A 143232-nucleotide genomic window follows, 5' to 3' on the forward strand; every position below is an offset into this window, starting at 1 on the left:
GAAGTTGCCTTCCATGTTGTCCCAACCCTGAATATGTTTTCCGAAGCATTGATCAAACAGTTAACCCTGAGTCCTAATAATCAGTCCTAAATCAGCAGAAGCAGTGAGATCTTTAGGCTGCAATCCTATGCATGTTTAGACAGAAAATGCCTGTGAGTTATAGGACTTCTTTCTGTCTATGCATAGGATCGGGTCCTGAATCACTGTCTCATAGACATTCACACTGTTTTTCGGGAGCTTCTATGCTTTTGTTACCCACTATGCATTTCCAGGGTAAGGGCAGGCTATTAATCTGACATATCGCATTAACGTTCAGCACTTGGGAGTTGCTCTTTCTGTAAACCACGTTGCTGTGATCTGATTTAATTTCAGGCTTGACTGGCTGTGAAATACCAGGAATTGTCAATAGTAAAACTACCTGACTTCACAGTTGGGTCTCTGGGCCTCTTCCGTGAAAAAGGGCAGCTGCCAGTCCTTATTTTTCTACGGAGGCCAAACAGGATGATCCTTAAGGCAAAAATTAAATGGGCACAAATCAGACACCAAGCAGAAGAACATCAATGCAAACACTTCAACCCTCTCTGACCTGCCACCAAGGACCTCCGGGTGGCAGATGCAAAGAAATGGAAATCAGGCTCAGCTGGGCTGGCAGACTGCAGAACAAGTAGAGGGTAGAGAAGTTTGCTTGTGTCCCACAGGGGCTCAAGAGGGACCATGGTTTCTATGCCCATTATAATTTATTATATTAATTTATATCCTGCCTTTTTCCCAGTACTGGGACTCAAGGCAGTTTACAAGATTAAAACATGTACAATTAAAACATAAATTTAAAAAGTTAAATAGAATTAAACCTACAGTAAAATTAAAAACATGTTAATTATTTATTTTTAAAACAGTAACAGATTAAAGGGGGGGGGGATCTCCAGTACATTAACACAGGTCCAGCCTAGTTCCAAAAGCCTGCCAGAAGAAAAGAAGAAAAGTTTTTGCCTGCTTCTGGAAGTGTAGCACTTTTGTAGCTGTTGCTTTGGGTGAATGGGATGCTTGCTGCGTACCGTGGCTGGGTGGGTGGGTGGATAGCTTCGTCCCTCCTCGCCCTGTCCCCTGCTGCTGTGGCGAGGACAGCCTCCCGGCAGAAGGGAAGGAAAGAGAGAGAGGGGAGGGGCGGGCTGGCTGGCGCAAGGCTCGCTGGGGCTTGTAGTGCTCGCCGGGGTCGCCGTGCGGAGGCGGAGCCGTGCGTGGAACTACAGCCCCCAGCGGCCCTTCCTCCGGCTGCCTGTGTACGTGGGCAGCCGCCGCCGCCGCCGCCTCCTGCGCCTCCTGCTCCTGCTGCCGCCGCTGCTCCGGGGCCGGCAGGCAGTGAGGGCTGGGGGCCCCACCGACCCACCCACCCTCCGACCCACCCGAGGGAGCCGGGGCCGACATGTGGCTGCGGCCCGAGGAGGTGCTGCTGAAGAACGCGCTGAAGCTCTGGGTGCTCGAGCGCTCCAACGCCTTCTTCGTGCTGCAGCGGCGCCGCGGACATGGCGAGCAGGGCGCAGGGAGGGGCATCGCCGGTGAGCCCGGGGGGGGGGGGGAGGGGGAGGGGGAAGGGGAAGGGGTGGGGGGCCCCGAGAGCAGGGACCTCCCCCACACGCCATGCCCTCAAACCAACCCCGCGAGGTTGGAGAGTTGGGGTGGTTTGAACTCGGGTCTCTCGCCCTTCCGTCCCCCTCCACACACTTTATTTATTAGTGCATTTACGGTATATCCTACTTTTCCCCCCTCCCAGGAACCCAATCCTCATTTTATCCTCACAGCAACAACAACCCTGTGAGGTAGGCTGGGCTGAGAGTCTTTGACTGGCCCAAAGTCACCCCAGTGGGCTTCCATGGCCGAGTGGGGGACTCGAACCCGGGTCTCCTGACTCCCAGTCCGAAGCTTTAGCCGCTACACCACACTTTCCATCCCCACAACAACCCTGGGAGGGAGGGAGGGAAGGAAGGAAGGAAGGAGGGCAGTCCTTGGATCTGGGTGGCTTAGAATCATAGAATAGCAGAGTTGGAAGGGGCCTATAAGGCCTTCGAGTCCAACCCCCTGCTCAATGCAGGAATCCACCCTAAAGCATCCCTGACAGATGGTTGTCCAGCTGCCTCTTAAAGGCCTCTAGTGTGGGAGAGCCCACAACCTCACCAGGCAACTGATTCCATTGTCGTACTGCTCTAACAGTAAGGAAGTTTTTCCTGATGTCCAGCTGGAATCTGGCTTCCTTTAACTTGAGCCCGTTATTCCGTGTCCTGCACTCTGGGATGATCAAGCCCACTCTGGGAGGATGAGCCCATTATTCCTCATCACCCCCCAGCCCCCCTGTGAGGTGGGCTTCCCGTGCTGAAGCCACACCGCGATTGTTTAACTGTACACTCTGTTTATTAATGCTGGGTTACATTTTGTTGCTGTCAGTTCCTGACTCTTCAGAAAGATGTTGCTTCCTTTTATTATACAATTTTTTTTCTTTTCCTGTTGCCCTAAGCCACAGTTTCCCCTTGGGAAAGAGGCAAGCAAATAAACAGAGGAGGAGGAGGATTGGCTGGCTGGAGAACACCCACTCAGGCGGCTGGGATTCGAACCCAGGTCCCTACAGCCCTAAACCGGTGTTCTTTACTACACCAGACCCGCTCTCTTTCCGTGTCCCAACTGGGATTAGGGTTGTGCCTGGGTGCAGTGGTCAAACATCCAGGAAAGGAAAACAAAACGAAATCAGGCCAGAAGGGCCATTTAGTCAAGGGGTGGGGAAATCTTGGCCCTCCACATGCCCTCAGACATCAAGTGCCATGAGCCCTTGGTGTGAGATGATGGGAGTTGCAGTCCAGCAGTAGTCACAGGTTCCCCCCACCCACCACCTTGTCTTCATCATCTTGTAAACTGCCCAGAGAGCTTCAGCTATGGGACGGTATATAAATTTAATAAATAAATAAATAATTGTTCCCCACTAGATGTTTTGGGGAGTGAAGCTGGTCATCGGGGCAGCCGCAGACTTCGATTGTGGTCCGTCTCCAGGATCTGTCGGGTGCCTGGAGTCACCCTGCGCTGAGTTGCCACGGATGGTTAACCTCTGGGTGGGTCATTGGACCAAAGGCCCCTCTAGCAGAACCTTCCCCAGTCTGGGCCCTTCCAGATGTTCTGGACTGCAATTCCCACCTACCCCAACCACACAAATAATGTTCAGGAAGGATGGGACTTGTAGGAAAACATCTGGAGATGATTCAAGTCGGGGGGGAAGTCCTTATATATATAGCCCAGGGGTGGTCAACCTGGAGTCCTCCAGATGTTTTAGACAACACTCCCCAGGACCCTTGACTGTTGGCCACATTGACTGAGGCAGATGGGAGTTGTAGCCCAGAACATCTGGAAGGACCCAGATTGCTTAGCCCAACATTCTGTTTCCAACACAGGGGGCAGCTGGATGCTTCTGAGAAATTTGCCAGGGGGTTGGGAAAGCAAAACACACCCCAGGTGTGTCCTGGACAGCTGGTAGTTAGAAACATACGGCCTTCTGTGCACGGAGCTTATGTTCGTTGCCACAGTGGTTAGTAAATGACAGCATAAGACGAGCGTCGTTGGGCCAGCCCAAGGCCGAAGCCTTGCATTTCAAATGGGGGCTGCCCAGATGCTCCCAGGAAATTTACCAGCTGGGCATCAGGGTCACGGCTCTCCCGTAGCGTCCCCAATGCTTGCTGTTCAAGAGGTACAGTGCCTCTGCAGGTGGAGGTTTCATTTTGCTGCCATGGGAGGATAGACCTAGCCTCGGGGAATGTGTTTAATCCTTCCCCCCCTTTCTTTTTTGGGTGCTGGGGGGAGAATTAAATCTGAGGCCATTGCTGTTGCATCCTTTGGAAGTGAATTCTGTAAGTTAATGAGTTCACAGTTTTTGTCTGTTCTGAACGTAGGGCCACCTGTGCCTTTCTTGTGAAGAAATCAGCAATTAAGCGTTTTGTACTATAGCGATAAAAGCATGATTACCTGCTGTCATCTCCAGATCCAGCTGCTGTTTAAAAGCACAGGAGCAAGGAAGTGGCCGCCTGGGCATGCAACAGGAAGCCTGGCTTAATCATGAACCAGCTGTGCGCTGGGGCGCCTGGCCCTGTCACTCCCGCTCGGCTCCGCCTGCTAGCGGGAGCGGCTTATCAAACTAACAATGGTTTGTTTGCAACCTGATGCCTGTTTAGGCAGAAAAAGGCCTCCATGCTGACCCAGGGATGCTAGACGTTGTAGGACTTTTTCCTGTCTAAAGAGGCATAGGATTGCACCCTCAGTCTTTCATCTGAACCCGGCAGCCGGGTTTGTTGCTCTCTTTACAAGCCAGAACCGTTTGGGGGCAACAAGCCAGGATCCCAGGATCAAACAACACGCTAGAGGGAGGAGCCAAGCGGGAGTGGATAATGATGTAGAAGCATAATAAAGACAGCCTTGCCGGACCTATTCTGCTGTTGTTGTTACTCATTGAAAAGTGTCAATGTGCTCGACACTTTACAAAGGACAAGAGACCCAAGGAGTTTACGGTCTAAAATTTGGCACATGAGAGACCGCGGTGGGCGGGGAGGGAAATTGGAGGAAGAGCAAACATGGGAAGAAGATGTGTTTGTTTTCATTCTGTGTACTGAGGATTACTTTGTTGGGGATCAAGGAGTATAAAATGTCTCGTCCCGGGTTCTGTTCCCATCAGCGGGTGGCCGGATGCTTGCGACCGGGACCGGGTGTTAACAACCTTCCCCTGCTCTTCCCCGGGACCTGGCATTTAGAGCAAGGCTGCCTTTGCACCTGGAGGTTTGATTTAGCCGCCCTCCCTAGAAAGCCAGCGATGGAGCCCACCTTGATGAAGTGGTCTTCTCTTGTTATTTGTGAAGCATTCGAAGCGGGTGTCCATCCCTGCAGCGCAACTCCACGGGCTGATTATTCATTGTGTGAAGCAAATGTGTTCCTATTGTCCATGGACTTGGCTGCCAGCCGGTTTGCTTGCAGGGGCCAGTTTGGTCAGAAGCTGCAGCGTTTTGTCCGTGCAAAGAGGAGCGTTCTTGAAGCGTCCCCTGCTGAAATGCCCTCCTCCATGCGAGGGCTGCAGCTCAGCAGCGCACTGCTTTCTGCGCATAGAGCAGATCCCACTTTCATTGGGCAGCATCTCCGGGCGAGGCTGGGGAAAAACCCCGTGTGGACATCCTGGACAGGGGCTGTGAGTCCCTGCGGGCAGCACGGAGCGGGATGGATCCGTGGCTGGATTCAGGACCAGGCAGCCGGGCCCAGTGGGGAGCCAGGCCCAGTGGGGAGCCGCAGCCCCCGCACCCCACGGGTTGAGCAGAATCCGTCCACTTTGGCCCTTCTGCTCAGTTTCTCATTTTTCTGAGCGAAAGTTCATCTCGGTCTGCTTCTGCATCGCATTACATTCTATTTTTAAAAGCCCGCACCAAAATGTGTCTGCATTTTCACGCACACATCTAATATATGCATTATTGTGCGTGCTGTTTCCTAACGTGGGCCTTTTTGTGGGCACTCCTTAATGTAGGCCTTTTGCAGGCAATTTCTCCTTAATTATTCATTACATTTCTCATCCCCCCCAATAACTAATGTTCTCTGGGCAGATTACAAACAGTTCAAATGTGCATAGAATGTGTTTTTATAAATTATTTCCACATCATATGCATTTTTGTGTGCACTTTTCTCAAATATACACAATTTTTCTGTGCACTTTCCCCTAATGTACACTTTGTTGTGCACATCTGGAGAATTATCGCAAAATTCTGTACAATGTGAATTTCCCAATGGAGGTGTGTTTGATTCATTTGTTGGTCCAGGAGGTGAGAATTAAGTCAGTTCCCCCCCTCCACCCCTGTTTATTTATTACTTTTCTCTACTACCCAATAACTGAAGCACTCTGGTATCAGGGCCCTCGGTGGGGTATCTGTGGGGCAGTGTGATGCGATGCCTGTTTGTTCATAAGCAAAACACGCCCATTGTCTACTAGCTGGACCACCTAACTGGAGACATCAGGATCGAACCTGCAGCCTTCAGCATACAAGCCATGTGCTCCACCACTGAGCCGGACTCCCTCCTGTTGCATCTTCCACAAACCGACCCCCTGGTATTCTCTAACTCCACTTCTATTCTTGTAAAGGGGCTTGCTTAGCTATGCACAGAGGGTCATGCCCTTACATCGTCAGTTTATGTCCTGCTCTTCCTGACCCTCTGAGCACACCTTTCAGAAATTTAAAGCGGCCAGCAATTCAGAAAGCAACCAACTTGCCATCAGCAATAAAATTAAGCCTAGTTCAGATAACAGACTGAATGTCTGTGGCTGAAAAGCCATAAGAGTGGCATGCCAGGTGAGCCACACGTGGGGGCTGCCACTAAAAACGCCCCCTCCCCCTGTTGTCTGCTGCCTGCCTTCGGAAGATGGAGGCTCCCAGAGAAGGGGATCAGTAGATGTACAGGTTCCTGTGGCAGTAGGCAGGTCTTTCGTTAGGAAGTATTTCTTCCTTTTGACGGTCCTCTAGGATCGAAGGCAGGGATTTATTGTGCGTTTGTGATGCCTTATGCGAGATTGTTTTCGGGTTCTTTAGATGATGTTGTGATCCTCCAATTTTACTTGTTTTCTCAGAGCACTTTCCCCGGGGGTGGGGGTGGTGTTGATTTTGGGGTGGGGGGTTAAGAATGGGGGAAATGGGTTATTATTTTTGAAAGCGCTGTTTCTGCTTCTATGTTTGTGCATTTTCCGCTATAGCACAGCTCCACCTAGATGTTATCTAGGAGTTGGTAATGGAAAATACCTTTTCTCCCCGAGAGCATCACCTAGTGTCAACCCCATGCCTACTCCATAGGAACCACGCTGCTGGGTTTCTCAAAGGGACGGAGAGTTTGTTTTGATGGCAGGGGTTCAAGGTTTTTCCACTGGTGCAGATTCCCCTCATTAAGAAGTCTCTTTGAAAACTTTTTAAAACCTTGTAGCAGGGAGTTCCGTGGACCTAAGACATGTCTTTGGAACAGGAGACCTAGGAGGGGGGAGCCGCATCATTTCAATATCCATAGCAGCTGGCTGTTGTTGGGGGAGGCTCTTCGGTGCCCGAGACCTAGGAGCGCTGTAGCTGGCCAGCATAGAGAATAATGGACTGGCCGGACACGCAATCCAGGTAGCCCAGTATCAGGGCCGTGGCTCCGTGGCAGAAGAGCCCCTGCTTTTCATGCAGAAGGTCCCAGGTTCAATCCCCGGCAGCCTCTCCAGGTGGGGCTGAGCAAATGCCTGCCTGGAACCTGGAGATCCGCTGCTGCCAGTCAGTGCCGGCAGTACTGAGCCGGACGGACCCAGGGTCTGGCTCAGGATGAGGCCCCTGTGTCATCTGGCCTGGTGTGACGTAGCTGCCCTGCCTGTCTTCTTCGTAGAGGGGGCCCATAGTCTTACGGCCTTTAAAGTGTTCGGAGGGTTTGTGGAAGCCCTCAGGGAGTGTCTTGTCTGCAGCTACCTGCCAAGCTGACAGGTGAGATGAAATGTGCAACAAAAGCCTTCTCGGCTTGCCGCCTCCTCCGCCGGGCTACGCCTCCTCTTGAAGCCGACTGTGGCCGAGGGAGGCAGGAGCCGCTGACGCTGCGGGAGAGGCTCCTGTCGCTGATGCAATCCCCAGGAGAGGGGACTGCGCTGGGCCACGTGTGTTTGCTGATCTCTCCGGAGAGCGTTGTCCCATTTTCGTCCTTGCGACAACCCTGCGCGGTAGGTCAGGCCGGCTTTGCACCTCTCCGTGCAGAGGTGTTACGAGCCCACCTGCTGACGCCGGCATTAGCCATTTCTAGCGTATTGCTGGCCGGCAATAAAGAGGGCCTGTTCTTTTCACAAACCCATCCTTGCCCAGAAGCAAGTTCTACTCACCACAGGCTCCATGCAAGTGGGAGTTTGCAACGAGGCCGAGAGGGAAGTGACTTTCTCAGAAACACCTGCAGAGCAGGGATCATAATTAAGCCATTGATTTTCCCAGGTAGCGCAACGATTGCAAACAAGGCAAGGATGGCTTCGGCTTGCTAGTGCCTGCGTGCGCAGTCACTCGCGTGGGTTCTTCGTTTCGGAGGAGGCCGCTCTCATTTCCTCCTCCTCCTCCTCGCCTTTGAAACATTCACGGAGTGGTGTGTTCCTCTGAGGCCAGGATCTAGGCTTTTGCCATTTATTTTACATGCAATGGTGCCAAAAGGGAAGAAGCAAAATAATGGAGCTGGAAGTAGCCGGGCTTGAGTCAGGGGGATGTTTTCTTTATGACTAATCCTGCGGATTTCAAACTGCCTTTGCCCAGTGGAAATCTGAAAAGAAATCATTGCCGTGCAAATGTTTTGGCCATAATTCATGTCCTTTGAAATATAGGACATTCACTGCTGGACCTTTGTTTTTTTAAAACTGCACATATTTTATTCCCTCCCCTCTCCCCAAACACACACACACCACACACATAATAGTCTGAGAAGCATGACGTCTTGGAGCGAGGGGCTCTTTAGGCCAAGGTGGATCAGGAAGAGGTAACTTTTCCCTGGTTTAACTAGAGCAGTCTGACAAACAAGCCAGTGTGGGGTAGAGGCTAAAGCGTCGGACTGGGAGTCGGGAGATCCGGGTTCTAGTCCCCACTCGGCCATGGAAGCCCACTGGGTGACTTTGGGCCAGTCACAGACTCTCAGCCCAGCCTACCTCACAGGGTTGTTGTTGTGAGGATAGAATGGAGAGAAGGAGGAGGACCGGGCAAAGCTGCCCTGGGTTCCCAGCAAGAAAAAAACAGTGGAATATAAATGTAATGTAGCAATAATAATTAATAATACTAATATGTATTATTAACCACTTGGGGAAACTGTCGCCTGTCATGTCAAGCACCGAGAAGAATGCTTAGCAGATAGTTGGGGGGGATTTCCTGCCCTGGGCTTCTTTGCAAGGCTGCCTTTTCCGCTGCTCTTTATTCAGGCCTCTCGGGCACCTCACGGAGCCTTGTTTTGCAAAAGCTGCCCTGGCTGAAGTCGGTGTCCTGGGAATGTGGACTCGTATCCCAGTGCTGTGTATGACCAATGCAGGGAAGAAATACGCCAAATAAATACCAGGTGTTTTGATAAAGTTGTCTGGGAGAAATGAAGCCAGCTGGCAAGCGCGCTCCGAGCGATGAATCATTCTGCCTGGGTGCGTCCGTCCGGCGCACGTGGCTGTAATCCTGCATGTAGCGGTTCTGGGCTCTTGGGATGGAGAGAAAGGTTGGGTTTGCGCATGCAGGAGCCGTGCCCGGCGTTGGGCTGGGGTGTGGCTCTGTGCGAAATGAGATCCGGGGCTGCCTCCGGGTACGAGGGGAGCCTGGGCAGGGCCTCCTCTTGTGGGGCAAGCAGGATTCCTCAGTGCTGGCGTCGGCACCCGGGTTGCTTGGGCAGCTGCTGGTGGCCCTGCCGGGCCCACAGATGACGCCTGCCCTGCCGGAAAAAGGCAGGGGAAAACCTGCCCCAGAATTCCAGCCGGCCCTGGGCAGCCGAGTCTAGCTGCATTTTAATTTCCCACAATCCCAGGTGCTGCACAAGGGTGCCAGGAGTTGACGCCAACCCCGGCTGTGCCCCAATGCTAAGGGCTACTTACTCCCTGCACTTCTGAAAACTCTTTCTCCGGTACAATGCCGTCGTTTCTTCCAAGGAAACCCCTTTGACATTGTGTGGCATGAGGATCCGGGAATAAATAGCAGGCACGTTATGAATTGTGGTCTGTGGAGACGGAGGGAAATAAGCTCCCTTCTCTCTCTAACAACACCAAAACTTGGGCTCACCCAGTGGGAGCAGTAGGTTCAGGGCAGACAACAGGAAGCGCATTTGTGCCAGACCCTGAGATGGCCCTCGGCATCGCACGCGGCCCTCGGAGCTGAAAAGGTTGCGCGCCACTGGTTTATGGGCTTCGGCGCTGTAAGGCGTGGCGTGGGCCACTGGCTTCGCTAGCTTTGAGGAGGGCGTCAGGTGCATTCACAGACAGGCCAATCAGTGGCTGTTGCTCCCGTGGTCCAAGCCCCACGTTCAAAGGCAGCGCCCCACTGCGGGCCGGAGGTGAGGGGGGTCAGATAGCAGGGAGAGATGGTTCCTGCCGGGCACCTGGGGGGGGGGCGCGTCTGGTTGGCCTTTGATGGGAACAGATTCAGAGCCTTTGGGCAGGGCAGGGGCTCTTTAGGGGCGTCCCTCTGATCTAGAATGGGAAGACCCAGAGCCTGGAAATGAAACGATCCAAGCAGCCGCTTCTTGACTAGCGTTTGGGCCGGGTCTTGGCAGTGACAAACCGGATGCTTAAGCTCTTAATGGCACTTCCTCTTGTGCAACTCAAGTGCACCAAAGCAGGCAACGTTGCCGATTCCAGCACTTTGGAAGCCCTGAGATGCCGATTCCGCCCTGGGTTCCTCTTTGCAGCCCCTGCCTTGCGCGTGTGTTTTATCCTCTGCCTTCCCTGTCGCTCACGCCTGGCCGCCTGCGCTTCTCAGCCGCTTCCTTCCTTCCTTCCTTCCTTCCTTCCTTCCTTCCTTCCTTCCTTAGAACATGCAGCCTCTTCCCAGACACCATGGGGGACGTGAAGCCCCCCCCCCCGATGGATGCTGCAGAAACCACCTTTATTTCTGTGACCTGCAGCTCCATCCTAAATGCCGAGGGGGGGGGGCGAGGGTTAGATTGGGGGCCCTTTCTGCCGTCCAAACATCAGCAGGCAAAGATGTTTTTATCCAGGCAGGCCTCCAGCATACAAGCTGGTCTCTTGCTGCAGGGTTTTTTAATTGGTGCTGTTTATTTCTTTTATCGTTGTGTTTTTAATTTGTTTTCTGTTGTGTTTCAATTAAGATTTTGTTTTTAATCTCTGTGTTATTCTCAACCGCCCAGAGAGCTTCGGCTGTTGGGCGGTATAAAAATGCAATAAGTAAAGTAATAAATAACCGCCTTGAGTGCTGTTTTGTGTGTGTGTGGTTGGGCTGAAAGGCAGGGTGTAAATGGACTAATGCAGGAATGGCCCCCATCCCACAGGCCTCCTGGTGGGGACGCTGGACGCTGTCCTGGACTCCACATCCAAAGTGGCCCCTTTCCGCATCCTGCACCAGACGCCCGATTCCCAAGTCTACTGGACCATCGCATGCGGTAAGGAAGCGCTCACAGCTCCAGACCGAGCAGCCTTGGGGCAGACGCTGAGGCTCTCGTCTGGGGGGGCCTCGTGGGTGTGTGAACGCAGCGTCAGCCTGCGTAGGAGAAGGCTTCACTTGGGCTGAGGGTGGGGAAGCGCCAGGCCTGTGGGACAGACCTGGGTTCCCCTCCCTGCCCTTTAGCTCAGCGGAAGAAGAGCACCTGCTTTGCGGCCACAGGGCCCGCCCCAGCGTCTCTCGTCAAAAAGATCAGCTAGCGGGTTTGGGGAAGACAGCCTGGAGCTCCGCCAGTCAGGCGAGGTGACGTGGGACTCAGCAGACTTGGACTTGCCTTTCCAGCGCTGAGCCCAGGTCCCGTCTTTTGTCTTCTGAGGCTTGGCCCAGGCAATTGGGAAGTGCACAGAAAGGATCTGAGTGATTTTGTTGGTTTGTGTTTAAAGGCATGTCCAGGATGCACGTCCGTCTCCCTGCCCTGCGAGGGAGCCGCTCACCAAAGGCCCGGCCGCCCGGAAAGCGCATTCCTCAAGCTCTCTTAACGCTTGACTGGCGAGTGGGTAGAAATAATTCTCAAAGACAATAAGATCCTTTGTTGTCCTCCTTTGCCCCGGTGTAAAGGCTGACGGGGTGATTTCGCAAATTGGATGTGCTAGTTAGACCAATCCCTAACGCGGCCCTGCTGACTTCCTCACCCGCAGCCTTGGCGTGACTCACTATTATTATTATTATTATTATTATTATTATTATTATTATTATTATTAATTTATATAGCACCATCAATGTACATGGTGCTGTACAGAGTAAAACAGTAAATAGCAAGACCCTGCCGCATAGGCTTACAATCTAATAAAATCATAGTAAAACAATAAGGAGGGGAAGAGAATGCAAACAGGTACAGGGTAGGGTAAGCAGGCACAGGGTAGGGAAAAACTAACAGTAGAAAGTAACAGTAGAAGTCTGCACAACATCAAGTTTTAAAAGCTTTAGGAAAAAGAAAAGTTTTTAGTTGAGCTTTAAAAGCTGCGGTTGAACTTGTAGTTCTCAAATGTTCTGGAAGAGCGTTCCAGGCGTAAGGGGCAGCAGACGAAAATGGACGAAGCCGAGCAAGGGAAGTAGAGGCCCTTGGGCAGGCGAGAAACATGGCATCAGAGGAGCGAAGAGCACGAGCGGGGCAATAGTGTGAGATGAGAGAGGAGAGATAGGAAGGAGCTAGACCGTGAAAAGCTTTGAAGGTTTTGCATTCGAACGCTTGCCGTGTAACCCTGGACAACCAGGAGCTGCACTCAGGAGAGTGAATGGGCCGGGGGAACGCTCCGTGTCTCCTCTGCAGAAGGGAAAGCCCTCCTCCACACTCAGCTTAGCAATGCAGCGCACTGCAGCAAGGACACGATCCGTCCTCCTCTGCCAGCCTGAAACGCTTTTCCTCAGAAATGTTTTTCATGGGCTTTACTAAGAATCAAAACTGCAGGTTATTTATTTATTTGCTGCATTTATATAACACTCTACATCTAAACACATTCCAGAGCGGTGAATGCAATAAGAGATAAAATGATAAACAAGATAAAAGAAATAAAACGCCCCATTAAAAATTGTTATTTTAAAAAACAGAGTACAGATAAAACCCGTGGCTGGTCAGTCAAGCAAGGCTTCCCGGAACAGCACCTGCCTGACCTCCTGAGGCAGGGAGTTCCATAGAAAGGGGGCCACCACACCAAAGGCTCTTCTCCAGGTGGGCTGCACTGAGCTAAACACACAGTGTGCAGCTCAGCACTAAGGTCTTCGGAAGAGGCCCTTCTGAGGGCTCCCTCACCCACGAAGGCCCGTGAAAGGGCCGGCTCCTGTGTTGCCCCCAAACTGAGGCATGTGTTCCAGAATTACGCTTGGCCTCCACTCTCCTGGCCTTTAGAAAGGCTGCCAAGATACATCTTTTTCACTTCAACTTTTAAAACATGCAGGTTTTTAAAAATGTTTTTCCTGTTTTTCCTCTTCATGTTTTCATTGTTGCAAGATTTTATTGCATCATTCATTCATTTATTTATTTATTTATTGCATTTCTATACCGCCCAACAGCCGAAGCTCCCTGGGCGGTGCACAAAATTGTTTAAATTGTTCTATGCTTCCCCGATGGCATTTTAGAAGTTAAAAGTTAATAATAATAGTAATAAGAACAACAACAACATTGCACCACAGGCGTCTGCTCCGTTTGTCTGCCCACGCACCCACCCACACCCATCGTCCCCATCTAAGGTGTGTTTTTTGCTTGGTTCTCCTTGCCTGGCACAGCCCGGTGAGGGAAGCCTCTCGCGTGCCTTCACGGAAGTGAAATGTATTTAACGCTCGTTGTCCTTATCAGGAGCCAGCAGAGAAGAAATAACGGAGCACTGGGACTGGCTGGAGAACAACGTCATGAAGACCCTCTCCGTGTTTGACTCCAACGAGGACATCACCAGTTTTGTGCAGGGCAAGATCAGGGTACGTGGAACAGGCTGCCAGCTGCTTCGAGCCTTCTTCCAGCACACCGTTTCTAGAGGGCTGCCTTGGCAGGGCCAGGGACTCCTGAGAGGGCATCGAAAGGCAGAGTTTAAATCATCTCCTCCTCCTCCTCCTCCTCCTCTTCTTCTTCTCCTTTGTGTTAACACATTTTCTTATTGGCCGCTGGGATTGCTGTGAAATAGGTTTCTGTTGGCACTGAAAACTGGCATTCTACCAGGTTGGCCCACAAGGGGTCTTCAGAGAATTTATTTATTTATTTATTTATTTTGTTACATTTATATACCGCCCCACAGCCGAAGCTCTCTGGGCGGTTCACAACAATTAAAAATAGTAAACATTAAAAGTATACAAAATTTAAAAACCATCAAAAACGTAAAAAACAGTATAAAAACAACAGTATCCATTTAAAAACAACAACACTGGGGTCCATTAAAAACAAACTTAACGTTGTTAAATGCTGTTAAAATGCCTGGGAGAAGAAAAAAGTCTTGACCTGGCGCCGAAAAGATAACAACGTTGGCGCCAGGTGAGCCTCATCGGGGAGATCATTCCACAGTCAGGGGGACACCACCAAGAAGGCCCTCTCCCTTGTTGCCATCCCCCGAGCTTCCCTCAGAGCAGGCACTCGGAGGAGGACCTTAGATGTTGAGCACAGTGTACGGGTAGGTTCATGTCGGGAGAGGCGTTCCATCAGGTATTGCGGTCCCAAGCCATGCAGAAAGACCCCTTCTTGAGGGTAGGACCTGAAAAGCCTCTCAAGTTTTGTTCTGCCCACTGGCACCAAATTTGCAGCAACTTTGCTCCATCGAAAGATCTTTAGATCGTCTATTTAGTCTTGTGCCAACTTCTCAGGGATGTTAGCATTAGGTTCGGATGGCAAAGTCTGTAACCTGAACTGCTGTCGGACTGATTGATTTGCACCATAAAGCCAGGAGGGCTCGACACTTGACCACTTGACCGTGTCCAACCATTCCTTGTCTCTGGCCTCCGACTGTTGACATGGGCGGATTTCCTGATGTTCGTGATCTTGTTTCCCCCTAGGGCTTGATCGCCGAGGAAGGTAAAGGATCTCTAATAAAAGAGGATGATCCAGAGAAGTTCCGCGAGGCACATATGAAGTTTGAGAAGTGTTTTGGACTGGCCGAGCAGGAGAAGCTGGTGACGTACTACTCATGTAGCTACTGGAGAGGCCGGGTGCCCTGCCAGGGCTGGCTGTACCTGAGCACCAACTTCCTTAGCTTTTATTCCTTTCTGCTGGGAGCTGAAAGTAAGTGGAGCCGAGTCACCCATTGGACTCTCCTTCGTTTACTTCCCTTGTGCATTTAAACGTTTGTGCATTTAAAAGGGCAATTTCCCTTTTTCTTTTAATGTCGGAAACAACAAGGGAATTTTTAAATGGCCTTTTACATGCGTCTTCATTTGCACACATCTATTTTTACTTGCGTATGAATTCTTTTTTATCCTGTCCTCCCTAAGTATCTTAGGGAAATGTACATAAATACTTTCCCCCCTTGTTTATCCTCACAACAGCCCTGTGAGGTAGGTCAGGCAGGCTGAGAGATGGTGACGGGTGGGGGATTTGAACCTGGGTCTCCTTGAGCCTCTAATCTGACACTCTGCTCTAGGGCTGCAGTCTGGGAATTGTGAGCAGTTCGCTGTGTGCAATGCTGAGACTGCAGTTCTGAGCCCACTTTAGACACCTGAGGCTAACTCCTGAGTAAACATGTCTAGGATTGTGCTGAAAGCCCTGTTGAAGTCAGTAGGATTGACTTTCGAGTAAAGGAGCACAGTGCTGGATTTCATATGCCAGACACTTACATAAATAATTTAGCGTTTTGCTACATCTTATTACTTCTAAAAATAGGATATAAATATTCATTTCTGGCTCATTAAAATGTGTTGCATTCAGTATGTGCTTCAGATAGCTTGTTACTGTAAACAAGGGGTGAATGTGCAGCGGGATGCTGAGGGATCGGTGGGGCAGGGTTTTAAGCACGGGCACTCATCATGACAGTCGCCACAGCCACGCCCCTCCGCCCCCCCCTCCCGTCCCCTCCAAGGAAGGTCCAAAAATGCAAGGGGGCAGCGTTGATTTATATCTCTGAGTTGTGTGAGAGTATGTGCAGGTAATATTTTCTTGTAAAGGGAATGGCTCTTAATTACCCATTCCAGGCCAAGGCCACCCCACAAATACTTTGCAGAACAACAGGGAAAACGCAGAATGACGTATTGTCACAAAGAAAATCCATTCCTCCCCCCAGCTGCGATGAGGATTGCAGCTAAGCTGAGAGGGACGCCTGGGATGGCAGGTGACGCACGGAAGCCGCCTGGGCTAGCTTGCTGGAGATGGGCGAGGGAGGGGCGGAACGGTCCGCCCTGCAGGGAGCTCTGGCACTCCGGTGCTGGGCTTCCCTCCCCTGGCGGGCCGCTCGGCTCCGGCACTGGATGCAGAGGAGGGGCGCAGGGCCTCGCCCGTCCCCTGGCAGCCCCCTCGCTCGCTTGCAGGCGATTCCACACTGGCTCTGGCTCTGGCTTCCCGGCGGCTGCCTTGGGCATTAGGCAGGGTTAGACTGCCTCCGGCAGCAGACCTGGAATGACATGAAAGGGCATGAAACCGTTAGTGATTTACTTTATTGTTATTGTGGTTACTGCATTTTGGTTGCCAGGGTGGCAGAGAGGTGCTTGTGGGACCTTCTGCCTCATGTGCCAGAGCCGCTTCTCTGGCTTCGGGGGCTCTGCGCACCTTGGCTTGTGGGGGGCGGGGAGCGCCGTCGGCCGCTCAGTCTCCTGCAGGCAGATGTCTTGGGCCGCTCGCTGCCACCGGGCGAGGGCTTTCAGTGCAAGAGTGGGGCAGCGCTTTGTACGTGGGCACGTTGAAGGCGAGTGCCGCGGGGCCGTTCTAAGGTCCAGTCGGCTGAGTTACGGAAGGCAGAGCCCCCGGCAGCTGCCCCGTGTCCAGGCAGCCCCAAAAGATGTCGTTGGAAAGGGTCCCGTTAGGGTTGAGCGAGAATCGCCAAGTTATTTATTTTATTCAGAACATTTCTTGGCCGCCTTTCCAGGCCAAGCCCTCCTCACAAGGTGGCTTACAATAAAATACATAAAGTATTAAAAGCAATAAAACAGCCATTCAAACAATAAAACTAACAAAGGCGCGAGTCAAGTTCTTTTCCCCCCCTCTGCAGTAAAACTTGTAATATCCTGGGATGAAATCTCGAAACTTGAAAAGACGTCCAACGTCCTCCTGACGGAGAGCATTCACGTCTGCTCCCGTGGGGAGGGTCACTACTTCTCCATGTTTCTGCACATCAGTGAAACATTCCTTCTGATGGAGCAACTGGCGCTCTATGCCGTTCAGAGACTCTTCGACAAAGAGGCCTTTGAAAGTGACCCCGTCCTCCACGACCCCTTGCAAATCACCAAGAGGCAAGAGGCTGTGTGTGTCTGTGTGTCCGTCCGTTCAGCACTACAGTACCGTGAACCCTAGACGCCTGACACTTTGCACGCATACTAAGGGGACCTTGGAGTTATTTTGAGTTTCAACCACAGTAATTAATTTAAATTACTTTAAATATCTCAGTGTGGTTGAAGCCTGCAGTAACATCTTCAGTCACTAGGGGGAAGGCTTGTGAAGCCGGGGAGATGCGTGGGCCAGGGGACAGAATTGCGTGGTGCTTCCTCTCCCTGCTGTGGGGTAGCCCCCTGCCCCGGGGAATAGAGAGGGCAAACCATCCCTCAGGGGCCTACAGAGATGCACCATGGCAGAGGCCATGCCTGGGGGGGGTATGCAGCCACGGTTGGTTCAGACAGGGTGGGCCAAGGGGGGCAGCGGTGTGTGTTTGCTTGGAGGCTTGTCAAACTAAGGGCTCTTCCATCTCGTACGAAGACAGGCGCGCCTCAAACAGGAAAGAAAAACCTGCTTTATGTGGGGTTGGAGGAGAAGGGCCTTGGTTCACTCTTGAAACTTGGTTGGATAGGATGCCCTCTTAGGCAGGGGCCGGAGAACCTCCTTTGCATGCAAAGCCTTCCAGGTTTGATCCCCGGTGCCTCTGAGCAGGACCCTGGGGAGCTGCAGCCACCTCTTCAGACCTGGGATCCGCCTCTAGCTGAAGCGCGCATTGTGTCCATTTCCAGCACTTAAGCTCCACTCTTCAGCCAGAGGGGTGACGCGCACTCCTTGCAGCCGCCTTGCCTCTGGCTGCCGGGTGGGCCTGGCGTGGGCCTCCCCCTTGCCAGGACGCTCTTCCTGGAAGGCAAAGTGGGGAGCAGCTCCAGAGGGCCCATTTGTGACCCCAGGTGGCCCAGATTTGGCCCAGGGGCTGGGGTAAAACACCCCTGCCTGAGTGCATGTAACTGAAACGAATGCTTATTGTTCCCCTTGGGCCGAGGGGTTGAGGGGGGGAGTTGTTGTCCGAAAGTCCATCATGACCCCCCCTTCCCTGCTTGGCCCCCAGGGGCCTCGAGAGCCGAGCCCACAGTGAGCAGTTCAACGCCTTCTTCCGGCTGCCCAAGGAGGAGTCGCTGTGCGAGGTGCACGAGTGCTTCCTCTGGGTGCCGTTCAGCCACTACAGCACTCTGGGGAAGATGTGCATTTCGGAGAACTACGTCTGCTTCGCCAGCCAGGACGGCTCCTTGTGCTGCGTCATCATCCCTCTGAGGGAGGTAAGCCGGGAGGGAGCCGGAGGCAGAAACGGCCCGGCCGCCCTGAGCGCTCTGCCTCCCCTTCTGGAACTCAATTAACTGCGGTGGTTGGCGGAGGACTCAAGTCAAGAAGCTTTTATTACCGCGGCGAATCGTTTCTTTTGTAGCCTTCCCCTAGATGTTTGGACTTCAACTCCCATCAGCCCCTTCCAGCATGGCCAGTGGTCAGGAATTCTGGGAGTTGTAGTTCCAAACATCTGGAGGGCATCTGCTTGGGGGATTCCGGCCTGATTGCATCGGTTTTGGCACGACTTGGGATCGTTGCCGGGGTTTTAGTGGTGTCTGTAAGCCGCCTGGAACCGTTTGAGAGGCTGGGCAGAGACGTTTTCAAGCAGGGTGGGCAACGTGTAGTCCCGAGGCTTAACTTTAAAAGCCCCCCGCCAGCAATCAGTTCAAACGTCTGGCCAGAGCAATCTGCCCCCCCTCCCCCTGTAGCCTGCCGGGCGGGAAGAGATGGGGATGTTAAAAAATGCAGAGAGGAAAGGAGGTGGCAGAAAGGGGGAGGGAACAGTGGTGACCCCACCCACTTTGGGCTCTGGCCACGCCCACCACGTGCACGCGGCCCCTGACAGCTTCCCCTCGAGGGGATGCCACCCTTGACCCCCGTTCTAGAGAAATAAGAACGGCAGTGGTAGCTGGTCCTTTCTGGTGCCGCATGGATGCGTCTCTGTGCGCCACTCTCGACGGAAGACCTGCTGTGATTCAGGCGCCGCGTGGCTATTCCTCCCCCCCCCCCCCCCGGTCTCAGTAACTGGAAAGCTTCCTTGGCAGATGGTGCGCGTGCTCAGGAGCGCAGCCTGGAGGTCACCCTGAGCATCGATAGCCGGCCTCCTAGCCGAGTCCAAAGCCCAGGCGCGAAGTCCAGGCCTTGCTCTGTGGCCTCAGCCACGGCCCAGGCTTTCCAGGAATCCGCCGTTAAGGCAGGGCTGGGCAGCTGGCGGTCCACCAGGTGTTTTGGCCCACGACGTGCATCCTCCCTCGCCATTGGCTGTGGTGGCAGGGGCTGATGGGTGTTGGGCGGAGACATCTGGAGGGCCGCAAATGGCCCACCCTTCCTTCCTTCCTTCCTTCCTTCCTTTTGAAGCCTTTGACCACGGGACTCAGCTTAGGGGGGACCCCTGTAGCCTGAGAGTGCAGCCCCTGAAGCAGAATGCTGGCCCAGGGGCTGACCGACGTCTTTGCCCCCTACCCCCCCGCAGGTTATAGCTGTGGAGGTGGCCGACCCGGCCAGCCGAGCGCTCAGCATCGCCACCCGAGGGAAGAGAGCCTTCCGCTTCTCCGAAGTCCGGGATGTTGAGCAGCTGGTGCCGAAGCTCCGGAGCAAGTGCGACGCCACGGCAAGCCTTCAGCGCCCTGCCGGCACGGAGGTGCGCTGGCCGGAAGCTCGCCGCGTTCCCTGCTGTGGCGGCGTAGCTGGCGAGGGCCTTGGCGGGGCAGGGGGAGCGTCTCACAGGCCGGCTCCGTGAGCTGAGGTGGCTTCAGAAGGCAAATCCGGGGGAGGGGGAGGGCAGCCATTGGGGCTCCTCCAGGTTGGAGGGCAGGATGCTGCTGGGGACCAGTCCCTTGGAGTCAAGAGGGGGCCGTTGCCTTCCTGCCCTCGCAGGCGCCACCGTGGGGAACGGGGCCGGAGGACCAGAGCTGCCCCAGGACATTTTGCTGCCTGAGGGGAGGGGGAGGGCGGCACTTTAACTTCCCCTCCGCGCCGGCTGAGGCACAGCGTCCTGCGCTGCGCCAGAAGGCAGCCGCTCAGCTCCAGGGGCCCAGGGCCGGCCACGGGCCACAGCGCTCTCCTCCCACGCTGCAGTCCAGGCCCTGGGCGTGGGGCGTGGAGCGGCAGCATTCCTGGCCATTTTGTTTTTGCTTTTGGGAGAATGCAAAGGGGGGGGGCGCACATGTTTCCCCCCTCGGCCTGGGGGGGCGCCCAGTTGTGTGTGCGGCTCCTTTTGCAAAGCGCTCATTGCAGGCGGCGGCGGCTGGCCCAAGCCCCGACCCGCTGCTGGAGGACTACGAGGGGCAGCCGATGGCTAGCCACAAAGGCAGCAGCAAGACGGTCAGCACGGAAGCCCTCATGACGGTCTTTCACCCTCAGGATGCGGAGAACCTGGATGCCAAAATGGTAAGAAGGGCCAGGCTCCTGCCCCCGCCCCCAGCTCCTGGCTCACTGCCGGCTCTGGGTCTGTCCCCCGTTGGGTTTCCGGCCTGGGTGGCTGCGGCAGGCTGCCGCAGCGCAGCCCAGAAGGAGTCCGCGTGAGGTGGCTTCGAAGGGCGCCCAGGCCACCCTGGGCTGCCGTGATAAAAGCGTCGTGCCCAGATCCCGGGGAGACGCCCTTCCGCTCTGTTCAGTGTGAGGCAGCTTGCGTGTGGGAAACCACCTCCAGGGTGGCATGAGGTCTGGGAACTAAGCCCCACGAGGGCCGGTGGAAAGAGCTGGGTGTGTTTAGCTCTGAGAAGAGGAAGAGGAGGCACTGCAGTGGTCTTCAGAGGAAAAGGAGACGATTTGTTCTCTGTTGCACCAAAGGGCGGGACGACGTCCTAACAGTGAGAGCTGTTCAGCAGTGGAACAGACTGCGTCAGGAGGTGCTGGGCTCTCCTCCACTGGACGTATTTCAGCAGTGGAACAGACTGCGTCAGGAGGTGCTGGGCTCTCCTTGGTTGGAGGTATTTCAGCAGAGGCTGAACGGCCATCTGCCTGGGATGCTGCAGCTGCACCCTGCAATGCAGAGCCTGCAGTGAGCGGGGGCTGGACTAGATGATCTCTGAGGTCTCTTCCAACGCTATGGCTCTGTGAGGCATATGGCAGGGGGAGCCAAGCAGGGGCACTCAGGGCAGCACGGACGAGCACTCTGCTGGTGAACAGTGGGGCAGAATACTCTGCAGCGCTGGCTTACCGTGACGTCCGAAGGCGGCCAGGGCCTACATAGTGCTCACCCTTCCCGGATGACCCTGCCACCAGCTGCCTTCATCCCCCGAGACCTTTGCTCTGTGTCCCTCCGCTCTCGTAGAGCAGCGTTGGTGGGGACACAAGCTGGGGCCCCTTTGTTCTATGGCACCGAGGTATGGAGCCCCCTCCTAGAGAGGTTGAGCAGGGGGTTGGACTCGATGGCCTCGTAGGCCCCTTCCAACTCTGCTATTCTATGATTCCATGATAAAGTGGCACACAAATGGTTTTCTAAATAAACCAGTGTTGTCAGTGGGGGGAGGCAGGAGAATTCTCGCTGGGGACTGAGGCTGTGAGGAATTGGCCCACCAAAGGTCCCCTCATGGGTTTGTGGCAGAGGCGAGATTTGGGCCGGGGGCATCCTGATTCCGTGAGGGGGTCTCCTCTACTTCTGAGCCACGGCGATCCTGCAGGGCTCCTGACGTTGCCTGTGTTTCTGAGCGTCCTCTCTGGAGCCACGGAGCCACACCTTTAATCCAGCCTGCCTTGTTCTGTGGCCACAAATGCCCCCGTTCTCAGTGGGGGGGGGGGCCACGCTCGGCCCACGGATGGCGGTGCCTCCCCACTGCCAGAGCGGCGGCCTCCGGCTTGGTCTTCCTCCCGGCTGCTTTTGTCGCCGCCACACTGGGTGCCCGAGGAGACCAGGTGTATCCTGAGCCGATCTCACACGCTTCTCAGTGGCCTTTCTTTTGCTAGCTGAAAGAAAAAATGAAAGAGCAGTCCTGGAACATCCTTTTCATCGAATGCGGCCGTGGCGTTAGCATGTTCCGGACGAGGAAGACGCGGGACCTGATAGTCAGGGGCATCCCCGAACTGCTGAGAGGAGAGCTCTGGCTTCTGTTCTCAGGTGCGGCCTGTCCTCGTGGCCAGGCGTCGGGATTGTTGTTTGATTATTGCTGTTATTCTTCGTTACCTTCATGCCCCTGCCGCCCCATAAAGAACGAGTCGGCAACACTACAATCCGCAGTGAAATTGCAAAGCCCCTGCGTGAGCCAACGCCGCTCTTGAGACCGCCGCCTTCAGCTGGGCAGGGCCCGGCCTTTCCCAGGCCTCTGTGTTTCACTGGGGGGCCTCCCTGGGAAGGCGCTCCGTGCTCTCAGAACTCACTTGCGAACAAGCTCCCCTTCTCAAGCAAATGCAGGGGTGTCACGCCAGACGTTTGACAAGCTGATGTTTTCTTTCCCCTTGAGAATGCTAGCATAGGAGTGTGTGCAGTTAAAAATTAAAAGTGGTGTAGGAATTTTCAGAAATAAATAAACGAGTGTGTGACAATAATAAATGTGTATGTGTAGACGGAGGGGGTGGTATGTATCTTAAGCACAGAATTTAAGTATCACATTGGGATTGATTCCCAACTTTGGATCCCCGGCTGTTGGACTACAGATCCCATCCGTCCTGACCATCGTCAGGATGGATGTTGTAGTCAAACAAGATTTGGGTAGCTAAGGCTGAGAAAAACTGAAGCGGGAGGGTGCTGCAGGACAGGAATGTTGTCCCAGTGAAGGGGGGGGACCCATCATTGTGCGATTCACCCACGAACACGTCAGGAGCCCCAGTTCTGAGAAGCCCTGGTCTACGCGTTTCCGTCACCTGCCTGTTCTAAATGGTGCCCCTGCAACAGGCGAGGCGTTTCCAGTGGTGTCGATCCGGCTCAGGCCCGAGGCTCAGGCCCGGGGGAGGGGGAGCAGGGGCCGAGCCGTGCTTCTCTAAGTCCCCGTCCCGTGGGGGGGGGGGGGGCGCTGGGGTGCCCTGCGAGGGAGCCCCGCCAACGGCCTTGTGCTTGTCGTTGCGTAACAGTGTGCCCTAACCACGTTGGCAGGCGCAGTGAACGACATGGCGACCAACCCGGGCTACTACACCGCGCTGGTGGAGACGTCCCTGGGGACGAGCACTCTGGCGACGGACGAAATCGAGCGGGACCTGCGGCGCTCGCTGCCTGAGCACCCGGCGTTCCAGAGCGACACGGGCATTTCTGCCCTCCGGAGGGTCCTGACCGCCTACGCCTACAGGAACCCCAAGATCGGCTATTGCCAGGTGGGCCCAGCCCGTGGGCTCCCTAAGCCAACGTCGTTCTCATCTTGAACCGCTGCCTGTTCTTTTGACCCCTTTTCCATGTAACGGTCAGGACTGGTTACACCCAGGGCACCTTTGCCGGTTGTTGAATGCAACATTCAGCGACAACTTGCCTGTGTGAATAGCCAACATTAGTCCTGCTCAGAGTAGACCCACTGAAATGACTGCGGCTCATTCGAGTACCGTTGGATGCTACCCTTTACCTCCACGGTGGAGCCTTTCCGTGGAATCCGTTCGGGGGCCGGGAGCCCCCGCGTAGAGCGGAAGCGAGGAGCCCTGTGTGCGCTGGGCCCAAAGCCCGCCCGCGGCCCCTCCTGGAACACCGGTTGCTCCGCTCCACTGACGCCGGCCGTTGCGCTTGGTCCTCCGCAGGCAATGAACATCCTGACCTCCGTGTTGCTGCTCTACGCCAAAGAGGAGGAGGCCTTCTGGCTCTTGGTCGCTGTGTGCGAAAGGATGCTGCCCGATTATTTCAACCGTCGAATCATTGGTACAGTTTCACTTTAACCTTCGTTTAGCGTAATAATCACTTTTTGTGAGCAAAAGAGCGAGGCAGGAACTTGTTAGTAGAGAAGAGCAAATTCCAGGACTGGATCCCCATAAAAACGTCACAGGAGCCCTGAGGCTGGGTCAGACCAAGAGCCCACGTAGTCCGGTGCCGCTCACACAGCGGCCCACCAGCCGTTGGCCGGCAATGGACAAGCAGGACACGGTGCCACCGCACCCTCCCACCCATGTTCCCCGGCAACTGGCCTATATAGGCTTGCTGCCTCTGATCCTGGAGGTGGCACCGAGCCATCAGGGCTAGCGATAGCCTCCGCCGCCTCCTCCGGGAATCTGTCTCGCCCCCTTTGCCTTGGCGGGCCAAACCGGCTGGTCTCCCCTGGCTGGGTACTGCAGGGTTCCAGGTGAGGGCCTTTCTGAGCCCTGCGGGGGGCTGCGGCTGGGGCGCCCTGCCTGCACAGCCACAGAGCTCTGGCGCAGCGCAGCGCCCTTCCCCGCGCCACTGGCCGCTTGCAGGATGGCCTGAAGGGAACGGGCGAACGGCTGCAATGTGTCAGGCGTTTGAGTGAGATGGCACAGCGGAAGCTGCCTGCCACTGAGCCAGGCCACGGGTCCGTCTCGCTCAGCGTTGTCCCCACTGACGTGGAGCAACCTGGGATTCAGGCCGGAGCTTTTCCCGCCGTTCCCGGAGATGCCGGGCATCGGGCTGGGGGCTTCCATGGGCCAAACCCGGGCTCTGCCACGGAGGCCCCCGTGCGAATGGGCCCGTTCCGGCTGGCCTGCCGCCTTGAGCCCGCCCTCCTCTCTTGCAGGTGCCTTGGTGGACCAGGCCGTCTTTGAGGATCTCATCCGGGAGCACCTGCCCCAGCTGACGGAGCACATGACCGACATGACCTTCTTCTCCTCGGTCTCCCTCTCCTGGTTCCTCACCCTCTTCATCAGCGTGCTCCCCATTGAGAGCGCCGTCAGCGTGGTGGACTGCTTCTTCCACGACGGCATCAAGGCCATCCTGCAGCTGGGCTTGGCTGTGCTGGACTACAACATGGACCGGCTGCTCGCCTGCAAGGACGATGCAGAAGCCGTCACGGTCCTCAGCAGGTAGGGAGGCGGGGAGTCCGGCCCTCGCTCCGTCGGGGGTCGACGCAGGGGTCCTCCCTCGCCCCGCCTGGAGGGAAACTGGGACCTTCTGCGTGCAAAGCAGGGGATCCAGCAGAGCCTTTTTTTGCGGGGGAAGCAGCCGAAGGGCGGAACAGCACAGGTGAGCGCCAGCAGCGACCAAACCCAGAGCGCCGTCCTCCCAAGGCAGCTGGTGGGGAGATGTCACCATCACGATGGCAGTAACCAGCATGGCTCTCTGATCGGCACTGAGCAGGGAGTCCCACAAGCCAGTTGCCTTCTCCAAGGAGCCAGGATCTGCCCTGGGGCATTGAAAAAAGCCGGTCCTGGGCTTGGGGGACCTTTCTTGGGAGGGTCTTTGACACCGTTGGAAGCCCCCACTGAAAAGGCCCCGCTTCTGGCAGAAGCCTCCCATGTTTCCCTCAGCAGTGGCCCCCAAAGCAAAGAGGCTGCCAGCCCCTCCCTCCACGTTTTGCACGTGCTCCATTCCCCCTGTCTCTTTCCCACCGAGGTTCTTCGACAGCGTCACCAACAAGGACAGCCCCCTGCCTCCAATGGTGCAGCAGGCGTCCGGGGTGAACGAGCCCAAGAGCCCGCACCGCAGGGTGGACATCACCGACCTGATTCGAGAGTCCAACGAGGTGAGCGCGGCAGCGGCTTCCGCGTGCTCGCTGCAGCAGGGGCGGCTGGCTCTCCCCGACCTCGCCCCACCTGCCCCTGCCGCAGCCTGTTTGGAAAACTGCCTTGAGGGGGTGTGAAGGCAGGCCAGGAGTGTTAGAATAAGCCCGTCCAGGGTGGGGGCAAAAATACAAAACAAAGGCTGGTGTCATAGAATCATAGAATCGCAGAGTCGGAAGGGGCCTGGAAGGCCATCGAGTCCAACCCCCTGCTCAATGCAGGAATCCACCTTACAGCATCCCTGACAGATGCTTGTCCAGCTGCCTCTTGAAGGCCTCTAGTGTGGGGGAGCCCACAACCACAGTGTCCTGTAGCTCCTGTTACTCAGAACTCAGCCTAGGGGTGGGGCGGGGGCAGTTTAAACTTTTAGAACGGGGAGAAGCTGCACAAAAGCTGGGGGAGCCACCAAGCCACGGAGCGCCCAGGATCTCCGATTCCGGCGGGGCTTTGAATCCATCCTGCGTTTCAGTCTGAATCAGCTGGATCGCTAAAAGAGCGGTCCCAGGTGCTGAGCCCCATCCCCACAGTAGGTTCAGCACCCCGGAGAGCAACTTTGGATCAGTTACCGCAGAGCCTGGCTCCCCGCTGCCCCCTCCCCCCACTCGCAATGGCAGGCCTTGGCCCTTGGGACCAGGGCAGCCCTTGGCCCTGCTCATCAGGTAGCCAGCGGGGACTTACGCCAGCTGGCTCCGTGCAGTGAGCTCAGCCTTCCTGTTCTCCTCCTAGAAATACGGCGACATCCGGTTCGAGGAAGTGGAGTGCATGCGCCGGCGGAACCGGCTGCACGTCATCCAGACCCTGGAAGTCACCACGAAGCAAAACGTGGTACGTGGCCTTTTCGGCACGCGATGGCAGGTCATCGGGAGAATTGGTTGTTCCTTGTCGATTGGCGCTCGAGGCCAACAGTTCTGCCCCCGTTTTATCGCGTGAAAAATGAACACTGAAGCAGAGAAGGAGAGAGAATGTCAAGGTGAAAAAGGAGTGGTTCTAGAGGACTGCTGGGAAAGGGTCCCTGCCAGGGATGAGAGGCGCGGGGACTCTCTCTGGAGTTAACGTGGCGCGGGGGTGGCCTTTAATTGCATTTTCTGAACCGTGCAAACAAAGCAACCAGGGACCTGCAATAAAATATTGCAGAGTAGAGTGTTGCTGTTCAGGGTTCCAGCTACTGCATTCCACGCCCCCTCCGATTTTCAGGTTCTTTCCCCACTTCCTGCCCCCCCTCCCAACCGTCAGTCAGTCCTCTCTGATCGCTGAGCAAGCTCAGTCCTTCTGGGGCTTTGATGCCTCTTTTGCATGGATGGTGCCGTTTTGGCTACTGAAGCAGCAGCACGCGCAGCCTGGACATTGCAGAGAGAAGGAACAAGACCATTCAATCAGAAACTGAAAAGGGGGCAGTTAAAATAGGGAAGGAGGGACATAGAAAAGAAAGGATCTTGACCCCATAGTTTGGGAAGGCAAAGCAGGTTCTAACTGGCTCTTTCCGTACTTGTAAACCTGACGGAAGCAGCCTCTTCCGTGCGAGTTGAGATCCGTGAGCGTTCGAGCGAAGCACCTGTGAAAGACGAGAAGGCGGGTCGTAACTCGGCTCTCTCCTTCTGCCGTTCGTTATAGCTGCGCGTCGTCTCCCAGGACGTGAAAATCAGTCCCAGCAACCTGGAAGAGCTCTATGAATTATTCAAGGTAACACGTTGCTTCTGTTTAATACCCCTATTTTGCAAAAGGGTTTCATTTCCAGCGCGGTATCAGGCCACATTGCACTTCCAACAGAATGAAGGAAAGATTTGATTAGGTCTTACTCCCCTGGGTCTGTGGTGGTTTTAAATAAAAAATACAAATGCGAGGGCCTCTTTCCTTTCTGCGGTGGGCGCTTGCCCAGTTTCGTAGAGCGCCAACTCCCACGTCAAGCGAAGTAAGCTGGCTGGATCTCCTCCGTTCACTGCAACGGAGCAGGAACACTGTTCAGGTACTCAAAAACCCATGTTGCACGTCTGCGTGCGCCTGGCAGCTGGGATTTCTGACGTGCCGCTTCCGGCAACGCCGCCGGGGCAGCCGCGTCCATGTGCAGCCTGTCCATGTGCAGCAGCTCTCCTGCGCCAAGAGGCCGCCCTGTTCATTGCAGCCGCAGTGCTTCTTGGTTGCCAAATGTTGGCAATCGGGGGAAGGGTGCCGTAGCCGAGGCCGCCGCAGTGCAGTTTGACAAACAGCGTTGGCACAGATGCCGAGACGTCAGAGCCGGCTTGTTGAAGGACTGGCAAAGCAAGACGTTTTGCAGAACTCTACGGCCCCTGTGCCTGTCCGGCCCTGCGATGTCGCGGGCGGGGCTGCCCCACGCAGCGCTGGTCGGACCCCTTTGGGCTGGCGGTTCTACCGAGCTGGGTTGCACTGTTCTGCCGACCGTAAATTGACACCCGGACGCGGAAACGGCGTTTGTCCCTTCCAGCCTCCTCCTCCTTTGCCACCGGCACTCCGGCGTCTCACTCTTTGCCCCCTTTTGTCTGGCTGGCCTTTGCAGAAGGAGCACTTCCTCTCCTGCTACTGGGGGGTCGGCAGCCCGGCCCTGAAACACCACGACCCCAGCTTGCCCTACCTGGACCAGTACCGCATCGACTGCCAGCAGTTCCGCCTGCTCCACCACCTGCTGAGCCCGTGGGCCCGCTGCGCTCACAGGGACTCTCTGGCGCTCTGGACCTTCCGGCTGCTGGACGAGAATTCTGACGGCCTGATCAACTTCAAAGAATTCGCCGGGGCTCTCGGTATAGTCCTTCGCGCGTGCCGAGGTTGGGCCTTGCGCTGTTGTTCGTCTCGGGCTGACACCCGGGCTGTCGGGTCGGGGTCTCGGTGTGCATCAAGGGAGTCGAACCTCAGGCCTGTGGGCTGGATCTGGCCCGCCGGGGGTCCCCCTCTGGCCCTCTGCACTTCTCCAGGCGGCCACGGCCTCTTCCCCTTTCTCCTGGTCGCAGAGCCTTGGGTGGTTTTCCCCACCTCGACTCGTTTCCCGTCCATTCTCCGAGGCTAGAAGGCCTCTGCTCAGGCAGAAGAGCTGTGAGCCGCAGCAGGCAGGCAGGCTGTTCCTGGCCTGGAGCATCTTGCACAACCATCCCCCTTTCTCCTTAGATGTTATGTACCACGGAAGTTTTACCCACAAGCTGAAGCTGCTTTTCAAACTGCACATCCCTCCGGGTGAGTCGGGTTTCGGGGGTTGTCTGGGGTCTTTTCTCCTTCCGCCTCCCCCTCCCAAGAGGTGTGGGCTGTGGACGCCCCCCCCCCGGGGGCCTTGAGAAGGGCTCCCGTGCCAGGGCCTCCCAGGTGATCCTTAGTGGCGTTTTCTTCTCACAGCGTTCACCGAAGTGGAATCCCTCAGCCCTTCCAAAGGTGCTCAGCTGTCTAAAGAAGAGCTGATCCACTTTAGCCAATTAAATGGTACGTGCGCAGTGTTTATAGGGCCGGCCGTGATTATCTTCCCAGGCAGCTGGGAGGAGAGCAGGCAGGGAACAGTGACTCCCCCCGCCCCCCCCCCCCCTTGACTCTGAAGGCAACTGCAAGGAAAGCAGTTTAGGCCCTGGTTTTGACACCTTTAAGAAGGACCAAGAGCTGGAGGGGGTGAGCAGGGGCGCCAGTGGACTCCCGCGGTCGGCCTCACAGCACGGGGAGGCAGGGGCTCACCACCGCCCCACACTGGGCCAAAGTGTCCTCAAGCACCTTGGGCCCGTTCCAGCCCGCTTGGTGGTGCCTGGGCCCCGTCCTGTCCTGCTCCAGATTCAGGCTGAAGTGGGATGAATCAATCCGCTGTGGCTTGGATCCGGGGTGAGGCCCCAATGCGGTGCGCAGCCTGAGTTGAGACAGTGGAGAAGGCGCGTCGGGCAGAGCAGCCGGCAGCCGCAGCCCCTTCGATTCGCTGAGCTGCCTGTCAGGACTTTTGACGGCAGCCCTGCAATATGTTCCAGCGTTTCAGTTTTGCGAAGCAGATGCTGTTAGGATTCATGGGGGTGAAGCCCTCAGATGTCCCAGGCAGGGCCGTAGCTCAGTGGCGGAAAGCACGCCTGGCGTGGGGGACGTCCCACATCCGGTGCTTAGCAGCTCCAGTTGAAGGGTTCCGCTAGAAGGGCGATGGGCAAAGATTTCTCTGTGCCTGGATCCCTGGAATTCCCTGGCCGGTTGGGTTAGATGGAGAAGCCCCCTGCCTGGGGCCGGGCGGCTTCGGCTGTTGCCATGCACTGTTCCCCTTCTTCTTTCATCCTAGTTACTTCTCCTGAGGACAGTGATGATGCTGATGGTTTGAAGACAAGTCCAGGAAAAGGTAGCAAATCTGGATTAATATCGAGAGAGCTTGGGCCAGTCCCTCGGTGTGAAACGTTTAGGGTCGACAAAACTGCCCGTGCTGGACCGAGGTTCTGACTCAGTGCAAGGCCGATTTTGAGGTTCCTGGATAAAATTTGCTTTGGGGAAGGACCGAAGTGTGGCGGAATTCTGCCTGCCTTCCAGTCCTGAGATCCAAGTCGACGCAGCAGTCCGATTTGAGATTAACAACTCCTCCGGACTGCTTGATTGTTGCGTGAACGTTGAATGAACGTTCGCGAGCCCAAGCCTCACCGCCCCACCCTGCCCCCTGCACACCAGTCCGGAGATCGGAAGCATTTGCTTCCATTTCTAATCGCAGGTTATTCATTTCATCTGAATCTGGGAAAACTGGGCCACTTCCTAACGGTAATTTAAGAAGGGGGATTGTTTCATTAAATCGTAGTTAAGATTGACCCGGGTTTAGGGGTTGGATGTAATGTGAAACTGTGGTTAGTTGAATCCATAAACAAAACTCCCAATCTTGCAACTAGTCCAGAGGAAGAGAGGGAAGGACGGACGTGTGGACCCCGGCAGGCTTCTTCAGAAATCAAGCAAGAGTCGTTCGGCATCACGGCTGAGCCGGGCCAAAGCCTGAGGGATTTCCGCTATGCTAGGCTTGCGGGAGCCCAGGAGGCGTTCCGTCGTCCTGTGCCTTGGCCCACGTCTCCGTTTCTCACATCCAGAAATGTGGCCTCACCTGAGCATTTTTACAGCCGTTGCATTTCTGTCGGAACAAATGCAGCATTTCTGCATTTCAACGACTCAGTAGAGGCTGTTTTGATTGGAGGGTGATTCAGGTGCTCTGAATTGTTTATTTATTTATTTATTGCATTTTTTATACCGCCCGATAGCCGAAGCTCTCTGGGCGGTTCACAAAAATTAAAACCATGAAGAGCATAAAAACAACCAACAATTTAAAAACACAAATACAAAATACAATATAAAAAGCACAACTAGGATAAAACAACGCAGCAAAAAAGATATAGGTTAAAATATGAGATTAAAACAGCAAGGTTTAAATTTAAGTTAAATTAGGTGTTAAAATACTGAGAGAATAAAAAGGTCTTCAGCTGGCGACGAAAGGAGTACAGTGTAGGCGCCAGGCGGACCTCTCTGGGGAGCTCATTCCACAGCCGGGGTGCCACAGCGGAGAAAGCCCTCCTCCTAGTAGCCACCTGCCTCACTTCCTTTGGCAGGGGCTCATGGAGAAGGACCCCTGTGGATGATCTTAAGGTCCGGGCAGGCACATATGGGAGGAGGCGTTCCTTCAAATAACCTGGCCCCAAACCATTTAGGGCTTTAAATGTCAATACCAGCACTTTGAATCGGGCCCGGACCTGGACTGGCAGCCAATGAAGTTGTAGAAGGACTGGCGTGATATGATCTCACAGGCCAGTCCCTGTTAGTAAACGGGCTGCCCTGTTTTGTACCAGCTGAAGCTTCCGGGCCATTTTCAAAGGCAGCCCCACGTGTAACGCATCGCAGTAATCCAAACGAGAGGTTATGGGAGCAGGGATCACTGTCGCTAGGCTACCTCTGTCCAGATAAGGGCGCAGTTGGTCTGTCAGCCTAAGCTGATAAAACTTGTTGCCTCCCAAACAGGGAAAGGGAAGGTTGATATTCAGGCCTATTTGAAGCAGTGGCAGGAAGAACTGCTGAAAAAAGAAGAAAGCATCAAGGATTTGCCCCGGATGGACCAGGTAGAAGCTCCTCCCACGGGAGAACGCGGGTCCTTGGGTTTGGGGCAGGGCAGGGCAGGGCCCAAATCCATCACCCTCCACCAGCGTGGCCCAGGACCACGAGGGATGTAGGAGGACGGGAGATGGAGGGCTCCAGGTTGAGGAAGGCGAGCCCCGTATGACCACAGGCCACTTTTAAGTGCAAGCGTTCCTTTTAGTTCTGCATTTTTTAAATGTTACATTGTAAAACTGGATGCTTCTCGGAAACTGCTCGTCTTCTTTCTTTTTTCCTCCGCCCCCCCTTCCCCCTCCCAGTCGCAATTCATCCAGTTTTCAAAGACTTTGTACAACTTGTTCCACGAGGACCCGGAAGAGGAGTTGCTGTACCGCGCCATCGCCACGGTGACCGGCCTCTTGCTGAGGATGGAGGAGGTCGGCCGCAAGCTGCAGAGCCCGGCTTCGCCCACCAAAGCCGTGGCACCTCCCGCAGCTCCGTGCGCCGCAGGAGTCAGCCTCGAGGCCCCGGGCCCTCCACCGGCCCCGCAGCCTGCCGGTGCGGGAGCCCGGAGCCCCGGCCCTGCCGGCAGCGAGTGGTCGTTCGCTTTCGAGCAGATTCTGGCCTCTTTACTAAACGAACCTGCTTTGGTGAGGTTTTTTGAGAAACCGGTGGATGTCAAAGCCACGTTAGAAAACGCGAAAGCTTCTCAGTTGAAAGCGAGAGCCCGGGTATAGCCCCTCTCCGGGGCATTCCTCTCCCCCTCTTCGCTCTGTACGTAGGTGCTCAGAACTTAGGGCCTCGTTGTAAGCTTTGTGTACTGAGTTTCTGTTGGGAGGGTCTGGCTCCATGCCCCTGTACGCTGGACTGTTTATGTTTTTTGTGGAGTTAAAGAAGTATAGCTTGAAGCACAATTGCACCTCATCTTTGCATTTTAGTACACTTGATAACGCTCACCAGCCGACCCGTGTCGACTTGCAGGGAAGCGCTAATCCAGCCGCTCGGAGGCCCGGGTCAGGAACGTTCCGGGCTGTTGCTTTCCCAAGCCCCCAGTTCTGTGTTTCTCACGCTGAATGTAATGTCTGCCACGTTCCCCCCAAAAGTGGCGCTGGTGTTTACTTGTTGTCTTGTGCGGTTGGTTGCATTTCCAAAGAAACACTTAAACGTTGAATGTAGGCTTGCTTCATGCGTTGGGGACGGTCTCTGAGGTGGTCACTTGAGCCTCGTCGTTACGGGACGCTCCTCTGCTGTCTCTATGAGCAGAACCAAGCGCTGCCCCTAACGGCTTTTTCATTGGGGCTCCCAGGGATGAGGCAGGGCAAGTTCCAGGTTCAGGCGTGAGGCCCTGTCGCTTCCCCGCTGGCCCGATTTCTGGCCCTGGAGCCTCCTCAAAGGTTGCCCGGGGTTAGAACGGTGCCATCTGGCCTCTTTCTCCCGAGCAGTCGCGTCGCACAGCCTCCTTGCTTTCCTTCACCTGCTGCCCTCATTTGGCCCACTTTGCACGTTGCCTCAGCGGCGTTGAAGCCATGTTGCAGTGCCTTCCTTCCCAAATCCATGCTGGCTAAGCGTGGGCAGGGAAGGGTTACGTGGTTCTTCCCCGTGTGGACATCTTTTAGGGATGCTCACCATGGAATGGGAAGGAGCCCAACCATTCATTCACCTCACCACCACCTGGCCTCCTCTCAGCAGACGTTGCTTTAGATAACGGACTTCTTCTTTTGAGGTAGAAACCGGCCTCGCACCTGGGGGTTGCCTAACGCGAGAGTTTGGTGCCCAGGTGATTGCCATCAAAGCTGAACGCTGCTACGTAGGGCTGCCTCTGCTGGCACCCACGGGGCCCTTTCGTGGCGAGAGCGTGAGTCTGCGTCTAGGGCTTTAGCTCAATGACCCCCGAAGAGCTCTGTGGAACCGACCTGCTTGCTCTTGATCGCTCTCACTTCGTTGACATCGCTGATAAAATGTTTATAGGAAGCACTAAAACAATTCCCTTTGCTTTGCCCTTTTCTGCCCAAAACGACTTTAGATATTATTGCAGGGTTTCCCCAGACAAACTGTCTTAGCTGAGTTGTTTTACTTTAAAAGGTTATTCCAGTTTAATGATGGCGGGAAAGTTGCTTATGGTAAAAGAGGAAGTACAGATTTAACTCAAAACTAGTCTGTAGTTGCACACGAACAGGTGAGCTTTGCGCACTCAGGGAACTTGCTGAATCCAGCCTTTTCCATGTGGTTGAAATGGTTCAGGTGTGCAAACAAGGCCTTTGCTCGTCTATGTTATGCTCACCGAAAGAGATCCATTTGCCAATTACATGGAAATGATGTACTGGAGTCTTGTAGGAACAATCTTTGATATGCAAAATCCCCAGCGTACGTCTACAATGCCTGGCTGATGCATGCTTCAGATTTTGGCCATCGTTGACAGAGTCACTGGACTGATGGGGTTTCTTGTGATGCTTTTGTCTAGTTAGGTGTGTTTTTTCCAAGCATTGGAAACGTGCAAACTTCACGCAGAGCCTTGTTCCCTAGCAAAACGGTCTGTGATGATGTGTGCAAAACACATGTTTGCATTTTGATTAAAACAAGGAGAAAGGAAATGTTTGCAATTCAGTTAAGCCTGTGAAGGAGAAAGCTTAACAGCTGGTTGCAGGTTAGCAAGACAGAAGGGGGGGGGGAAGCCCACAATGACTGTGACCCCCTTTGCTAGTTTTTGACCAGTATATCTGCATCCTGCACAAGGTTTAATCTTAACTTGGTGGATTGTTCTTCGACCATATTGCAAAACTGGGGTATTCATGCTATAAAGTCCTAAATTCTATGCAAATAAAGTAGTAGTCGAAGGCTGATGAACTTGACCCACTCCTGTTTTCCTCTCTTGCCCAGGGAAGTGGGCATTTTAGAGTTACAGCTGACACACCATGTCAATGTAGCACTTGAACGCAGCTTTGAAATGAATGAATTCATGTTCTGGGGCCGTGTGTGTCATTGCGTCGCCTCTTTTCCCCGTCTTCTTGGATGGGCTGCGGTTCCCCCGTCTTCAGGGATGAGGACAGAAAGATCCTTCGCCTTAATCCCCCTCTGAACTTATTTTTCCAAGCGGCTTCTCAATTCAAGGCAGATTAAGCCGTGCAGCCTGAGCCCGCGCTCTTAAAAAAGGCTCCTCTTTTGAGTCCCGCCTGTTCCAGGGATGTTGTGCGTGAGGGGCCTTTTGCAAACGGTGTTGATTTACCCAAGTCAGCTGTTGTTTTTCTTGTCTGCCTTAAACAAAGCTTTCGGTCCAGATGCTCCAGGAGCCCGTTGGAGGCCTGGCCTGGGCCTGATGTGTCAACTCACCCCCGTTGCTTTCCAGTTGCCCTCGCTCGCAAGAGGCTTTACATCAGGGCTGGGGAGCATTTCCACACACGCCATGGATCTGCACCGCTTCAGAGTACAGGCGGGGGGTACGTTTTTTTAACACTTCCCTGACCTGCTCCCTGTGCCTTTGACACAGCCGGTGGGGCGGGGAGTCCTCACCTTGCTCCTTCTCAGTTCTAAGTGCAAGGAGTGTTTGTTTCTTTTAAAATGAGGCTCCCTCCCCCCTGGTCTTCTGAAGTGGTCGTGCGCCGTTCTGCCTCCACATTCGGTCGCATTTTGCCCCCAGCCTCCCAGAGTTTTTTTTCTTTCTCCGTAAGACCTCTGCTCCCTCATTTTGGTCTGAGGATGCCCCAAATGTCTTGGCTTAAAAGTGCATTGAATGGCATGGATGTGGTCTTTTTCTCCCTCCACGCCAGCATATGGAAAGAGCAAGCTAGCTCACCGTGGGCTGGCAGGACAAAGTCAGGCGTGGGAAACCGTGGCCCTCCGGGGGGAAAGTCTCTCCCCCCCCCCGCCCCGCCCCGCCCTGCGTGTGTGTTTTTAAACTTGTTCTTGAGATCAAACGCTTGCAAATGCCTTGGCCTGAGTTTTGAGGAATGTTTGTTACCCATGGCTGTGTCTTGCGTGGTGGGGAGCCGGTGGCTTTTGTGGCTTGCTTGTGGGCCACGCGTGGTTTTGCTCTTTCTAGCTGTGTTTTCCACAGTTCAAGGCATCTCTCAGAGGAGGTTGCTCCAGCGCTGCTGAGCCTCCCCACCAGGGCGTGTCATGACCCGGGCATCGTCACCTCCGCGCACCCTTGATGCGTTTTTCTGTTCTTTGCAGCTGAACCCTTGTAGCCCAGGGGCAGAGAAACAGAGCAATTCAGATTTACATCCGCTGTGGAAAAGAATAAAGTACATGAATCATCGTGTGGGGTTTAACGTACAGAGGATTGGATTATTAGCTATCGGTCACTGTTCAAAGTGGGTTACTGGACATAAAACTGTCCAATGGAAGAATCTTTGCAGAGATTGAAGGCACTCTAGTAAAATCTGGAAAAGTTATTGCGAACAAATATTCAGCAAGCCCTGAGCTAGATGCCTCGGCCAGCTTTTTCCTAACATGAGATAAATTTTCTCCCCCTAATTATGGCCACGATGTGAACAGTAAGCTTGAAAGATCACATTTGCGGTTGTGCAAAACCTCAGAACCTTTTGAATAGGGTCGGACTCCACAGGGATTTTACCGTGGGTGGGGGTGGGTGGAAGGGAAGGGTCAGGGGGCCCCTCCTGTGGTCATAGGGCCAAATTTTTCATTTCTAACAGATTGCAGCGATTGCTACTTGCTCCCGAGTAGAGCCTTGCTAATGCCTCATAAGTTTTGGGTTTTATAATACAGTTTGCCAACAGAGCAACTGTAATATTACTTAGGGAACACAAACTGAAAAGATTTATTTAACTGCCCTCTTTAAAGCTCCTTATCTGGTTGTCTTATAAACTATTTCTAAACAAATCGTAACGTTATCTTATAAAAATATATATGTATATAATTGTTGTTTGTCTTTAGAGAAAATTTCATAAATAAGATTATTATGGTACATTTCCCGGAGGAACCGGATTATTTTCTTGTTTTTGCTACCGAGAAAGTAAAAGATATTTATGTGCTGGCATTTTGTCTTTTGATAACCATTTGCACTGATTCTTTACTGGGAAGTGATCGATAGTTACTTCTGGGATTGGCGGAGAACCTGACACACACGTGGTTATGTGGCAATCTCCCCCATCCCCCCAAAAGCTGTACATCATTCGGTGAATTGGTGAGAGTTTTGGAATGACACTCCACCCTGTCTCAGGATAGAACAGAGCTCTGTTCTGTGATCTGTTCCAGGCTTCACTGTTACTGCTGGGAATTTATGTGGGCCACCCTCTTTTATAGAGGGCTGTGTTTGTCGTGGCTTTTTATACCTCTGGGGCCCAATACAGTGACCTGGTTCACACATCACAACCAACTATGGGCTAAACAACCTATAGTTAGTTGTGATGTTAGCACGCCACTTCCCCTTCTGCTTTGCATCCAGCTTTACAAACAACCCAGGAATGCCAAGTTGTTCAGCGTAACATGCAAACTTGGAATTCTGGGTTGTTGAAGGGGAAACAGCCCAGAGTTTCAACCCAACAACAAACCACTGGTTCTTGGGTTGTTTACAAAAATGGAAATGAGGCCTGTGAGAGGCAACTCACTTCCGACAAGTCAATGGGTTAAACAACCCCATAGGTTGTCATTATGAGCAAACCAGGTCATTGAGTAACCTAAACCCAGAGGAACTTAAAATCCAAAGCTTTTTGCTTTCTGCTGCTGCCTTTTTGGTGAATTGTTTTGAAACTTTGATGTATGTCACTTGATGTTTGACACTTATATATTTAAGGGAAAGGCCATCATATAAATGTTCCAGCAATAATAATAAACAATAATAATCAATAACATATATCATTTAAATAATAACATAAAATACATAAATTTTAGCTGCATGTGGAGATAAAGGGGGGTGGAAAGAGACAGGCGTTCGTAACAAGACAGGCCTGTGAACAATGGCGGCTGCAACGTCTTGCGGGTTCATTTTAGTAGGGTGGAGGTGAAAGCGGGCGGAAGCAAAAGCTTTCACGAAAGAGCTGGTTTTGATAAGGGAAGAAGGTAACCCTGAGCGTTGTTGAGAAGTAATTTCAGACTAACAGTGTAATCCTATACACGTCTGCTTGGAAGGAAGGCCCATTGAATTCAGTGGAGATTGCCAGGGATTGCTGCCCTAGTGAGTTGGACTTGGGTCCCATTGATTCCACTGGGAGCTAAGTGCAAGTAACATTGGGTTGGATCCAGGATCTGCCTTCTGCAGGAGACACAGCTCTGCTCACGGAAAGCCCCTCCGCCCAGTACCTGGGGATCCCACCGACACACCTCGCTCCGGTCGCCAGAGTCTCCTGCATCTCTTCCGAGCATTTTCAAGGGTCTGCCGTGGAAGGAATGGTCGGCTTCCATCGGTGCAGTTCATAGAGCTGAAATCTGGACTCAGCCCTATGTCTATAAAACGCTCGAGAAACTTGGCATACAATTAAACCAAGCGTAAGTTAATAATAATACACTGAAAATCCCAAGTCCTTCATTTTGACGTGTGTATTTCTTCGCCTTGGAAGGAGATCCCAGGGTGTGCCAGCCAGCCTGCTGCCATACTCTCATGGATGGGGGACATTCATATGTCTAAGACCAAGCATTTCTTTAAAAAAAAACCACAAAAAAACCACAACACAAGAACAAATGAGCAGCCATCTAAGAAGAGTTCTTAAAAGTACAGTTTTATTTTTCTTTCAAAATACTATGTACAAATCTATTAAAGGGCACGGAGGGGTGTTCCTTCTTGCCCGATAGAGCATCACAGGGGTGTGAGCATTCCAGGCAAGAATGTTTAAAATGGGTCCCCATAAGACATTTCCTTCGCCCCACCTCTCCAAGGCCGTTCATTATACAAAATACTTTATGATAGGAACATTTATAAATGTATCTATATTTGACATGGTATAAAATAAACTAAATGTTCCGTTCTAAGCCTTTGTTGCTTTTTTCTGTCCTTTCTTTCCTTTGTACATAGTTAATATGTCACAATATATACAACTCAGGTTAGACTCTGTACCTGTCAAACCAACCTGGCCAGATCAACCAGCCTCTAGCTTATATATATATACATATTTATACAAAATTCATCAAAAGTGCAAGACCTTAAAAAGGTGCCCGTGTTTTCTGAAGCCTGAAATGGTGTTGTCAATTTGTCTCAGGTGCTGTAGGCGCCGTCCCACGTCTTAATCCTGCCTGATGAGGTGTCAAACGGAACCCGTGAGCCAGGGGTCCCTGACCAAGAGCAAAGCATCCGTGGGCCATCTTGTGCCCTCGGGTTATCCAGGCTAATTCACTGTATTTTCCAGGGGAAGGCAGCCTAGTGCCCATCTGTTGTTTTGGACTACACATCCCACCATCCCTGACCATTGGCAGTGCTGACTGGGACTGATGGGAGTTATAATCCAGAATACCTGGAGGGCGCCTGGTTGTCAATCCCTGCAACTTCCATACACTTTGCCCTAAAAACAGCGTCGTTAACACAGAGGTAAACAACTGAAGTAACCTGAATAGGATTACTTCTTTTCTTTGAAGGTGTTGGTGGGGAATCAGGCTGGAGGGTGGAATGGCTAAGTCCCAATGCCTAAAGAAGCAGCTGCAGAAATCCTACAGCAAAATGCTTTGGTCCTGATCATGATTGTCACAGGGAGAAAGGAGCTGGTTGGAAAACAGAACATGCCGTTTGGTGAACTGTTTCTCCTTCCCTTGAACGTACAGTGTGAGGGTTGAGCCACCATCAGCCGGCGGCTTCCCCACCTCGTGCCAAACACACGAGAATAAACGAAGGAAGCAATTCCTTACTGATAAAGTGCATCGTCTCGGAAAGGCCAATACATGTACATAGATAAATATTGTGGGGTTTTATCCATTCTCACTCTAAAGCCATTTGGGGGTTGGTTCTTCCCCAGGCACGCGTGCTTTGCCATGGGGTAAGTGCCGGGGGGGGGGGGGGCCTGCAAAAACCCATCAGCACAGGCAGAAGTCGCTGCTGGCAGTGAGGGAGGCAGAAGCCGCGCTGGGCAGGTAGCCTTGGAAAGGGTGGATTGTCTCAGCCTTAAGCTAGGCTTTTAAAAAAAAACACGTTAATTTTTTGAAAAAGCACACGTTAAAGACCTGGGTTAAATTTCAGAAAGCAGGAGGTTTAAACAGACAGCCAAGGTGGAGGGTCCGTGTGTGGGCACCTCATTTCTTCTCTCTCCACCCGTCTCGTTAAAGATGAAACGGGGAAGCATGTCAGGCACACGACCTGCTGCAAGAATGCGTTAGGTTGGCACAGAGGTGCTTTAAAGTGCATGAAAATTCCACGGGGAGAAAAGGGAACCGGGGTGTTCCTCTGCGAGAGGTGGGGTCTGACTGGCCTCCCGTCTCCAGCGCAGCACTAACGTGAGGACAGGGCGCTCTGCACAAGAGCAGAGGCTGTGTGCTCTCCTCCCTCCTGCTAGTGGAGCACCGTCAATGAAACGGGATTACTTGGCACGGGGGTTGGGGGGGGGGGAAGAGACTTCTGTGGGGTTGAAAAGTAGAACGGTGCCGAATACACGGGCGCCCCCATGCCTCCTTAAAAAACAGTTGCCCTGCTGTGTCCTGACACAGAACGTGCGCCCTGCCTAGCTCCTGTATCTGGACTTTTCTCCCCTATCAATGTCACTTACTGTGGAAAGAACTAGCAGTCCACAGCCAAATATTTACACGAGTAAACTGGCCCTTTTCAGCTTCGTAGGAAAGGGTGTGTGGGCGGGGGCAGGGCAGGAGACCCTTCGCCTCACCCACTTGCTGAGTGGGTTTCTTTTAGAACCCCAAATACACGAATGGGCCGGCGAGACCAGGGCCCCGACTCGAGCCCATCATCCACGAGGCCACAGCACACCCTGAGAGCTTTTAGTTCATCAGGGCAGGTCCCACCAGGCCCCGGGCTGCCCCGCCTCCCAGCACCCATGGGTGTCTGATCGCCTGTGCCCCTCCCGTGCGCATTCTCCAACTTGCAAACGCCCGCGCGGCGCTCCCAGCGCCAGGGCGCCGGCCAAGGACCAAACAAAGCCCTTGTTCAGCCACAAATGTACAAACACACCCTTGCGTTCTGGCTCTTGTTTGGCAAATTGTTTCCAAATGCAAGAATGGAAGTTGGGGTGGGGGGGAAGGTTTTTTTTAAAAAATTGCAGAGTTCTAAAAAAAGTAATAACAATAGAATCACAGTCTTAGAATGTCAACTCACACAGTTGTCTAATTAGTTCCTTGGCGACTTTGAAATTTTCCTTGAAGTTAAATGGCCACCCCTTCCACAACCCCCAGGATTACAAAATGAAATTTAATCCGTGCCGTTGGCATTCCTGTCCATCACGTTTTCTTGGCCTTTTCTACTCGAATCCACCATTGCCTAATAAAATTCTTTAGGCCCCTTTGCATTCCTGGTCATACAGGTTCAAAGAAGTGCCAGGGTCACTTGGCAGTGGCAGGAGCACTTTCCTGAATATCGATCAAGCCCTTTTCCCTGAATAGCGGACAGTGACCTGGTTCACACATAATGCTAACCTGTGGTTTGTTGCCCTGCCCATGGTTTGTCTGGCAGGCAATCCAGCAAAACGTGGTTTATTTTCTCAATCCCTGGGTTGTTTGTTCCCCTTCTCCTTTGTTGCTCCCTCCCTGTGTCCCAAATGATTTTGCAGCACAGTAGTACTGACATGTAGCGTTGGCTGGGGGGCGGGGGTGTATCTTGCCCACCATTTCTGTAACCTGGCTGAGTAACCCATAGTTCTGGGTTCATACATAACAACAAACTGCGGTTTTAAACAACCCAACAATAAACCATGTGTTTTCTTACTGGGTTGGTTCATGGTTGACAAATCATGGCTTAGTTTGTATGAGTGGGTTTGCACAACATGAGAACCCGGAATTCAACAACCCATGCCATGGGTTAGCCGTATGTGCGAACCCACCGCTGTTTAACAGTGGCTCTCTCAAGCTAAACCGCAACTCTGAGTCTATGAGACAAATGTTCTATGGCTGGTCTTCCCCTGAGGCCTCAACGTTTTTGCTCTGGGGCACGGGGGTGGGGGGGCAGCTAACGGTGCTTTGCAATAATAAGGTGCCGCCTGCTGCCAAGCGTCTTTGCGTGTTTGCCAGGGACAACATTCTATTCTGCGTTCTTTGAAATGCTGCTCTTAAAGCTGCCGTTTTGGCCGAGGCGTCTGCTGTGCTGAGGCCCCTGCTAGCAACTAAGCAGAGGAGCTGGAGCCGAGGGTGTGTGTGTGTGTGTGTGTGTAAGAGAAAGAGAAAGAGAAAGAGAGAGAGAGAGAGAGAGAGAGAGAGTGTGTGTGTGTCATTTGTCTTGGTGACTGTGTGGGGAAGGGCACAAGAAACTGGGTATTTTAGTTATTAATTCACAGGCGTTTCCAATTAAAATGTGTTCTACCCCATTCTTGCCATGGCTTTGCCTCTCCCCCCCAACTGCTCACTTTGGACTGACGTGGGGACTGGAGAGAGCTCGGCTCTGCGCTTAACAGACCCCTCTTTCTTAGTGCAAGGCTGGGATCTGTATTGTCCCGTCCATCAAAAGCCACACGGTACCCGGATACTCCACTGTTTACATTCTCCGTCTTCCTGTAGGTATCGATCCACTGACCTGGTTCGGACAAACCAGAGTATGGGTTGTTGTTGAACTGTGGGTTGTCGTTGAATTCCAGGTTGTGCTCTGTGAACTCAGCCACACTAACAAACCATTATGAACCATGAACAACACAGAGTTCACAACCCAACAACAAACCTTGGGTTCTCTTCATGGGTTGTTTGTGGTTAACAAACCACGGCTTGTTAGCCCAGCTGAGTTCACACAACACAACAACCCATGATTCAACAGCAACTCATACTCTCTTAGATGTTGTGTTGTGTGAATGACCTCACTACTTACAATCACAGCAAGGAAAGCACATTTGTGCCCCTTTCTCAAAGTGCCAGGGGAAATACACACGCGCGCGCACACACACACACACACACACGTGCATCAGTAGTTAAAGCATTACAATACTGGTAAGTGAGAGAAGCCTTGACCACAGTGATTGATCTGCTGCCTGAGATTCTTCTGCAAACACAACTACGCCTGCATGATTGTCGCTCTGCTTTCGGTTAAACTTTTGGCCCTGAACTTTCCTATACAAACTTACCCAGATACTGAGCTGAGAACCAACAAGCCTGGAAAGAGACAATATTTTCCTAAAAGCCAGCAATGGATGAAGTAAATTGTTTTGTAAACCAGGCTTCGAAATGCAAACTCTCTTCTTCTTCCCGTTAAAAGAAGTAATAGCTAAAGTTGCCTTCTGAGCCCAGGATCTAAAACGTGTGCAAAGTTCCGCACAGTTACATTTAAACACAAAAACAAAGCAAAAAGTGCCCCTAACAATTATAAGTGTTCATTTTCCTTTGGAAACACACAAAACAGCAGGGAACGCTTTGGTTTACACACCCACTGAACAATAAAACATTCCTCCCCCCGAAAGTTCATAAATATATAAGCACGGTTAAAGTAACAATTTACAAAAATACAATTTATTGCTAATGCTACTGACTTGCAACATTGCAGGTGTCCTTGTCAAGCAGAAATCTGCACTTTGCCCAATTCTAACACTCCAAGCAGCAAAACCACAAAGTTTGCTTTTCTCTTTGGGTGCCTCAATTCCTCCCCACAGAAAGGTTAATTGGACAGACAGAAACAGGGAAGGATCCCGCACCTCATATATAATATTTGGCTAAATGGGGAATAGAAATAGATGGGTTTATATATCTGCACTTTGTAACAAAAATAGGACAAACCTTTTGTACACGTCGAAATTCTAACTGGGAAAGGAGCTGGTGCATAAAGAAGAAATTCAGGCAAAAGTGGTGTCTTCAATCGGTAGCAGCATTACTCAATTATCCGAAAAGATAAATGATGGGACCGACGTCGAGGATAAAAGTCGGGGAGCAGGGCGCTGGGAGAGAGTGGTCAGTATTCCACACGTGAACTACTATACCGAAATAAAATCGATGTACATCAGAAAAGTGTGAATGGTAGCCTGCCCACGGTGATAGTTCAGTTTGTGTTCTGAGCGCTTCACAGTGAATCTCAGCACAGCAGGGGGTGCGAAAGACTTGGGGGCCCTCCCGCACGCAAGCGCAGTTTCTCTTGCAAAATCCCGCTGCGTGTAAACTTGACTAACTAAAAACACACACCCCTGCAAGCTAGAAACCCACCTGCCATAGTCTAGACGTGGCTTTACAACACAGTAAAAGCGGCTGCATGGAGGACTCCGCTCTCCTGCAAATTATTACTTCCCCCAATTGAGCGAATCCAAGTTTTGGTGTTGACTTCGGGTGAGCACGGAACGGTACCAGCCAACAAGCCTGTTCCGGCAGGCAGGAGCCGCTGTAAGGAGCCTTGCTTCCAGCTCCGCTCACTTTTGCAAGCGCCTCCCTCCTCTCCAGAGGCAGATGAGAGGCGAGGCGTTCCGGCTGTGCAGAGTTTGTGCCGGGCTTGGCTGTTGGTCCGGTTCCGCCGGGAGTGAGGTTTCCCAAGCGCCTGCAACTCTGGAGGGCCGCTCTTCACCCTGGCCGGGGCCTTCCTGGACTCTGCCAGGTTCCTCGCTGGTGGGCGCCTCACCCTCCAGACGCTCACGGAGGGCCTCCGCTCCGCTCGCTCACTAAGCCCCTCCACCTCCGGCTGCCGTCCTCGCCAGCGCTGGGCCTCAAGGCAGTTGCATTTCAGGCTGGCCTTGCAGGTGGCGGCTCTGGGCCTGCGGAGGGCGGAAGTAGCCCATGGCGGGGTTCTGTGGCAGCAGGTGAGGCGGCTGGAAGAGCCGCTGGCCCTGGCCTGGCTCGGCCGGACCGGGCATCTGCGGAAGAAGAGGACAGTCCGTTGCAGAGCCACGCTCACACAGCTTTTCCCCATCCTGCTTCCTACCTAACGTGGCAGGCATTCTTCTGGAGAAGAGGCCGGCTGTTGAGAACCGAAGAAGGGCCTTGCTGCATCCTGCTGGCCCGGCCCGGCTTCCTCAACAGGGCCTGGAAGCAACTGCCTTCCCTTGCCGTGGGCTCCAGCACCCGGCATTCAGAGCTAGGCTGTCCCTGAACCTGGAGATGCCACTGGCTAAAAGCCATCGTGTTCTCCATGAATTTATGTCATCCTATTAAGAAAGGGGTTCGATGCAGATTTAGACCCAGTGAAATCCGTGGGAGTCAGTTCATCATAAGTAACTGAAGTCTCATTGATTTCAGTAGGTCTGCTGTCAAGTTTGACTAAGGGTGCGATCCTCTGTACGTTTAGATGGAAGAAGTTCCTGCAGCTCCCAGCATTCCCCAGCCAGCCATGCCGGGAGTCGTAGCACGTTCTTTTCTGCCTAAACATGCAGCACAAGGAACACAGAAGGAAACTGCTTCATCCCCAGCCAGACCACTGGACCGTCTTGCTCCTATGATCTACCGTGTCTGGAAGGGGCTCTACAGCTGCGCTAATCCCTCCTCCCCCCACACACACACAAATGAGCATTTTCATACTTTAGCCTATGGGGGAAATGTGCATTCTCAGCCCTTTCCCTCCACACACCCTCTCCTTTTCGTATTACTAAATTTCTGCACATTCCAGGAAGTTAGAAAAATGTCCCGCAAGGCTGTCCGGAAAAGCCGACCCACTGTGGACTCCAAAGGCATTTCCTTCTGTTGCAGATGTCTCTGGCATCCCTCCTTGAACCTCGGACCTTCTGCATGCAAGGTCTTTGCTCCACCCGTAAGCTGCAACCCTTCCCTCTGCACGCCCCGAACCCTGTTGCTGCTGGGGTGAGCGGGGGGCGGGGACACCGGTTACCTGAAGGTAGAGGTGATGCTGCTGGACCTGCTGGGGTTGCCACTGGTGCAGGCTGCCCGGAGGGTGGCTCTGTTGCGCCGTGACGCTGGCGTGTGGAATCATCACGGAAGGGGTGAAGACCGGGGACGGGGTGGGGGCGCGGATGGCGGCGCAGGTGATGGGCTGCATCTGTACGGTCGGAGGCAAGCCCTGCTGCTGCTGCTGCTCTTGAGCAAATCTGCAGAGCCGAGGCAAGAAAAGCTTTGGACGTAAAGGTGGCACAGGCGGGAAACGCAGAAAGGAGGCGCGAGCCCCAGGCACAGGCATGCTGAACTCTGCCTTGCGCTTGAGGGCGAGAGAGCAAGAAGGAGCCCAGGAGAGCCCTGAGGCAGGACCAGACCAAGGCTCTGTCTAGTCCGGCGCTCCGTTCTCCCAGTGGCCAAGCAGCTGCCCACGGGAAGCCCACAAGCAGGATGTGAGTGGGATATTTATTATTTGTTTATTTATTCATTTAAAACATTTATATCCCGCCCTATATCAATAAGATCTCAGGGCGGCATACAAATAAAAACATACAGTATAAAAACAGTAAATATACACAGCTAAAAACAAATTAAACCATAAACCAAGATAAAACAATATATAATTTAAAAGCAGTAAAACTATTAAAACAGTTAAAACAATGTGTCTAGTGAATTCAAACATTAAAAGCTTTGTGAAAAAGCCATGTTTTCACTTAGCGCCGGAATAAAATCAGCGTTGGCGCCAGTCGGGCCTCCAAGGGGAGGGCATTCCACAGTCGGGGGACCACCACAGAGAGAGCCCTGTCCCTTGTCCCATCATAGCGAATGTGTTGTGCTGGTGGGATGCGGAGGAGGGCTCCTCCAACAGATCTCAAGTCTCGGGCAGGCATACGGTGGGGGGTGGGAGAGGCAACTTTCAGGGGAATTGCAGCTGGCAAAGGCAGATGTGATGGGGGTGAGGTGATTCCATTGGGCAATTAATGAGCTGGCTTTGCCTTCTGTGAAATTTGGCTGAACCTGGCTCATCATGGGATCCCTGTTGATTTAGGTGTGCATGCGTGTTTACGAGTTTATTTTAAAATATACAGCCTCCATTCCTTTATAAAAGAAACTCAAAGCAGCTTACTAAAAAGTTCAAGTATAAAACGAAACCACAGTAAACACAATTCAAATTACTAAAATCAACTCCGTACAACAAAACCAAAAGCAGGATAAAAACAGTTTAGTGTAATCATAAGGAGATGGAACGTGAACCCAGGCGAAAAGCACGGCGGCGTGAAGAGGTCTCAGCAGCTCACCTGACGCTCAGCCAAAGCCCTCTACAAAGGAGGCACAATAGAAAGAGCAGAGAGAGGACAGCTGCCTTTAACGTCACGCCTGCTTTGGCCCTGAGTAGTCAAGGGGAGATTTGCATTAGCGGACCCGTTCCAGCTTGGGATCCGGCTACCTGAAACACCACCTAACTCTCATGCAAACTAACCTGAGCGCAGCAAACCTACGGAGCTATAAAGGAATTGGGATACCTTAAAAATAAGGATTACATAACCAAAACAAACAAGCTAAGGCAACTGTGTAGGCCATAAGAAAAAAAACCCAAATCCATACAGCGTAACACCTTGATTAGGCCCACTAAAAATCCACAAAAGACGCGCAAGTCGGCCACAGCTCAGGGGTAGAAGAGCACGTTGCCCTGCATGCAGAAGGCCCCAGGTTCGGTGCCCGGCGGCATCTCCAGGTACGGCTGGAAAAACACCCTGGAGAGCCGCTGTTGCCAGTCAGTGTCGACAATACTGGGCTCGATGGACCAATGCCCTGACTCCCAATAAAGGCATTGCACTAGACAAGCATCGGTAACGCAGCCTCCCTGCACGTACTTTTGGAAGCATTCCTGCACACCTACCTTAAACTCCGCTCTTGGTTGTAATCAGGCTGCTGTTGCCTTTCGCCCATTTCAGCCGGCATCGGAGCGGACACAGTGATCGGGTGCATCTGAGAGAACACCATGGGGTTGTTGTAGAGGGGCATTGAAATGCTCATTTGCATGGGTAAGCAGGCCTGCTGGACCGGGTTGCCTCTCAGGACGTGCTTCGGCGGCGGCTGCACCTGACAGAGGGACAGATACAAACGCCTCTCCCTTTAGTTATAATGACAAACATATGTTTATCCTTTGGTTAATTTCCAGAGGGTAGATGAGGATAGTCTATTGCATCAAAAACAAAAACAACAGAGACTTGTGGTGCCTTAAAGACTGACAAATCCACTCTGACGTAAACTTTCATGGACTAATTGATGCATCTGATGAAGGGGACCCTAGTCAATGAAAGTTTATGCCAGAATAAATTTGTTAGTCTTTTAGATGTCTTTACTTAGTATATACATTTTTTTAAAAAAACTGCCCTTCATCCAAAAGAGATCCCAAGGCAGTGTACATAAAATTACTCTGTCTTGCCAGGTTTCAGCTTCAGTTTATTGGCCCTCATCCTGCCCATGGCTGAGTGTAGGCACTCATCCAGGACTTACACAGCCTCTCCTAATTCAGACATCACAGGGAGATCGTGCTGCATGGCGTCAGGATACTGAGGGAGTTTGGCCCCCAGTCTCCTAATGGCCGCTCCCAGCGGCTTCATAGAGATGTCGAACAACACTGGGGACAAGACGGTGCCCTGCAGAACTCCGCAGCTCCACTGCAAAGCGGCAAGGAAGAGGCACCCAGCGTTGCTCTCTGAAATCGACGCCACCGGTAAGACCCGCTCTCCCACTAAACTAATGTCCCACGGTCTTCCCACTAAACAGAACTGTCAGAGAGGCTTATAAGAAGAATAAAGAGCCTGTACATCAATGGCGCCTCATTCTCTGAACACAGACCTGACATCGCCAAGGCAGCAACGTCCACCTGCAAGGAGGAGGCAGCAGCAGGGAAGCGGAAGCCCAGCCCCAAAACAGCTCAGTAAGGGGCTGAGAGTACGCTGCTCCATGGTCACGGAATGAAGACCGACTCAAGCAGCCTGGGGAACTCGAAAGCTTGCAGGATCTTGCGGGGGTCAAGACAGAAAAGCAGCCATGGGAACAGAAGGGCGTATCCTGGGCCGGCCGGCACACAGGGCAGGCGCACGCTGCAAAAACATGATCTGACCCAGCAACCCGTATAAAATTCAGAACAGCAGCAGAATGACACATTAGGAGGTTGTTGAAATTTAGAAAAGAATATTTTATTTGTCTAAGACAAGGACAAGGGAACCAGTCAGATGACCCTTAGGAGGCTGTTCATTAGGAGCTCAGCACCACCACTAAGAAGGCCCTGTTTCAGGATGAAGGCGCAGCACGCAGGGCCTCTGAACCAGGTCCTTAAGATAATCAGGCTATACCACTAGAAAGGTATTCAAGCTTTTCAAAATACGTTTTTTTAAAAAAACCTACCTGGGTTGATGTGACACAAGGTTCCCTGAGGAATTGCTGAGGCGAGGCCAAGTGTGAGCTGCAAAACTGCTTTGATCCCATGAGGCCTTGCTGCTGCGGCTTCTTTGACGTGGCCGGTCTGTTCCCTGCGGTTGTTCCTGGCTGCTGAGGAGGCCTCCGGGGGCTCTGATGCTGCGCGGTATTGAAGACCGTGGGCATCGGCTGCTGCATCAGCATCTGCTGAAGAAAAGAGCCTGTCACTAGCAGCGGACTTTGGGAATGCATCAGAGGTGCACTGGAAAGGCAGCAAGACGGCTGCTGAAAATTCAACACAAAAACGGGGGTTTCCAGGAGCAGAGTAACAAACAAACCTGTAGCTTTGGGCTGCTTCCAGAAGGAAGTCTCCATCACCACCGTCATTATCATGATTATGATAGCTATTATTTCTTAGACAGTTCTCTCTTTAAAAAGACCCACGGCAACTTCAACTGAACTATTAATGTGAATTAAGTATATACAAAGTATAAAGTAGCTAAAAACGATTTCCATTAAAAATTCCAAACGTAACAACACAACTAAAACACCAGTCATAACTCCTATTGCTAGCCATCAAAAAGCACAGCGGAGCCTGTTCTTTTGTCCCTTCATCAAATCTTTTCTGGTAAGAAGAAAAGATAAGCAGCAACGGGAAAACATGGGAGGGCGACAGACCGAAGGCAACGTCCTTTGCAGGCCCCATCGAGTTCTGTGAATGAGGCAGGGCCATTGCACAACAGAAAGGCCTGTCTGGAAGTACCCGGAGTTTGTAGCAAGGACAGCAGCTGCTACCATCCGTAAGCACAGTAAAAGCGTGTGATTTGAGCAGCCTTAGTAGCCAGACACAGCAAATGGCCACTAGATGCCGCCCCAGCTTTGAGCATGTTACCTTTATTGAAAATGGAGTATTTCTTAGTAGGCCTTTATTGCAAAATGCATGCCGTTTAATTTTTAACATTTGTCTAAAAATATTAGGCCCCAAACAGCCCTTTTTACTTTCAGAAATTCCCTTCTCTCTATGAGCCAAGGAACTTGGTCTGATCTTGGAGCCAAACTCGGAGAGGCAATGGGAGACACACATTTTTTCCCAATGGCTAATAGCCGCTGGGGATGAGGGGGGTGGGGGTGGATTTCCATTTGGAAAATGTGTTAACCATAGCATTTCTGATCTGGTTCCCCGCACCCAGGCCAAATTGAAAGAAACAGGTGAGATCTGTTGTCTTGTCCAGAGTTTGGTCCTTGGCTGCAACGCTGAGTCAACGTAAGCGACACATCGGGACGAAGCTTGATGTTCTAAAAGGTGGTTCGCGCCTAGAAAGCTACCTGCAAGTTGGAGCCTTGCACCAGCTGGAGCTGCTCCTTAATCACGTGCAGCTCCTCCTGCTGCGTCTTGATGTCCGCCTGCAATATGCGCGTGCGCTCCTCCAGCTGCTCCTTCAGCTGATGCATCATCCCCACCTGGGTTGGGAAGTGGTACACGGGCTGCCAGCACAGGAGAGAGAGAAAGGGTGACCAACCGGCAGCATCTGCGCACCATACAATGGCTGGCTGGCTCTGGAGAAGCCGGGGGCACAAATGCAAGCGTTGACTTAGGGCGCAGCACTGCACATGCTGAGACAAGGTGTGGGGGGGAAATGTCCTCCTGCTCCCAGCATTCCCCAGACAGCCGTGCTTGGCAGGGACTGCTGGGAGACGTAGGCCTTTTCCCTGTCTAAGCATGCCTAGCAGCGCGCCCTTCGCATATTCTGCTATTACCCTGCATCCGGGCGTTGGAGGATGTCTTGTGTGCAGGAAACCCAGAGCTTGACCCTTCCTAATAGATGGCCGCCTAGCCTCTACTTAAGGAGAGCCTGCCATCCCTCTAGGTCTTTGACGGCGTTGCCAAGCTGCTCAAACAGATCAGATGTTTCTCCTGAGGTTCAAGCAAAGTCTTAAGCCCACTGGAGCTGAGCCCTGTCCTTTCAGGCAGCAGAGGACAACCCTTGGGGCTTTTCCGGGTGCCTGGCAGGTGTTTGAGCAGCGCTACTAAACCTCCCCACATTTTGAAGAGGTTTCTTCATTCATCTAAGGCAGGAGAGTGCAACCTGTGCCCCTCCCAGGTGTTTTGGCCTACAACTCCCACCAGCCCCAGCCAGCATAGCCAACGGTGAGGGATCACGGGAGTTGTAGGCCAAAACATCTGGAGGGGGCCCAGTCGCCCACCCCTGATCTAAGGGCGCCTTAGCTGGACAGTCTTTACGGGCGCCGTGTTTCCCCGTCTCTCCTCCTGATCAGGTCTCGTCGTACACGGCGTGCGACGTGAGTGACGTCACCCACCGACCTGCTGCTGCCGTCGCATCACAGGCTCTGTACAACTAAGGCATCGCCAGAGAGCGGACGGGAGATCCGTGTCTCCTGCAACGAGTCCTTTGGCGACCTTCCTCCCATTTGCCATTCAAAGCAAGCCCAGGACCGACGGGGCGCCACGGAGGACGTACCATCACCGCTTGTTGTGCAGCAACCGCCGGCTGGGCCATGTGATGCTGTGCGAGATGTTCAGCGGGCGTCTGAGGGGTTATGAGACCCTGTGAAGGGAAGAGGAAACGATGCACCGAAATGCAACCGTTGATGCAATGCCATTGGAGGATTGTTCATTGACCGTAAAGGTTCCTTCTGGTTTGGTGTGACAGGGGAGTTCACTTCCCTCACTGCCCAGGACAGAACTGGGAGGCGATTCTCACAGCGCTCAGCCTAGCCACAAAAGCTGCCTTACAGGATCTCTTCCCTTCCTGGACAGCACAGGAAATTAAACCTTTGCTGAATGCTTCCATCACACCAAATGACTGCTTTGTACAGAGGAGCGTGGAATCACAGGAGCCCACGTCTGCAGTGGTGCACCTCATGGCCACATAGTAGCCCCACAGATATCTCCTTCCTAGCCTTACCAGAAGGTAGAGCTGGAACTCTTCCCCAGCGCAAAATCGTATTCATCACAGAATGGCCCCTACCCTTGAACTACTTCTTACTCTACAGCTGCGTCATGTGGGACCCCTCTGGGTCGCTTTCCCCACTTCTTCTGAGCAGCCCGGACCCCTGTGCTTTGGGCAGCAACTTAGGCTGAAGCACTGACAGGTCACCACCCCTGTCAGCACGCTAGGAAGACCCAAACCTGCCCGTTTCTGCAGATCATACTGTTGACAAAGGCATCGGACAAACGGGTCATTTATTTTTCCTGGTCAGTTGACAATCTCACCCGTAGGTCAACCGTACCGCACCTGTTTGGGTCACAGGATGCTCCAGCAGGTAGGTAGCTGACCTTTTAGGTGCATCACGGCAACAAGACAACCCAGGAAAACATCAACAGTCCTATCCTAAGCATATCTACTGGGAAGGAAGTCTCATGGAGTTCAATGGGCGTTACTCCCAGGTAAGAGTGCATCGGAGTGCTAAGCCATGAGTGCTTCTGCTCACATTCGGAAGAGCTGCTCTCTCTGGTTGGGGTGAATCTCCACCTGGCTTCCCTTTGCAACGTACTTCTCAGGAAGGACACTGACCTGTGCGCTGCTGCTGGAGGGGAGCCTCAGAGGCGCCTTGTCCGACTGCCCCATCGGTAAGGACTGCCTCGTAGGGGTGCTGGCGTCCGTGTGCCGTATGGATGATGTGGCTGTAGAAGAGAAGCATCCTTCAGTGAGGGAGGACAGACAGACAGACACCTCCAGGAAACCCACGCGCAGGCTAGGAAGGGAACAGCCCTCCCCTGCTATCCATCTTGGCATCTGGAATCTGCACGCAAGTGATCTCTGGGCACGCAAGTGATCTCTGGGCAGGCAGCTTCCTTTAAGATATATGGCTAATAGCCATGAATGGACTCAACGTTCAACAATTTTGTACACAAGAACACAAAGCGGCTACTTTGGAGCTGTTGGAGGAACGGAGCAAGGGGCACTTTGTGTTGCCCAGAGGACGTTCTGAAGTAGCTGAGGAACGCTCCAGAGGAGCGACGGGGCTCATGCAAGGGTCCTGACCCACCTGTTTCCACCTCCAAATTCCCCCGCCCATCTCTGCCCCCCTACAGTTTTCGAGAGAATGGCAATGGGGACTGGAGGGGGGTGGGAAAGAAAGTAGGGGCCAGGAGCCTTGACAGGTGCACGCTTCCTCTCAACGTGACACCCCCACCCCGGGTATCCCTGTGGTCAGTTGTTCGACAAGGCACCTACATGCAGAGTCGGAAAGCGCAGTGTGCGAAGACTGCTGGGAGCTGTGAGACGACACGGACACCCTTTCACGACTGGCTTCTTGGTTCGCTACACATTGCCGGATATCGATGAAACTACCATGACTCTGGAAAGAGGTAAACACAGGGTTCTGTTGTTAGCAGCAGAAACCAACTCACGCTTAAAAGCAGCAGTGACAGAAACCTCCGAAGCACCATTCTCACAATACGGCAGGTAGGTGACTTTTCTTCGAAGCAAACAGCCTGAGGGGCCCAGCAACTAGTTCTTGAAATTAAGCCACTTTGCAAAACGTTCTGTTTTCAACTCTCTGAATTAATAATGGGATCTCCTGCTTCTCTGCTAGCGGTAAGCTGTTTTCAGCCAAGGCTTCCTCAGGTAACCAGTACAATCACAGCGGACATAACCCAGAGCAGGAAGAGGTAGGCTTCTGACTTGTTTCTTTCACTAGGAGGCCACCAACTGGTTCCTCTCTATTCGGCCCTGGTTAGGCCTCATCTAGAGTATTGTGTCCAGTTCTGGCCTCCACACTTCAAGAAGGACGCAGAGAAGCTGGAGCGGGTTCAGAGGAGGGCAACCAGGATGATCCGGGGTCTGGAAACAAAGCCCTATGAAGAGGGACTGAAAGAACTGGGCATGTTTAGCCTGGAGAAGAGAAGATGGAGGGGAGACATGAGAGCACTCTTCAAATACTTAAAAGGTTGTCACACAGAGGAGGGCCAGGATCTCTTCTCGATCCTCCCAGAGTGCAGGACACGGAATAACGGGCTCAAGTTAAAGGAAGCCAGATTCCGGCTGGACATCAGGAAAAACTTCCTAACTGTTAGAGCAGTGCGACGGTGGAATCAGTTACCTAGGGAGGTTGTGGGCTCTCCCACACTAGAGGCCTTCAAGAGGCAACTGGACAACCCTCTGTCAGGGATACTTTAAGGTGGATTCCTGCACTGAGCAGGGGGTTGGACTCGATGGCCTTGTAGGCCCCTTCCAACTTTGCTATTATATGATTCTATGAACAGGAGCCAGGTGTGACACGGTGAGAGAGAGAGAGAGAGAGAGAGAAAGCCCGGTCTTCTTGCTGTTGCTATGGTTAAACAACTGGAAGCCAGAAACCCAGGCTGATCTGCTGAAAATTATCCCATAATGTAGATCACATTCTTAACTTTTGCCCACCCTAGCCTAGAGAATGTCAAGTGAGCTTAAGGGCCATTGAGATGATGATGATGCAGCCCATTAAACCCTACGCATGCCTCACCACTCCTCTGATGTGGCGGTGGTGGGTTCAGCCAATGGTGTCACTCTCCAAGTATCCCATTGCTTGATGACACTTAGTAAAAGGATACATTTGGAAAAGGGTCATGAGGAAGATCTATCAAGAGATCTATTCCCTAGAAGTGGGCAGAAAGTACATCTCTAGGTGATTTGGACCAACTCCCACCATTCCTGACCATGGGCCAAGCTGGAAGAGGTTTCTGGGAGTTGAAGTCCCAAAATCTGGTCAGCTACCTTCTGCCCACCACTGCCTTACCACAGGGCCTCAGCAGCCTCTGACAAACGTCTGTGGTCAGGCAGCTCCATGAACTTGAAGTCTGGATTAAGCACCTCACCCGCTGCATCTGTATGTATCTGACATCTCTCTCTGTCTCCCTGATGTCAAGAACACGGCAACATAGAAAGCTACCATTGGTCCATCCAGCCTGGTACTGTTGACACTGACGGGCAGTGGCCATCTATGGTTTCAGGCAGGATTCTTCCATCGCCCTACCTGGAGACAGTGGGGACTGAACCCAGGACCATCTGCAAGCAAGGCATTGCGCACTGCCACTGAGCTACGGTGTTTCGGTCCCAGAGTTAATTCATGGCGAAGAACAACGTTCTCTGCCAACCCCTGGCTTTCCAGTTGATCTGCAAGGTTGGAACCCCAGTGATGAGAACGGAAGCCCAGTGTCGGTGGGGGCTGCGTCGGCCAGTCATCTGGTGTGTCCTGTTCCATCCCTACAGGGAGAGATGGCACGAAAGGGCCTCCACTGCCAAGGCCCACGCCAAGCATCAAGTCCAGACAGCATTGTGCCCTCCTGCCCTTTTGACTGGCAACAGATTTATGTGTAGAAATAGAAACACGCCTTTACAATTAGCTCCCTTCTGCCCAATTTCTCTTGACATGTCACAGCTCATTGGCTTTCAACAGTAGATGCAGAATGAATGAATGAACGAATAAATGAATGAATGAATGAATGAATGAATGACCAATTGCGTCAGGCTGTCTAGGAAGAGGGACAACCCAGTACTCATTACAGAGAGGAAAAGAGAAGAGGAGGAGGAGGAGGAAGAGAAACGGGCCAGTTTTCTGAGGTTATCTTTCACGAGCTTTATCAGCTTCCCGTCAGATGCCACATTCAGATGAGGATAACATATTCATAATGACGATAATTAGGGCATTTTCTAGTTAGCCAATGTTTAAGAGCAGATTTAAGTGTCGGAAAATGATGCCCATACAGTCAAATTCCTTGCAGCCCGCACCGTGCTGAGGACAATGCAATACTTCCCAAGTGCAAAATATTAATTGTGATCTCTACAACAGAAGTACAATCTCGAGGGACGATGTGTGGAGAATGGAAGGAAAAAATAGCGTTTCACTCCTGTGCCGAAGAACAAGGTTCTCATCGCATACCAAGACCCCAGTGGTGGAGCCAGACTGCAGCGTGAGATCTGAGGCTGGTCCTGCGCTGCACATCTAAAACTGCTCTCCCCGTGAGGTTACATCCTGATGGGTCACTCGGTGATTATATGGATAAGGGATACCCTTAGAGCCAGCTCACACGTACAGCCACATGATTTGGTGACCTGCAGTTGCGGATGCATACGTTCACACTGTATGTGTGAACAGGCCATCAAGGGCAGCCTTTCCAATAGAAAAAGACTTTGTCGGCGGTGTTTGGAGTAGGGAATGTGGAACTGGGTTGCCAGAACGCGTGGTGAGCTCCCGCGCCACCAAGGCAAAGACCTCTCTTTCAGAAAGCCCAGCATGGAATCCATTGCAAAATAAAATAAAATAAAATGAAGTGACGATATAATTCATTTCCCAAACCCCAATGACCAGATCCTCGTTTCACGTTGCTGGGAAATGACGAACAAACCCCGTTTACAGAAGCCAGGGCGGCACTTTGTTATCAAAACATTGGCAAAGGTTTATTTTTAAAACGTTAACTGAGTTGACCCCATTAATGGAGCAGGCATGACGATGCCGAATCGATCATTGAAAAAGGCAATGGAAAAGTGTGGTTTCGGCCACCGTCCTGCCCACGCTCCGGGCAGCATTACGCCCCTGCCTTTAAAACGCAGCACTGGTCTTGAGGGAAAACAGGTCGATAAATCATTCCTGCACTCGCAGCTCTTGTCTGACTAGAACTGGTGAGTCAGCATGAAAGCCCCACAGATGTAGCTGTTTGACTCGCTGCCAACGACAGTCCCGGCCTCCAGACACTGAATTTCACATACGGGCAGCAGGGATCCGGCTGTTATACGCTCAGCACCAGAAAGCGCGCTCAGCTCAGCCCAGGCACCTCTGGGAAGCGCCTCTGCGGCTGGACTGCAGTGAACTCTGCGAGGGTAAGTCAGCTTTTCCCAACCTTGGGTCCCCAGATGTTTATTGGACTGCAACTCCCAGCACCCTCCACAACAGGTCATGCTTGCTGGGGGTGATGGGAACTGTAGTCCAACACCATCCGGGGACCCAAGGTTGGGAAAGGCTGCACTGTCAGGCTTTTCCCTCTGCTGTCCCACGGGCAGAACGAAAGGAGGGTGAGGGCCGCCCTGGGCCCTGTGCGCCCCCCTCCCCAGACACGTCACAGCTGCAAATACTCTGAATGCCGTGCAGCTCCCAAATCTCTCATCCCCTCTTCCTAGCACACAATACCTTCAGGGATGAAGAAGCCAGTTCAACAGATGACTCCTCCAGGCCAAGGTCTCTTCTCCTTTCAGCTCGAACCTCGGCATAACTGTAAATTAAGAAAACGAAATGCAGTAAAGTCAATGAAGCAGAGGTTTTATTTTGTTTTCCATTTGCATCCCCTGAAAGTTGCACTTTTGCTGTGAAGATAATGAATTTTCTCAGCACACTGTAATAATCTGCAATTAGGACTGCTGTGAAGAAGACAGTTCTGTCAGCGGAGCAGGCAAGCGGCTGAAAGGCTCCTGGAAGGAACGGCGCACAGCGAGCAAGGACGGAGGCGGAGCGGGGAAAGCCCTGCTGCTCCTGGGTGACGGCAGAAGTTTTCGAACTTTCTGCCTTTATTTCCTCTACGACGCTCAGGCTGGTGAACATGGTCCTTCCTCCTCCCACATTTTATCCTCACAGCAACCCTGCGTGGTAGGGCTGGGAAAGAGAAAATGACTGCCATAATGGGAGCTTCATGGCTGACTGAGGATTTGAACCTGGGCCTTCCAAACCCTACTCCAACCACTACACCACACAGTACCCTTTAGAGAATCTTTTTTTTAACCCATTGACTTGTCTGCTGCTGAGATGTCTCCACCACAGAATCTCGACATGCTGCAGAGCATCCCGGGCTATTTTTCTAGAGCAGAGGGAGGCAACCCTTTTGGGTTGGTGCCTTGGTGGACACATTTGGCGATGTGAGAAACTGTCCCAGAGACCACCACACAATGGGCACGCCGGAGCTGAAAGGGTCTGCTTGCAGCCAAGTGCCGTCTTCATTTTGGAGAAGTCCCTGCTGCCTTCTCGAAAATGAATTCAACCATCAGCCTGAAAGAGGTTTCCCCAACCGTGGGTTACTGAAAACAAGCCAGCTTCATAAACTATGGTTTGAAGCTGGCTTGTTTCCACTAACCACATTTAAGGCTAACTGCAGTTTTTCTAGGTTCAACGTCACAATACGCTGCAGTGAACCTACAAGAGAAGTGAAAGCTTCCAAATTCCTTCTTGGGCTGCATCGGAAGGAGAGAGAGGAGAGTTAGAGTTCCAGGCTCACGGTGCCTCATTCTTGTAACGCTTAATCATGATTTAGGGTTACGTGAGAATGCAGCCATTACCCAATAACGACAGCCAGAAAGTACCTAAAGCTTTCATTTAAAAGAAACGTTTGTTTAAAATGTCACTAATTGTGCTGCTGCCTGATTTCAGGTTTCTTATTCGATCTATAAAATTGCTAGGGAGAAGCAAGGGGAGAGAGAATAGAACATGGTAACATTAGCAGCCCGGCTTCTGCCCCGGCTGCCAAAAAAAGAGAGTAATAAATACACAGTGACATTCCCCCACCTCAGTGCTGAGCCATAATCATTTTATATAATTGAGTGCCTCGGCGAGCCAATACTCATAACCAAATATTTCAGCAGACGGCGTCATGGTCGAAGGTGCAGAGGAATAGCAGCGGCGGCGGCTCAGTGCGTCTCCTTACCTAACCACCGTGTGGGTGCACACGATGAACTCAGGCTTGGAGTTCCATTGATGGTAAGTGATGTAATAGTGGGTTTGCAGCCAAATCCACTGCTGGCCTTTGGTCAGGAATCGGTAGTAGCAAGACTTGCCTTTCCCAAACTGCATCACTGCGTAGAGAAACAGTCACTGTATTAACACCGCTGCTGTTTTGTAATCTGTGATCCAAGAAAACAAGGACACTCCCTCTGCTGCGTGCACAAAAAACATGTGCGTAACCCCAACCTGTGCCAAAATGACGTTCACGATCTATAGGCCGAGATCCAAAGAACCAGTTACGGCCTGCCGGAAGAGTCTGGACGTGCTCCGTGCCGCTCCGATTCCCTCTACGCCCGCACTTCAAACATCACCAGACCTCTCAGCTCAACTCCTGCCAGGCCAGATCACAGGATCGGAGAATCTCTCAGTTTAGTTATCTAAGTCTGTTAGTCGTGAATTTTGAATTTATTTATTTTTTAGAAAAAGCATTTTTATGCACATTTCTCTGAATACATGCATTCTTGTATACCCTTGTGCCGAGTATAAGCATATCTTGCAATCAATTTCCCTAACGTAATCCATTTTTAACGTTATTCTCTCTAATATATGCAATATTTGACTGGAGAACTCAATTGCGAAATTCAGAGATGTGGGAATGCCAAAAGATCGCTGAGCTTCAGTTGGCTTTGTGGGTTGGAAACGCAGTCTTTGGTAAATTCACATTAAAATCCCTCATTATGTGTTCTGCTGCCCTGTCTATTCCCAAATTCATTCTAAATATTTAGATTGCTTTCTTGAGAAAAAGCTCAGCGGCCCGATTCAAAGAGAAAACACTTTTTGTTTACATGCGACGGCAAGACATCGGCCCTATTGGCATCGGCCAACTTCGCTCTTACAGCCCAAACAGTAAAGAGCAAAATTTCTGACCTTGCAGAATGTATGATTTGTTTTACCATTGTTTTTACTACACGTTTTATTTATTTATTTATTTATTACATTTATATACTGCCCCATAGCCGAAGCTCTCTGGGTGGTTTACAAAAGTTAAAAAAACAAAACAGTGGACATTAAAAAGTATACAAAATTTCAAACCATCAAAAAATATAAAAACAACAGTATAAACAGTATCCATTTTAAACAACAACAGTTCTGGGGTCCATTAAAAAAAAAACTTAGCATATGTTGTTAAATGCTGTTAAATGCCTGGGAGAAGAGAAAGGTCTTGACCTGGCGCTGAAAAGATAACAATGTTGGCGTCAGGCGAGCCTCATCGGGGAGATCATTCCATAATTGGGGGGCCACCACTGAAAAGGCTCTCTCCTTTGTTGCCATCCTCCGAGCTTCCCTCGGAGTAGGCACCTGGAGGAGGACCTTAGATATTGAGCACAGTGTATGGGTAGGTTCATATCGGGAGAGGCATTCCATCAGGTATTGTGGTCCCAAGCCGTGTAAGGCTTCGTAGGTCAAAACCAGCACCTTGAATTGGGCTCGGAAACGTATAGTCAGCCAATGCAAGCGGGTCAGAATCGGTGTTATATGTTTGAACCTCCATGTTCCAGTTATCAATCTGGCCGCTGCATTTTGCACAAGCTGCAGCTTCTGAACCATCTTCAAAGGCTGCCCCATGTAGAGGGCATTGCAGTAATCTAATTTGTAGGTTACCAGAGCATAGACAACTGAAGCCAAGTTATCCCTGTCCAGATAGGGGCGTAGCTGGGCCACCAAACAGAGTTGGTAGAAGGCACTCCGTGCTACCGAGGCCACCTGGGCCTCAAGTGACAGAGACGGTTCTAGGAAGAACCCTCAAGCTACGGACCGGTTGTAACTGCTACAGTTGAAGCAATAAAGATCTATCGATCTATCGTTAAAATGTGAACTGAATGAATTCTTTCCCCAACCCATGCCACATCCGGGGTTGCTTTTGTGCCCTGATTTTCCTACTGCTTCTTGGGCTGTCCTCCTTGGGCCTGTCTGTTGCCCTCAGCCTGCCTCTCTGACTACAGAACTGGTGGCCCTACGGTTGCCAGGTGGCCATCCAGAGATTGGGGCTCTAAATCTTTCAGACCACTCCTTTTAGAAGTTCACCTGCATCCATTTTCAAACGCAGGAACACGATAATAGACAGAAATCTGATCTGAACGCAAAAGCCTGCAGAGCTCTTCGCTGCTCATTTGAACTGTTCCTCGCTTCTGCGTTTTCAAAAACTGTAAACACTGCAGCTGGCAGAGACTGGAGGCTGGCAAGACGCTCGGTCCCTTTCAGACAGGGCTGCTTATTTGGTGACCCAGCAAGCTGAAATGAGCCCGACAAGATCTCCATACAGCTCCCATTTTATTGATTTGTGCCTGTGACTGCGCATACAAAAAGAAGCAGCTGTTTCAATTGCTGGGTCACAAGCTACTATGAAGGCCTGCCTTAAAAACTATAGGTTTTATTAAAAACCATTTGGTCCGCCAGTCAAGTAGCAGCCAGGCTTTCTCTCTGCTACTTTAGACCTCCGCTCCCCACCCCGTTTGCTGTGGGGCATGACCTGGGTTATAACACTTCCGTGCAAATCTCCAGGTTGCAACCTGACACCCCTACGAGCTATTGCCAAGGGAGGGGGTCTCGCGCTGGCATTGCAAGCTTGCGCAAAAACAAACAAAACAAAACAAACCTACTCCCAAAACGCTGGCAGGGCCCAAGAGCCACAGAGGAAGCTGAGACGCACCCCCAACCTTCAGGGAGCTCCCTAAGCCACGGCAAGCAATGAAATGTGGACTTTGCAAACCATTCTATGGACACCAGTCCCAAAGTCAAGAGCTCCCGGCTTTATGGACCTGTGCCGCTAACAGCAGCCCCACGTGCACGAATTCGGCAGCCAGGCCTTTCCCCTGGCACTGAGTTTCGACGGCTCAATTGACGTCCGTTAGAGGCTTCTGTTACGGCCACAGGAGCAGCGCTGATAAAAACAGCGGCCACCCTACCCAAGAAATCAGTGAGTGGCCTACACATATTTTGGTCTTCGATGTTGTTCCCCGCCTCAATCCGGAGAGAGAGGCGGGTTATAAATGTTTTAAAATCAATAACATCAATAAATCAAATAGTAGCTCCATAGTCCGAGAGACAGACAGACTTCGGACAGGCCCAAGGAGAGCTAAAAGAGAAATGAAAAACAAAACTTGGCAGTGAGTGAAATACGCCTCTTAATCTGGTTAATGAGAACATCCAGCACTCTCTGTAACAGGTCATGCCATCCAGACACTGCCAAGAGGTGAGGTGAGGTCTGCAGCAGAGACCAGCGCCATTCTTGTTACTTCAAGCCTGCAGCAGAAGACATCCACGGCCTCACTCTGCGGTTTGACTATCCGAATCAAAAGCACACACATTGATTCAGTGTCCCTAGTTTCCAGGCCTGAGAGACCTCTTCCTTGCAGGAGACATAGAATGAAGGAAGTGTGTGTGTGTGATTCCAGCACAGGCCCCATATAGAGTGGTGGGAGCTTAAAGGAAATACTACTGCCTGTTCACCTGGCCCCTCGCTAACTGCCACAGGAATCACAGGTGGGAGAGGGAGACCCTGAGAAAGCAGAGTGTCACACTGGATGCGAAGGTAAATACTGGGGGGCAGGGGCTTTAAGGGAGCTCATTTTTTTAAAATGAAAGCAGCGTGAAAGCGGCCTATAAGAGGCAGGAGCCACACGACTGCTTTATAGCGGTATTGAAGCGCACTGACAACTGTCGGGGCCCACTGGCACAGGCCATGTGCCGCTTTCATACCACAATATCCTGCTTGGTGTGGCTCCTGCCGCGTTCATACCACTTTCATAGTGATATATCCTGCTTGGTGTAGACTAGACCATGGTCCCTGTCTGTGTCTGTTTTGGTCCTCTTAAATATCACACACACACACACGACACACGCACACGACACACAATCTGCCTTTCAAAAAATCTGCCCCTTTAACTGTCTGCTTTGGCCCTAGAACTAACACCCATTTTAATGTGCAATTTATGAGAACTAACACCCATTTTAATGCGCAATTTTGCATCATAACTACTTTTTTCTATGACAACATTGGTTTGCACTGGTCCCTTGAACAGGGGAAAGGACGGATAATTGCACACCCTGGACAATCCCATGCAAGCACGGAGCAAACGCCACTTACGTTGTTCATGGCACCTAGCAAGAAGCTCCAGGTCATCAGCATGGTAATAGTCGTAACCTGACGTTCCGAGCACCTCGAAAGGCAAATACCCTATGATAGGTGGAGCCCTGGAAGCAGAGAAAAAGCGGTGAGTACAACACCAGGCGCTGGCCCATTTTGAGAGCTCTTTAACAAGTAAAAAAACCCAAAGCATTGTTATAGTATCATTTTATCTGGTCTTGCAATAACGTTTGAGGAACTAACTCACCCAGGTCACACAGAGAGCTAAAAAGAAGCTTCCAAGTAAGAGAATGAACGATAATGTACTTAATTATTGTTGTCAAAACAACTCTGCCTCAGGCCAATCAGAGCAGGCCAGTGGGACGCACGGTCTGACGCAATAAAAGGCATCCTCCTATGTGGTTAGAATTTATTCAGCCCTTGAGTTTAAGCATCAAAGGGAGGGAAGTGAGTCATCCATGACACACGCTTGAGAGATTTATAGCTTCACAGGCACTCCAATTGTCCGTATATGAAGCAAACCATAGACCGTGCAATTAATTTGCTGGCAACACTCAGGGCTACGTCTACATGCCATGATTTTAGAAGGTGCCTGCTAAGAATCTCAGCTTTTTCACTTAAACCGAGCACCGAGGAGTTTCTATCTCTTATGGGCAGATAGTCTTGAAAGTGTGGGCAAAGCTAGAGGGTTACCAGAGAGGTCGGAAGCTCCGGCGTTCCTGTGTCCTCCCTGCCGCCCCTCCCTCCAAAAGGATACGCAGGAGCAGGATTAGGCAAGAATAATTTTTAAATTTACAGAAAACACACATGAAATAAGAAAAGTACACCTTTCTGACTAAAATGCCCACACTATATGCTATATAGTGGTGTTTTCATTCTTTGATTAAATAGTAAGCTTCTACTTAAGAGAGATTTACTATTTATTTATTTATTATTTATTTATTTATTACATTTTTATACCGCCCAATAGCCGAAGCTCTCTGGGCGGTTCACAAAAATTAAAACCATCATAAAACAACCAACAAGTTAAAAATACAAATACAAAATACAATATAAAAAGCACAACCAGGATAAAACCACGCAGCAAAATTGATATAAGGTTAAAATACAGAGTTAAAACAGTATAATTTAAATTTAAGTTAAAATTAAGTGTTAAAATACTGAGTGAATAAAAAGGTCTTCAGCTGGCGACGAAAGGAGTACAGTGTAGGCGCCAGGCGGACCTCTCTGGGGAGCTCGTTCCACAACCGGGGTGCCACAGCGGAGTCTAACTGGAGTCTAAGGAGTCTAACTGTCCTTAGTCTATCACGGATACGTTTGCAGAATTACAGCTGGGGGAGGACAATCCTAGAGCCCTTAGGCAGCGGCGGGTGGCACAGGACAGAGGCACGCAAATCTTCCATGAGTGCAGCTCGTCACGGAAATACTATTATTATTATTATTATCAGCGTTAAGTCAAGGTTGCTATTGTCAAGTAATTATCTTCAAACGCTGCGGACAAATCTCTGCAACAACTATTGCATGATTGTTCTAATTACACAGAAGAACAGGCCCCATTTAAGTAAGTAGCAAGCAGAAGAACGTACGCTTCCTCATCAGACGTAGTCTGGCAGGCTTGCACACCAATTGCATCTACGCAAGCCTCATCTTGTTTACTCAGAAGTAAGCACCAGGACTGGAGGCTTAGGGCCTGTTCAGACATCATGCTAATCCACTGCGGGGTGCTTAAAAACATGATCCACGGTGGGTTAGCGTGTTGTGTGGTGGGACGTTTTCCCTCCCACCATGGCCCAACTACCCACGCATGCTCCCCGCCTTCTGCAGTGGTGTTCGTGGCCTTCCACGGTGGCTTCCACATTGCTTGATGGAACCCCGTGGGGGACTTTCACTCATTCCAGCAAAAAAACAAAACAAAACAAAAACCATTGAGAGCCAAAGCACCTTCCACTTCCAGCGATGCTCTTGGCACCATGGACTTTTTCTGTGGTCACAACACGGCCTTTTGGACAACTGGAGCAGCTGCTGCAGCCTGATTCGCACTGGGGCACTGGCTGGGATATGCGGGCGCATGACCTAGAGGCCACAACGTCATCCAGGGAGCGGTGAGGGGTAAGCAAACCACGGTGCTCCCTAGGATTTAATAGTCGTGTGACGGGCACGGGCACCATGGTTTCCCTATCGCTCCCCGCTCCATGGACAATTTACTCTCCCCTCCTTGTGATCGTGTGAATGGGGCCTTAGGCTCCTCTCCTAAGCACGCTTAGGGCACAATCCTACGCTGTGCTGGCTGGGGCAAGGCGGGGAGGGGGGTGCTGGGAGCTGTACGGCTTTTTTCTGTCTAAGGATTGTGCCCTTAGGAAGGCGTAAATTCCAGCAGACACTGTGGGATTTACTTCTAAGTAAACATGGTTAGGATTGTGCCACACATCTTCCCACAGATCATTTGCCTTCGTTCCCAGAAGGGCTGGTTGTCAAGTGTGACAACCTGGATGCATTGAGGAAATAGTTAAGTTCTTAAAATCACCGCACTCAGAAGAACAAGCTGGAGGCCTGATTGCATAACGAAGGAACATCCTCCTTGCTGTTCTTCCCTTTCAATTGTCTCTCAGGATGGTTTTTGTGGGCGGCACAAAGTGACCTACAAACAGGTTACAGATACAGGCAGGAATTTTTGTTATTCTTTTTTGGCGGGGGGGACTCAGCTCAGAAGAAATGCAAATTGTGTAATTATGTGTTGGAATAATGGAAACATACCAAAAGTGAACATGTTTTTAAAAAGAAAAGCGTAATATGAACAATGGCAAAATGAGGGCGGGTGTGTGGGGTTTTTTTTGGGGGGGGGCATTTTTTCAGGTGTATGCCTAAGAGTTGTAAAGATTTCATACAGGTGACCACGTCAGGGGCCCGGGATCAGCTGCAGCTTCTTGCTGAGTTTATTCTTGGTGAGAAATCCAGTAACTTTGCAGAGCTAATAATTGCTTCTGCTGCTTGCCAAAGCACACTGTGTCTGGGCAAAAACACTGACGACACTCCACACCACGTTGATCCCACACACACACGTGGGAAGGGGCCACGTGCTGTGTTAAAGCACAAGCTTTGCATGAGAAGCCTCTAAGGTAGCAGAGCTGGTAAAAATGTCTCCCTGATCCTACGAAGAGGCCCCATCAGTCAGAATAGACTAGCTGGATTAACCTGGTATATAAATCATATTCATATCTTTACACTGCTTTTATCCAAAGCTGATGTTTGCCATAGGAAAGGCTGCAGTCTTAAGTACGCTTACTTGGGAGTAAGTCCCATTGAACTCATGGGTCTACTCAGTAAATGTGCACAGGGTGTTGCACTGCAAATGTTTTTGATTACTCTTCTTTCAGCTAAAGCTCCCAAGATCCAAAACATTGTGACATTTCATTTCATCTAAATCATCCTTCAAAAAAGTCCGACATCCCTACAAAAGCCAAATTGCCTTCCCCCCCGCAAGCACTATAAAGAGAAGGATCATATCGCTAAAACATTCCTGGGAAACTTCACTACAGAGAAATCTGCAGAAGTAGAAAAGTAATTTCAGAATTGTCCGCACTGTTGAAAGGGAACAGATCCTTCAAGTGAAAAAGAAAAAATACCCGTTTCCGAACTGTGATTTAATAACAAATTGGCATATTAGCCAGCCTGAAAAGCAACTTCAGCTTATTCATGGTCCAGGATATTTGTAACTTCCTGCACTGTTTGGGATTGGATGTTCTTGTTAGAATTTCCGAATAGGAATCAGTGACTCAGCACAGGATGAAAGACCTCAATTAAGCTGCAGGAATAACTAGCATAGAAATTGCAATTGTCCTTCTTGTACTACTGGAAAAACTGAACAAAAGGACACACAGTACAAAGGGACCATCAAAAAAAGGATGTGCACAATCAATCAATCAATCAATCAATCATTTTTTTTACAAAAAACTAGCCTGCTTGCCCACACAATGCCAGGACTGATGGCACTGCTAAGCAAGCCAGGATTTGGGAACAACCAACAAACCCTGGCTTCAGACTCTGGCTTGTTAGAGGAGCAATCAGGCCTTCATGTTCGCACGTGACACAAAGCTTTTGCTTCCAGGTTAGTTCAGCCATAAGGAGCCAAGCAAGAGCAGCCAGGCAGCAACCGCCCGCAGGTTAGTTGTGATCAAAGAGCCGCCATTCTCTGCAATTCGGGCGTATCTCCATATGTGAACATGGCCAGTGTCAATCAACAGTCTGGAAGGAGAAAAGAACCATTCCCACCCTGGGCAGAATCTATTTACAAATCTGGACGAGCCCTTTTCTTTTCCTTAAAATGGGGCTCCCCAACCTTTTGGCTCAGTGGGAACGGACTGGGGTTTGGCTTCACTCAGCAGGGGAATTCTTAGGTAAACCTTCTAGGTGGGTCTTGGCCATATGGAGGGGAATTACTGGATCAAGCAGCACTGTACGAAATGCTTGTCTTGCATCTCCATTTTAATTCCACTCCCAGCTACTTGCAGAAAAGCAATGCCTCAGTAGCACTCAAGGCTTCTGGCGTGGAAGCAACCCGTGCCTAATATATTTTGATGGTACGTGTTTCAAGGGCTGCCTTTGTGTCAGTTTGGGCATTGAAGATCTTCTGTGCTGCGGGACCTCCCTCCCGCCCTTGGGCGCGCTCGCTAAGCAGGCAGCATGACGTCCCAGATGCCGCAATACGATACAGGAGCGAGGTGCCCTCTTTGGAATACCCAGGACTGCATTTACGGATTCAGACAGCTATGATGACCACGGCCAGACAGCATGAATAATATGCAAGCCAAGGCATCCAATGGCAAAGAGGCAGCGCGTACGAGCTGTTTCACACCAGCGCCTCCAGATAGGATTTCCTGTGACATTTCCTCATTTAAAACAGTAACATGATTTTCCATTAGACATAATTTTCCAGGACTGTGTAAATCTATACCTTATCTCTGTAACCCTCCCCTTTCATAGAATCATAGAATAGCAGAGTTGGAAGGGGCCTACAAGGCCATCGAGTCCAACCCCCTGCTCAATGCAGGAATCCACCCTAAAGCATCCCCGACAGATGCTTGTCCAGCCGCCTCTTGAAGGCCTCTAGTGTGGGAGAGACCACCACCTCCCTAGGTAACACTTGTTTCCTCCTTCCAAATTATAAAAAATCATGGTCACACTTTACAAAAACGGCTTTGGAAATGGCTCGGATAAGCCTAGGTCTGTTGTTGAGCAGGCTCTGAGCCGCGGTCCTCAGAAGTAGAGCCCTCACAGTCAGGGACACCCTGGACTGGAGCCAAGGGACAAAAGGAATCCTTCCCTCAGGGGAAGGGACCTTAAGACCCAACCCTTCACCTCCGACTATTAGATCTTGAGGATTAGTAGCACAAGTTGCGAGAAGAGAGAATGCTGGACGAGACGGACATGGGATTGACCCAATCTGGCAATCGTAATGCTCTGTGGCTTACTTAACCTCATGACTAATCCAGCCCCTGGCAGGGAGTTAAGAAGACGAGTTTGACCCTCATTAACTCTTCCAACTCTATATTTCTCTTGATTCAAAGAAGTCCTCCACACCCTCTGCTTCAAAAATGCATTAATTTAAAAATAAAAATATCCATCTCACCTGTGGTCTAAAAACAAAAATTTCCATTCCAGGCTGTGTCTCGATGTGAATTCTTCACACGGTTCTTCAATATTACAAAGTTCCTGCAGAGACAGATGGCAGAGCGGGGTCTTTCTCTCTCTCTCTCTCTTTCTCTCTCTCTTTTTATTTTCTTTTTTTTTAATAAATGCAACTCTTGGAAAACAAACCGCCTTTCTGACAAATACATGGGACCATATGGTGAACAAGGCTGTTGGGTGCCCAGGTCTTTGATGTAATTGCTCCTAAGTTCACTCCCCTGAGGTAAACGTTACACTGATTCTCTGGGGGGGGGGGGAGATGGAGGAGCTGCATCAACATAGTCAAGGCCTTGAAGGGACTCAGTATCAGAGGCATTATTCCAACCCACTACCCTGAGCTGCTGCCAATTAACTACTCAAAGCCTCCCTTAAGTCCAGTGAGTTTTGTCCTCAGGGCCAGTGTCAAGGGTCAGCGTGGTTGGGCACCTGGCCAGGGCTCCCATTCCAGCGGGGGCCCACTGATGAAGACAGCCCCCTGGATCTGCGCCTCCTATCTACCACTGCCACTTCCTGATTCACCTGCTTCTACTTCACTCTTGCCCAGACAATGGCGGTGGTGGTAAGGTGGAGCAGGAGATTCCCCTGCCTACTTGCTTAGGGACACTCTACCTGTCAAGCAAGCAGGTGGTGGTGGAGGAGGAGGAGGAGGAGGAAGAACAGCTGGGGACAACGCCAGTGAGAAGGCAGGCTTGCTGGCAGAGCAGGCCCATGCTGGAGAGGGAGACCACTCACTCACTGACACGAAGTTCCATTTACTCGCCTGCAAGCAATTTCTTTTTGCCTTTGGCTGCCAGGCTAGCGTTTAAAAAACCAAGGCTGCTCTAATTTGTGCAGTTAAAGGAATGAGTAGCATAGTCTTACAAAGGAACTGCACGGCCTTAATTCTGCTCACTGATCTTTCTCAACATACATTAAATTGGAGACGGAGTATTAAACCAATAACTGGAATGTTAATGCAGAACAAAATTCCATACGCATGGGGTTACCCGGTTTTCTTAAGATTTACATATGGGAGGAGGGAACACAGAGTAACCTCATTGGATCAAGGTAAAGAATTGCTGAAGAGGCTGGGTCTGGATGGGGAAGCAAATGGGGCTGGAGTGGGTGGGGGAGGGAATGAGGCTGGGACATCTGGAGAGTAAGAGAATTGTTAATTATGTTTGGAGATAATTGCAAATAGAAATGCTAATATAGAAACCTGCCGGCCAGGCGCAGCACTGCCTCCCCCCCCCCCCCTTTAAAGTAGATGGCTGGAGTGCTAGACTCACGGGGATATGGGGGGGGGATTAGAGTGGGGGGGTGGGGAGGGGGGGAAGGTAGGAGAGGAGGGATTGGGGTAGGAGGGTGGGGGTTTTATGTATGGAGTTTGTTTTTTTATGTAAGCAAGTTTGAACTGCTGAGCACAAGGGATCGGAAGAGATTTCAAAAGGGTGATTATGGATAAAAAGATAAAGGTATCAACACTCAATGTTAAAGGTTTGGGGGCAGTCGTGAAAAGGAAGAGAATAGAACAAATGCTTAATAAAGAGGGATCAGATATTATAATGGTCCAAGAGACACACCAAGGCTCCGAGAATTCGAATATGATAAAATTAAAGTGGTTAGCCTATTATGAAAAGTCATTAGGGACATCGAAAAAAAATGGAGTGGCCACTTTGATTTCAAAAAAAAGTGGGTTTATATTAGAAGAAGTAAAAAAGGATGATAAGGGCAGATATCTTATGTTAAAAGGTAAAATTGAGGGAAAGGTCTATACTTTGATTAATGTTTATGCCCCAAATGAGAGGCATAGAGAGTTTTTTATAAAGTTGTTTAAAGAAATAGAAGAATTTAAGGAGGGGTATGCTATATTAGCTGGGGATTTTAATATGGTTATGGATAATAAACGGGACAGGTCAAATCCCACTAATGTTGAAAAGAGGAACAATATGACTATATTGAATAAATTAGTAAAAGAAAATGATTATTTAGATTCGTGGCGTTTACTTAACGGGAATAGGCCTGGATTTTCATACTTTTCCCCAGTTCATCATACATACTCCAGGATAGATTATATATTTGTTTCAAAAGATTTTGCAACGAGGATCTGTAAAATGGAAATGGGGGTAATAAAAGTAACTGATCATGCCTTGTTAAGTCTAGAATTTACAGTTAAGAAAGATTATAAAGAGGCATATAGATGGAAGCTGAATACAAAGATATTGAAATATAATAAAATAGTAGATAAAATTCGGAAGGAACTGTCGGAGTCATGGGAAATTAATGAAAAAGGAGGAACAGCTGGGTCAGTCATTTGGGACACCATGAAGGCTGTAGCAAGAGGAATCTGTATTAGAGAAACATGTAGTTTAAAAAGACAACAACGTGCAGAACAGGAAAAGTTAGAGATAGAAATTAAAAACTTGGAGGAAAGATATTGGCGAGTTAAAGATAAATATAAATTAGTGGAAATACAAGCTAAGAAGAAACAATTAGAAAATTTAAATATAGAAGAGATTCAAAAGAATTTAATGTATATGAAAAGGGAATATTTTGAAAACAGTGATAAGAACTCGAGGTTGCTTGCCAAGCTCACACAAAAAGAAAAAGGGAGGAATGGGATAGAAACGTTGAAAGATAGCCGAGGGAATTATTGTCATGCAATGAAAGCTAAAATAAAAAATTTTCAGGAATTCTATCAGGAATTGTATAAGGGTAAAGAAAGTCAACAAGAAAAGGTGGAGGAGTATATTGGAAGGTTTATAAAGAAGGGAATAAAATTAGAATATAAGGAGTTAATGGAGTCAGTAATAACTCAAAGAGAAGTTGAAGAGGTTATTGATAAGTTAAAAGTTGGTAAATCACCGGGAGCAGATGGTTTGGGTCCAGAATATTATAAGGTCTTCAAAGACTGTTTAGTTCCAAAATTAATGGAACTTTATAATAGGATATTATCAGGAGAGAAGATACCTGAATCATGGGAACATTCAGTGATAATTCTGATCCCAAAACCAGATAAAGATTTGACTAATCCCGATTCTTATAGACCTATTTCTTTAATAAATCAGGATGCTAAAATTTTTACATCTATTATGGCCAAACGGCTAAATAAATTTTTGGCAGAATATATAGGAGCAGATCAATGTGGGTTTGTGGTAGGAAGGCATATGCATAATTTAGTGGGTAGAGTTTTAAATGTAATAAATGTAATTAAAAAAGCAAATATTAAGGCAGGTATTATGGCATTAGATATTTTTAAAGCTTTTGATTGTGTGAGCTGGCAGGCACTAAAGAGTATTATAGATAAATTGGGATTTGGAAATAAATTTAAAAATGTAATAGAACAGCTATATTCCCAAAATACGGCGGTAGTGGTGGTAAATGATGGACTTACTGAAAAGATACGACTAGCCAGAGGAACAAGACAAGGATGTCCGCTCTCGCCGGTCCTGTTTGTAATGGTTATGGAAGTTTTGGCGAAGGCACTAAGGGAGGATGAAGAGTTAGAAGGAATTGGAGAGGTAAGGGAAATAAAGTTAAACATGTTTGCGGATGACACTTTATTGACCATTAAGAATCCATTAAGAAAGTTAGAAAGAATTAAATATCAGTTGAGGGAATTTGAGGAAATTACAGGGTTAAAAATAAATTGGTCTAAATCAGAGATGATGTTGTTTAACTATACCAAGAAGGAAGAAAAGGATTGGGAATTTAAGGGAATGGAATTGAAAGTTAAGAATGAGATTAAATATTTGGGAATTAAAATTACAAAAAATTTAGAGAATCTTGAAAAGGAAAATTTAACGAGGTTAAAGAAAGAGGTATTAGAGAAATTGGAGAAATATAAAAGATTAAATTTATCTTGGTTCGGAAGAATAGCCTTAATAAAAATGAAGATATTAGCTAAAATTAATTTTGTATTTAGAATGTTACCTATAAAAATATCAGAAACCGAGATAAAAAGTTGGCAAAATATTATTAATAAATATTGTAATGGAGAAAAGAGAGTAAGAGTGAATAAAAATAATTGGTACCTAAGCCAAAAAAAGGGGGGAATGGGTCTCCCAAACATAAAATTATACTACGTAGCAAATAGATTAAGACATGTTGTAGAAGCAATTATGGGAGTAGGAGATTTATATTGGATGGAAGAAAAAACCATAAATAAGGTAGAGATGAATTTGGAGAATGTTTTTTTTAAAGACGGAGGAAGAAAGTGGGTTGGAAGTATAGATAATCCACTCCTGAGGACTCAATGGGAAATTTGGAGTAAATTTAAAGGGAAGCTGCTTCCGAGCAACTCTCCCTTAGCACCGATAATAATGTTAAAGAATTTCCCAGAGGATCTAAAGGGTAGATTATGTAAAATATTAAAAGAGAAAAATAAAATAAGATTAAAGGATTGGGTAAGAGATATTAAAACAAGAGAGGATATGGAAAATTTGTTAAAGGAGAAGAAGCTATCTTGGCTAGAATATGGTCAATTAGAGCAATGGAATAAAAAGTGGATTAAAGATAATAGAATGTGCAGAAAGATGACGAGGTTTGAAGAATTAGTAGTAAGTAAGGAGGAAGGGAAAGGAGGGAGTATAGTTTCAAAAGGATTAATGAGTGAAATATATAAAATATTGTTAGAGAAGGACTTTAGAGAGAATACAGAGAAAATGGTTTGGGAATCAGATTTGAAGATACAAATAGGGCGACAGAGCTGGGAGGGACTATGGAAACAAAGAGTGTTGAGAAGTTTATCAGTAAGAATAAAGGAGAATTATTTTAAAATCCTATGGAGGTGGTACCTAACCCCGGTTAGATTGAATAAGATAAGTGATCAACATTCAGCAAATTGTTGGAGAGGTTGTGGGGAAAAAGGAACGTATTTACATATGTGGTGGCAATGCAAATATGTACAAAGATTATGGAAGATGGTGTTTTCAGAAATTGAAGAAATAGTGGGAATGAAAATAGAACAAACACCAAAAATAGCATTGCTGTCACTATTTGAAGATATAAAGTGTGGAAAAGGAACTATAGAGCTGATATCGAATTTGTTGGTTGCAGCACGACTGATGGTAGCTAGGAACTGGAAGGTCCAAGGGGAATATACTATTGAGGAATGGTACAAAGAAGTATGGGACATAGCCATTAATGATAAACTGACATGTAATATTAAGTGGAGAAAAGGCGTAACTAAAATAAATGAGTTCGAAGGAATTTGGAAACAGTTCCTAGTGTTTGTGTTTACTAAGGGAAGTGGGAAACCACCAGCAGAAGAAACGATTAGATTTTGGACTCAAGAATGATCCCGAGGTGGGGGGTGCACTTTTATGTTAAGAACGAAGATGTTGTAGTATGATAAGGTATATGTAATAGTTTTTGATATTTGTACTCAACAATCATTCAATATGTATGCAGCAGATATTTGATGTTTTTCTTTTTCTTATTGTGTTTTGTTCAGTTATTTTGGTAATGTTTATCTATGTTTATATAGTGTTGAAAATGAATAAAAATTAAAAAAAACAATTCTGCTCACTGAAGACAGAATACGCTGTGTAAATGCATTCTGATTCCACCTGCCCTACTCCCAAAAGGGCCCCCAGCCACACAGCTGTCCCTGGCCAGGCACTGACCAATTTTATATCTCACATAATTGATCCCCAGTTTCTACTGTGTGGATTGATTCTGCGACCTATGACAGTACAGTCAGTGCCCTGTTATAACTTTCTCACAAACAGCAGATAAAGTGGCACACCTGTATCTGGACTAAATCACTTCCCACTGCAGGTGGGGCTGATAGGATGGAATGCTTCCCCGTGGGAAAAACAACAACCCTGCACTAGAAATCTAGTATGTCAGGGAGAAAGTCAGAGTAGAACCCCTCTCCCTGACATACTAATTTTCTATGCATGGGGACATTGTTAATTATTGTTGTCATTGTTGGTATGGATGAGCATTCAATCATGTAAGTCCCCACAGATAAGATGAAGCGGTACCAGGTTTACTCATGTCCTGTTTGTGAGAAGTGAGCACATTTTGGAATGCTGTTCCATTTTTGTTAAAGCTCCATATTATTAAAAGAACATCCTGTAGAAAGTCAAAATATCAGAGCGAAGAGTTCTAGCCGAGCCTTTCTCCCTGACATGCTGATTCGCCACATGCAAGGAGTTGGGGTTTTTTTCTTCCTTTATGTGAAACAAGACACCTGCGTTCCGAAGGGACGGGGTCCCACACTGTCTCTGCCACTCCATCTTTCTACATGTTGATCATGGAAAGTACTTTATCATTGCTCTGCTCACCACTCCCTTCTCACCCACTGCTGAGCCCGACAAGTTAATACGGCCATGCAATATTGACCAGAGGGGACAGGGCACCTTCAAGAACTGTGGAGTAACGAGACGGACGGTTGCTACCAGGCAGATCTGCTCTTCGTTGGCCGAGCGGAATACCCGGGCGATGGCGGACTCAAAGCCGTTGTAAGAAGATGTAGGCACTAAAAACAAAAACAGAAAAACAAGCATTCTCATAAAATCAGGGTTGTGGTTTTGTTTCTTTTTGTAAAGACAACATCTCTAAAAAAAACCCTTCCTGTCTATTTCGGTTGCAACCCCCCTGTCCTCTCTGGAAGACACGATTACAGAGGCGATGCCAATCAAAGCAAGCCAGCAAAACCTTTTACTTTAAAACGTTCTGCACAACAACGCTCCTTTCATGGGAGAGATTATTTCAGAAGCGTTGGTGCAGTATTGTTAATAGTGGGAGATATTGTAAAACTAGGCCATGAACAGGTCATGGAAAATTGGGGGTGAGAGGAGGGGGAAAAACAACTTAATACTGCCAAGTGGAGAACAGAAGGAAAGCTGAACAAGGAAAAGGTAGCGGATGCATTTTCTCCACCTTGTTGAATGCTTGAATTCCATAGAACATATATTGCATGTTAGAACCACCAGTACGTACGACCTTTTACACACACACACACACACACACACACACGTACACACACATGCAATTCCAGGTCAATGTATGAATTATGAACACTTGAAATTTCAGAGAGAGAAGTACAACTTACCATGAGTAAAATATTTGAAATCCACTACAAATTTCACATATTCATACGTAATGGGTTCATTTGGATCTAGGTTTCCTCGGGCTAAATGACAGCAGAATTCTACTTGCTTTTCAGCTGAAAGAGAAGAAGAACAATTTAAAATTTCAGCATTAAAAACATCTCATGCAAGGTTATCTAGTTCATCCCTTCAGACTTCCACTCTACCTGCCTATAAAAGTTAACCACATACAAAAATGACAAGACCTATAAGCTAAGAAATCCTTTTCTTCTTGACAAATGTTAATTGTCTAAACCTTTCTGGAACCAATCTTGGTGAAGTCTGGTACAGATTTTTTTTTAAAAAAGTCATTCTTCAACTTAAACATTTTATATAAAAAGACATTTTATATTTATTATTATAATTAATTTATATAGCACTAATAATGTGTACATTAGTATGTGACCTCCCCAAGGCCTTTCCCAGATTATATTTCAGGCTTTGGACTCAAAAATGTTCCCCCAAACCTGGCTTAGTTATTCAGATGTAACACTTAACTGTATGGCCAAGGAAAACAAATCACGATTAAGTAAGTATCGTGTCTCCATGGGTGTAAATTCAATTTAGATTTAGGATGCAATCCTATAGGACCATAAGATTTTTTGGATCCCCCCTCCTAATGCCGTACACAGTGTTACAAATTTGGGAGGAGGACTTCAAGGTGTCTCTCCCTGCCTCCGCACAGGTGACATGGGGAAAAAACCCGCAGCGCCTGTTTCTCAAGGTTGCAAAAGCTGCCTGGGTGACCCTGTTGAGGTCAAAAAGGGAAGAAGAGAAGGCCAGGATATGCAGCATCCAATGGCTTCTCCCACCCTGCCCTGGACCCCAGCAGCGCAAGTACTCTAGAGAGGCTCAGCGGGGAAATGTAAAAAAATAAAAAGGAGGGCGGAGAGGTGAAAATAGCCTCTGCTGCTCCTCCCCTGCTGCCACCAGCAGCAGCCCAGAAGGGCAGGGGGTACCTGGAAGATTCCGAGAGCAGAAGCTTCTCTCTCATGGGTGGAAATCCAGGAGGGATGGTGCCCTTAGCAGCCATTCCAGTTTTCCTGCCAAGTTCCATACCAGGACTAAAAGTTATGATGTGAATGAAGCCTGTCAGTCTGCACTTGCTAACACATTATTATCCAAAGCCAGTTCACGTTCCTAAGAGCCTCTTCTAGGAATTCTAGATTAAGTCTGCACCCTGAGTCACTCAATCTGTGGGTTACGCAACCTTCTTCAAGGTAGAAATAGGGCAGAGGGCCCAAGACAGAACAAGCCCCATGTGCCACTTAAGTCCTAGTGATGGCTTATTTTGCAGGCTTAATCAGTACTTACAGGACGATTAAAGTCATAAGGAGAATCACTCGACAGAGACCCAGCTCTTCCAGCAAGAATAAGAGAACCCAAGAGTGGCACCCTGGTGGCGCGGAAACCACGGCACAGCACTCATTTGGGCAATGCAGGGCTAACAGGACCAGCCCCAGGTCATGTGGGAGGGACCCACAAGTAGCGGTGTTGCTTTTCTGGAGACTGGGCTAAGGCTGGTGGTGGTGAGGGCAGAGGGGATATGCACCATGGGCTCCTTAATATATATATATGGAGGCGTGGGGCTTCCCATATTGACCTGGTGGCACAGGGGAAAAGTGGTCCTATGACCAACTCTCACATCAGTAGGCAAATATAAGAGCCATATCTAAGAAATTCTAAATAATACTATAGTATAACCGAGTTGGCCTTCTGTTTACAAATTCAAGGGTCAAGTGTAGCAGCATGAAAGCTCTTGCTAATGTATTTCACTTTCTGAACAATTAAAAAAAGTATATATTTTTAAAAGTATATACTCAAAAAAGGGGCGCTGCCGACCTGGAACAGGGGCCCAAGAGGACAACCAAGACCATCAGGGGGCTGGAAAGGTTACAATGTTTGGGGCCTTTTAGGCAAGTAAGGGAGGGGGTCATGGTGTAAGTTTTTGAAATTGTGCATGCTATGGAGAAAGACACGTTCTTGTCCCTCTCTCGTAACACTAGAACCCAAAGGAGTCATCCCATAAAGGGACCCTACTCTTGATAGGCTATCTCTGTCTAACTACCGACCTGTCTCTTTGTTGCCGTTTGTTTCAAAGATCCTGGAGCGTGCGGTCTACTCTCGCTGTCTTGACTTTCTTTCTAGTAACTCTGCTTTGGATCCATTTCAATCTGGATTCCGTCCTCTGCATTCCACCGAAACAGCCCTTACTAAGATCACCAATGATCTCCTTACTGCCAAGTCTAAAGGCCATTATTCCGTTCTTATTCTCCTTGATCTAACTGCAGCCTTTGACACGGTTGATCATGATCTTCTCTTAGATTCCCTTCATGACCTTGGATTTTGTGGCTCTGTCTATAACTGGTTTGCCTCCTATCTAGCGGGTCGCTCTTTCAGCGTGTTGACTAATGGCAGCTCGTCTTCCTCCTTTCCCCTTTCAGTAGGGGTTCCGCAAGGCTCAGTGCTTGGCCCGTTGTTGTTTTCCTTATACATGTTGCCCTTGGGCAAGCTTATTCAATCTCATGGTCTCCAATATCATCTGTACGCCGATGATACACAACTATATCTGTCATCTCCGGAACTTTCTCCTGATGTTCACGATCGTATCTCGGCATGTCTTTCAGATATCTCAGCTTGGCTGCTTCATCGTCGCTTGAAGCTTAACATGGCAAAGACTGAATTGCTTGTTTTTCCTCCTAAACCTTCTCCTCATCTCTCATTCTCTCTTACTGTCAATGATGTTACGCTTACTCCGGTCAAGGAAGCTCGTAGCCTTGGCTTTATCTTCGACTCCTCGCTCTCCTTTATTCCTCATATTGAGGCAGTAGCTAAATCTTGTCGATTTTTCCTGTATAATATTGCCAGGATTCGATCATTTTTGTCTGTCTCTTCTGCCAAGACGCTTGTTCATGCACTGGTTATTTCACGGTTGGACTACTGCAACCTTCTTCTCTCTGGCCTTCCTTCTTCTCACATCAGCCCGTTGGTTTCTGTTCACCACTCTGCCGCAAAGATCATCTTCTTAGCACGCCGCTCCGACCATGTTACTCCGCTTCTGAAATCTCTTCATTGGCTTCCAATTCACTTCAGAATCCAATATAAACTTCTCCTGTTAACCTTCAAAGCTTTTCACGGTCTAGCTCCTTCCTATCTCTCCTCTCTCATCTCACACTATTGCCCCGCTCGTGCTCTTCGCTCCTCTGATGCCATGTTTCTCGCCTGCCCAAGGGCCTCTACTTCCCTTGCTCGGCTTCGTCCATTTTCGTCTGCTGCCCCTTACGCCTGGAACGCTCTTCCAGAACATTTGAGAACTACAAGTTCAACCACAGCTTTTAAAGCTCAACTAAAAACTTTTCTTTTTCCTAAAGCTTTTAAAACTTGATGTTGTGCAGACTTCTACTGTTACTTTCTACTGTTAGTTTTTCCCTACCCTGTGCCTGCTTACCCTTCCCTGTACCTGTTGGCATTCTCTTCCCCTCCTTATTGTTTACTATGATTTTATTAGATTGTAAGCCTATGCGGCAGAGTCTTGCTATTTACTGTTTTACTCTGTACAGCACCATGTACATTGATGGTGCTATATAAATAAATAATAATAATAATAATAATAAAGCTGATTAGTGGGAGATTCGGGACCGATAAAAAGAAGGACTTCTTCATTCAACACATACCTAGATTATGGAATTTGCTACCTCAAGATGTAGTGATGGCTGCCAACCTGGACGGCTCTAAAAGGGGAGTAGGTAAATCCATGGAGGATACGACCATGAATTGCTAGTCATGATGGCTACTACGTGCTACCTCAAGAGCAGAAGCGCCACGCCTCTCAATGCCAGAGGAAAGAAACGCAGGTGAGGGCTACGGTGAGAAACAGGTCGCCGGACTGATGGATGGTTGATCTCCTCCAGCAGGGCTTATGATCTTAAAATCTCTATTACCATTTTCCATTTATATAGCACATTTCAGCCAAGGTTGTTTTCTCTGTGCATATCTACTACTTCTTCCCATCAAAACCACAACAAACAAAATGATACTCACTATTCAGAAAATCTGTCGCCACAGGGTTTGTCATGAGCATGTGTGGAGAAAGCAGCTTGTACACATCGCTCTGTTCACGCTCAGGCAGAAAGTTTAATATATTTTGGTCCACCAAATCTGACTGATGCAAAAGAACGCTTTGTCATGTTCAATGGCAGAGTGTTAAACTGTTCACGACACATGATAGGGATGGCTCACACATGCACCCACACAGTTCACTTTGGTCTCTCCTTACTGGATCACTCCACCCTTGAATAGCCTCAGTCACAAAGGTGTGAAACTGCCTCTATTGTCAAAGATGTGGATTTACATTGACATCAAGTGATATGAATGTTCAGTCGGTGCTGTTAGATCTGTGATACATGTTCACATATCTAAGTCATCGTTCGATGCAGCAGTGAACTGCCTCAAAGAATGGTGGGCAGACAGAAACTTTTCTTTTAAAGTGAATTAGGAAACAGAGCATTATTATTCCTAATTTCTGTTGCACATTTTGGATTCGAACCGGAGTGTCCGTTGGTGCTAATGGAAGTTCAACTGCAATGCTGGGGGTGTAACGTGGGGAGGTAATTTTCTGGGGAAATTGCAGCTGGAAGGGGAGGGTTGATGGGATGGGCTACAAATTAATTGAAGAGTTTATTTTATTTGGGGTGATTTGGGTGGGAAATTAAATAACTGGTTTGCCTTATATGAAATTCAAATAAATCCTAGTAATTATTTCTAAATTTGCATACAGATACTGTATAAAAATCACCGCATGCTAATTTTATGCAGGTTTGCAGCTAAAGAACATCAGAAGTGCCCTGATGCTGGATCAGACCAGGGGTCCATCTAGTCCAGCACTCTGTTCACGCAGTGGCCAACCAGCCGTCGACCAGGGACCAACAAGGCAGGACATGGTGCAACAGCACCCTCCCGCCCACGTTCCCCAACAACTGGTGCACACAGGCTTACTGCCTCAAATACCGGAGATGGCACACAACCATCAGGGCTAGTAGCCATGGATAGCCTTTGCCTCCAGACTTATGGAGCTGTGGCCCAAATCTTGTAAGTCCATACCAACACCTTGGCCCACGAAAATCTAGCGAGGTCATGGGAACCCAGCTCTTCTGGCCAACGTGCCGTCTACTAGACTACAGAAGAAGATGCTCTGCCACTGAGTGGAACTGAAAAAATAAACATGGAGCTGGGCAGGCACAGAAATCGCAGGCAACAGAGAATGCTCTGGATGCTTTTTGACGCCGCATTTGGGCTGCAGCTCTGCCAACAGCAAGGGAAAACTGCTCCTAGGAAGGCCTGCAGAATAAGGAGAAGGCAAAGGAGCCCCCACTGGACGCCACCAATGGTTTTGGCGGCGGCATAAGAAAAATGTGGCAACCATAAAAAGCATCTGTTTTGCACAGCCACAAAAGACAATCAGGCATCTGGACTATTTGGGGAGGGAGGGGAAGCACGTTCAGGAGCACAATTAATTAGTGAAATCTCTTCCATACACTCAGGTGAGAGGAACAGCAGATCTACACCAACTTGGAGATGGAGACTGAGATCTTACATATTAGCAACATACGTGGTAGACAACTTATGCACTGGCACAACCTGTGGCCCTCCAGATGTTTTGGACTACAGTTCCCAGAATTCCTGCGCCTTGGCCATGCTGGATGGGGCTGATGGGAATGAATGAGGAAGGCTCCTCCAACAGCATCATAACTGGTGAACGTCTTTCACAATGACTTTACATGTGGGTTGTAGGCGTTTTTACATTAGCTTCCTGTCTGGTGGCTTTTTTTTTGGTTAATATTTTTATTTTCTACATTAATTAAACATACAGCATTACAATAATAAAGAAAAGAAACATCAAACAACTGCTACATACATATTGAATAAATGTTGAGTACATATATGTTGAACAGATATTGCCTATAATTTATATACTACAACATAATCGTTCTTAACATAAAAGTGCACCCCCCACCTCGGGATCTATTCCTGATTCCAAAATCTTATCGCTTCTTCTGCTGGCGGTTTCCCACTTCCCTTAGTAAACACAAATATTAGGAACTGTTTCCAGATTCCTTCAAACTCATTTATTTTAGTTATGCCTTTTCTCCACTTAATATTACGTCAGTTTATCATTAATGTCTATATCCCATACTTCTTTGTACCATTCTTCAATAAAATATTCCCCTTGAATCTTCCAGTTCCTAGCTACCATCAATCGTGCTGCAGTCAGCAAACTCGATATCAGCTCTTTAATTTCTTTTCCACATTTTAAATCTTCAAATAGTGATAGTAATGCAATCTTTGGTGTTTGTTCTATTTTCATTCCCACTATTTCTTCGATTTCTAAAAACACCATCTTCCAAAGTCTTTGTACATATTTGCATTCCCACCACATATGTAAATACGTTCCTTTTTCCCCACAACCTCTCCAACAATTTGCTGAATGCTGATCATTTATCTTATTCAATCTTATCGGGGTTAGGTACCACCTCCACAAAATTTTAAAATAATTCTCCTTTATTCTCACTGACATACTTCTCAACACTCTTTGTTTCCATAGTCCCTCCCATCTCTGTCGCCCTATTTGCACCTTCAAATCTGTCTCCCATACCATTTTCCCTGAGCTTTCCCTTAACTCCTTTTCTAACCTGTCTGGTGGCTAAGCCAGAGTTATTTACATACAGTTGAGTATTTGGCAAAAAATCCCTCACAGAACTGGCCATATTTTAGGCAGCAACCGGGGGGGGGGGGGGGGCAGTGCACTTTCACCTTGCCTGGGTTTAGGCTACAACCCCTGACCCCCCCCCCCAAGACATATGGCAGCAGGGGGAGGGGTCCCCCAACAGCAACTTGTGGGGGGGCCATAGGGCAGTGTGACATGCAGGCATGAAATCCAGTTAATCACTGGACTGATAGCCTTGACGCAGACTTGAAGGCAGGATGATAAGGCTGTTGCTAATTATGGTAAAAACACATTCACTGCACCACTGTCACCCCTGGCCTCCTTCCAGCGACAGTCTCTAATCAAATGGGTCAGCAGGTTTTGGTAGTGCTCCTAGAAAGCACAGTGGGTTGGGACAAAAAAACCAAAGGTATTTACTCAGCCTGTGTGTGTGTGTGTGTGTGTGTATGTATACACAACCACACCCGCCAGCCATTTGCTGAAACTCTCTGGGCAAAAAATAGATCTATTAAGCCTCATTCAAGGCTCTGAAAATCTTTTGCCTGCAAATAGTTCAAGCATTAGGTCCATATTGACATTCTAAAGGAGGGCAAATGATTTTCAGACACTACGTTGTTAGAACTTACCGGTAAATGTCCAAGAAGAGAAGAGACGCTATCAGACACATAAATAATAATCCCATCAGTGGTAAGTGCAATGAGAAAGCCATCTAATGCCTATGGGGAGGAAAGGAAGAATTTAGACATATATTTGTGTAAACACACACACACACACACTGATTGCTAGCACATGTATCTGAAAGTTACATCTTCCGTGAAACCTAGCAAGAGTGTTTAGGGCTACAGCTTTATAACGAACCCTACGCACACTTCCCCTCTGCCACTCAGAGTGAGCAGGCTGGACAGCTGTGCCACCCTAAGCCTGACCTGGGGCTTAAGCCTAACCTTCACGCGTCCCTAAGACTTCTCTCCAGCCACTCAGAGTCAGTAGGCAAGCCGTCCTGGTGGACCACTCAAGTCTTTCTGGCCCGGCTAGACTCTACCGAGGCCCCAGACTCTAAATATGGAAATCAAATAATTATATAAATGACACCAAATTATTTCGAGAATAATATTATCCTCAATTAAGTCTAGGATGATATCAATTTGTCTAACAACTGTGTGAGTTTATGTAATAGGAAGCTAATATTATGGTTAGATTTCCATATATAAAACTCAACTGGGTGTCCCTAATTCGTTCAGTTACCCAACATAATGCACATATATATAAAGTACAACATCCTTTCCCCAAAAAACATGGATAATGAAATGTTTAGAGAAAGATGCAAATGTTTAAAGAAACAGACATTGCCATCTATACAATCTCATGTGGAGGGGCTGAAACTGGAAATTCTGATTAAATAACTGTGCAATGCAAAGCACATGGACTGAGACAGAAGCACCATTCAGTTCAATGGGTAATGTCATGCCTGTGGACACCAATGGGCCGATGGACACATTTCCTGGCACCTGCCAAGGTGCCCCCACTCCTCCAGTTTTAAACCACAAATTAACACCTTTCGCTGTGAAATAGGTTTCTGTTAAGAAGCTGTGTCATGTGCTGGTGCTCAGGCCCCACCTCTGCCTTGCTCAAGTCTTTTGGGCAGCTGACTTGTCCTTTGCCACGCCTCCCAGGGCAGCCATTTTGTGGTGGTGCCCAGCAAAGCTTCTCAAACTGACAAATGTGCCCACAGCCCCCAAAGATTGCCAGGTAAGCACCTAGGGCTGCCGCCTACATTTCCAATAAAAGGGATTATTCTGTGCCAGGTGTCATTCTAAAATAAAAAGAACAAAACAGGAAGAGAGAGCAGCACGTTGAGATGGGATAATAACCGTCCTTTAGGAAGTTGTTGTTCCTGAACTCCTGGAGAGTTTCCTTGGCGAGCACGTGCTGACGCCCTGACCCACGAAACGGATGTGCTCCTTCTCATCTTCATCAGCATCTCTTCGTTCCCTCCTGGATGCTGCCATCTGTTATTTTTTTAAAAAAAAAGCACCGATCCTGCCCAGCCATTGGCAAAACCCCTGGCAGAGGGCACTTGATGCACCGTAGCAGGGAACTTTTGCGCACAGCAGCAAAGTTTCGATTTTCCTTTACTGCATGACATCTAAAAACTTCTTCATTTTTTTTCTTTTTTAATGATCTGATTTGTTTTTTAAAAAATTTACAATAAAAACTAATAGAGATAAAATATGCGTGGGTGCTGACCCTTCTCTTTCGTACTCTAAAGTGAGCGCACAGGGCTTGAGCCGGATCTAGGGGACTGCGTACAGGTAGCGGTTTAAGCCTCCCCCTGCCCTCAGGCAACTGGCCTTCTAAAATTTTACACCCCACCTGCATGTGGAGGCTCAAAAATAGGGGAGGGGGGATTTAAGAAAAAGCACCAGGTGGAGGCCTTCCCTACCTGCGTGTGGCGCTTCCAATGAGGGCCCACGCCAGAGTAAGGAAGAAGAGGGTGGGCCGCAGGCCACGGGCTGAGCGTGTCATGCAGTCTGACCTGAGCGCACGCCCGGCGCTCTTTCCTTCCTGCTCCAGGGCTCTGGCGGCTGATCCAGTGCAGTGAAGTGCTTGCAGTTTCGCCGTGAGCAGTATGCATGGCAACGCCTTCTCAGGTTGACAACTGCGTTGTTGTCCTGCGGTTTTAATCTAGTCAGCAGGGAGCCGAGATGAGGGCAGCTGACGGCCTCCTTTCCTTGCCTGTCCTCAATTGGTTCTACGCACTTGTATACTTTGTCCTTGGGTCAGACTGAGGGTCATTAAAAGAACACTAAAAACTCAGGGCCCGAAGGAGGCCTCAAGGCAAGGGGAGTTTTGGGAAGCCGCCGTCTGCAAGTGGAGGCTGTGAAGAGCTCCAGTCTCCTCTCAGGCAGGAGCTTGTTTGGATTAAGCTGCAATGGGTTGACTTGTTCAACAAGAGGCATTTGCAGATGGAGACAAACAGGCAGATTTTTCCAAAGAAGGTGAGTCATCACAGCTCTGTGAAGACTGGCGATTCTAGGCCAGTGCAGGACCCTCCAACATTGGTAGTGGAAGCGGAAGCAGAGAATTGTCTGCAAAGGGTGGAAGGTCTTGCTTTAACACACCGTGAAATTTATTGTTTACAGGCAAAACAAGGACATAGCACAACAACAGCAACAAAACAAATTCTTCTATAAAAACATGCAGAATATTTCTTTCCCGCTAATGATGATGGCAAAAGAAGATTCAAATGGCGAAAGAAGTTTCATAGAATAGGTTAAAGAGCATGTGAACAAATTCCAAAATACCGCTGTCTTAGAGACATCAAAAGGGGCAGTCCTACCCTGAGGCAGAGTGAAGCAATTGCCTCAGGCAGCAGATACTGAGAGGTGGCAGCAAAATGTTGGAGCAGAGGCCTGTGTGCCACGTGCCCTTCCCTAAGTTAGCCAGCTTCCTTCAGGTGCAGGAGAGGGTGCAGCCCCATCGAGGGTGCTGAAAACCGATTCATCTGTCTATCCAGAAGGAATAGGAGGAGGCGCCATTTTGTCCTCTTCCTCAGGCAGCAAAATGTCTTGGGCTGGCCCTGGACTTCGGTCTATGAGCATCCTTGTCCCCACAATACACATGAGGGGCTGTAGCAGCTTTTTATTTATTTATTATTTATTTATTTATTACATTTCTATACCGCCCAATAGCCGGAGCTCTCTGGGCGGTTCACTGCTGTATGAACTGCTGTAAAAACTGGACCTCCCAGCCAGACATTGGGAGTAAGAAGGAGCATCTATCTTCCAAATCATATCCTTCAAGTCTCCAGCCGAGTCGTGTGCTGCTAATACCATGATATGGATGCTTGCCCATTTCAGCAGAATGGCGGAAGAGTGAGAATGATGCCCAGATGTCCGAGATACAAATACTCTAGGCAGGTGACAAGCTGCATTGATCCAGATGTGCAGCAGGGTGAATTACCTGGTGGCAAACAGCCAGGGCCGATGTCAAGAGTTGGCACGGTCTGGCACCAGACACGGGCCCCTATCAACAAAAGCCCCCTGGACCTGTTCTTCCTCTTCACCCTCGCAACCTGCTTATTCCCCTGCTTCTCACTCTGGCCCAGACAACAGCGGTGGTGAGGAAGGGCAGGAGATGCCCCACAGCCCCCTGGCTCCCTCACTGGCTCTCTGCCGGGAATCAAGCAGGTGGTTATTTATTATTGTTTATTACATTTCTATGCCACCCCACAGCTGAAGCTCTCTGGGCGGTTTACAAAGATTATTGTCAGCACTGAGGAAGAAAAACCTGCTCTGTCAATGCAGATAAAAAAGGTGGGCCCACAGGGACCGGGGGGCCCACTGACGAGGTCTTGCCCAAAGGTCCCCCCAAAACTGGACCCTAACCCGCAGCCAGCCCCAAGCCCCTTCGCGTGCCATTCCTGCACCTTCCCCCCATTCAGCCTGCATCGTCCGCACGCCGCCTTACCTCTAACATCAACTGAGTGAACTCCTCATTGCTAAGGAACGAGGGCTTCCAGTCTTGCCTAATCTCACAGGCCTCTGTCTGTGCTGTGATCTCTGAAAGAGAGAGCAGGGGGGTGCCCAATACATTAGAGGCTGGCTCTGAGCAGTTCAAAAGTGTAGGCAGAACCGTGAAAGAGAGATGTGCCCAGAGGGCCACTCGTTAGTTGCAGGGAGGTGCAGGGCACCGCTGAGGTTCCGGCAATCATCATCATCATCATCTCCTCCTCCTCCTCCTCCTCCTCCTCCTCCTCCATATACTTTTGGAACTGTGGCATGCAGAAGGTCCCTGGATCACTCCCTGCCATATCTAGTTCAAAGGACCAGAGAACAGCTGAGGACTCCTGCCTGGTTCTCCATAGGGCCTCAGTCAGTCAGAAATATAGAAAATGCAGGTTGCTTACCTGTAACTGTAGTTCTTTGAGTGGTCACCTGTGCAGTCACACCATGGGCTCTGCGCTGGCGCTGAGCTTTGCCTCGGAAATACTTCTCTAGCTGAGAAACCGTTAACTTTTGGCGGGAACCCTCCCCCACCATCCACTGCGCATGCCTGCGCGTGTTCCCGCCTTCCCCTCAGTTCCTTTGAGACCGGCTAACGATCTTGGTACCGAGAGGATAATCCTTCAGTGTATGACACCGAAGTGGGGACGGTGGGAGGGTTGTGTGACTGCACAGACGACCACTCAAAGAACTACAGTTACAGGTAAGCAACCTGCATTTCTTTTTCGTGGTCTCTGTGCATCACACTATGGGCGAATAACAAGCTAACACTCACCGGTGGAGGGTCGGTGTCATTGAAGAACAGCTGACAATACTGCTCTACCGAAGGAAGAATCTTTCCGGGAGCGGGTGTCAATGCTGTAGTGTTTGACAAAAGTTAGAGGACGTGACCATGTCGCCGCTTTGCATATGTCCTCCAGTGAAATTCCTTTTGCGAAAGCTGTGGAAGTGGCTAAACTTCTGGTCGAGTGTGCCCTTATTCCTTGAGGAAGGTGTAGTTTGGCTAGGCGGTAGGCTAGCTTGATAGTGTGTACTATCCACTGGGCAAGCCTTTGAGAGGAGAGTGTATGTCCCTTCTGTTTGCCGCCGTAACGAATAAAGAGGTTTTGAGATTTGCGGAATGTTTTTGTTCTGTCCTTATAGAATGCTAAGGCTCTCCAGACAATGTAATCTTTTTTCTAGGTCTGTTGAAGGAGATGGGAAGAACGTCGGGAGGATGATATGCTGTTTTGATGTGGAAGTCTGACACTATCTTAGGTAAGAAGGCAATGTCTGGTGACAACCTTGTCCTTGTGAAAGATAGTGAACGGGGGGTCGATGCGGAGTGCTGATAGTTCGCTTGCTCTTCTCCCCGATGTTATTGCTACTAAGAATGCTACCTTCCATGACAGAAGGTGTATGGGGGTGGTAGCAAGAGGTTCGAATGGTTTTGCTGTTAGTGCGTTTAAAATCACTGAGAGGCTCCAGTTGGGAGCAATGGGTTTTACTGGAGGTATTAGGTTTTTGAGGCCTCGTAAGAACTTCTTTATTATTGGTGTGGAGAAAATGGGTCTGTGTTGAATTTCTCTACGGTGTGTTGAAATAGCGGCTAAGTAGACGCGAATCAAGGAGTATTTTAGTCCTTTTTCGTATAAGTGGTGTAGGAAGGTCAACACATTGGTAATGGAGCATTGATCAGGTTGAAAGGAGTTTGCAGTTGCGAAGACGCAGAAGTGTGTCCATTTGGTGGCATAAGATGTCCTAGTGGATTGTTTTATGCATGCTTTTAGGACATGTACTTCTGGTGGTAGATGCGGTGGTGTGTCGTTGTCTAGGTATAGTCGTGGTCGATCCTCCATGCCGTTAGTTTCAATCTGTGAAGATCCGGGTGGAGGATCTGTCCGTGGTTGCATGACAGGAGGGACGAGATCAGAGGGAGGCGATAGGTGCGTCCTTTGGTGAGGCGTGTTAGTGGTGAGAACCATGCCTGTCTGGGCCACCAGGGAGCAATTAGGATGCAGTTCGTTCTGTCTTGTATGATTTTCGTAATTACTTTGTTTAGTAGCGGAAATGGTGGGAATATGTAAAAAAGGGCGTTCGTCCAGTTGTGTGTGAATGCGTCTCCCATTGATCCATGTCCTATTCCTCCCCTGGAGCAGAATGTCTTGCATATCGCGTTCTCTGCTGTGGCGAATAAATCTATTGTTGGTTGACCCCAGATTTGGAAAATTTGATGGAGTATGGCGCTTGAGAGTTGCCATTCGTGATGGGGGTGAATGTACAGCTGAGAGAGTCTGCAAGGGTGTTGTCATTCCCAGCTATGTGAAGAGCCGATAGATATATCCTTCTGGGGATAGACCACTTGAGGATTCAGCGTGTGAGGTCGACTAGTTTCGGGGACTTTGTGCCTCCTTGCTTGTTTATGTGCCATAGTGGTGTTGTCGGTAAGTATCTGCACGTGGTGATTTTTGAGGTAAGGTTCGAATGCTTTGAGGGCTTTTCTGACTGCCTCTAGTTCTAAGAAGTTGATGTGGTTGTTGGACTCGTTGGTTGTCCACTGGCCTTGGATTTGTAGCATTCCGCAATGGGCTCCCCAACCTGCTGTCGATGCATCGGTGGTAAGTATCCTGGATGGGGCTGGTTGTTGGAAGGGAACTCCTCCTAAGAGGTGATGTGGCTTTGTCCACCATCGAAGGCTGTCGATAACGGTAGGTGGGATGTTGAGGAAGTGGTTTTTTGAGTCGCGATCTTTGTCGTAGTGCTGGAGGAACCAGAGTTGTAGAGGGCGCATATGGAATCTGGCCCACTGTACGACTGTGGTGGTCGATGCTATATATCCTAGTAGACGTTGTATTTTGTGTGCCGTTGTGTGAGGTTTCGCAATGAGAGTTTGAGTTTTGTGAATGAGGTGGTATGCTCGGTCTCGAGGTAAGTATGCTCTTCCAATGACTGATTCTATTCTTACTCCTATGAATTTTATGGACTGAGTGGGTTGTAGGATTGATTTCTCGGGGTTTATGTAGAGTCCGAGAGTGTCCAGGGTATGAAGCGTCAAAGAGATGTTGTCACGTAGAGTCTCCTTCGAGTCCAATGTCAGTAGCCAATCGTCGAGGTGTGGATATACCTCGACATTGGATAGGTGAAGGTGGGCACAGACTACGGCCATGCACTTGGTGAATACTCGTGGGGCTGTGCTGAGTCCAAACGGTAGTACGCAGAACTGGTAAATTTCTTCTCCGATAGCGAATCGGAGGTAGTGTCGGTGTGTCTTGGCGATGGAAATATGAAAATAAGCGTCTTTTAGGTCTACAACCGCAAACCATGCATTCTTTCTTAGAAGTTGTAAGATATTGTGTAGCGTCGTCATTTTGAAGTTTTTGGGGCGAATAAAGTTGTTGAGATCTCTGAGGTCTAAAATCGGGCGAAGATCTCCGTCTTTTTTCGGTACGGTGAAGTACCTGGAGAAAAACCCTGTGTGATTGGATTCTGGTGGAACACGCTCTATAGCCCCTTTTGAGAGGAGGAGGGTAGTTTCGTGGGCGAGTGCGGTGGAGGGTGTTGTGATCTTCACGGTACCGAGAGGAGGGAGAGTCTCGAATTCGATTTTGTATCCTCGGAGGATAATTTGGAGGACCCAGGAGTCTGTGGTGATGGTTTCCCAGGATGGTAAAAATGGGATAGACGATCGCTGAATGCAAGGTATTGGTTGTATTGGTGACTTCAGTCAAAGACGACGTTTGTGCAAGTTGTCCGATTTCGGCTGTGGGCGGAAGCGATTGGTCGGAGTATAAGGCTTTCGTTGGAAGGATTGTGTAGGTTGGAATCTAGGTGCTTTGTCGGTTGATTTTTTGGGGTATGACTGGTATTGGCGGAACCATTTACGTCCTCTTTGAGGTTGGAGTTGTTGGTTTTGTTGGCCTAATCCCATCTTTTTGGCATTGTTTCTGGCTTTTTGGACTGTGTCCATTTTCTCGTCTGTGGAGGTGTTGAATAGTCCATCGCCATCGAAGGGTAGTTCTTCTATCCTTGAACGAGCTTCCGGTGCCATTCCCGCTGACCTGAGCCAGGCATGGCGTCTAAGGGCTACAGAACCCATCATTAATTTGGCATAGCAGTCAGCCTGGTGTCGAGTGGTATTAATTTGGAGTTTTGATAGGCGTGAGGCTTCGGATTGGAAAACTCGGGCTAGTTCTCTCTGGTCTTCGGGTAAGTAATCACATAGTGAGCCAACTATGTCCCAAAGGAACAACTGATATCGGGACATAAGGGCTTGATAGTTTGTGACTCGTAGACCTAGAGCTGATGCAGAGTATGATCTTCTGCCAAGGAAGTCTAACCTTCGACCTTCTTTGTCCACAGGGGAAGAATGATGTTTCTGGGATCTTGAGTGAGATGATTCGACTATTATCGAATTTGGACATGTGTGAGTGAATAAGAATTCTACGTCTTTTTTCTGTACCCTGTAGATAGATTCGAAGCGACGGGATGTCGGTGTCATTATTGAGGGAGAGGGTCATGTCTGTTTAACAGCTTGAAGTAGAGTAGGTGCAAATGGTATTTCTACTGGGGCCGATGCTTCAGTAAATATTGGTTCAAAAATGAGGTCTGTAATTTGCTCTTGTTGCTGTTGAGCATCGATGCCGAGGGCGTGAGCCATGCGGAGTATTTGCTCTGCGAAGGAGCCCATCTCTTCGGAAGGTGATCTTCTTTCCTTGGGACCAAGGTTGTCATCGGGGGAAGGTAAAGAAGGTTGTTCAGCTGATGTCGCTGAGGAATCAGACTCATAACCTTCGACAGGGATAGGAGACCTTGGAGGAGTTGTACACGGTTCGTTGCGTGTTGTTTGAGCAAGTATCAATCGTGTGTCTGTATTAGACGAAGTTGCAGGGTTCTGTGTTTGAGATTGTGGAGGACGCTGTGTATTTCGATCCTCACGGTGAGATGGTCTCCTGTCATAATAGTATTCATAATGTCTTGGAGGGTAAGAGTATTCAGAGTATCGATCGTGATCATGGTATGGGGATCTTGATCTGCTGTGATAATAATGTCGATGTCTATTAGCGTAGTGATTGCTATATACTGACGGTGATCGATGTCGAGATCGTGACCGAGAATAGCGTCTGTCCCGTTCGTAGCGCTCGGCTCGGGAGTGAGGTACGCTATGTTCCCTCGATCTTGCCCTAGATATGGATCGAGGTGGAGGAGTAGGTCGACCATGCCCTGTATTATCAGTGCTAGGTGGGTCTCTTTGAGTTAGAGGTAATATCGATAACTGCGTAGGTGTCAGGGGTTCTCGAATTTCACCCTCCGAAATCGTGGAGAGTAGTTCAAAAGCTGGGAATTCTGCCGGGTTGGAACTCTTTGTTATGACCGCAGGGCGTGGCGGAAGCAGGCCAGGTTTCGCGGTTTTAGGTCTCTTTTTCTTTGGTTTGTCCTGTGTAGTAGTAGGAGACTTAGCGTTTTTAGCTTTTTTTGCTAACTTTTTTGCCGTTGATATGGTGAGAGAACGCTTCGATGTCGAGGGTTCGGTGTGTGTTGTCGATGTCGAAGGATCAGTCAATATCGAAGCTTGTAAAGGTGTGGTCGAAGAAGCCATGATTTTCGGTTTGTCGACTTTTTGCAGTGTTTGTTTCCAGAGTTCAGCTTTAAGCCGGTCTGCCCTGTGTCTCCTCGTTTGTTTAGAAAAAGCCTGGCAGCGGTGGCACGTTTCAACAACGTGTGATTCACCAAGACACAGTAGGCAGAGTGAGTGTCCGTCCGCCGCAGGGAGTTTGTTACCACAGCAGACGCACTTTCGAAAGGGTGCCTTAAGGGCCATGCAAGATATAGTAAGTAGAGAAGAAGAAGTTTTTTAACAACAATTTTTTATTTTTTTTAGTAAAGAGGAATATGAAGAGAAGAAGGAGAAGAACGGAGAGGAAAGAAAGATGAAAATATATATATATATAAAAAGGTAACTCAGCTACTCAAACTTTAGATATGAGGAGGAGAAGAATTCCTGCGAGGCAGCAGCTAAGGCGGTCGCAAAGGAACTGAGGGGAAGGCGGGAACACGCACAGGCATGCGCAGTGGATGGTGGGGGAGGGTTCCCGCCAAAAGTTAACGGTTTCTCAGCTAGAGAAGTATTTCCGAGGCAAAGCTCAGCGCCAGCGCAGAGCCCATAGTGTGATGCACAGAGACCACGAAAAAGAATGGGCTAAATCAGGGGGAGGCAGCTTCCAGGGGTCCAGGGGCCACTTGCCCTGCAGGCTGAGTTCAAGAGGTGCTGCAGGTCATCCCCCCAAAAAGGCAAAATTGCCCGTTTTCCACCAAAATTTGGTGGGAACCCTCCATGTAGCACTACCGAGCACTGCAATAGTTACATTTAGCTTGTTTCCAGCTAAATTTAACCATTTGTGTGTACTGTAGTGGCTACAGGTTGCCCAGAGGGCAGAATTTAGCTTGCAAACAAGCTAAATTTGGCTGTTTGGGCTCTTTGTAGCTGCTATGAACGGCTCCCCCCACCCCAAATTGTCTTTTTAATTGGGGGGAATGGCACAGGGTGGGTTGGTGTTGCAATGGCGCAGTGCGGGCATGGGCAACCCACAGCTCATGGGTCCCCTACCCTAGGCTACATGGACCAATGTACTGACTCAGGGCCTTGCTAGACGAGGCCTTACCGCGCTTTGAGACCCGGTTTCCCTGCTGTGCGTCCAGATGACACACAGGGGAATCCGGGGTCAAGGCACACTGAAGCCTGCCTTAACACGCCATAAGCGAAGTCGCTTATGGCGCGCCTTTTCCGCAGCCCCGGCCTCAGGCTGCGGAACGTCTAGGAAGGTCCATGGCTTTTTGCGGCTACTCGCTTACTTGCAAGTAGCCGGGAAAAGCCACGGACTGGGCACAGCGCTATGAGCACTGTGCCCATCGGGCCGGGGAGATGGGGGGGGAAGGCCGGACCGGCAGGAGAGGGGGATGGCAGAGGGCGACACATGGGAGGGCGACACACGGGAGGGCGACACACGGGAGGGCGAGGGGGGCAAGGGGGGGCGGAGGGCGACACACGGGACGGCGACACACAGGACGGTGACACACGGGAGGGCAGATGGGGGGGCTTAAGTAAAAAAAAAACCTTACCTTGTCCGGAGTCTTTGGGGCGCACGTGGCCTGGCCAACGCTGCAGGGCTTCCGCAGTCCCTGCGCGTCGGCCATCTAGTAGGCGGGGTGGCGCACGCTAAAGTTAGCACGCCGTCGCCCCGCCTCCCTGCCGGCTTATCCGGCCAGGTCTAGCAAGGCCCTCAGTAAAAGGCAGCTTCATATGATGTGGGGTTTTTTTTAAAAAAAAGTATTTTAAGATGTCCACAAAGGGTGAGCACTTTATGTGCTTTATTGCACAAATTGCCATGTAGTCCTTTTTTTAAGCGTTTATTTAAAAAGCTTAAGGCTGTCTTCCTTATACCAATTTCAAGAACCATTTCTTATTTTAAAACATATTTCCCTTTGAGATGCGTGCATTCTCCCCTGCAGAACTAGAGGGCCGTCTCCTGCTTGCTTGCATTAAAAAGCAGCCAACGCGTGTGGAGGGGGCACATTGCAAGGCACTGCAGGTATTTTTAAGCTTGCAATAAATGTCTAGAAACATTCAAAGCGCAATACAAATCAGCAATAATAAAAACTGTAATAATATCCCCCCACCCCCGTGGAAGGAGGCAGCAAGCAGAGGTGGCAGGAAAACACCACCACCACGACCTTTCTGTTTCTGTAGGAAGTCGATGGTCCTCTGCAGTATGGTGGACTTGTCCATCTTGAGCGGGTGGCCATGGCCTTGGAGCATGGTGCACAGCTCCTTAATAAGGACATTGAACTGGTCTCTTCTTTTCTTCTCTGACTTGTTGCGCGATGCCCTAGGCAAGCAAAACACAGGAGCACATTGAAAATAATGAAGGGATAATGGAATAATTGTCAAACCGGTAATTGAAGGTTTGGGTACGAGCGTAGAAAGCCTTAAAGGACTTGGGATCGGGATACTGGAGAGAGCAGCTTCTCCCCTTATCCATCTGCCCTTATCCGTCCATTGACACCATCAGAGGACCTGCTCTCTCCACAAGGACCTATGGCGTGATTGGAGAAGAGCCTTCAGCGTGGTGGCCCCCTTTCTATGGAACTCCCACCCCCTGGAGATCAAGCATACACCAACACTTTCTCGGCACCTCCTGAAAACATCTTTATTCCAAGAAGCCTCCCTTGGCTGACCAGCCATGTTTTTTATCAGGACTCTTTTTTTAAAAAGCCATTTTCAATATGGTGTTCTGTTTCTTTTATCTTTTTACCATTTAATCTTTTATTGTTTGCCACTCTGGAATCTGTTTAGATGTGGAGCAGGATATATAAATGTTGTAAATAAATAAATAAATTATCCGTGATAGATAAACAAAGGGTGCTTCCAGATGGGAGAGGTCCTAGCACTGACAGTCAGAAGGCACTGCCCAGATGTTCCGTCGTTTTTCTTTAATGGATGTTGTGCAGAGGAGCCCAGGCAGGATGTTGCACTATGAAAGCGGTATATAAGAGACAGGAGCCACAGCAAGCAGGATATAGCGGTGTACAAGCGGCACATGGCCTGTGCCAGTGGGCCCCAACAGTTGTCAGTGCACTTCAATACCGCTATAAAGCAGTTGTGTGGGCTCCTGCCTTTTATATACTGCTTTCATAGTGCAATATCCTACCTAGTGCAGATGAAGCCTAAGAACAATGATGGGAGAAGTGGTGGAAAAACATGGGCCGGTTGTTAGAGGAAGGCAGAGACCTCCATGAACATCCTGAAGATGAAGCAAGGTGATGATGGTGCAATGACAGCCTCGTCTGGAAGTACAAATACCCCTGAAGACCAAGTGGAATGCCAAACCATCACACTTGGGCTGAGCCAGTGGAACTCTGACATAACAAGAGATCTGGCCCAAAACTCCATTGTCACCAAATTCTAGAGAAAGCTGTGGGTTCAGCAATTACAGAGTAGAACCACATTTTTCGTCATTCATTTCTAGTTTCCAAGAATTAGATATTGCATACAGCAATTATTTTGGGCTAATAACCCTTAATGGTTTTAGGTTACCTTCTTAGGCATGGTGAAAATGAAGGACCACCTCGCAGGCTCTAATACCTGCTCTTCTACGGAACAACTAATAGGGGGGGGGGGGGGCAGAATCCTTCTTTTCCAGTTGTGTTTTCGGTTTGTTGGACCATCAGAAATGGCAGACTGAACTGTGGTTACATTTTTAGCCCGGCTTCGCCTGCTGCATGCTTTTATCCATACCTCTTTGCCCTGTCCTTCTCATCTTCATCCATCAGCTCGTTTACACAATACAGAGTTCTGGAATGCAAGAAAAATAACGGTCATTAGAGGCATGAAGGGATATTGCCCGATGCTATGAAACCAGCACCTTTATCAAACAATCCTTGTTGGTAATGTCATTGCATTTTCAGGCTGTCCATTTAGACATCCAAGGCTCAGGGTAGATTTAAACAATCCATGAAATAGCCAAAATAGTTCTTTAAAAAATGAAATAGATGGTTTACACTGCTTTTCTGTAACTGTTGTTCTTCAACCCACTGTTGTAACAGTTGGATACAGAGTTGCATCCAATGATAGTCTGACTTAAATCCCATTCATTTCAATGGGTCTCTTCTAAATAGAGCTAACACTGGATACAACCCAAAGTCCTATTTGTGGGTGGGTGACTAAGCGACCTGCTGGGTGGGAAAGCCTTTTAAAGTCATGTACAGAACTTGAGGGTTCTCTTTGCCCTTCCGTGTCACCAGCTTGGCACAGGCCCAGTGATAGAAGAGGGGAAGCTGTCTCACACCCACAGTTCAGGGCATGCTCTGGAGAAGATGCAGAACAGACAGAGGACTTGTTGGGTTCACGTGATTGCAGAAAAGCACTGAAGCCTCCATATGCTGGCAACCTTCAAGTATTTTTCCTTGGGACGGTACAGTTTTGTCATAGCTGACAGGCCATTTAATATCCTCTCTTCCTGAGAGTTTTGATACTAGAACTCTTGCACAGGAGGACAGTAAAAAGTTCAGGAACAGGCAGTGGACAGATTTGCAAACAAGCAACATGAGGATGTATTGTAAACAAGAGGCACTATATCTCGATCAGGAGTAGGCAACATGGAGCCTACAAGCATCAATGCTCCCCCGGACACTTTTCTTGGTGCCTGTCAAGGTTTGTGACCCTTAAAAGAAATAACAGCTTGGATTGCTGTGAAAAAATGGTTTCTATTGATGCTGAAAACTTTTGAGTTCAAAGAGTAGTTTAGTGTGTAGGGACCCAGCCCTCACCTTTGCCTTGTATTCAGTCTTTGGGGCAGGTAACTTTGCCATGCCTCCCGCAGCAGCCATTCTGTGGTGGTGCCCAACAGGGGATCTACACTACTGCTTTTAAAGCGCTTTGAAAATGTTTTGAAACCTGTATATGCAGTGTGTCCTGGGCCCCAACAGTTGTCAAAACTGTTATAAAGCGCTTTAAAGCAGTAGTGTAGATCCCCCCCAAGACAGTTTCTCAAATTGCCAAATGCATCCCTGGCCCGAAAAGGTTGCCTGTCCATGATCTAGATTATTGTTATTATTTGTTTGTAAAGCTGTCTTGGGGGGGGGGGATGATTGTTTTAAAGGGTGGGTGGGATAAAAATCCTGAACAGAACGGAACAGAACATTGCATGGAAAAATATAATGTGACCTTTCTGTATCAGAATGTTTATTAACCCAAACACCCTTTTTGGACACTTAAAAGAAATGGGGATGAATCATAGACGGTCCCTATTTGAATATATCAACTGGAAACACTTAGTGCAGCTTGGAAAGGAATTATTTCTCAACTGGTGATTTGCATGAGATTCACCAATCCAGATTAATGATGAGAAATCACATTCCAGATTTGTCAGACAGGCTGGGGCAGACAACATAGTCATAATCCGGTCCCACACCCATTTTATTTCACCAGTCCTTGGGCTGCTAGGAAGAATCCTCCCATTAGGGGGGGAATAAATAAATTCCTGAGCTAATCACGAATTTCCCGTTGGAAACATCCTCCATCGTTGACTCTGACAAGCCAAACAGAATCCTGGGAGCTCACTGGCAGTTTTGGGGATGACTCCATAGGGCCACACCCAGCGCTTGAGGAACATTTTTAGGTGGGTGCAACCAAATATTTCTTGCTGCACGGCAACCACAACTTCCAATGATTGATACGTACATTCTACAAAACAGAACTACACCAAATCAATATGGAAGAGAAAGCTCACCCTGGACATATTACACCTATCAACACACTTAAAACACCTTTGCACAGGTACCTAGAATCCCTGACCAAATCACAGTTCCCAGATAAGTGTACGTGGTTCTTTTAGAGGTGCTTAAAGGCACAGGCAGTCTTGCAATGCTGTTTCAACAACTTTGCAATGCTGTTCAAAAGGTGCAACAAACTCTGTTTCAAGGGTTTTGTGCTTTTAATCTGTTGGGGCAACCTCATATTTCACATGAGAAACACAATGGCTGCATGTTACGCTAGTGCTCCTTGTAATGTGCGGACCACGTAAACACATCTGGCCAGCATTCCACAATACAATTGTTGCAGGAAAATATTTGTGCTCCACCTGTGTTTTCCCACAGCAAATGTGTAATGTGTGGTAAGTAAAATATGGTTTTCCTGATGTATGTATATGGGAATGTAACAATGTGTGTAAATGGATGTTTTTCCTCCATACTTTATGCTTTAGCTTAAAAACAACAACTACACTTTCCCCCTGCAACAATCAGACTATTTAACACTGCCGTTAAGATTCTCGAGGGGCAAGTGCCTGGACCTTCAATGACTGTCTGCTACCGCCGCTCATTGGGTCTGTAACCATATAATAAATGATGATGATCTTCAGTGACTTGTATATACAGATACTTTTCTTCCACACTACATGTTTGAAGTGCATAACATGCAGCAATCATATTTGCCAGGTAAAGTATAGAACTTCACGGCACTTTGAAGATAAAGTCGCTCAGATTCGTCATGAATTGGACACCACACTTAATGCAGCTCCACTAGTAGAGGTGTTCAGAGCGCCGTCCGGTTCAGTTTTATTGGATGAGTTTCAGTTAGTGAGGCCCGAGGATGTGGACAAGGTGCTTGGCCAAGTCCGGTCGACCACCTGTGTGCTTGACCCTTGCCCCTCATGGCTCATTACATCAAATAAGGAGGGGATCGCCGGCTGGGTCCAGGAGGTTGTAAATGCCTCCTTGAGAGAGGGAGTGGTGCCAGCCTCTTTAAAAGAGGCGGTAATTAGACCACTCCTGAAGAAGCCTAATCTGGACCCGGAGGATGTTAACAACTACAGGCCGGTGGCTAATATCCCTTTCCTGGGCAAGGTGCTTGAGCGGGTGGTTGCAGGACAACTCCAGGCACTCTTGAATGAAACGGATTATCTAGATCCATTTCAATCGGGCTTCAGGCCTGGTTTTGGAACGGAAACTGCCTTGGTCGCCCTGTGGGATGACCTCTGTCGGGAGAGAGACAGGGGGAGTGCGACCCTGTTGGTTCTCCTGGACCTCTCAGCGGCCTTCGATACCATCGACCATGGTATCCTTCTGGATAGGTTGTCTGAGCTGGGAGTTGGAGGTACTGCGTTGCAGTGGTTCCGCTCCTACTTGGATGGCCGATTCCAGAAGGTGGTGCTGGGGGATTATTGCTCTGTGCCGTGGCACCTAAGCCATGGGGTTCCACAGGGCTCTATCTTATCCCCTATGCTGTTTAACATATACATGAAGCCGCTGGGGGAGGTTATCCGGAGATGTGGACTGAGGTGTTATCAATATGCGGATGATACCCAGCTCTACCTTTCCTTTTCATCAAACCCAGGTGAGGCAGTGGCTGTTCTGAACCAGTGCCTGGGCACGGTAATGGACTGGATGAGGGCTAATAAACTGAAACTCAATCCAGACAAGACGGAGGTACTGTTAGCGGGTGGTTCTTCTGTCCGGCGAGGTGATGTTTGCCCTGTCCTGGACGGGGTTGCACTCCCCCTAAAGGATCGGGTCCGTAGTTTGGGGGTGCTCTTCGATCCAGAACTCTCACTTGAGGCACAGGTGAACTCAGTGGCAAAGAGCACCTTTTATCAGCTCAGGCTGATATACCAGCTGCGCCCTTATCTGGACAGAGATAGCTTAGCTACAGTTATCCATGCTCTGATAACCTCTCGTTTGGATTACTGCAATGCGTTATACGTGGGGCTGCCTTTGAAAACGGTCCGGAAACTTCAACTGGTGCAAAACAGGGCAGCAAGGTTATTAACAGGGACTGGCTGGCGAGATCACATTACGCCAGTCCTTTTACAACTTCATTGGCTGCCAGTCCAGGTCTGGGCCCAATTCAAAGTGCTGGTATTAACATTTAAAGCCCTAAACAGTTTGGGGCCAGGTTATCTGAAGGAACCTACCCGGACCTTAAGATCATCTACAGGGGGCCTTCTCCATGAGCCCCTGCCAAAGGAAGTGAGGCAGGTGGCTACTAGGAGGAGGGCTTTCTCCGCTGTGGCACCCCGGTTGTGGAACGAGCTCCCCAGAGAGGTCCGCTTGGCGCCTACACTGTACTGCTTTCGTCGCCAGCTGAAGACCTTTTTATTCACTCAGTATTTTAACACTTAATTTTAACTTAAATTTAAATTTTACTGTTTTAACTCTGTATTTTAATCCTATATCAACTTTGCTGTGTGGTTTTATCCTGGTTGCGCTTTTTATACTGTATTTCGTAATTGTGTTTTAAACTGTTGGGTGTTTTACTGTGGTTTTAATTTTTGTGAACCGCCCAGAGAGCTTCGGCTATTGGGCGGTATAAAAATGTAATAAATAAATAAATAAATAAATAAATAAATAAAAATGTTCCTAGTTCTGAATTCTGAAGTTATTTTGAGTTTGGGACTACCACCGCATAGAGTGGGGTGGGCAAAAGGTAGGTTGTGATCTACTGGTAGATCTCAGAGCGATTTGCAGTCGATCAGTAAGTGTTTTCTGATTCCAGCTGTTTAACAACAGCAGCAGCAACAGCAAGACCTTTTCTTTCTTCCCTTTTTTCTAAACTAGGCTGCTGAAAGGCAGAAAGCTTATGTGACAGACAGGGGTGAGAGAGGACTTTGAACTCAGTTCTGGTACTGAAAATAAAATCCCGGACTGAACAATGGCTCAGAGATGCCCCATTTCTTAGTTCTGAGTGTAGAGTTGCCCCGGCTGGCTTCAGGGGATGGAATTTGGGTTCTGCTAAAATACAAAGCAGACTCTGCAAGCCTGCACAGGTGAAAGTTCTGACAGTACATTGCTGCTGATAAGGCAATAATTGGAGCATTCAGCAAAATGTTGCAGTGTGAAATCCTCCCATCCTGCCCCACAAGTCAACCAGGGTTCTGTGCCCCCTGAACCTGCTCAGTACTCATTGGGCTGTTTAGGTCCATTTCTACGGACAAAGCTGCTCAACAAGAATGGGGAAAGGGGACAGGCACCAGATTAGGGAGGCAGCCTGAGTCAGAGACAGCAAATAATCAGGTTAGGAATTACCTGTTCTATCCCTTAGATTCATCAGTCCGGGATGACAGGGTATGGGCAAGTGCGTCTTATGAACACCATGAAAATAGCGATGGGGAAGCAACGAATCCTAGAAGAAAAAGCAAGTCACGTTTTAGACAACCATCTTAGTATATTTGGCATTAGCAACTGGGCAGGTAGGTGGGTCTAAAAACGGCTGACATTTAAATATCCGTGCAGCTGGAGGGAGGCATCAATTTTTTTTATTTATTTATTTATTTATTTATTTATTACATTTTTATACCGCCCAAGAGCCGAAGTTCTCTGGGCAGTTCACAAAAGTTAAAACCATAATAAAACAACCAACAGGTTAAAAGCACAAATACAAAACACAGTATAAAAAGCACAACCAGGATAAAACCACACAGAAAAATTGATATAAGATTAAAATACAGAGTTAAAACAGTAAAATTTAAATTAAAGTTAAAATTAAGTGTTAAAATACTGAGTGAATAAAAAGGTCTTCAGCTGGCAACGAAAGGAGTACAGTGTAGGCGCCACAGCAGAGAAAGCCCTCCTCCTAGTAGCCACCTGCCTCACTTCCTTTGGCAGGGGCTCACGGAGAAGGGCCCCTGTAGATGATCTTAAGGTCCGGGCAGGTACATATGGGAGGAGGCGTTCCTTCAAATAACCTGCCCCCAAACCGTTTAGGGCTTTGAATGTCAATATCAGCACTTTGAATCGGGGCCCCAGACCTGGACTGGCAGCCAATGAAGTTGTAAAAGGGAGGTTGCAGACAAAGGGGAAAGGGTCTATCTTTTGAGCAACTTCTTTTATATGTTCTCACAAAGGGGAGAACAGCTCTAAGGCTACGGATGCAGAAGGAACATCAAGAAGTGATCAAAAGGTGCACTCAACTTAATACTTCACAGATCATGGTGAGGGGGAGTTTCGGTGAATGCCTGGGGTTTAGTTTAAAAACTGTAAGATACAAATGCAGACCTGTGTGGTGCCTTGTGCATCCTAGAGGGATTCTCCTCAGGGCCGGGACTGGCTGAGCCGACGCCCCCCACCTCCTCCACGTATGCGCAATGCCATACCCGCCTGTGTTGTTGTTACCTAATGCTCTTTACCTAGACCCCTTTCTATTTTTATTTATTTATTTAAAAATGTATAATCCATTGTCCCAGCTGCTATAGAGGTAAGCATAAGGAAATCTCTTAAATAAATAAAACTAAACTCATGTTGGATTCCTATTTACATTGACTTGGGAGGAACTCTACTCAACACTGTGGTACAGATTTCTTAATAGACATTTACACTGTAAGGGTAAAATCCAACATGATCCTACTTAGAGTAGACCCAGTGAAATGAATGGGTCTAACTTGTTTCTTATTCCTTTCAATGGATCCACCCTAAGTCAGACTACTGTTGAATTTTACTCAGTGTCTACAGTCCAGTGCATACTTTTTGGGAAGAAGCCCTATTGAACACAATGTGGCTTACTTCTGAGTAAACCTGCATACGATTGTGCTGTAAGGGCATTATATAATGTTATGTATTTATCTCTGCTGGTTTGCTACTGCGCTTTATACTAATAACTGTCTTTCAGAGCCCCCATCAAGCCTGTAATTACTTCAGTTTTGGGGGTGCTTCCTTGCCCCCCTCCCCTGAATCATTTCATTGTCTCTCTATCATCCACATCATTTCTCTTGCGCTGTTGCTTAATTATCCCAATTTGCTGCATTCCCTGCTCATGTACAGAACACCCACACAAGAAAGTAGCACAAATGTATTATTATTATTAAGATACTTTTCTTATTCTGTCTAAAAAGTGAGAGGTGAGGGAACCTATGTATATCTGGCATCTGACGCTGAGGGCCTGTACCCACTTACCTGGGAGTAAGCCCCATTGAACTCAATGGAACGTATTTCTAAGTAATGCACTGTAAATTTACTTATTTCTTACATTTATATTCCACCTTTTTTCCTCCAATGAGCCCAAGGTGTACATGATGCTCCTCTTATCCATTTTATCTCCACAACAACCCTGTGAGGTAGGTTAGGCTGAGTCAGGTACTGGCCCAAAGTCACTCAGTGAGCTTCATGGCTGAGTGGGGACTAGAACCCAGGTCCCCTGAGGCCCTGTCCATCACTGCAGCTGCAACACCACACTGGCTCTCTTGATTTAGCTTAGTGGCTCAGTATCTCTGAGCTTGATCACCACAAGAATAGTGGGAGCAACCTGGGCCCTAACGGGAAAGGGAGAAAACCTCTCCGGCTCAATGACCAGTTGTGCAGAAAGTGAATAAACAGATGTGACTATTTGAACATATGTGAAAATAACGCAAGTGCAGTTCACACCAATGAAAATAATTTGTCAGGCAAGGGAAAGGAAGGCCATATAAACAGGCCTAGGAAACCTTGCCACACCCATATCGGCGAAGCCACGTTAGCCACTTCTGGGCGGCCACAAAGGGCTTGACACGGGAAGGAGGGGGAGGTGTGAGCAGCAGAGCAAACTCGGAAGAGCTGCCCCTCCTGCTTTGTGGCACCGCCTTTCCCACACTGCCCAGATCACACCAGCACCTTCTCTTCTTCAAGCCTCTCCCCTCAGCCCACTCCTACAGGAGAAGGCTTCTTCTAGCAAAGCTTTCCTGAACCATCCAGACGGGCACATCTGCACAGGAACTTTTCCCATGTTCGCTGTGGGTACCCTTGCACTGAACAGGAAATTGAGAGACCCTAGAAAAGGGAAGGCAATGGACCACATTAAAACAGTATACCAAAACGTTGGGAGTGTACGTCTCTCTATTGCATTTAGATCCTTCTTTTTGGCCAAGGAATCATGGTGGTCTACATGGTTCTGCCCCCAAGGCATTTTCTCCTCACCAGACCCCCTGGGAGGTATGCTTCCTGGCTGCAGGGGACACTGGAACTCAGGGCACCCCAACAATTTAACCAACACAGGCAATTGGCTTTGCGGGATGGGCCTTATGTATCTCTAAGGGTTGTGACAAAGAAGGTGAAGCCAAAGGACATTCTGGAAACTTGAGATCCTGGGGGGAGGGGGGAAGTTGTATAAACACTTGGACACACAAGTATATGCACATAAGCAAATGATAAATATCAGTACAAAAATGAGCTGACAGTCTTCAGGTCTGTTGTGACATCTGCCCAACTGCTCTCTCTGCCTTGCCTCATACATTCACCACGCCTCTCCTCTCCAATCCCACCCAACAAGCAATTTATTTATTTATGGCTATTTCTATACCGCTAAATATAATAAAATCCCTAAGTAAAAGCGGCAATGCTTGTGTTGAACCACTGCCTTTGCCTTGCCCATTCCTCCACTACATAAATTGTTGGGTGGTCAACTCCATTACCATGCCTAGATGCCGGGCTACATGATACACCCAGTAGACTCTACCTGCCAGGATGCTGCTCAAAACGGCAGCCCTGTGCCAAGTCTTCCTTCTTGCTGCCACATTATCTAGGAGCACCGTGTTTGTATGTTTCCACACTCCTATGGAGACAAGGCCCATGATAAAAGGTACATAGCAAGTGCCTGGGCATGTTGTCATCCCTGAATTATGAATGAAAATGTGTTCTCGTAAACAAGATCACTGTCATCTGTGAGGAATCTTCGGCCCATCTGAGCATGTCGTTGTGGCCACAAAACTACATAATAATGGTTTCACTGCTGTATGTGCTCAGCATGGGGTTAGTCACTCCATTATTCACTTTTTTAAAAGTGTCGTTAAACTGGCTACTTTTATGAAGAAAAAGCAGCTACTGAGTCCCCGTCCTGCACACTCACATGCGCAACACACACACACACCACCACCAGCAGCAGCGGTTTACCTCCCACCTAAGGTACTGTTCACTGTAAACATCACCTTCAGGGGCATATAGAAGCCAAGCCAGAGGGCGTGATGTTCGCCAGGAAATCGGTGCAGGGATTGAGAGAACATCTTGGATCAGGGCCCAGATGCTGCTTTTTTGTCAAATTAAATTAAAAGTGGCCAGATTAAGCGTTCTTTCTTTTTTCTTTCTTTTTTTTAAAAAAGCGAGAATAACATAATGTGTTAGTATGTTCTGCAGATGGATGAGAAACCACAGCATAAAAACATGAGGAGCAAAATCAACCCAAACAAGACACACTCATATCCTCACAGATGTCAAAGAGAGAATAAAAACAAAATAATGTTTCCCTCGGTGAGTGCGTTCACTGACATTCATCATCTGTGGGCAAACTGACAAAGAGTCAAATTGGGCCGGCATAAAGCATTTACCATATTTCTTCAATTCTAAGAGGCACTTTTTTCCCCATATAAACATCTCTAAAAACAGGGTGCGTCTTAGAATCGCAGGTGTGTTTATTATTTCTTAGAATCAAAGTTTTTTTTCTGTTGGTGGTACTGAAATTAGTGTGCATCTTTCAATAGATGGCATCTTAGAATCAAAGAAATACGGTAATTGTTAAGGATGCAAAGTAACAACAACAACAACAACAATTAGCATTTATATTACAGCCCATTTCAAATGTCAAATAACTTTACATTATCTGGGAAGTAGCAAATGGACACTAACGCTAACACGGATGACGTTGCGCATGGGTCAATGACCTTTAGTGCAACGCCAGTTGGGTTTGCTGGTGCAACATGGTTTTGAGCAAAACTAATCACACCAGCAAGCCTACTGGGATTGCACTAGAGGTCATTTACACTAGCACAATTTACATTAAGAACATCAGAAGAGCCCTGATGCTGGATCAGACCAAGGGTCCATCTAGCCCAGCACTCTGTTCGCACAGCAGCCAACCAGCTATTGATGAGAAACCCACAAGCAGATGTTAATTGGCCATCAATGTTAGCAGTAGTGTTGGACTGGATATGGCCCTCTGAGCGCTGAGAGCTCAACAGGCAGATAGATTAGAAAGCTGGAACTAACATTCAGCTGGCCAGCAGTGCAAGGAATGAGGCAGGACAATCAGGATGATCAGGGTTCTGGAAACAAAGCCCTATGAAGAGAGACTGAAAGAACTGGGCATGTTTAGCCTAGAGAAGAGAAGATTGAGGGGAGACATGAGAGCACTCTTCAAATACTTAAAAGGTTGTCACACAGAGGAGGGCCAGGATCTCTTCTTGATCCTCCCAGAGTGCAGGACACGGAATAACGGGCTCAAGTTAAAGGAAGCCAGATTCTGGCTGGACACCAGGAAAAACTTCCTGACTGTTAGAACAGTACGACAATGGAATCAGTTACCTAGGGAGGTTGTGGGCTCTCCCACACTAGAGGCCTTCAAGAGGCAGCTGGACAACCCTCTGTCAGGGATGCTTTAGGGTGGATTCCTGCATTGAGCAGGGGGTTGGACTCGATGGCCTTGTAGGCCCCTTCCAACTCTGCTATTCTATGATTCTATGAAAAACATGGCTTTGTATGTAACAAATGTTTGTTAAAATATGCACAGGCTTTTAAGCATGATGCAGCAGAAAGCTGAGCTATCCAAAGAACTAACCTAGATGGTACAAATAAGGTCAAAATATTCTTAATTGGATTAAACAGTTTAGGGCTACTCTGAATGCTAAGTGTTCACCATCTTGTTTTAAGCTGGATCTTAAAATAGCATTCATTCAAGGTACGTCGGAAAAGTTTCATAAGATATGTTTTCAAGCTCAGAATTGTGCAATTATACCTGTCTATATTATTGTATCTAGAGGTATTTACAGGCATATTTGATGAAGGAAGGAATATAATTCTACCTCTCGTTGTAATTGTGTCCAACAGATGAACTAAGTTTTACTTCTAATGAACTGAAAGCCCATAACACAAAGACCTAGCACACCGACTGGTTAAAATCCATAATTAAAATTTATATGGAATTCCTTAACTGCTAGTTTAAAAAATGCAGAGTGGTATGTGTATGTTTTATAATCAGACTTTAATAAAAGTTACCTTAGGATGAAAATCTTTAGGTACTAACAGCACATTTGAGCAAATGTATCTCTTGACCAGTACGTTCCAGTTACCCCCTGATGCACAGCTTTAAGATACTAACTAAGGGTGCAATCCTAGGCATGTTTAGACAGAAGAAAGAGTCTACAATTCCCAGCATGCCCCAGCCACCATCGCTGGCTGGAGGGATCCTGGGAGTTCATAGAATAGAATCATAGAATAGCAGAGTTGGAAGGGGCCTACAAGGCCATCAAGTCTAACCCCCTGCTCAATGCAGGAATCCACCCTAAAGCATCCCTGACAGAGGGTTGTCCAGCTGCCTCTTGAAGGCCTCTAGTGTGGGAGAGCCCACAACCTCCCTAGGGAACTGGTTCCATTGTCGTACTGCTCTAACAGTCAGGAAGTTTTTCCTGATGTCCAGCTGATGTATGACTTCGTTCTGTCTAAGCTTGCATGGGATTGTGTCCTAAACTACACTGAGGTTATGCCATTGTAAGCTGGCTGCTGATATAATGGGACCATTAGATTGCTCTGTCTGGCCATGAGTTTCACGGTATTTTCCAAAATATTATAAATAAAGATGTATCTCTATTGCGCAGTCAAAAGAAACTGGGCACAAGCAAGCCAATGTTAAGTACTTCCAAATCCTATTGATTTCAATGTAAAAGTTAAGCAGTAAAGGCCTTTACAACCTATTGAAATGAATGGGACTTAAGTTAGTCATGACTAGCAAGTCCCAGTGCTTCAATGGGTCTACTCTAAGTAGGATTTACATTGGATTTTACCCTCTGCTTTACTTATTTGATGCTGTGGTTTTATTGCAACATGTATTACTGCTTTTCTTTTATGCTTGATGTGTTCTGTTTTGAGGGCTGGGGAGCCTCTGATTTCACAAAGGGCAGAGAATTTTAAATGCGTTATTTTGGCTGGCTTGTGTCAAATGCTATCCTTAATTAATACTGTCCAACTATTGAGGGATCCATCATTTTGTTTAATGTAAATAACTGTTTTGAGATAGTGTGGTTGATAAAAAGTTTAAAAGAAAAGCAGATCATTCAACAACAAAACAATGCAAGGAAAGGATTGCAGTGCAGGACTGGATGAACAAGACACATTTTCTGGGTTCGGCCATGAAGTCCGTAAGGTTGCTTTCAGTCTGCTTGGTAAGTTACCAAATTCCTCCACAGAGGCATTTCCATGGAGGAATTAACTTTTTTAAAATAGCTTCAGAGGAATTGACATGTAACAGGCATATATGCTGCGTGATCATCTTCTCAGTATGTATGTTGCTGATGGCCGTGCAGCAAAATTACAGAACACGCAATAGGAAGCTACTTTGGCAGCAGTTAAAATCCATGTTAGATTGCAACAGGTTGCAATTAATGATGGGCAGGCCTGGCCTGCCTTTATCCAATCTGGAATGGGGCTGTTTAAATTGAAACAACTTGGAGGACAATTTGGAGAAAGGATGGCAATGTTGGCACCAGGCAGACCTCACTGGGGAGAGCACTCCACAATCATGGGGGCCTCCACCAAAAAGGCTTGCCATCCTCGGAAGCAGCATTTGGAAACCGCAGGAACCTGATCTAATTACTTTCCTCTTGCCATAAGAGGGAGTGGATTTATGTCTCTGTATTGCTGAGTACCACCTCACTTTAAAGTGGCCGCAACAGTTGACAAGCTGCACCAATCTGTGGAACCCAGCACCATCCTCCCTTTTCTCTTGCTAAATACCAATTTTCCAATTTCACAGCGATTTGTGATTTCCACCATCATTACTACCCTCTGTGGGATATGCTACACATTCAGAGAAAATCTCAGGATCCCAGAAAAGCCAACTTTCATGAAGAAATGCAAACCCAGCAAAAATCTGACTTAGGCCCATTGGACACTGTCCCTCAGCCTCAGTCCACCCCCACCCCCCACCCATCTGTAAAATGAGGATGATGTCAACCACATCACAGGGTTATTGTGAGGGTAAATTAAATAGAATACTGTCAGGCATCTTGTAAATCAGCAGTAGGACAGCCTGATTTCTCCCATCAGTCAAGGGACAAATGATGTACTCCAGCTTTCAGAGCTGAGTAAGCAAGGAGGTACTAATCCTTGCCCATCCAATAAAACTTAAGCAAGAGCAAACTGGAAAGGGCATGTATGCTCAGGAATGTGTTCATCATAACAACAGGTAGCACACCTTTGAACTAAGGTTGTTTCCATAACCAAATAGTATAACTTTTTTTAAAAAAAAAGCTCTTTCCTATCAAAAGAATTTTAGGCACTATTTAAACAGAGCTTCTTTTGTACCTTTAGTAAAGAAGCCATTTACTTATAGTATTTCATGCAACCCATTTGTACGTCTTGCTTTCAAATCACAGGTTTTTCTGGCCGTTTGGTTACCGCATAGGCTGTGATGTTGGTACAAGCTCCACACATCTACAATGGAGTACTTATGGAGTGTAAGGGAGTAGAAATGGCCTTGCCCTGATTCCTTTACACAGGTAGAAGCAGCTCTCCTTACACCACTCTTGGTTACTCACATCTATAGGCAGTGGAAATACAGAGCTTGTATCTGACATCTGAAAGCACAATGCTGTTTTATGGTTTTTTTTTGGTTTTTTTTAAGAGTGCAAGTTTAACCTTTCCAGCAAAGTGTTACTGATTCAATTATGACACATTTTTATACATGACATTTCAAAAGCAGGCAGGCCTTCCGTATTCCTTATGCCTGGTTTAGCACCACACACACACACAAAGGAGGAAAACGCGGCAATTAAACCGTCTGTATGTGCAGCATTAAACTCTGCCTCCTGCTGATGGCAGAATGTTGCAGATCCAAACTGACATTTAGCTAACCAAGGTAAAACATACACATATGCACACATGCACACTTTTGGAGGATGGCCAAAGCTGACATCTCTCCATGTCAAAGAGCAGTAAAGAGATAAAATGTTGGCTCATTTGTTCCTTCTCTTCTTGGGCTAAGTGGAAGGCAGCAAACCTCCTGTCCCAGTAACACATTTCTTCAGTTTAAACACACACACACACCCTGCTCTGCTAACCTAGATATACCCAATGGCACAGTAGGGACTTTCCAAAGGGAGACTCCTGGATTTTGATGCCCTCTACTTTTCTCTAACAAGGTAGGAAGACTTTCCCCCAAAATAACAATGTAAGAACTACTTTGCTAGATTGGAGCGGAGCAAGGGCTCAATGCCGCAAGAGTGTGATCCCATGTGTGTTTAGACAGAAAACCACCAAAGCTTGTTGACTGCATGTATGAAAACAGCAAGAGATGAAAAGGTAAAAAGTAACAGAAATATATCTCAGGCAATCAAAGCAATTAGAGAGGGGCCATTTGGAAGAGAGTGTTTTCTGGCAAAACTCAAACGGCAACAATATAGCAGTCAAATCACACATTCTCTTCCCTCTGCTTTCTGACAAAGAAAATGCAAAGGCAAAACACTAAAGAAAACAAGATTACAAACACGTTGGGCTCCATCCAGTTCAGTGCAAGAGCAGAACCCACATGTGAAGGAGTCCTGCTGTTCTCAATTCAATCGTGTTTTCTCCATTGTCCTGCCAAATGCAAGCGCACAAGCATCGCAGGGCATCGGGAGCCAGCCATGCCCATCCAGCCCTGCCGCTATGCCAGCGCACTGGGCCTCTTTCAGCCCAAGAGCTGAGTTCAGTTTCAGAGGCACTCTTGGGAGCTGCTGCATTCCAGGAGTGGGCAGGGCTGACGGCAAACGGGCAGGGCTAGCATTACCGACATAGTTTAGCTGAAAGCTCTTGCTGTTGGTGACTAAGCCTTAGGAACAACATTTCATCCTTTTCAAATGGGAGACAGACCAGCAAAGGCGGGTGGGTGGGAAGGGCTGAGGCCTGGGGAGGGGAGGGGAGGGGAGGGGAGGGGAGGGGAGGGGAGGGGGCCCAGACAGGCCAGGACTGGCACCAGCCCGAGGAGGAGGTCGGTTGGTCGGACGCCCCTTCCCTAGACCCAGGCAAGTGCCCTGTCCCTGGCAGACTCTTGGGGAAACAACGCTGAAACCATTACTTATGAAGAATGTTTCTGGATCTACATAACATAAGAGATAGTGGTGTAGTTATTTCTTCTGCCTGTTCATTCTGCGAGTGTTGCAAAACTGAACAAGTCAACATTGCTTAAGTAACCTGGAACGAGTAGTGATTATTTCATTATTGTGCCTTTGTAAAATGCAATGGGGTTGGGTGTTTTTGCACATTAAAGTAATAAATCAGAATTAGATTAGTTCATTATAAATGGGATCTGCAACAAAATTTTGCATACACACACCCATTCATGGCTCCTGGCAATCCGGAGTAGGAACCTTGTTGCGCTGCCTCTAGCAGAGAGGTGAGTTTCAGGAGTGGGGAAAGCTAAGGACCCTTCTCCCCACCCACCCACCCACAGGTCTGCCAGCCCCAAGCCTGAGGGTTTTATAGCTGTATAGCAGGGGCTGTGCAATTCTGGAGATGGGAATTCTGGAATCCTCCTGACCCCAATGACTTAGTATAATCCAGGGGTGGGGAACGTGTGGCCCTCCAGATGTTTTGGCCAATAATTCCTGGCATTCCTCACCATTGGTTACACTGGCTAGGGCTCATGCGGACTTACAGGCTAAAACATCTGGAGAGCCACCAGTTGCCCACCCCTTTCTCTGCCTCCTCCTCACCCACTCAGTAGGCACAACTATCACCAACACTCTGCAACCTCACAGGTTCCTCTCAGGAATTTTAGTGTTTAGTTCACAAATGCATGCATTTCTGTGTCCCCCAAGTACGTAGAGACCTTATTTGGGGGCGTGGGGTAGGCCTGTTTCACTTTCCAGACGGATCGGTACTTAACTCCTTCTGTTTACTATTAGACAGAATTATTCTGTTCGAACTGGGCTCTCCTGTCTTCTTGACCTCACAATCACGCCCATAAAGTAAAACAATACCAGATCAATGTAAAGATAGGAAAATACAGGCAGCGCTGGCATGGCTGTGATTAAAGGTTTCTTTGCTCAGCCCCGATGCTGGTGAAAGAAAACAAGGGAGAACACAGAAAGGGCGAAAGGGGTACGGTTATGGAGATCTCAGGAATGAATATATTCACCATTGAGGATGACACTGGCGCTAGCCAATAGGTAACCTCGGTGCTGTTGAATCTAATGAAGAAAGGAGCAGTATCAGAAATGGGAAACTATGGAAAGGAGACAAAGCTCAAGGCAGTACTAAACTGCAAGATTTAACCATTGAAAATTGACCATGAAACAAAACAGTTGCCAAAAAACCCATTCAAACAGACTATTTCAGGTGCATAGGTGGCCTCTCTCCAGGATGGGGATGCCGGGGGTGGGGTGGGAGGTTATATACTGCACCTCCGTCCTACACGGCTAATCGAAATGGCAACAGATATGTCACCTCACACCATTGGATGCAATATGTGCACCTACACAAACAGGCTTTCCAAATTAACTCAACGGTTAATCACGTCCCCCTTTTAGTGCACTCCCATGCATGCCTACTCAGAAGTAAATCCCACTGAATCCAATGGAAGGTAGGTATCAGATTGAAGCCTAAATCACCAGTTCCACATAGCTATGTGGTCTCCATGTACATGTTTTACTGACAGAAGAACTACTTAGAATTTTTGATAACCAGGGCCTCTTCTACACCAAGCAGGACATTGCACGACGAAAGCGGTATGAAAGCAGCACATGGCAAGTGCCAATGGGCCCCAACCGTTGTCAGTGCACTTCAATACCATTATAAAGCAGTCGTATGGCTCCTGCCTCTTATATACCGCTTTCATACCGCTTTCATAGTACAATATCCTGCTTGGTGTAGGTCCTGCCTAAGAAGTCATTCAATGATTTCAGGTTTAACTAAAATAACGTAAGACAATAACCACAAAGAATCAGGCATGGATCTTGATATAAGTAAAGTCAAACAGAAGGAGGTGCACAGAACTCAAGTTTCCCGTTTGAGGAAGAGCTGTGATAAAATGATAAAAGCTTGGGCTGATTAAAGCTTAGCTCCTTCTCACGCGCTTTTATCAGCATGTTAAAATAAAGATCAAAAGGACTCAAAGAGAAGATGCACCAGCCAACCCTTTTAAACTCTGCACATCTTAATCCAAGTGAAATAAAAGCACCCAGCGCTGCATTTATTTATTTATTTATTGTTCCAGGTGCAACAAATGAACCTAGAATTCGGAAAGAATTTAAAGCCAGAGACTTTCAGCTCACAATTCTTTGTTAACCTCATTTGGCTCTGGGATCCTGAAATTATCCTTCTTCACATCTGTTCTACAGCTGATCTCCCATTCATGGCCCAGTGACCTCACTGCTGCCATGAATATAAATCTTAAAGCTGAGGACGAAGTGGTGGGGTGGGAGGAGGAGGGAGGGAGGGAATGAATGCATAACTCAACAACACTAGCATGCCACCCCTCCAGGGATGTGCCATTCTTAGTCTGTGGAGCCTTTCCAACGTGCCCCTGAAAGTACAGGGCAGGCGAAGCAAAAGCAATAACAGGACTTGGCCTTTGCCCGGTGACAATGAGAACCAATACTTAAAGAAACAACAAACACAGAAGACAACCCGGATGCACCCATACTACCAACTTTTGCTGGTTTCATTCCAGTTTAACTGTCGTGGATCCCTCCAAAGTGTCACAGGAATCGCAGTTTGGTGAGGGTGCTGAGAACTCTCTGTTAGAAATCCCTATAACCCCGGGAATGGCATCAAAGGCAGGCAAGTTCAGGCACCTGTCGAGGGCCCATGTCCCAGCAGGGCCCCCCTGACAAGATCCCTTTGGAACTGGTCCTCCTCCTCACCATTGCAAGGAGGAGAAGCAGATGCCGCAGGCTTCCTAATTTTCCTAATTTTTGTGAACCGCCCAGAGAGCTCCGGCTATTGGGCGGTATAGAAATGTAATAAATAAATAAATAAATAAATACTTGCTCAATGACGCTCTGCTTGCCAAGCAAGCAAGTAGTAGCAATGCTGGCAGAGAGGAAGAGGAGCAAGGGCTACTAGTGAGAAGGTTGACGCACTGAGGACGCCTTGCCCAAGGGCACTCGAGAACCTGCCGCCAGCACTGGACAATTGCCAGGGGAAACGGAACGGCAGCACAGGTATGCTCCAGCACTCGTATGATCCTGCCGACCACACAACTTGCACACCCCTTAGTCGGAAGTCAGGAAACCCACATCCCCAGAAAGTCACTTGTTTGAGGTTTTGTGGGGAAGCCTGCAATGATTTAGCCTGCCAGAATTTCTCCTGGCATATTTCCTCAGCCATGGTGGGGGAAGACCCTCCTCCAGGTACAAGCTGATGGGTAAAGCCAGGAGCTGGGCAGCACAGCTGGATCAAGGGAACTGGCAGGAAATTGCCAAAATGACCAGGCAGCATTCAGGAAGGAGGGCAGAGAAAGGCAAAACAATTAGCAGCAGGCATGGAATAACATGCAACGAGTTCTACAGGGGACCCGTTAGCTGGCCTAAAAGCAGCCTTTCCCTGCTTCCTTTGACGAGGGGTGCTGGGAGGTTGGGACAGAAGACCACAGGAAAGCTGAAATAGCCTCCTGTGAACCTCTACTCCAAGGCAGGGCTGACGAAGAATGGCTCCCAACCACAGCCAGGTTCTCTCTGTCAAGGCAGTTCCTTCGCCGCCCCATCAAAGCTTCAAACCCAGTAGTTCTCTGTTCTTGCAGTCTGGAATATATTGAGCACATTTACTTGATTCTGCTTAGTGCTATTTTTATTCAGCCCTGACTAATCTGATCAAGCCGCCTCTTGGCTTACGATTTAAATCTCAATAAGTAATTTTTCTCTCCCCACCCCAAACATTTTGGGCCCACTTGTTTCAAGGGTAATGATTAAGTGCTGGTGGTTGGAAAGCGGGTTGTTCAGAACTGCACCTCTCCTGGTGGTGTAGCAACGACCCATCCAAAGAAACAAGAAAAGAGAAACCCTAATCCTTCCAATGAATGAATGGATGGATGAATGAGGAGGAGGAGGAGGAGGAAGCATACCACTTCATCTACGCACACTGATTACTGCACCATCAGGTGACAATTCCCGTGTGGAGGAGCTGCAGCTCAGCGAGAAGAGGACCACCTTGGCATGCAGAAGTTCCCAAGCTCATTCTCCTGCATCTCCAAAAAGAGAAGGAAAGACTCCTACCTGAAACCCCGGAGAGCCACTGCTGCCAGTCAGTGCTGCCAGTACTGGGCTGGATGGACCAATGGTCTGATATTATAGTCTATAATATTTCCTTGTTTCATTCAGGGGTTACCAGGTCCTCTTGGCAGACCCATTTCTTTATTTACTAAGAACAAGGCACGGCATGTGTATGTCATAAAGTGAAAATGTTCTGGACAAAATAAACATCATCTGTAATATGTGGGTCATATAACTGGAACAGCCTCAACAAGCTGAAAGAAGACATTGTTGGCCCAGGCCTTCAGTCCTAGATCTCTGTTTCCGTTTAGCCAGCCCTGAAACTTGTGAAGAAAGTAGTAGTCAAGAACGGTACCTTTTTGTCCTGTCAGGTTACCCATGATATGCTAAGGACTCCCCAAGTTTCCTTTTCCCTTAATAAGTGGTCGTGTTAGTATTATTGTGTGGTGTTTTCTTTTTTGTTGCCTGTCTTTTTAAGAAAAAATAGGAATTCCATGCAAATTAGTGTGTGGAGTAGAACCCATCGCTCATGCCCAGCCTCTGCATGTTCACTGAAGTGTTGGGGGTCCTCATCGCAAGCAGATAAGCAGGCGCACATATAGTCTTAACAGATCTGCAAACTTGACTTGGGAAGGATTGCGTGACCACTCATTAGGGCTAATTGCTGTTGTAATCACTACATAACAAAGACCTCAAGGTTTGAGGCGCTTTATTTAAATTACACATGTCTTTCTTCCTACAGCTCTTTTGCATGGCCACATAGTTAATCAGACCAGTGAACTAACAAAATATATGACTCAGCATGGGGAGACTGTCTAATTTTTACCCCCAAAAAAACCTTTTTTTTTCCAAAAAACATAATTCATATATGTCAAAGACTTGGAACAGAAGACCTCACAGTGCCAACCTGAAAGAACGTATCCTCCCTTATGAGCCTGCCCGTGCTTTGAGATCTTCTGGAGAAGCCCTTTTTTCAGTCCCACCTTCTTCACATGCACGCTTGGTGGGAACATGGGAGAGGGCCTTCTCGGTGGCTGCTCCGGTGCTCTGGAACTCTCTTCCTGGGGAAGCTAGGCTGGCTCCCTCCTTGATGGGCTTTCGGAAGCAGGTTGAAACTTTTTTGTTCCAGCAGGCCTTTGGAGAACAATCTGGCCCTCCATCTATGTTAATGTCTTATAATTTTGTTGTGTATTTTAAATGTTTATGGTTTTGTTCCCCCCCCATATGTATATTTTAAACTTTGTAAGGCCGCCTTGAAGGCGGGATACAAATAAATATAATAATAATAATAATAATAATAATAATAATAATAATAATAATAATAATAATAATAACAACCTGCAGCTTTTGGCTTTTGGCAAGGGAACTCTGCACAGAGAAGGGACTCCACTGCCATTACCATGAAAGACTTCTCTCTTATCAAACCTCTGTCCTTGGACCTTCTACTGGGCAGCAGAGGATTTTGATGAGAATGAGGTATGGGCAGCTTTCTTAAGAGTAGGGCGGTCAGTGTCTTCTTCGGGGCCCTCCCAACTAGAGGACACAGCCCTGCCATCGTCCTCTGACTCAGAGATGAGTTACTGGCAGAACCTTCATCTTTCCAGCTTTGCAGAACTCTTGACCTACAAAATCAGGTTAACAGTCCAGGAAGCTCCTCTAAGACAGGTATTGCTGACCATACAGGTCTTAACAGCCTTCTACATAAAGCTTCAGTTGGCTTTAGCTCCCTGCTGAGACAACATACTCCTATTGTCATAGCAGGAGAGAGTTCCAGCCGACAGGACCCAGTTGGTGCTCTCCTGTTTGAGGTCCTATTTCCTTCTGCCTTGTGCCAACCTGCCTTCTTTGACCTGACCCTGCTTACTGGATGGGAGTTTACCTGCTTTGATCTGACTACCATCAGGTGCTACTGCTTCCCCTGAGATCCTCAAGCCACCCTAGAACAAAACAATCTTTCTTGCTGTTACAAAAAAAAATGCCCAGATTCTATAACAACTCTAATTTCTGGTTGATAATAAAATTGTGCAAATCAAGCACAGTTTTGGCAAAGCGTAGCTTATTTTCATAATTCAATGTTTCCTTGATAAAGAACTGGAAGGCAGGGGAAGAAGGTGGTGGCAAATTGTGCCAACAATGACTGATCATAATCTCGCTTTCCTTTGTGCTAACAAAAATAGCCCTGGGGGATTCCACCCACCCACCCGCCCGCCCCTTTAGCTGAAGAAATGGGTGTACTCTAGACAGATGACGAAGAAAAATATCATCCTGATAATGAAGCTGGCGTTGGCTGAGTCAGACTATTTGGTCCATTTGGTGCAGGGTGCGCAACTTGTGGGTCCTAGAACTCCTACGATGCCTCACCACTGGCTATGCTGGCTAGGGCTGACGGAAACTGCAAGCCAAAACATCTGGAGGGCCACAAGCTGCCTACCTCTGATGTAGTGGCTCGTGATAACCACGGCTGGAGGACCAGAGGTGGAAGAGGAGAGGCCACAGGCAAGGTGAAAAGGCGCCACTTCTGATTTACAGTGCTTCTCCTGGCCCTCTATTTCATATCTCAGTTTCTGTGCCTGCAATTCACTCTCCACTCTGAATTATCCCTCTTTTCCCTCCAGCTCCATGACTCTAACCCTATTGTGTTTCCTCAGAATTTCTAAATATGCAGGGCCTGTAGTTTTTAACTCAGGGTCTTTCTCTCTCCCTATTTCACTAGAGACTTTCAACTAATGTTGAATCAACTTCGCTCTCAATTCCTCCACGCTTTTTCCCTCATGAGGGAGGTTCAACATTTTACACTTCTCCCCAAGTGCCTCTTCCTTCATACTCATGAATCCCACCACCCACCCACCCACACTTTTCTCTCATATTTCAAAATTCAACACCATAAGCTAGCAGTTCCCTATCCCTGATCTAGCCCAATACAATCCATTCAGCTCACCAAGGTCTCAGACTGGGGTCTTCTCTACGGGTGCCACCCAAAGTCCTTTTTGACTAGAGGTGCTGGCGATTGATCTTCTGCAGCACGCAACGCATGTGCTCTCCCACTGACGTATGGCCACTTTCCCTGAAGTGAATGTGTTCACTTGAGAAATGGTTCAGAAATAGTTCATTTGTGTGAAAATATAACCGCCTGGCACTGTCAAGGTCAATGAGATAGTGGACGATCATAGGCATAGCAAGGAGCCAGAAGCAGTGGTTAAAAATGTCTGTGACCTTTAAGTATGGAGTTCTGTTTCTACAAGATTTTACAGCATCTGGGAAGGGAATGTAATTTAGAACCTGCTACTCTTTCACTCCCTTCACTCTGATTTACGATCATCACTCACAAAATTGTAGGTGTTTGTTTACGGCCTTCGCCTGTGTGAAGTTCAGAGCAGCGATCTTTAGAAGAGTGTGTTGTTTAGATATTTATGTATTGCCTATCTCAAAGACACCTAGGAGACATACACCGCTCTCAAAATATGTATAACCTCTGCAACCTAGGTAGCGGGGGGGGGGGTGGAACTGTTAGAATGCACAGAGAATGAATGAGTTTCTAACACCTCAGTGTCCCGTCACAGATTCAGTTCCACAGTTCACACCACTCACCAATGCAGATAGATCGCGGCAGGATCTATGGGGGCTGAACAAAACTCGACCTGTGGCAAGCTGGTCATCAGAACCCCATTCATCATGGTCACAAGTTGAGAGTCAGCAACACACAGCCCAGATACGGTTCCTGAAGACCCATCACCCAAACCAGGGCCAGCCTAAGAGATCACGTCTTCCCAACGACACAGAATGGCACTGGGGAACTTTGTGCTCTCACACAACTCCCATTCATTTCAATTACCAAAATAGTTGAAGGTGTTTGGAAGCTGCCTTGTTTGAACTCATCGTAGTTGATGTTAACTGCAGTTCCCAGTTCAGATGCTATGGGAAACTGCAGGTAACGAAGGGTGCTTCCAGGCAGAGGACTTCCGACTTGGGGGCACTGGCTTCTCAGGTGACTGGCTCAGCAAGCAGAAACCTTAGCTCACAAATACAGAGCTGTCAGGTCAGAATCTCAGAAATTAATGACATGTGGGAGCTGTGGTACTTAAAATAAGAGAGTTCTACTAAACTGAGAACTGTGGAGATGCTGTATACTATATGCTCAATCAATGTTCTGAAATGGAAGGACCCTTTAAAACGTTAAGGAGTTTCACTTAAAGTAAGAGACATGTGGCTACGATTTACACAGGTGGGAGATTCATTGTATGTTGGGAAGTCCCCTCTCAGTAGAATTTCTCAAGCCACTTGGCCAGGATCCACACTACTGCTTTATAGTGGTACTGAAGTGCGCTGACAACTGTTGGGTCTAGGGTGACCATATGAAAAGGAGGACCGGGCTCCTGTATCTTTAACTGTTGTATTGAAAAGGAAATTCCAGCAGGTGTCATTTGTATATATGGAGAACCTGCTGAAATTTCCTCTTCATCACAACAGTTAAAGCTGCAGGTGCCCTGCCCTCTTTTAAATCTGGTCACTCTAGTATAGCTCCTGCAGCTTTAACTGTTGTGATGAAGAGGGAATTTCATCAGGTTCTCCATACATACAAATGACACCTGCTGAAACTCCCTTTTCTATGCAACTGTTAAAGATACAGGAGCCCTGTCCTCCTTTTCATATGGTCACCCTAGTTGGGTCCCATTGACCCATCTACACCAAGCAGGATATAGCACTATGAAAGCGGTATGAAAGTCAATGGGCCCCAACAGTTGTCAGCGCACTTCAATACTGCTATAAAACAGTAGTGTGGCTCCTGCCTCCATATTCCACTTTCATAGTGCTGATTGGTGTAGATCCGGCCTTGGAAAGCATTACTAAAAAGCCCTGGAAATGCAAATATATTACAGCTAAATCCTATGCATGTTTACTCAGAAGTAAGCCCCACTGAATTCAATAGGGCTTACACCCAAAGCAGTGGGCATAGGATTGCAGCTTTAATCTTTTGTACATTGCAATAACGCTTTCGAATCTTAGCCAAGCTCAAGAGGTGTGGCTGTACACTACCTAAGCATGGGGTGTGACCATTTTACTTCTCTAATTAGATGTAGCTTGGCAGCCATCCTTGATCCACCTGGCTTTGCCCCCGATAAAGAAAATCCGACTTCTTTTGTTCACGAAATAACAATATGCAAGAGAGAGTAGAGAAAAATGTTGAGTTTATCAGTGGTCCTATGTATATATTTATCCAGTTTGTAGCAGTTCACCTGCTAACAATTCAGATCACTCTAATTAATTCTTACATCTGATGCATTCTCCAGTTAGAGTCTCACAAACTTATTTCTGACTTTTAATTACTATTACATTTGCTAGTCTACAGGAGATCACTACACCCACACACAAATATGTGAAGGCAATGCTGATCTTTTCAGACCTTGGGTTTTATTTTAAATTAATTAATTCATATGTTTCGAATCTGTACCCTAAAGCAATTAGGCCTCACAATGTGCCATTATATAAAATTAGACATGTATTGCAATCCCACAACTGTTTACTCAGAAATAAGTGATTTAGTCAGAGTAGACTCATTGAAATCAATGGGATCTAATACTCAAACAGTCCACTATGACTCAAGCAATAAATAATTATTACAATCCAAATGCATGCAAATGTATAGGATTGCACCATAAATACATTACCAAAGGCGACACATTTTTTCCAGGGCTTTTTAGTAATGCTCTCCAAGCAGCTTGAGAAATTCTGCTGAGATGGATTTCCCAACATACAATGAATCTCCCACCCATGTAAATAAAATTGATTTTATTGCCATTTTACTGTGCTTATGTTGTTATCACTTTTAATGTTTTAACTGTTTTTCAATGTGATGTTTGCAAAATCAACTCCTACACCCTTCAGTTACTAGAGAACTCTTGAATTAAGATGTACAACCAGCAAGCGTTAAGTACTGCTGAAAAGGTGTTGTTCAACACGACCATCAAACTCCAAACAGCAGATGTAAGTTATTTTTGTTACTCTCTGCTTTTGTTACATGCCCACTGACTAAAAGCAAAACACAGAGAGGAAAGCATCGAGCATAAGCTGCAATCCTGTGCTCACTTATCTAGGGGTAAATCTCACTGTGCTCAACGTGCCTTACTTCTGAAGAGACATAAACTGGATTCCACTGTCACGTTTCATTAGGAACGGACAGATCTATATGACATCAGTAAATGCTGAATCATACAAGTCACTGTCGTATCTGGAAGGTTAAAATACGTATTTTCTGAGAAAGGCATAAAATGAACATCCATCACCACGGTTTGTAGGAGTAACAGAAGTAAAGTAAACTAAGATCCCCAGATATCAGATAACTTCCTGGAGGTAGATAAATTAGATTTCATCTTTTATTCCTTTCTGAGCGTGCTTCGCTATTTCCCCATATTTGAAATTCTATGAAGAGGACAGTTCAACAGGTGTCAAATCTGTGCTCCAGGCTAACAATCTCAAGCTGTTTTTGTTTTTCTAGGAAAAAGAGGAGGCGTGAAGATTCCACATGCACCATCCCTAAAAATAACCACCTGTTCCTCTGCAGGGCGAACATTATTCCTTCATGCCTAGGCGCCCTGCATGTTTTAGGACATGATCGGTGCTGAAGGGAGAGCGAGAAGCACATCCGCCTCTCAGTCGGGTGGTGGAAGCGTGGCTCGCAGAGGCGTAGCAAACCCAAGTCGTTCGCATGCGAAGCACCTTTAGTTTCTGCAGCTATCCCCAGAGCCTCGCGTTGGGACAGGAAGAAGGCATTGATGCACGGGAGGGGTGGGGGCTGCTGAATCGCAAGATTTTGCAGAGTGCAGAGGGGCCCACACGACACATGACGCGATGTTAAATGTGCCTTTGTGTTGGTGTCAATGGGGCATTTTTCCCAAGGCAAACGCTAGCTTGAGAGGAGTGATTTTCCTGAGGACCACCAACCACACGGGAGGAAACGGTTAAATTCCTTTTCTGGGTCTTCTCTGATCACATTAATTATCAACTCCCCCTCCCCCCCATGATGCAATTAGGATTTTTAAAAAACATACCCATTAATGCAAAAACAGAGTTGATAGTCCTACCTACTTAGGCTTTACCGGGGCGGGGGCAACTGCAGGTGGTCTGGGGAGCATTTCCGCCTCCTGGACACTCCCCCTCTCACTTCCAGAAAAAAAAATGATTTTTTAAAATAATTACCAAGGAAAAAGGCATGTGGGGCACTACAGAGTGCCAAAGTGATGCCATCCAGCTTGTTAGCTAGCTAAAGTTGACCCTTTAAGGCTTCTGCAACCCTACAGCGTAGTGTAAAAAGCACGATAAGGTGACAATTGCAACCCCTCCTGGACAGAGGCAAAATGAACCCTGTTATCAATGCCTTGGTAACGTCCAGCTTAGATTACTGCAACGTGTTGTTGTTTTGAATGCCTCTGAAGACTATGCAGAAATTGTATTTGGTTCTGAATATGCAAACCAGCAGCCTTGAGACATCTCCACCAGCTTCCTGAGCGTTTCCAGGGTCCAGGACAGTTTGGGATGCTGGTTTTAACCTATAAAGCCTTGGGACCAGGCTATCCAAAGGGTCACCTTCTCCCACGTAAACCTGCCTGTTCCTTAAGTCCATTTTCAGGGGCCCTTCTCGTTTTATCGTTTATTGTTGTTCCTCGCTTTGATCAAAATGGAGAGGCGGGCAAGAAATAAATCATAGAATCATAGAATAGCAGAGTTGGAAGGGGCCTACAAGGCCATCTAGTCCAACCCCCTGCTCAATGCAGGAATCCACCCTAAAGCATCCCTGACAGAGGGTTGTCCAGCTGCCTCTTGAATGCCTCCAGTGTATTATTATTATTATTATTATTATTATCATTATCATTATCATTATTATTATTATTATTATTATTATTACTATTATATGCCCCTTACATCAGAGGTTAGGCAGTTGGCAGCAGCTAGAGATCTGCAGTGTGTTTACTGGCTTTTTAAGCAATCGTTGTTAATGTTGGAAGCTTCCTTGAAAATCTTTGAACAAATTAATTGATTGATTGAAAAAAAATTAATTGGAACTCAACTGGTCACTTACAGCAAATAAGCCACTTTCTCCAAATGAACGAAGCGTTTCTAAATGGGAACAGCGTTAGTTCTGTTTACTCTTTCAGGCCACTGACGGGCTGCAACAGATCTGAATGGGCAGGGGGTTAATAAAAGGATTTGTTATATTTTGAGGGATTATTAACTCGTGTAGCCATAATTGCAAGGCTGTACTAACAGTTCATTAACACACACATATACACGATGACTGGCCATTGCACCAACTTAAAAAAAGGAATAGAGATCAGCTTGAATACAAATCCAATTCTGAACACAACTGGAAATGAACTGCAAAGGGGGGAAAGGTCAACCAATAGGGGAGAGGCCAAAGGTCAGGGTTAGAGGACATCCTTTGTATGCAGAAGGTTCCAGGTTCCTTCCCTGGCATCTTCCACTAGGAAGAAAGGCCTCTGTCTGAAACCCTGAAGAGCCATTCCCCAGTCAGAGTAGAGAAGACCGTGCGAGGCGGACGAACAGTCTGAGCTCATATGTGGCCGCTTCCTATGTTCCCACAAGGCCAAGTCTATGCTGCTGCACATCTTGTCAAAAGTGAATGAGTTCCTGTGCACAGGACGGTACTGCAAACACTTAACAAATGCCTGGAGGAGAAGGCTATCCGTGGAGACTAGTCCTGATGGCTCTATGCTACCCCTGGTATCAGAGGCAGAAGGCCAACGTACACCAGTTGCTGGAGAACAGGGGCGGGAGGGGGTGTTGCACTCGTGTCCTGCTTGCAGGCTTTCCGCAGGCAGCTGGTTGGTCACTGTGTGAATAGGATGCTGGACTAGAAGGACCCTCGGTCTGATCCAGCATCAGGGCTCTTGTGTTCCGATGTTCTTAAAGCAGAGGGGGAAAATGTAGTTGTTGAAATGGAAAAGAACTAAAGGCTACCTCGTTCTAAGACCTGGACTTAAGACAGAACCCTGAGTACATCATCTCCCTTATGAATGAACTCATGAGTCACTGAAATCAATGAGAAACATTTGTTAAGTTCAACAGGTTTGCGGTTCCTCCCCAAAGCGCTCGTGCAAAGTGAAAGAACTGCAGGCTGATGCCTGAGAGGCAGCACAAGTTTGGGTGCTACTGAGAAACCAAAAACCGATAAGCAAGAGTTTACTGGTGTTTATGCTATTGCAATTAAATACAGTTTTTAAAAGAGCAGTAAATTAGGAGCAACAGAGACAGGAGAAGATTTTAGTCCAATGACACTTCAGTATTTGCCTAGTGGCACCATCAAGCAAAAGAAGATGTCGATTATTAGTACACAGCAAATGAGGGGGGCATTAAGCCTCACCCACTACTGCAATGTACCCACACACACCCCGTTTCTTCGAAAGTGAAGTCAGCCCTCCAGCAGAAAGCGATTCAATAGCCCTGCGCTAGACCTTCCAGGGTTTCCACCCAGCGTAGCTATTTGCAGCTAACCAATTATAATAGGCAGAGTATTGTTCCATCTGGCCTAATATCCCCTACTCTCACTAGAGACCTCTAAGGTCTCAGACAAGGGACCCATCGCCTGCTATCGAATCCTCTTAACAAAAGATCCTGAGGTTTGAACCTGGGACCTTCTGCCCGCAAAGTGTGTGCTCTGCCGCTGAGCGACAATCTCTCTCCATAACAACATGCAACCAAGACAGAAGAAACTGCTACTAAAAGCTGCTTGTTCACAATCATGTCACCGTTGATGCGAAGGTGGGTTTTAATATCACTTCATCTTTCATCCAGCACTCTACAGTAATAATTATGAGCTTACAAAGAAGCAAAATTAAATTCTCAGTTAAGCCATTTTTAGTATAGAATTCTAGGCATGCAAGTAGCAAAAGAATCTCCATTCACCCCTTTTTATAATCTCTTGGAAACCCCTGGAAAAATGAGAGTAATCTGTGTGAGAAACCTGCACATCTCTTACCCATCTGCAGTAGAATTTCATACCTATCCTGTACCATCCAAACCAATTCACCTCTTCCACACCAGCCTGTGTGTTGAGATCTGCTGCAAAAGTTTTTTCCCAATTGCCTTCCTGCACTGTGCAACAGCAAACTTTTTCAGAGGTGGTACCCCGGTTATGAAATGCTCTTCCTAAAGGGGAACACCTGAAGCCTTTAGTACATTCTTTTTGGCACCAGGTTAAGATATTTTTTTTAAAAAAAAATCCCAGTCATTTTAATCTGATGTATGATTTTAGTTGCTACTTCATTTTACCATCAATGCTATGGTTTTATTGTATACAGTAATGTTTTATGATATATTTGCTCTTCACTGCCCTCTGTTAGATGAAGTAAATAAATGTTTTAAGTAAATAAATGACATATGTTGAACATATCTCTTCTTTTTCATCTCGTTCTAAAGCATGGGATCTCAGTGGCTCAGTTCAGACAACACATTTCTCAATGGTGGTTTTAGAACTCCATGGTGGAGTTTTTACACCACCGTTGAGAAATGTGTTGTCTGGTGGGAAAACTCCACACAACAGTGGAGGTTTTCTTGGAAAACCCTCCACACAGAATATCCATGCTGTGCAGAGGAGAGTTCTTGCACAACCGTTGGGTTGTGTGTTGTATGCTGCACTCCATGGAGTATTCCGCTGAGTTGGGTTGACTTTTCCCACTAGCTACAGAGTTCCCTGGCAAGGGCGGCGAAAGGAGTGAGTGCCGCTCTAGGAGAGCTAGCGGGATTCTTTTTTTGTAGGAATGGCTGATGGGATACCATCTGGAGGACCGGGGGAGAAGAGAGGGCAGAGAGGGCAGTCAATCAAACGTCACGATGGATTTTACTCAACTCCACGGTAGCCCACAGTCACACAATGGTGGAGTTGGAACACATTGTGTGGGGTGTGCCCCCTTAGGAACTCAACCATTAAGTGCAGTTTTCACACTGCGCAGATTAACATGTTGTCTGAACTGAGCCAGAGTCTCTCACAGGAACAGAGGAAGCTGCCTTATACTGAGTCCAACTGTGAGTCCATCTAGCCCAGACAGGAATCCTTTCCTTGCCCTACCTGGAGAAGTCAAGGATCAAACCTGGGACCTTCTGCATGCCAAGCATGCCATGTGCTCTGTCACACTGAGGTAGGGCCCCTCTCATCCACAGTTGGGACTGGGTGTGGGCAAGCGAAACAGAAGCTAAGCCCAGGCAGGGGTGAAGCAACAGCAGTTGGCCAGCTGTCGTGACGGAGGAGTGACAACAGGGATAGACTGACGGTTTCATGGTGCTTGGAACTCCGCTGCGAAAACTGTAAGCTATAGCAGGAGTCAGGCCCAGTTCTGGCTCCAGGTTTTTGGGGACCCTCCATAGACACACACACACACACCCATGAGCCTACCTTCTCTTGCCCTTGTCACCAGCTGCTATGGCTCTTCATCCCCTTTTCTACCATCGCTCCCACTTGCTTGCTTGACAGGCAGAGAGCTGAGGAGCGAGGAGGCCGTGCGGCATCTCCTGCTCCTCTCTCTCCACACTACGGTTGTTCAGGCCAGAGCAAGGGCCAAGCAAACAAGGAGGCTGCAAGGGTAAGGAAGGAGAGCAAGTGCCAGCAACGGCTGTCAACGGGGCCTCGTTGTGCTGTGGACCCTCTGCAGGGGTCCACCATGCCTACACTTGACACCAGCCCTGGTCAGATCCAAGATGTCTCCATCCTCCCCAATTCCAGACTGACTTTGCAACAAAAATGCTATAATGCACGTGAAGCGGGGCTAGTCTTGATTCCGTAGACTCAGCCTCTGCCTGATGAACGCAGCAGCCCACCTCCTGGCACATCTGTACATGTAGGGTCGGATCCAGATTTACACTGGATCAGCTGCAATGGTGGAAGTGGAGTCCCCCGCCTCCTCCTTCCCAAGGCAGAAAACACAGGGAGTCAGGATGCCCTGCTGAATGTAGTGAGCTATGGTTGGGGGGACACACTCCCTCAAAAAAATTGGATTTGCATAATGCAAGTCCTGGATCCGACCTACTGGCTACAAAGTTCCTGGTGTTATTCAAGGTGTCAGACTTTTTTTCTTATAAAGATACCACTATAAGCCTTTGAGATGCTGCATGTTGCAAATCAAAATAAACTATGATGTATGGCAGCTGGGTTACTTTCTTGTGGGCAGGTCACATGTGCACATTATACTGAACGACAAAGCGCAGAATTTGTGTGCAAATGCTCTTGGAACCTCCTCACAGAATAGCAGAGTTGGAAGGGGCCTACAAGACCATCGAGTCCAACCCCCTGCTCTGATGGTCCTTCTTGGCCTCTTCATTCTTTGATTTCCTCATTTACCTCCACCTGGCTGTACTGCTCTGACTGCCATTGGCTGACCTGCTGTGATGTCAGAGAGGGCTGACTAAATTTTATTTTATTTATTTATTTATTTATTCATTGCATTTCTATACCGCCCAATAGCCAAAGCTAAAAACAAGCAGTTTCAAGTTAAGGGGGTCTGAATGTGAACCTCAGAATTCGAACTCTACTATCAATAAGCAGCTACAGTGAAATATAAACCACACAAGTTGCTTGGTTTTTCTGCCTGTGTTCATCTCGTCCACTATTCACTCTGTCAGGCAGGGCTTTGGTTAAGCTGTAAAGTCGCATACCAGCAAATACTATTACCTACAAACCATGGTCTTTCAAATGATACCTTGTTTGCATAGATCAGTATTGCAGTTCACAATATTTTAATAGAAATATGTAGAAGAGGCTTCTTGCTTGTGAATATGAAAAATAGAATAAACACCCTTTTCTACATAGTATAAAGCTTGTTCCTGTAATAACTTCTTGCAGCAAACATGTTTTTACCAATTGATATTAGATTTTTAAAAACTGTTTACTGTTGCAAAACTAGGGCTCCTGCATTTGTACCACATGTATGTTTGCTCAGAAGTAAGTCCCACTGAGTTCAATGGAGCTTATTCTTCAGGACACAATAAACTCACCTCTGAGTAAATACGCATAGGATTGCACTGTCAGTTGCAATTGGTTAAACACTTAAAAACTTCTTTTGATTTATTAAACAGATGTCACAATTAATTGAGCAGCATATTTTAAAATCTGTTAATTATTTTAATACAAAATCTTACAAAAACTGTTCATGGAAAGGCACCATCCATGCACAGGTTTTTTAAGTTCCTGGCATTAAATTTTTTAATTTTTTATTTTAAAATTGGAAAAGAGGCATTCTCCCTGCTATCTCATATACCTCTTCTAAGATAATGCCTGCTGTGAAACATGCATGCATCATCTAAAGAAAAAAAAGCTTGCTTTTTTTACATACATTATTGATTTCTTCATATGCAAATTCATGCAAATTTAGTTGGTTTTAATTATTTGGACAATGTATACAGTTAATCAACCAAGAAATATTTAATCGGATGATGGAACTAAGAACTCATTATTAGTTGAAAACAATCTCATAAATTAGGGCAAGTGACTGCGGGTTAATGAATGCTACGGATGTTGTTGTTGTTGTTGTTAAGAAACTGAACAACTCCTGACATTTCAGAGTCTGAACAAACGGAACATCTTGTCTCATTAATTAGATTTGCCTGCTTTCACTAGGCAAGGCAAGATAAACTCCCTATAATAAATAACTCTTCCCGTTTAGGATACACCTACTGTACTGCAACCTTTTTAAGGATGTCTGAGGACGCCGAGGTCTAATTTTAAACACATTTCCTTATGAAGGTTTACTGATAATCCCCAAACTATAAACTCCATCATGACACAGGATGTCCCTTTTTGTTTGCTTTTTAATTTTTTAAAGCTGTAATTCTCAATCCGCTTTTTCTTGAGTAGCCTTACTGAAACTAATGACACTATTCCAGAGAATGTTTTGGGGATCGCTGCCCAATCAAGCCACCCCCACACACCCTCTCCTCCTCCTCCTCCTCCAATTCACTTCAGGGCTGGTCCTCTAAATCTACTTATGATGGATCTACCTTAGAGACTCGCAAAACTGGAAAGCTAATAGTTCAGCATTCAGAATTGTGGAATTTTACAAAGGCCAAATGTTCTAGAAGATGGTTATGACACTGACTGAGTCACCCGGGCACAGCTTAGCCATACATGCCTAATACAAAACACCCAGACGAACAATCAATTCACGATTTTGGTTGACCAATAACCAGTTATTAATCAAGTTCAGCCACTGAGCATAGAGTCCTCCCAATAAGATTGTCTGCCAACCTGTGTGCTGAAATGTACTTAGAACTCTGAATGCTTCCGTAATTCCTGTTTGTAAACAGTTTGCAAAATCAGACTGGGAAAAGTAACTTTTTAACCTAGTTTCTAACTTCTGTCTGTAGGAATATGACTTCCCTTTCCTGTGGGAACAGTCTAGTACAACAGATTTCTATAATGAACGTGATCGACGCTGGGCAAAGCTGTCACAACTACACTCATCCACACCTAAAGCAAACCACTCTCTTTTACAGCAAATCAGACACAGAAGAACCTTCTCCCTTGTATGAATTCTCCCCAACGACTCCATCACAACACCTGATGCTTTGTAACTCCCGCTACGCAAAGGATTTAAAATTGATTGTGCTGTTTGCCCATCCAAACCTATTCCGGCAGGGTTCAGATAAGCCTTCATATCTTTATCTTAAAGATGCTTCTTCATTTATTTCCATGGACCTGATTTGATTCCAAGTCACCACACACCTGGCAACGCTGCTGCAATCTGACCAGGTCTAGCTAAAGATCCCCTGGGTGTCCAATTCTGCCGTTTTCTGGGTTTCTGTTGTTTGTTTCTTTAAGAAACAAAACAAAATTACTTTTGGACCCGATCTGAAGCGAAGCCACTTAACTGAAAGTTTTAAAATGCTCTCCCAACGGGACTTGAGCTTGGTTTGGGTGACAAGGAAACAACCGCGCGCAGACACAGGCATGGCAAACACCTCGATTTCCCTTATGCCGCAGGCAGAAGCCCTCTCGCGTCTTTATGAAGGGCGAGAAGCAGCTGCGGGGAAGCCCAGGGGATGCAGCAATCACCTTCGGGGGGGGGGGGGGAGCGGGCAGGACGCGCCCGTGAAACCACCAGCCCCCAAACTTCGATGCGGCACACGGGCAAAGTTGTTCGCCTCCTCCGGCAGCATCTCGCCCGGCGGCTCCCGGGCTGGCAGGCGCCCACGGCGAGCGCCCCTCCGCGCCGCGCGCCGCCTGCCCCAAGGACCGCGGCGCTGCGAGCGCCCCGCGGCAGCCAGCACTCACCCGGCTGCTCCTCCACTAAGGGGACGCGCGGCCGGCGGCGGGAGCCCTCGGTGCCCGGCCAGCCTCGCGCCGAAGGAACCAGGTCAGCATCTTCGGATCCGCGCCTGCCCAGCGAGGCCAGCAAAAGATGCGCGGGGGGGGGGGAGAGGGAGAGAGAGAGAGAGAGAAAGGCAATGAGGAAACCCGCTTCCAGAAAGTGGCAAAAGCGGGGATGCTGCTCAGAGAGTGGAGGGAGGCGGGAGGAGGAGGAGGAGGAGGGAGCATTAAAAAAACCCAGCGGGAAAGACCGGGTTGGCGCGCGCGCGAGCGAGCGGAAGGGAGGCAGGGAGCGAGGCAGGCAGGCAGGCAGGCAGGCAGGGAGGGAGGCGGGAGAGAAAGAGACGGGAGCTTTGGCTCACTTGGGAAACTCACATTTGCGGCGCGCGCGCTGCCCGGACTGGTTGTGTAACTCCCCAAGAGCGCACGGCGGCGGCGGCGGCGGCGGGGCTTAGCCCGGCCTCCCTTGGCATCAGCGCCATCACCGCCCGGGCAGGCAGGCGCGCGCGCGCGCTCTCTCCCGCCGCTCCTCCTGGGTCAGTGGGGCCCGGGCGGCACGCCGGAGAACCGACCCCTGCGGAGGGCGGGGCGGAGGAGAGAGCGCGCGGGCACGCGCCTCCCTCCGAGGAGCGAGGGCCGCCCGGGGGGAGGGGAGCGCGCGAGAGGCCCCGGCCGGCGCGAAGGGGCGCGCGGCAGCAGGCGGCCCCGGGGCCGGGAGCGCAGGCAGCGCGCAACGAGAGGCCGGGGGGAGGGGGGGCGAGGCTTTGGAGGCTGGAGAGCGCGCGGCGCGCCTTCCCCGCTTCGCCTGCGGGCCGCCCTGGCGCGGGGCTGAGCGGGCAGCGGGAGCGCGGGGCCAAGCCGGAGAGCGCGCGGCGGAGGGCTCCGCGGCTCCTCGCGCGCGTGCTCCTGGGGCTGGCACGCGGCGAGTCTGGCGCGGAAAGTAGGTCAGCCCACGAGCCGAGCGGAGGCGGCGGCGAGCGCGAGGAGCGCGGCCGCGCCAGAGCCGCCGCCGCCGCCGGCGGGCAGAGCGCCCGGGGCTGCGCGGGCCCCTCGGCCGCGGAGAAGCGCCTCCTGGGCCCGGCGGAAGCCCAGTCAAAGCGGGGGCCCAGTAGGCCGGCGAGGGAGGTGGTCTTTCCCAGCCCTCTCGGGAGAGGAGGGGGCTTGACCCTGGGGCCCTCCGCGCGCAAAGCAGGTGCGCCGCCGCGCGGAGCCAGGGGCCCCGGTCGTCGGAACCGCTGTTGCATAACAATGCCTCTGAGCATGCACGAAGCGTCAGGCCTTCATGTGCGTCAGGGTTTTCCTAAATGAATTCATGATTGAGACCTTCCACCCTGACAAATAATAATATTGGTTTCTAACACTTTTTGTTTAAAGAACTTGTTGCAAAGCAGCCAGATTACAGAAGTTAAAACACACACGCTAAAAGTAGCAACATGGGCAAACAAAACAATATAATCGCAGCAATAAAAAGAAGCAAGAACACAACAAAAGCAGGCCAATAAGTCAGGCGGAGGGGCATTCCTCAGCAGGGAGGGTTAATACTCCTGTTCCCTATGAAAGGGAATCCGTTTTTTCAGCAACGTTTGGCCTTGACATTCCAGTCAGTTTTAAACCATTTCCCCTGTCATCCAAGCACATCCCCTTTTTATTGCACCCAGAACAGAACAGAAAATATTCCCAGGTGCCTGACAACAAGTTTTGAAAAGAACTTTCCTCTTTTTCTCTTTATCTTTCTCCAAATGTTTTGCCAAAAAAATCTATCCAATGCTTCTGTTTTAAAATGCTCCAAATGTTGTAAGGTCAGTTACGCACGATTGGTTGATTTAAAATTAGTATGGCCAGATGCAAAGGAGGACAGGGCTCCTGCACATTTAACAGTTGGGGAGAAGAGGAGAAATTTGGCCATTGTAGGTTGCATGGCAACACCTCCGATGTCAATTTCTGTTGTGGTCAGAAATATCTCCTCCTGTTGTGCTCCTGCCAGAGGCAAGGTTTGAACAAGGAATTTCCTGTTTCATACCTCAGTCTCTCAACCAGTACACTTCTACTACTATTATAATTGTATATTTCAAAGAGGATTACTTCATAAATGAAGATCATTTACACTGCGCTGTTTTTAGTTAAAACATACAAAGCAGTCTGTAAGTCCTACTGACTTCAACGAGTCTTAGTCCTAGGTAAGGTTGTAATTGGATTGCAGCCTTAAATAAATAATAAAACATAAAACCCAATCACTATTTGAGCTCTCCCAGCACTCGCAAGGACTATCATGATTATTTATGGTAAGCTGGTAGGTTTGTGTTCATAGGTACAATGCAGTTGAATCAGAGGTGGAAAACAATTCTGATCTTAGGGTGGAGATGACAAATGTTAAGAGCAGTGGGTCTGGTCATACAGGTGCTTCACCACATTCAGTGCAAATATGCCTTTTTCTATCCTGGGTCAAGCTCTAAAATACCAGTTCTGCTAGTCTGCAGCATGGTTCACTTTTAATCAGGGGGAAAGCAACTTTATAGAGAGCACCTATTGGCTAGCACCTGTGACCTCCCAACACACCTCCCCCGGCTGCCCACCTCTATCCCCACAAGAATTTTGAATCTGTTTTTGTGCAATGTTTTTGTTAAGGTAAAGGACGAGTGCATATTTTTTATTTATATTATTTATTTTATTTATTTATAGATGGTGCTATATAAATAAATAATAATAATAATATTTAAAGTATCTATTTTTATTATTTAATAGATATACGAGCCACCTTTCAGGCTAAAGTATCTCAAGACAGCATACAACAAGAATTATAATAATGATAAAACAACTATCATTAGCAATTTAAACCATATCGCACCATATACACCATCGACATCAGTTGGAACAGAGTTCCAGGAGCAGGGGAAGGGGACATCCCCGAGAAGGCCCTCTCCCTCCCACCTAGGTGGGCACACAAGCAGGGCCTCTGATGTTGATCTTAGAGTGTGGGCAGGTTAGTAATGTAAGGAGGCAGTCCTTCAAGTAACTTCACTCATATCAACCAAGCCATAATAAAATAAAATCTAACAGTCAATCAGAAAAAGTTGTTCTAGGCAGAAATCCCAAAAGCCAAACAAAAAAGAAAGGTAGCCCTCGCAGAATATAAGCAAAGAGGAATCGTTCCTTAATTCCAGAGGGAGCGTGTTCCACAACCCCAGTGTTGTTTTTAAGCAAGTGCGTGCGCACGCACACACTCCCTTTAAAATGTTTTTGAAAAATGGGCAGCCATTTTCAAAAGATGGGCAGAAAGCCCAGACTGATGGCAAAACCAGTGTTTGACTTGACTTGATAGCACATACGTGTGTAAAGCAAAAGCCACTCTGGGAAGATCATTTCACAGCCAGGCAGGGCACCTAAAGATTGCACTCTTGGGCTGTGAGCCTAAACACACTTACTAGGGAGCAAACCCCGCCCCACAGAGAAACACAGTGGGAACCAGTTCAGAGTAAGCACGAAGAGAGTGGCCCAGCACAGCCATTATCGCCCTTCTTCAAAACACTTTTGGTTTCCCTTCTGACTGCAAAGCTTCAACTTGGGAAGAAACGACGGTGTTACGATGTCACTGAAAAATCTGTTCCGATTTTTCTACGCGGACTCCAGCATAGAAAAGGAAAACCGTGTCCTTTACGGTCGGTAGCACTCGGCCCCCCTTTCGCCCAAGCTGAACCCGCACATCAATTCACATCACCTCTCCGCTTCCCCAGCAAGACATTCTGCACAGATTCCAAGCCTTGAAACAAGCTGTTCTGGGCGATTAGTCATACAGTGTTATGAATCATTCCCTTAACATTTTCTCCTTCCTTCTTCATAGGTCCCTTGTTGTTTATTTTTTCTTTTCCCCTACTGTCATGATTTCCCCACTTCGCTCCTTCTGACATCTTTCTGCTTAAACCCTGCATCGCATTAGTCTTTGTGTTGCTTAGAGAGCCCCTTTTCACAAACAAAGGAGACAGACAAACAGGTGGGGTAAAGAAGAGGTCGGCTGAAGGGAAGCAGGATTCACCTCAGCTGTAAACAGTGAAGTGAATGGAATCTGACTGCCACGCGCCGTCCCTTTAAGAAGTGAAGGGCAATGCACTGGTGGGGTGGGTGGGAATTACATAGAATCTATATACTGTAACAAACAGCGTTTATTTATTTGTTTGTTTAGCTGGAATTCCATCCCTTAGGCTAAAAAATTAACAGCTGAGAGATGGCTCAGTGTAGTGACTACAAGAAAAACCGGACACTACATCAATTCTGTGGTTAGCAACTGCGCTGGGGAATATTTTTTCCATTATTTAACACTAGGCACCGGGATATTTTAACCTGGCAAATACTGTTCTCACTTCTTCTCAAATGAATTTGTATTTCTTTCTATTCCATTTGCTAGAATGCTTTCTTTCTTTTTCTTCACTTTGTGTACAAATAGCTGTTGAACGAATACTTTATTTTCTTTGCTTGCAGGTTGCTTGCAATGACTCAGCTCCAATTTGAAGTGCCACTTATATTCACTGGGGGCTTTGGAAGAAAAGTTCTATACATAATGACAGATCCATCTGGTGATGTGTCCATTTACAGGCAATTTCCCTTCCCCAATGGCACCCTTTCCAAGAAGCTCAGTTCTGAAGGGATGCTGTCAAACCATTTAGGGAGATGGTGTAGGAGGGTTTCTAACTCTCAGACATACGTGCAGAGTGCCAAAGTCACAGAATGCTGCCCAATCAGTATTGTGAAAACAGGAGATGTGACTTGGGCAGGCCTGCTCTAGTTGTGTGTGGAGCTGAAATGTGCAGAGACCTTGGAGAGGCTGTTTCTAAGTGGCAGAGCACATGCATCGCATGCAGAAAGTCACGAGGTCAATTTCCAGCTTCTCCGAGCAACGGAATCTCGTAGCAAGTGGAAAAGAACCTAAAGCCCTGCTGCCAGTCAGAAGAGACAGCACTGGCCTAAACGGACCCATGGACTGACTCCTTATAAAGCAACTTCATTCAACATATAAAAGCATCAAGGGAGACGGCCTTCTCTGTGGTGGCCCCCCAATTGTGGAAAGACTTCCCTGACAAGGCCTGCCTGGTGCCAACATTGTTATCTTTTCGGCGCCAGGTTAAAAGCTTCCTCTTCTCTCAGGCATTTGCCAGTATAGGATGAGGTTTTAAACAGGTTTTGATTTTTTCTTATTGTTGATTGTTTAAAATAGTTTTAGATATATGTTTGTCTCTCTGTGTGTTATTTGTTTATATGTTTGTATGTAAATTGTATTTTTAATGTATTTTTAAGGTGTTTAATCTTTGTAAACCGCCCAGACAGCTTCAGCGATTGGCTGGTGTAGAAATGTAATACATGAAAGTATAGTATTATCTAAGCAGGCAATTTAGCTAACACATAGATGAAAAGGGTGTGTGTGTTATAAGAACTGCAAGAGCCAAAGGTGTCTTTGAGTCCATTAAAAATGACTGTATCTCTCAGTGAAGTCCCTCAAAATAACTGCTAATGCAGAGTTCAAGTGCCCGCACCCCTGCAAGGGAATCCATAGCGGAACTTGTACAGCACGAAGCCTAGGCAAACGCTTTGTCAGGTGTGATCGAGGGCAGCTGGTTAAAATCAACTGCGTCACTGCTGTGGAAGTGAAACACTTAAGCCGTGGACATAATGCCATATGAAGGCTCTAAACTGTGCTTTTACACTCTTATCTGTTTCTCTCTCGCCATCCTTACTGCCAACCCCCCCCCATCCGCACATCCCCGCCCCCCTACTCTTGACATGCCTGATACAGACCACTTGCCTGCCTTTGTAAGACTTTCTTCCTTACTTCACTACTCATCTCAGTCTCAATAGATACTTTAATTCGTATCTTGCAATGGCATTTTAATCGATGTGCTTTTAATATAGTGTCTTTTCCCCCTTGTTAGTAATCCACAAGTGTGGAGATACCCATAAATACGGCACACAGCATTTATTTGGCAATTAATCCAAATTAATGCAATTTGTTCAAAGAAGACCTCAATGTTCCTGCAGCCACAATCAACATCAGAAGAGCCCTGATGCTGGATCAGACCAAAGGGCCCATCTAGTCCAGAATTCTGCTCGCTCAGTGGCCAACCTGTGAGAAGCCCAGAAGTAGGACATGAGTGCAAGAACACACACACACACACACACACGCACCCTGCTCATATTCCCAGCAACTGGCATAAAGAGGCACACTGCCTCAGACACAATGTGCTTATTCTGCAATGGAATTGCTAGCTGGAAGGAAATAACGTTTTAGAATGCCATCGAGCTCCCTCAAAATACCTTCGGGCGCAGTCCTATGCTTGTTTGGATGGGGGGAAAGCCCTACAACTCCCAGAATTCCCCAGACAGTATGGCTGGCTGTTTCTTTCTAAACAGACATAGGATTGTGTGCCCTTAATCACAATGGTGTGTCCCCAAGTGCAAGGATACCCTGGTCTAGACATTTCCTAGGATATTTTGCACTCAGAGCAAATATTTCTGCAAAACAGATTTTTTTTTGTTGAAAAGCAGATCATAACTATTGATTATTATTAACTTATTAACTATTCCAGTGAAATTTCACCTCCTTCGTTTAAACAACTTTAAAATATTTAAATGTGGCTTTTGTGAGGGAGGGCCGGGGCAGAAAGAATGGGATGGGATCGTACAGCCATTCAAAAGAGCAGACCATTCCCATGTGACCAGAGGTGTCAAAAGCCCTTTATGAATGAAGCAGAATTCTCTTCCATCATCAGATGGCATTTGCCTGCTAATGTCAACAAGGTACGGTTTTCTTATGAACTGGCAGATTCACACCAAAACCTTTGCACAATTAGTGCACTTTGTGCTCTGCAAACAACGAGTTCTTATACTTTTATGAATATTCCTTTTGTTTCTAACCTCGCAGGGCATTTCTGAGAAAGTGCTTTGCACATATCCCCTGCCCAGACAGGAATTTCAAGATCAGCAATGTTGGTCAGAGCTAATTAAGGCAGGGCTGGGGTTGGCATAAGATCATCCTCATGGTTATAATTGCACGCTCTTGTAACCTCTTTGCACACACAAAAGCCCCAAGGTAAACAGACTCAGGGTTTATTTTTCCTGCCTCATATATTATATGTACTCCATTTGAAAGGGTTGCTTCTATTTTGTTGTGTAGGTTCGGTCTAATGCACATCTCCTTCCCCTGTTCTTTGTCCTGGCTGCTTTATTTATCCGAAATAAAACTATCTATCCTCATCCTTTTGGCTGCTGCCACCCACTGGAATTTACTCCACCCTTAGCCACAAAGGGCACAGAGGAGCAAGCAGGAAGCTCCTGGCTAAGTCTTGTTGAAACCTTTTTTCCAGGAGGCAAAACCCCCGGCTCAGATACCCTCCAAGGGAACTTAAGTGGGTCACCAATTACTCAGGACTAAAGCATTTTTTTCCTCCGGTGACATTTAAATTGGGTTTTGCATCTCCTCTGTTGGGTAAAAGCAAATTGAATCTTTATTTAATTTATTTTTACCTCTGTCCAAGTTCAATCTCTCTCTCTCTCTCTCCACACACACACCACACACACTTCAACGAGAATGTAGGTTTGTTTTGTTTAAATTGATCTCTTCCCATTTCTATGGCATTTGCAAGAGAATAATCTCAGACGTTGACAAATGGAATTATCTATTTATTTTACATTTATGTATTCGTGCATATTTATTGATCGATTCATAAACATTAAGGGCCCATCTTTCGGCTTTCAAAAAGCACCCAAGGTGGCTTACAAAAATGCCCTTTTAAAAAACATGCCTAAAAACAGCAGCAGGAGGGCAGCAAATGAAGAACCACAGAAAAGCCAGCAGCCCTGCTGGAACACGGTCTTCAGGGAATGACAAAATGTCACCAGGGTGGAACGCCGGGGCGGATCTCCCGGGGCAGGGAGTTCAAACGCTTAAGTGGAGTGGAGGCTGGGGTGGGTGGGCCTGAGGATCCGCTCTGGGTTTCAGCTATCTGAGGTACTGAAACCTTTTCAGGGATAGGGTTCAGTGCTTGGATAGCTTCTTTGCAATTCTGACTGGAACCCAGAGCGGATTCACAGCCCCACTATTATTAGAGTCACCAGCCTCCACTGCCTTGATGTGGCCACAGATGGGGCGTAGCCAGCATCAGGGGGCAGCATTTGGGGGCACTTGGCCCACCTCCCCGCAGGGCTTTACTGCCCCTCCCTGGAGTTTCCTGGCCTACCTGCTGCTGCCCCTTGCTGCCTTCACCTGTTCACCTCTCCCCTGGGCAAAAGCAAGCCGAAACGGCCCTGGAAGGGGCAGCGGTGGTGTTGCCCCTCTCCCTCTCCAAAGCCCTATGGGAAAAGGGCGCAAGAGAAGTGGTGGGGATGAAAGTGGGAGGAAGGAGACGGACCAGGGTAGCCACTTCAGAATCACCCCAAATTGGACAGGCATAATCCCACCCAAGGAGGACACTGGCTTGCCTAAAACCTCACATGCTAATTTATAGGTATAGACACAAATTTAGAAATAATGACTAGAATTTAAATGGAAGTACATTTCCCCATATTGAGAAAGGCTGTGACCAGTGTGCCTGATGGGCGTCTTCCAGGCTCTCTTTATACTGGGCTGGGAGTGGGCAGGCCTTCAGACAGAGGACAGCTTCAAAATAGAGGACTGTTAGTCCCCCGGCAGTCCTTCAAACAGAGGACTGTTCTCCGTAAAAGAGGGCACATGGCCACCCTTATGATTGACTCACGGCATCTTGCCCAACAGCCCCTGGATCCATAGCAGACCTTGGGTCCGGAGGAGAGACGTGCCCAGCCACCACAGGGAGCAAAAGGCCCCATAGAATCATAGCTGGACACAGTCTCTCTCTCTCTCTCTCTCTCTCTCTCTCTCTCACACACACACACACACACACACACACACACACACACACACACACTCCTGCCTGTCAATCTAAACAGTCCAAACCCAGGAGCCTCCCAGAAAAAAGGAAGGTGGTGGAAATCCATATCATTTGCAGAAGTAGAAAGTAGAAAGAAACTCTGGCGAATTGCACGTTTAAATGCAGCGGCATCTTTAGGTCCGGCGGTCGTGTCATTAACCAAACCAGAAACACAAAGACAGATTTGCAGAGGAATACAAGAACAGATGGGTTTTTAAGCAAAGCTACACAAGTGCAAAGGGACGTCACGGAAGGATCTGCTGGAGGGCTTGGGGGGTCCAGCGTAGCTCTTTGGCCATGATTTAGCGCTGCAGTTGCTATGGGAAGTCAGAACGCTTACCATGACAACTGGGTTGCCCAGTCGGGTATGAGCTGTATCAGACAGGTTGCCAAAGAGCAGCTGCATCTGCACTAAGGGTGGTGCTCAGGACCCTTCCCCGCGTCCGCTTGTTCTCTGCAGGCTTCGTGCTGCTTCGTAGGACTGATTTCAAGCTTTACGATGCAACTAGGGCCAGAGATTATGGCTTTTTTTAAGGAGGTAGGAAAGACACATCGATGCATACTCATTCCATGATTGTCCCTGGTCAAGCAGGTTTTGCAGGGCTTTTGAGTACTCAGAAAACAAGCGAAACCTGTTTGATCGGAAACAACAGCAGGACCAAAGAGGTGTGTGTCTACACTATGAGCAACAATGCCTCTATGTCAAGGGATGAGACAAATTCACAGAGAACGGGTCTACTAATGGCTCCTGGTCAGGATGTCTCTAGACAAGCTCCAGGCTCAGAGGCCGGGTCATCCCCCCTGTTTCTAATGTGCAGGGTGGTGTTCAGGGTGTCCGTGCCACTGTTTGTTTACTCAAAACGTTACCACCCACCCACCAGAGGGTACCAAATTATATCTATATCTTTAGGGGGGAACCTAGGTGGCAAGAGGGACCCCAAAAACTGCTGCATTAAGGACTGAGCGTGGAGTTTTGGTTTTATCTAGCTTTGGTCAGAGCCCAGGGAGGCAGGGCGGGTTGCATTGTTTTCTGACCAACCGGGTAGAACGCTACGCACACATTTTTCCTTCTGAAGCTGACCTTATCCAGAGCAAAGCCCTTGGTCCACCAGAGCCAGCGGTGTCTCTTCTGATGGGCAACGGCTCTGCAGGATCTCAGGGAGAGAGAAATCTCTCCCCTGAACTGACTGCTACCTGTTCTTTTTAACTGGAGATGCCAGGGATTGAACCTGTGACCTTCCACAGACACTGCTGGTCCTTCTTTATTGCTCTAGAAGGACAGGCCTAGAAGGGAGAGGGTTAGGATTCCCCATCCCAGGTTGGGCTGGCAGACATCTGAAATACATGTCTCAAACAACTGCCATTTCTCCCCTGATCCAACCACCATTCCACGCTTCACGACTGCGTCTGTATTCCTGATATGTCCAAACAACAAAACTGTTTGTCAAACCTGATTAAAAAACAAGCAAACCCCAAACTCTTAGCACATGCAGTTTTGCATTATAAACTTACTTAAATCATAACATCTTCATTACTGCAGGAATAACCCACGGCAAGCTGGGTGCCCACTGGTGTCATGCAAAAATGGTGCCCACGGGCACCCAACACGACCAGACAGCCGCCACGGGTACATTAAGCCACAGTGGGCAGGTCGCATCATGCAAATCAGCTCCCTGCGTTGACGGCAGGGGAGGGGACAACTCACACCTCCATATGATTCAACCTAAATGATTTCCGCCCACTTTTCTTAGAAAAGAAAATGAAAAAGAATAGCTTTTAATAAAGGACCTTGTTATTAAACCTGAAAGCATCCCAAAGTTGCTGAAATTAAAACTCTTGTTTAAAGCCTAGTCATGAAAACAATGATTAACACAGATTAAAATTGCTAGGGTTGATGAACTTGTTATGTTGATCACAAAATACATCCCTCACTGCATTGCATCCTCGTTATGTTTAGCCTAGAGGTGAACAATACCCTCCCTTTACCTACATCTAATTGTGTTTCTTTTGGCCTGAAATCTGTTTTCCTCGTTTAGCAAGTAATAATTGCTTTCCTCTCACTTATGCCTCACCCTCTCAGGCAATAATTTACATGCATGCAGCCACAGAAACAAAATGTGAATCTTTCAGGGAACATTTATGATGCTACTTACATTGTAAACGTTCTCTTCTGAATAGTACTAGCAAAGACACTAATACAGAGACTACTTGAATGCAATTTTTCCCCTCAATGGCTTACCATCTTGGCATTAGTGAACAGAAAAAACCATTTCGCCCTTGAAATATTTTCCATATTCATGTGCAAAGGACATACATTATTTTAGATTCTATTCCCAATCTTCAGGAATAGATTGCCTGCAATTATGTAGTCAAAATGGCACTATCCACGAGGTTTACAGAAGCATAACAAATATTAAGGAGGGGAAAAATTTAGAAGGGTGGGGGAATCCCCTCAAAACAGCCCAATGAGGATTAGGTATGAACAGTGAACACAGGATGCTTACTAACTGTTGGTGTGGGCTGTCCGGAAGAGAAGGCTAGGTGGGATGGAATGGAATGGATGGAAGAAGACACACAGAGATATAAAAAGGAATGGACAGCACCATCTCATGTCATAGTTCATGCAGAACAGCTGTTTTTAAATATTCTCAGGGACAGAATAGAGAACCGCACATAGAAATCAGTGGAGACGTCCAGTATTTCAGCGTGCCCAGGTCAGGGCTAAGGCCAAATCCACAAATCCAAAAGATGACAACAAAGAGAAAAGTTCCTACTGTTTCTAACTCAGTTCTTACTTGGTATGAAACATAAAACCCAACCATCGTAACGCAGACTCCAAAGCAAATCCAGTTCATTCTGCCCATATTGAAGGTTGGAAGTGGCTGGGAGGGTGGTTTATGATAGCCCTGCAAAGAAGTTTACACAGACCTGGTTTGCACAAGGTGGCTGGGTCGTCATTGATTATTTTAAACAAAATGAGCCGCAGCATGTGCCAGCCGCCATTTTGAATAGGCAATCCCCGATAGGGTGACTTGGGGTTGCATTGTGCCATAGGTTATTTGAGAGTTAAACAACAATTGTCACAGGTTACTTGAGAGTTAAACAGCACTTGAACTTCAATTAGTAGTAGGGTTTATGCAAGGGTTGTTTAACCCTTGGATAACCCACGATGGCTGGATTTGCATGATATTAATTTTTGTGAACCGCCCAGAGAGCTTCGGCTATTGGGCGGTATAAAAATGTAATAAATAAATAAATAAATAAATAAATGTAATAAATAAATAAATATGGCACAACCCCCTCATCATCCAGATTGGGGTTGCATATTCAGGATGATGGCTGGCACATGATGATGTCATGCAAACCTGGCCACTGTATACAGATCAGTCTCTGTGGCTTTGCAGCGACCCTGCAGTGTTGTACAGAGCTATTACCCAGCTGTTGCAAGTTGGGCTGAAGCTAAGCGAGTAGCTTACGACAACCCTGTATTCTTATCCATTGTTTTTAGCTCCACATTGCAGGTTTGGCTGAGAGACTAGTGTATGACAACCCTGCAGTGTAGTTCACCGGGATGCCACTATTGCAATTTGGAGGACTGTGCTGAGACAAAACAGTTTACAGCAGCCCTGCAATGTATCCCACTGTTCAT

The 143232-nt window shown here is 48.3% G+C and overlaps 2 protein-coding genes across 2 annotated transcripts; one reads left to right on the top strand and one right to left on the bottom strand.

The window, feature by feature from the left end:
* Positions 1-1327: 1327 nt before the first annotated feature.
* On the top strand, positions 1328-36634 carry TBC1D8B (TBC1 domain family member 8B). Its single transcript, XM_063141843.1, has 21 exons — positions 1328-1556; positions 11017-11127; positions 13480-13598; positions 14661-14886; positions 16802-17042; positions 18071-18278; positions 19517-19684; positions 20281-20433; positions 21952-22102; positions 23075-23289; positions 23701-23818; positions 24645-24930; positions 25460-25589; positions 26353-26451; positions 27238-27306; positions 28139-28379; positions 28741-28806; positions 28963-29046; positions 29867-29923; positions 31567-31664; positions 31959-36634. Exons 1-21 carry the CDS (start codon positions 1424-1426, stop codon positions 32373-32375), a joined length of 3390 nt encoding a protein of 1129 aa, XP_062997913.1. The 5' UTR covers positions 1328-1423; the 3' UTR covers positions 32376-36634.
* Positions 36635-44252: 7618 nt separating this feature from the next.
* Positions 44253-101320, bottom strand: PASD1 (PAS domain containing repressor 1). The gene is made up of 20 exons (XM_063142109.1): positions 101230-101320; positions 95945-96001; positions 94381-94535; positions 86639-86730; positions 82795-82884; positions 79486-79606; positions 75408-75521; positions 74713-74831; positions 68307-68389; positions 62681-62787; positions 58517-58664; positions 57016-57097; positions 53088-53211; positions 52425-52534; positions 51369-51455; positions 50215-50373; positions 48877-49092; positions 47360-47562; positions 45458-45674; positions 44253-44489 (listed from the first exon to the last, which is right to left on the bottom strand). Exons 2-20 carry the CDS (start codon positions 95974-95976, stop codon positions 44343-44345), a joined length of 2406 nt encoding a protein of 801 aa, XP_062998179.1. The 5' UTR covers positions 95977-96001; positions 101230-101320; the 3' UTR covers positions 44253-44342.
* Between the last annotated feature and the right edge of the window lie 41912 nt (positions 101321-143232).

Source organism: Elgaria multicarinata, chromosome 15, assembly GCF_023053635.1.
Source record: "Elgaria multicarinata webbii isolate HBS135686 ecotype San Diego chromosome 15, rElgMul1.1.pri, whole genome shotgun sequence".
NCBI classification, from domain to species: Eukaryota; Metazoa; Chordata; class Lepidosauria; order Squamata; family Anguidae; genus Elgaria; species Elgaria multicarinata.

Coding starts and splice junctions, on each gene's coding strand:
- TBC1D8B (XM_063141843.1), top strand. CDS start 1,424: ATGTGGCTGCGGCCCGAGGAGGTGCTGCTGAAGAACGCGCTGAAGCTC. Junction 14,887..16,801: donor CTTTCTGCTGGGAGCTGAAA/GTAAGTGGAGCC, acceptor CCCCCTCTGCAG/TAAAACTTGTAATATCCTGG. Junction 17,043..18,070: donor CCCTTGCAAATCACCAAGAG/GCAAGAGGCTGT, acceptor CTTGGCCCCCAG/GGGCCTCGAGAGCCGAGCCC.
- PASD1 (XM_063142109.1), bottom strand. CDS start 95,976: ATGGATGAAGATGAGAAGGACAGGGCAAAGAG. Junction 53,212..57,015: donor TGGCTTCTTCATCCCTGAAG/GTATTGTGTGCT, acceptor ACCTCTTTCCAG/AGTCATGGTAGTTTCATCGA. Junction 49,093..50,214: donor TGCAAGGCTCCAACTTGCAG/GTAGCTTTCTAG, acceptor TTTCTTCAGCAG/ATGCTGATGCAGCAGCCGAT.